Source organism: Bactrocera dorsalis, chromosome 2 (assembly GCF_023373825.1).
Source record: "Bactrocera dorsalis isolate Fly_Bdor chromosome 2, ASM2337382v1, whole genome shotgun sequence".
NCBI lineage: Eukaryota > Metazoa > Arthropoda > Insecta > Diptera > Tephritidae > Bactrocera > Bactrocera dorsalis.
Genome location: NC_064304.1, coordinates 22,351,538 through 22,495,716, shown reverse-complemented (window position 1 = coordinate 22,495,716; position 144,179 = coordinate 22,351,538). Strand labels below are relative to the sequence as shown.

Below are 144,179 nucleotides of genomic sequence, written 5' to 3'. Positions count from 1 at the left end.
AATAAAACGGATAAACATTGTATTGTATGCACTACGCAAAGTAAAATTAGAAGTAAAGCATTGCAGTCCGCAACATCTCATAAAATGGAGACCGCTCGGCAAATAGTATTGATCTTGACAACTTTTGCGCTGTTTCATATAGGCTTGATTGAAATGTCAATTCTGGCAAAGAATACTCAAAATCGCAACCTACAAAGCTACAAGGACTTTCTGGCAGCAGTAAACGCCGAGGAATACTTTGAGAGTTGCTTGTTCTACGGTGAGCCAAGGAATAGTGAAGTACTGAATTTATTCTTACGCGCTGCTACTGAACACTTTAGGAAACCCGTTATAATGCAAACTGTCAATAAAACCAACCAAGAAATCTCAAGCAGGTTTAATAGGGATATGCTTATCGTCGCACAGCTCACAGATTTTAAGACGGTACTACCGACACTCGCCACGACACTCGAACGCATGCGACAGAAACGTATAATACTCAGCAGCGCTGAGCGTCTAACAGACGAAACAGTGGAAACGTATTTGCGGCAAGTTTTCCGCTATTGCGAGGCGGAAAAATTACTCAATGTAGTCCTAATCTTTGACGATTTTCCCGAAACAAAGTTATTCTACAGTTATAGCATATTTCCGAGTTTCGAATTGGAGGTGAAATTATTTGGTACTAACGGTATGGCGGTGTTTCCACGACGCATGTTAGACCTACAAGGTTACGGTATACGCACGGTACCCGATCAAATATTTCCATGGTCATTCACGTATGAGCTCGATGGTCAGGTGAAGATTGGTGGATATGTGCAACAGCTTATGGAGATGTATGCAAACTACCTCAATGCCACGCTCACTTATCCAATAGCGGTATTACTCAATGACGTCGCGTTTGCCGCCAATATAGACGAACTCATGGCCAGCAACCAGCTCGATATACCGACGAGTCGCAAGTTCATTGAACTTGCAAAAAATTTCGATGAGGCGTCAATACCTTTTGGTGTTAGCAGCTTGCACATTATGGCGCCGATTGTGAGACATCATTTCTTTTGGAGTTTTCTCATCATCTATGGCAACTGGCGACATCTGATATTTTGGCTACTCAGTTACTCGTCGTCCGTTATGCTGTTCTGTTTATGTAGACATTTGCAATACATGCTCGTCGGCCGGCGATCTCACAGAAACTTTTTCGCCGCACTGCTCGAACCCAATTATTTATCGGCGAATTTCGGCGTAGTGCATCACTTGGTCACGTTGCGTTTGATAATCTGTGTATCGGCCGTGTGCACCTTATGCCTTTACACAGACTTTACGGCCCATCTAAATACGTTTTTGACGAAGCCGGCAATGGTACGCAATCCGCGGAGTTGGCATGATTTGGACGTAGATGGCCACAAAGTTCTCTTTTCTAAACGGTACTACGCTTATGTCCGTATGTGGTGTGAGGAGGTATGTGCGCAAATAGAGCGATCTCTGGAGATTATCGACTCTCCCGAGAAGTTGCGCGAACTGCAACTAGGCTTTAACACCAGTTACGCTTACCCGATTGACGTATTTTCCTGGCATTTGTTCAAACTGCAAATGCGCAAGCTGATGCAACCGATTTTTCGTATGACAGGCATCTGTTTGAAGCCGAATTTATTCCACTGCTTCCATCTGCAGCGAAATTCGATCTTCAAAGAGTCTCTGGATCTGTTTCTTACACGCATTGTGGATCATGGTTTGCAAGAACATTTGATTTACATGACATATTTGGAGGCGGTGCGCTTTGGTGTGATTAAAAGTTTTTCACGCGGCGATCATGTACTCGAACAACCGCTTGATATGGCATATTTTTCTTTCATGTGGCCCTTCTTTGGCTTTGCTTGGACGCTGGCTTTTATCATATTTGCGATCGAATTGGTTAGTGTACGCTGGCGAAAGTGGATTCCAAGAGAGAAAAAACGTTGATTTGGAAGTTATAATTAATAGCCGCTTTAAGAGTTCCGCACTTCTAGTTTTAAGAGAAGTAAAGGTGATAATATAAATCAATTAAAATGGCTCGTAAGTCATCATCTGTAAAAAGTATAAGGGTCAAACCACATCAAGTCGTCCCCGTAGATTTCGCAAAATCACCGATTTTGAAAATTACCAGGGACCAGACGTATACCCCGTGATATAAATATTTCGTCAAAATTCATATTTTTGTTAATGTTATTGAAGGTTGAATTTTAGAGCACGATAAAATTGTAAAATTAGTATTTTATAAACTACCATTTTGCGAAATTTTCAGGGATCACTTGACGTGATTTGACCGATAATCATTCAGTTTGAATAACGTAAATAAATGACAAGCCTAAAATAAGGTACTTTGGTATTGTTCTTTTAATCATAGCAAACTCTGTCCGAAAACAGAGCTTAAATCATCATCAAACACTATCTGCTTGATATCCAAATGTTTGTGAGTTTTTGGCTCGGTCTGGGCCGAGAACACAAAACTCGGTCAGCTGCCTGTATCCCGTGCGAGATTACGCCAGTTGTCCATTCCCAGCACAAGACCAACCTTTTTCGCGACTTTGCCGTGTATCTTACATCATGGCCGCGTAATTCTCAGACGCTTCGTCCAAGCGTTCTTGCAATTTGGAGTAGACATCGCTTACAACTGCCCGCCAGTCGTTCTTCCTTTTCGCTGTTTGCAATTGAAGATTCCAAGTGTAGCCAGGTCCTTCTCCACGTGATCTTTCCAATGGTGGAGATCTTTCTCTTCCTCGGGTAATGCGTCAAATACTCTCAGAGCTGGAGTGCTTTCATCCATTCGAAGGACATGATCCAGCCAGCATAACCACTGTCTCTTAATTCGCTGAACTATGTCAATGGCGTCGTATATCTCATACAGCTCATCGTTCCACCGAATACAATATTTGCCATAGCCAATGCGCAAAGGACCATAAATCTTCCGCAGAACCTCTCTCTCGAAAACTCGTAACGTCGACTTATCAGTTGTTGTCATCGTCCATGCCCTGCACCATATAACAGGACGGATATGATGAGGAATTTATAGAATTTAGAATATACTCGTCGAGAGGGGACATTTTTTTCTCAATTGCCTACTCAGTTCGAAGTAGAACCTGTTGGCAAGAGCTATTGTGGGTAGCGTTTTAAAGCTTACGTTGCTGTTGGTGTTAATACTAGTTCCAAGATAGAAGAAATTATCTACAATTTCGAAGTTATGACTGCCAACAGTGACGTAGGAGCCTAGTCCCGAGTGCGTCGCTGTTTGTTTGATTACAGGAGACACATCGTCTGGTCCTCGCTCACCATCAGACCCATGTGCTTCGCTTCCTTATCTAGTTTGAAGAAAGCAGAACTAACGGTGCGGTTGTTGAGGCCAATGATATCAACATCAGCGGTGTACGCCATCAGTTGTACACGCTTGCAGAAGATTGTACCCTCTCTATTCAGATCTGCAGCTCGTATTATTTTCTCCAGGAGTAGATTGAAGAAGTCGCACGATAAGGAGTCGCCTTGTGTGGAACCTCGTTTGGTGTCGAACGGGTGGGAGGGATCCTTTCCAATCCTGACGGAGCTTTTGGTAGTGCTTAACGTCAGTATACACAGCCGTATTAGTTTTACAGAGATACCAAATTCAGACATCGCGGCATAAAGACAGCTTCTTTTCGTGCTGCAAATAGTAATCGACGAAGATGTGGTGTATGTTGATTATCTTTTCCCGGGCCTTTTCCAAGATTTGGCGCATGGTGAATATCTGGTCATAGCGCTGGTACACAAGACGATTAGGAAACACTGACTCGTTTCCAATCTAAAGAAAACTTTTTGTAATATATTTTCAGCAGCTTTTCCTTGAACACGTTCTTGTTGTTTCTTAGGCTCGTCTAATAGGCCTCTTCCTAGTGACGCTCAATTTCATTCATATACTTTGTCTTATCTCGGAGCCTTTTTATAGTCCGGCAACATGTTGCTACAGAGCATACGAGTAGTAACGGGTGATTTTTTTGAGGTTAGGATTTTCATGCATTAGTATTTGACAGATCACGTGGGATTTCAGACATGGTGTCAAAGAGAAAGATGCTCAGTATGCTTTGACATTTCATCATGAATAGACTTACTAACGAGCAACGCTTGCAAATCATTGAATTTTATTACCAAAATCAGTGTTCGGTTCGAAATGTGTTTCGCGCGCGTGTTTTGTTCAACGATGAGGCTCATTTCTGGTTGAATGGCTACGCAAATAAGCAAAATTGCCGCATTTGGGGTGAAGAGCAACCAGAAGCCGTTCAAGAACTGCCCATGCATCCCGAAAAATGCACTGTTTGGTGTGGTTTGTACGCTGGTGGAATCATTGGACCGTATTTTTTCAAAGATGCTGTTGGACGCAACGTTACGGTGAATGGCGATCGCTATCGTTCGATGCTAACAAACTTTTTGTTGCCAAAAATGGAAGAACTGAACTTGGTTGACATGTGGTTTCAACAAGATGGCGCTACATGCCACACAGCTCGCGATTCTATGGCCATTTTGAGGGAAAACTTCGGACAACAATTCATCTCAAGAAATGGACCCGTAAGTTGGCCACCAAGATCATGCGATTTAACGCCTTTAGACTATTTTTTGTGGGGCTACGTCAAGTCTAAAGTCTACAGAAATAAGCCAGCAACTATTCCAGCTTTGGAAGACAACATTTCCGAAGAAATTCGGGCTATTCCGGCCGAAATGCTCGAAAAAGTTGCCCAAAATTGGACTTTCCGAATGGACCACCTAAGACGCAGCCGCGGTCAACATTTAAATGAAATTATCTTCAAAAAGTAAATGTCATGAACCAATCTAACGTTTCAAATAAAGAACCGATGAGATTTTGCAAATTTTATGCGTTTTTTTTTTTAAAAAAGTTATCAAGCTCTTAAAAAATCACCCTATAGTAGCTTTCTTCACCTAATGCTTGTTTAGTCGAACTTTATCCAATAATGAATGATGGCTCTCAAGATGGGTGATGGTGCTGCGAATAGTACGCTCAGTAGGCCGATTATGTTGACCATAAGTTGAGTTAAGAATTGACTGAAGACTGAGCAGCTATTTTCCAAATAATTCTTTAAAGACAAATGAAGCGATGAACAGCACATTTGTTAAGGAAAAACTACATATGGCGCCAGCAACTAATAATCAACAATAAAAATATAAAAAACTAGGCAAATAAGTTCTGACAAGTTAATAGAGAATAATAGAAAATTGTGTTAACTAAAAAACCAAAATGACTGGCATTTCTTCCGAATAAAACAGTCAAAAGCAATTTAGCAATTAACGAAACACAAAGTATATTGCTAAGCCATCACAAGCAAGTGGCACAAAGGAGGCTTGTTTTTAGCTTAGAGGGAGAAAATGAGGGTGCACTTTAAGCCTAACAAGCTGGAAAACTTGCTAGGAAAATGAAACTACAAAATGCATGGAAAGGCTGTGGTTTCAACGCCAGCGCCTCGGAAGCGTTGTTTTTCTATAAAAATATTTTAGAGAGTTGGTCAGCAGCAGCTAGAAAACAATTTGTAATACATGAGCGCAAATATACTATACAATATATGTAACAACAACAGCCATAAATAACTTAAATGCTCAAACTGGAAAACGACAGCCATCAGTCTTGCGCTCCACTTAACTCCACCGTTGAAGGAGCAATAACGAAGTAAAAGGCGAAGAAATACCAAGTCAATTTCTAACTCTTGAAGCGCTGCCAACGGATCTTATCAGTTTTCAGATAATCTACGAGCACTGTTTGTTTATGTGCCTTTTTATATTTGAATTGGAAGCATTTATTTGTTGAGTTTCTCTGATTTTTTGTTTTATCACAGTAGCTTATCTGATATAAAAATTTAATTTAATTGGATGCAACTGTTTTTTTTTTTCAATTTACTGCTTATTTTTCTTTTTTTCTAGACTTTAAGTAGACCTTAGCGTGGAGTAACATAAGTGCAAGCATTTGAGGGCTAGGCAATGTGGCAAGGGAAAAGGCTGCTCGAATAGTTAGCTCAGAGGTATACTTAAAAAAGAACTTAAAAATAGATCCAACAACAACAAATGAGCGCACCCAAAAAACTATAAGAAATATTTGTTTTATATATGTACATACATACATACATACATATGTCAGTATCACACCAAAGAACAACAAACTACAAATTTGAATTATCAAACCACACAGATCTACGATCTCCGATCTCATAACTAAATACAGCACACATGTTTCTCGACTGTTTACAAATGTTGCGGTCGGTCACTCTGCCACTCTTCCACTCTGCTGCTCAACATTTCCTTTTATCTTTCGAATTCTGTTAATATGCACTCATATCTGGTCGAAAATCAGCTCGATTTCTATGCAGTTCCAGCGAAAAAAATGCATATGCCTGAGTTTGTGTGGCTTTGTGTGTATGTGTGCATAAAGTGTGCTGATTTCTTTTTCGGCTTGCTCGCTCTTTCGTTATTTTGCGATTTTTACATTTTGATAAGCGAAAATGACAACAATAAAAAACTCGTTTTTGCAGATTAGTCGCCTGAAAGTTAACACCTTTTGCATCTCCTTGGGGTTTCCAAAAAAAATTTATATAAATACACATGTTTAGAATTTTGTGTGTGTGTGTAAAGATAAAATATGATAAGAAAAGCCACAAATTCTTCATATGACGCGCCGCAAATTGTGCTACTTTGTGAATGCTGGAACACAAACGGAAAGTCCAGCTGAATTTGTCATCTAAGCGTGGAGTTTCAAATGTCAAGGATGTTGGTAAACACAATACACCCAATATACCGACGTCCTCTGATTATACTTAATCTATAAAAATAGTATAAAAGGTTGAACGAAAGTGGAGAGTAATTGATGTATGCTTGTCTATTAATCTGAAAATATATGTATGTAACTTTCAATGAAAAACACGACAATTTTGTTTTTCATTGAATTTTAACTAATAAATTTAACACTAGAATGAGACAAAAATATTAAGACTTTCTTCATAATTATAAATTCTTAATTTATTCTTCAAAATATATGTTATAGATCTATTGGGGTTTGAACCTCCTCGAATAGTAAAAGTGAGCTAAAATATGCAATACAAAAGTTGGGCACAAAGACGATAGAAGTTACAACACTTTAGTGAGGTATTCCCATACTCTCCTGCTTCAATTTAACTCCATCGCTTTGTAGTAAATTTTTCTTGACAAGAGAGCAGAGAAATTACCAATCTAAGACAGCTTATGTTAGGTTATCAAATGTTTCCCTTCCGCCTTTTTGCTCTTTATTCAATGCTTTATAAAAAGTGTTACAGTGATGGGATTTAGTTCAGATATGCGCCGTTTCGTTCGTTGATCTGTTTCCATCTAGACGGTAACATCAGAATACCTCCCTCGTAGAAGCCCTCATCCTTATTTGCGAAGAACTGCGACAGCCACTTTTCACAAGCCTCTTTTGAGTTCAACTTTACACCAGCAAGGGCGTTCGCCATGGACAAGAACAGGTGGTAATCCCTTGGTGCTATATCCGGGCTATATGGTGGATGCGATATAACCTCCCATCAGAGCTCCCGTAGCTTCTGATGAGTCATCAACGAAGTATGTGGTCTAGCGTTGTCTTGGTGGAACACTACACCCTTTCTGTTGGCCAGTTCTGGACGCTTCTGGTCGATCACCTGCTTCAAGCGGTCCAGTTGTTCGCAGTAGATGGTAGAATTAAGCGTCTGGCCATATGGGAGCAGCTCATAGTGGATGATTTCCTTCCAATCCCACCAAACACACAGCAAAACCTTCCTTGCCGCCCATCCCGGCTTAGCCAGTGTTTGGGACGATTCACCGGCTTTCGACCTCGCCCGTTTTCACTTGATATTGTCGTATGTGATCCATTTTTCGTCGCCAGTCACCATCCGCTTCAAAAATGGGTCGAGTTCATTCCGTTTCAGTAGCATATCGTAGGTGCTGATTTTTTCCAGTTTTTTTTGCTTCAAATCATGCGGCACCCAAACATCAACCTTTTTTGAGTATCCAGCCTTCTGCAGATGGTTTAAAATGGTCTGGTGACTAACTTCCATCTTCTGGGCGCTCCAACCGAATCAAGAGCAAACTTTATCCCAGTTTGGCACGACTTTTTTATGTTCGTGTGAAGTTTGATCTCCTTATGTAAATTAGTGATGGTTTTTTCACATGTTGGGTAACGACACGAACTGTCTGTCTGGCGACGGAAAAAAATGAATGATGAATTGAATTGAAATTGTATGTTTCCAATGGAATTACGGAACCGCTGAATACAAATACCTGAGTACCACAAAGCAGTCAAGAATTCCTTAAAAAGAAAAGTGCATCGAAAAAGGTAGAGAAGAAGTATTGGAGATTCCTTGTATTGGCATCAGAGAGATTGCAGAAGATCTCAACATCTTTTATAATCCATAATTAACTCGTTTTAGTTAACTTGTTGTGTATAAGCGAGCATGTCCAGTATACGTCGCAAAGTTTTGCTTGACAACGTGAATACCATGTCCTAATAAATTTTCGCCTTTTGAAACAAACCCATCAGACACCCAATTTTCAACTACTGCGTAGGAAGCAAAGTGCTGCTCAATGAGTATCCCATCGATGAAAATAAATGGTAATCGGAAGGGGCCAAGTCCGGTGAATACGGCAAGTGAGATAGCAGCTCCCAGCCGAACCGATTTTGCTTTGTGTGCAGATGCATTGTCGTCTAACAAAATTACTTTAACGTGTATTCTGGTCGTTTTTTGATCAAAGCAATTCAATTGATCATTTGTTTTCTGTAGGGATTAGTATTAACTGTTTTACCATGTTTTAAAAGCTCACGATGTACCACACACTCCTGATTCCACCAAACACAGAGCCCTCTTACCGAATCGATCTGCCTTCTTACCGAAATGAGCTGATTTTCTTTCGTGTTTTTGAACCAAAATTTCACATTAATCTTTTATTCAATTCACGTGGCTGCCATTTTCCACTGTTTTGTATCTTTCTCATAGCTTTCAAACGGGCTGAAATTGCTTGTTGTGCAAAATTTAACATGGCTGTCAATTGCTTTTGACTTAAAGTATCATGTTGCTACTGATAGAGCATGATCACTATACATATGCCTCTGCAAGCGATCGATACGACTCTGCGGCACTTTTCTTCAAATAGAAACAAAAAATTAATTAGGCATAAATCGGCCAAAACTGCTGCAATTTCATGTTCGATATTCGTACGAAGTTCATCAAACGTCGCTGGCTTGTTGGCATAGGCCATACGAGGTTTGACAATTAAGTAATGAGACTGATTTTATTGCTGCGCTTGTGGTAAACCTTTGACCTTGAAATTTTCTCTTTCCGGGATCCACCTCCTCTCCATTGATATATGTACCATCGCTCTAGCTTGTTTAGTTCGCCTGCTGCGTCAAGTTGAGTAGACATGTGTTTGAAGTGCTCGTCACGAAAATGGAAAAACGAAATCAAGAGCAACGCGTCGCGATGAAATTTTGCGCCAGATTGGACGAAACAGCTTCGGAAACGTACGCTAAAATTGTAAGAATGTATGGTGATAGTGCTCTTAGTCGTGGAAACCAAACGCCAAACCTCACAATGGTTGTCTCCGCGCGCCCTCCGCCCGAAAAAAGCTCGCATGAGCAAGTCGAAGGTGAAAACGATGATTATTGTATTTTTTGATAGCCGTGGAATCGTCCACAAAGAATTCGTTCCACTGGGGAAAACTGAGAATCAAGGCTACAAGGCCAGACATCGCTCGTAACTGGATCTTTCATCACGACAACGTGCCGTGCCACACCGCCCTCAGCATTTGGCCTCTAAAGAGATCGCCGTGTTGCAACAGCCGCCTTATTCGCCCGACATGTCACCGTGTGACTTTTTTTATTTCCTAAAACAAAATCGGTGGTCAAAGGGACCCTTTTTGAGTCGATTACGGACTTCCAGGCGGCCGTGACGAGGGTACTCGCGGCCATCCCAGTCGAGGCTTTCTAGAATTGTTACGAAGCATGGAAAACGCGCTGGAATCGCTGCCCAAGGGGACAACTTTGAAGGGGATGGCAGAGTTGTAGAATAATTTCCAAATATACGGTTTTTATGGAATCAGTCTCATTACCTAATTGTCATACCTCGTAGACTTGACGTAGCCCCGCAGAAAATAGTCGATTGGCGTCAAATTGCACAACAGAGGCGGCCGATTGACTGGGTCATTTCGCGAGATAACACCTTCACCAAACTTTGTTTTCAATAAATCGATTGTGACATTTGCTGTGTGTCTTGTGGTGCCATCTTGTTGGAACCACATATTGTCCAAGTCCATATCAACCAATTCGGACCAAAATTATTCGGTTATCATTGAGCGGTAGCGATTCCCATTCACAGTATCAATCCGTATTTTTAGCGGGATGAAATAGAGACTCAAGGACTACGTGTGGAGTGCTGCCTGATCAATAACGCGTATTTTGCTTATTGACGAAGCCTTTCAGCCAGAAATAAGCCTCATCGCTGAAGATGATTTTTCGTTGAAAATCCGGATCATTTTCAAGTTGTTGCTCAGCCCAATTCACGAAATTTTTACTCCATGCGATTTCATCAAATGAAAATTTCCAGGAACAAACGACACTTTCTGCAGAAAGCAGATGGGTATTTCGTATCGTAAGTATGTACATACATAGTATATATTATATATGTACATCAATGTGGAGTGTAAATATTCCTCGAAGACTAATTGAATTCACAAAAACACTCTCAAATATACATACATACATACATACATACATACATAATGGCACGCTTAGAATATATAATCGACAGACATTTGTTATTATTAGTGCTACGGACATAAACGGACAGCAAGGAAGGCATTCTTCCAGTCAGCTTAATTTTTCTATTCTTTAACGGCATATAAAGAGAGCAATAAATCACATTTTAATCAACAGCAAATCTCTGTGTAATCAACTCAAGGATGAAGAGTGTTGCAGGAATGCATGAAGCAAGACGACGATATCTCTGCAGATGTAAATATAAGTTTGTGTGTGCGTCTATGTAACGGGTGATTTTTTTGAGGTTAGGATTTTCATGCATTAGTATTTGACAGATCACGTGGGATTTCAGACATGGTGTCAAAGAGAAAGATGCTCAGTATGCTTTGACATTTCATCATGAATAGACTTACTAACGAGCAACGCTTGCAAATCATTGAATTTTATTACCAAAATCAGTGTTCGGTTCGAAATGTGTTTATCGACAAATTTTGTTCAGCGATGAGGCTCATTTCTGGTTGAATGGCTACGTAAATAAGCAAAATTGCCGCATTTGGGGTGAAGAGCAACCAGAAGCCGTTCAAGAACTGCCCATGCATCCCGAAAAATGCACTGTTTGGTGTGGTTTGTACGCTGGTGGAATCATTGGACCGTATTTTTTCAAAGATGCTGTTGGACGCAACGTTACGGTGAATGGCGATCGCTATCGTTCGATGCTAACAAACTTTTTGTTGCCAAAAATGGAAGAACTGAACTTGGTTGACATGTGGTTTCAACAAGATGGCGCTACATGCCACACAGCTCGCGATTCTATGGCCATTTTGAGGGAAAACTTCGGACAACAATTCATCTCAAGAAATGGACCCGTAAGTTGGCCACCAAGATCATGCTATTTAACGCCTTTAGACTATTTTTTGTGGGGCTACGTCAAGTCTAAAGTCTACAGAAATAAGCCAGCAACTATTCCAGCTTTGGAAGACAACATTTCCGAAGAAATTCGGGCTATTCCGGCCGAAATGCTCGAAAAAGTTGCCCAAAATTGGACTTTCCGAATGGACCACCTAAGACGCAGCCGCGGTCAACATTTAAATGAAATTATCTTCAAAAAGTAAATGTCATGAACCAATCTAACGTTTCAAATAAAGAACCGATGAGATTTTGCAAATTTTATGCGTTTTTTTTTTTAAAAAAGTTATCAAGCTCTTAAAAAATCACCCTTTATAAGTATTCCTATATGTTTGTTTAAATATGGGTTTGTTTGCCTGCTATTACTTGCCACACATGAGCAATAAAGCCAAGGAGGCAACTATGGTGGCAATGTGACATTAAAATTGGCAGCAGCCACAATGCACATCAGCAGAGCGACATAAGACATACAACAACAACAACAATAACAAACACACAGTGGCGCACTCAAACGTTCTGACAAATGGCCAGAGCGTCGCACAAACAATGCAAAAACAATCGCAGCGATAGACATATACAAATATAGAGACATGAGCAAATGGACGTAAATATCGGGAGGCTGCGTGCCACACAATTAAGATGACCGCCAAGTGATAATCGATTGATGACGCAGTCGTAAGCAGATTCATGCCAATGGAACAAATGAGAATAATGAAATAATTATGCCTCGCTGCGCTGCTCTGAGCTGTGCTGCTGCCTCGCTTGTCTAGCTATGGCTGCCAGCCGTCCAAGGAGGGGCATGCGGCGCGCTGCAACACTGGATGCATAGCGTTCGCTGCTGCAACAAATCATGTCACGTACCCTGTGATGGGTATATACAAATTTATGCAAGCAGATACATATGTATATATGTCTATGTATCTGTACGAATGACGATTTATCGATATCATGTTCGAGAAATATTGGACAACGCCGTTGTGCTTGTTGTTGTTGCTGCTGTTGCAGCTATCATGATGAACACCAAATGCAATGTTTGTTGCATTGCCGTGATTTGTACATCACACATACATACATACATATGTATATACAAGCGATCGAACGACAAAAGGTGCACATTCGATTCCAGTCCAACAAACGTCCGGATGCGTTTTACAGGAAGCAGCCGTTTTGGTTTGGTGTTCGAAAACAAAAACGTCACACAATAAACATATGTAGACGTGCCACATATACACACATCCACACGCGTGAATATACAAATCGTTGCTGCTACTGTCTGCTCCTGCACGTCTGGCAGCGCTGGCATCGCTTATCAACGCTTGTTGATCGCTCTTTGATTTTATTCATTTGCTTCATTGCGCCTCATCTTCTGGCCATATTTCATATGCGCATTTGGTTTTGTTCTTGTTCTGCTTTGCGGTTGTGCGATATTTATTTGTCATCTGACACAAATGTCAATTGTTAACGAAAATAGGCTCTCAAATGAGAAGAGAAGGCGCGAGACTTTACTGGCTTTTTTTTGTTTTTGACAAACTCACACTTTGCGGTTGCTTTTGGCTTGATTGTCCACAGTGGAAGGCGATTTTGTGTTTTCACTTTTAATCTGTTGACATTTCGATTTTTTTTTATAGCGGAAGTAAAACTACATCGAGATAATGGTATCAAATTTAGTAGAACATGAGAAGCTATCAATCTGAATGAGTTTATAAAAGATGACTCCAAAAAAACCAAAAACAGTGCTGGCCTTTTCTGATTATAAATCTTTGATACGGAACTGAAAGTCAATAGCAACCAACTCGATGATCCAAATGTTTCGAAGAACGAAGCTTAAGAGACAAACCGCCAAACAATTAAAAATGCCAAATATTCAAACACAAATTCTTTATTTTCACTTACTTCTTACAGGGTTTGTCCGGAAAGTAATAGGACTGAGTTGATTTAAAAAAATTCAGCGTTGCCAGCGCGATTTCCAAGCATTGAAGGCGTCACGGAAACCATTCACCGGAGTACCCTTGAGAGCCGCGGTGTATGCTGCTTGGATCCCCTCTGTCGTCTCAAAATTCTTGGCTTCACCGGCCTTTTCAGGCAAGGAAACAAAAAAATTCCGGGGGGCCACATCTGGGCTGTAAGGCGGCTGCGAAAGCGTTGGGATTTCGGCCTTGGTTTGAAAACTGTTCACAAGAAACGCGGTGTGAGCCGGGACGTTGTCGTGGTGCAACTTCCAATCGGCTGCGATGTCTTGTCGGACCCGATTGACCCTTCGTTTGTGTCTCTCGAGGACTTCCACTCAAAAGGAGGAAAAAACCCATGGTGGACGACGCCTTTGATGTCAAAAAAGACGATGAACATCGTTTTCCCTTTGCATTTGCTTATTCTTCCGGTCTTCATCAGTGACCTCTTCGCGGCCCTCCAAGAAGGTCTGGTGCCACCGAAACACACCACTTCTTACTAAAGCGACATCTGGGTAAGCCTGTCTAATCATATCAAAGGTCTCTGTCGCAGATTTACCGGGTTTCACACAGAATTTAATCGCGTAGCTCTGCTCTACGGAACGCTGTATTTTCGGCTTACACCACTCATAGAAACACGTCCCGCGAAAATCTTTATCCTGACTGTCCAGGTGCTCGGAGACAACTGTCCAGCCGCTCTGAAATACAGTCGCGGCGGAAAAAAATCAGTCCTATTTCTTTCCGGAGAAACCCTGTATTTATAAAACCGATGATTATTTTTATATATCGTATTTCCTGCTTCAAGATACTGAAGGGTGATCCATTTCGCGGCTCCTTACTTTTATAAAGAAAAAATACGCGATGACGACTACTTCTCTTTCTGTTATCTACTGTGGACGTTTTGGAAAAATGATCAACAATGCCACAAACAAAAACCGAAATATTGAATTTTGGGAATCTCTTAAAACAAATTGTCAAAATGAGTTCCTGCTTATGCCACATGCTTCAAAAATGCTAAATAAAGTCGTTTACAAGAGTTTTGAATGGAAAGATTCTATCAAACAAAAGTTGAGAGTCTCAAAAAATCTTATCAACCAGAGAACGCAACCAATCAAGTGGTCGCTAACGGAAAAAGTCAAGCGACGTTGAAAACTAAGCAAAGCTGCGCCAAAAAGCTGCAACTCAACCACAACTGACAAGGCAAGAGGAAATTTCCGCCTGCTGCTGCTGCTAAACTGCTTTGCGTGCACTTGAAGGCCAAAAACAACAACTTACATATCATTTATGGTGGTCGGAGTGCGCAGTTGCCGCTGACAATCGTATCAGCAAATCGCCACATCAACAGCCTTGCCACTTCAGTTCGCCACACGCTCGCATCGCGGCCCACTTGTCACAGCAACACAAGAGTAGTGAAGCGCAATCGTCCATCTGTGTCCAGCGTGTAGTTAAGTTAGTCAGCCAGCCAGCCAATGATGACTTGGATTATGCACGAGAGCGAGACGATAGATAATCTGTGTTAATTTCTTTTTGTTGCCTCAACAATTTAGTTTTGCCTTTCATTACATTTCGTTCAGCACACTCTGCTGCCGGCCGAAGCTTCGCACAATTGACGGGGTTCGTGCCGCTACTTTGATTATCGCAACGAAATCGCATCGTAAGCTAACTGCCATTCATACGCCCAGTCGACCAGCTGTCTGACCGAGAGACACAAATCGCATTGAAATTGAGATCATAATTATATGAATTACTCATTTCGGTTATCATTCATCGGTGCGGTTGGAAAAGTTAAATAAACAAAGCGCATAACTATAGATGATAATACAGATATGATGATAGATGTAGGAAAAAGCGAAAAGCTCGGGTGAACCATTGACATTTTTAGTCGGTAACCGAGCAACTCACTTTTGTACGAAGGCATTTTAAAAATGTCTGTTTGTCTTCGACTTAGTAATATGCGCACATACATACATATATATATAAAGAAGAAAAAACGTTTTGTTCGGTTGCACCAAGTTATAATACCCTTCACGAGTAAAAAGTTCTACCATACAAGAGCCCGATTTTGATCGATCAGTTTATATGACAGTTGTATACTATGGTAGTTCGATCTTAACAATTTCTTCGCAGATAACGCCATTGTCTGGGAAAATAATCTATGCCAAATTTCGTGGTGATATCTCGTTAAATACAAAAGTTTTTCATACAAAGACTTTCTTTGGTTCGATCAGTTTATATGACAGTTATATGCTATAGTGTTGAGATGAAGGCAGTTCCTACAAATGAACTATTTCTTGGACAGAAAACGTTGTGTGCAAAATTTCAAAACGTTATCTCACAAACTGAGGGATGGAATTGCATATATTTAGCTAATAGGCAGAACTACGGACATGGCTGAAACGACGGAGCTCGTTAAACTGATCATTTATACAAGTATGTACTTTCCAGTATCGCCGACATTTCCTTATGGTTGTTACAAACATCATGGTAAGCATAATATACCCTGTTGAGGGTATAAATACATACATATATGCATATCACCATAATTATATACACAAATTTCCGATTGTGTGGGGGACATCTGCTTCTGTCACTGCTTTCACTCCATATTCCCACAATGTCTCTTGCCCGCTCTTTTCATATTCATATCTGCTCTGTGCTCGCATAACTTTCGTGTCCTTTAAATAGCGTTTTTTTTCTGTGCGATCCCTTTTTGTGTGATTTTCTGCAGCGCTACTCTCGTTGTTGTGCTACAAAATCCATACGCGGCCCATATTTCTTTCGTTTTTGTCTGATTTATCTTCGATCTTGATAAACTCATTGAAATTATGATAATGTTTTTGTTGGAATACATACCATACACATATATATGTATGTATGTCTCATACACATATATACATACTCAGCTGAATGACAAAGCACACTTTTTCCACTCCTTTTTTTTGGTTGCGTTGTGTTTCTGTGTCAAACGCGCTGCATAGAAGTGAAGTGGCTTTCACTTTGGGGTGTCCTTGTCATATTAAAATGAGTTAGCAGAGGCCGCTTATCTCTGATCGCAAATAGTCGAAGGATATTTATGTTGCCGGTGGTGGTATTACGAGCGTAAAAGATGTTTAACGTCAGTTATCCTGATTCAGGATAAAATTATTAGAATTCAATAAAGATATCGAAGATCTGAAAGCAGATCTAGTCACTTCGTGAATCGGCTGGAGGTTTGATTCACTCTCTTAATATATAAGACATGCACAACATGTTCGATTGTCCTCTAATTTGTTTTATAACAGATGTAAAAATCCTATAACTTTCGCTGTAAATATCACCCCAGTAATATGCACCGAAGAAAGCAGGTTATGACCACTTTAACTTTAGACGATGCAGAAGTACTTGCAAAAACGTGCCGAAACTCTTGACTGCAGAAGATGACTGTTTCCACATTTTGGGATCACGGTTGAAAAGAGACATTTTTTTAAGTGAATACCCAACTGTCTTAAGCGATGAATTCACAGTTTAGCTGGACAATATTCTAGCTGAAGATCCCAGCATATACTATATGGTATGTTATTATGTGAGCCATAATCACTTTGAACAGCCAAACGGTCATCGGCGCTTCTTCAAAAACAACTTTTAATTCCAAGTCCATAGTTTTTTAGTTCTGTTGAACCGAGTAGGCAATAGTGAAGTAAAATTCTCTTTTTCTCTACGAACTACAGTAATACTTTATTATTAGGCTTCAGTTAGTGACCGCGTGCCGCCCTTCCGTCTGATCAAATAGGTCGTATCAGCTGATTCGGTTTACGGGTTTGCTTCCGTTACTAACTGAAGCATAAGTCTCTTTTCGTGATCGTTCGAATATGTGACGTATTAACTTAGGAACATTTAAATATTTGTCAATCTTTCAGCGGTTAACTCTTCATTATCGCTAAATTTCTTTCCTGTGAACATTCTATGAGAGGTTAGAGGATCGAACAAAGGGCTCGAGGACAGATCCGGAGAGTATGTTACGTTTAATACGCTATACATATGACCACTATATGCCAATTTGCTAGCGTTGAGTCTGCACTTAAGGTTTTCTAGTAGGCATAGTCAGCTGATTTGTCTTCGATTTTGGCAAAATTTTATGTTTCAATCTCTCGAAACTTTGGTGCAATGCTCAGATGGAATCGTATTTTGTTTAGTACAGTAAATTAAAATAATTTGACAGCTTGGCGCGCCACTTAAAAAATACACACTTGGTATTTAAAAAGGAAAAATCATGCATTTAAGGGTTAAGGTCTCTACTTATAATGTAACATAACAATTTTGGCTTTGAAAAGAACAGAATAATGGAACTTCCAGTTGAATTTCTTTGTCGTTACATGTTATGATCACGGATTCCGTAAAATTAAAATGTTTATTGAACTGTGAGGTGAGTTGACAAACGATCAGCATGACGACCTGAGTCTATTTTGATATGTCCGCCTGTCTCTCCAACCGTATATACGAGAACTAGTCCCTCAGTTTTTGAGATATCGATCTAAAACCAAAAATCGATCTTTCTAAACCAAAAAGGTGGCCATTTGTCGGAACTTTCAATATCGAACAACTATAGCATATAGCTGCCATACAAACTGGCCGATCTATACCAAGTCCTTGTATGGTAAGCATTTAATTTTAATGAATCTTTTCACGAAATTTGATACCAATTATTATTCAAGGCGTCCTTAAAATCTGCGAAGAATGTTTTCAGGTCGAACAACTATAGAAGTCGTAAAGCTGACCGATCAAAATCAGAATCTTTTTCTAAGCTTTTTGAAAACTGTGCATATACAGGGTTTGTCCTGAAAGTAATAGGACTGAGTCGATTTAAAAAAAAAAATTATTTTCTCCGGAATAGCCTTGAGAGCCGAGCTCTATGTCTGATTGCCACGTTGTCCCGGGATCATACTGAAAGATCCATAACTCAATGACCAATTAAACGAATACTTAGTCCACGGTCTGAGTTCAATACTTTGCTCACACGAGTCGCGTTGTCGGTGTTTGTCGAAACCTTGGTCTCCCAGCATGGTGTTCATCAGCGACCTCTTTCAGGCCCTCTAAAAAGAATTGGTGCCACCGAAACACATCACTTCTTGCTAAAGCAATATCTGGGTAAGCTTGCCTGACCATATCAAACGTCTCTGTCGCAGATTTAGCGAGTTTCACGCAAAATTTAATCGCGTACCTCTGCTCTACGGAACGCTGTATTTTCGGCTTGCTCCTCTCATAGAAACACGTTGTGGGAAAGGGTTTGTCCTTACTCTCCAGAAGCTCGGAGACAACTGAAGAGCCGCTCGTTCGTTAGCTAGTAAGGCCCTATACCGGACAGTCTTGAAGGAAGAAAATCAGTCCTATTACTTTCCGGGCAAACCCTGTATTTACGCACATACATACATACATATAGAGAAGCGAGCATGCGCACTGTGAGGGGCGTAGCATGTGCAAAGTGCCGAAATGCAGCCATCATAATTTAAGACATGAAGTGTTGACGTTTGTTGCCGTTGCCGCTGTCGATGTTGCTGCCACCGTGTTGAGCACCAGCAGAAGATGAGGAAGAGGAAGAAGAGGTAGGCGCTTGTGCCGATGATGGTGATGACGATGAAGATGGCGATGACGTTGCCAATTGCTTTAGTGCGTTTTTGCTGTTGTTGTCATAATGTTGTTGCTGTTGTTTTTGTGCGTGTTAGCAGTGATGTCAGCATGAGAACAAATGTACCTTCGCGCCACTCTAAACATAATCGAACACATGTACATTTGTATGTAAGTATTTGTGCACTTACACACATACATATGTATGCCATAAATACCTCGCCCTCAGCCGCTGCGCATTAGTGCTTAAGCAACTAGAGACCTATAGTGGTGTTGTTGTGCGTTTGCTGATCCTTGCTGCGCGGCATCGTCGCTTATCAGTAAATGCGATGCAGATTAATCGCCGCTGATAGTGCGCATGCGCAGCCGGCGATGAGCAACCAGAGTGGCAGTTTGCAGCACAAGCAGCAACAACAGCAGCAATGCTTGTCGTATAGGCGTTGTGTTGGCTGGCTGATCGGTTGGTTGGTTGGTCGGTTAGGCAGTTGCTTAGCTCGTTTGCAGACAATAACGACGCTGCTGCTTTGTGTGTGAAGAGTTCGCTGGCGTTGAAGTTGTCAGGAAGAAGTTTTGCTTTGCTTTTACTGTAATTTTTTTCCTCTTGCACTGTTGCGAGCAACGCATATTTGGCGGTTTTCAAATTTATTTTGTTTTAAAAATTTCAAAATCGCCTTATGCACCCTTACTATTAAGCGCCTTTAATGCGCTGAAACTACACACTTTTTGTTGTTGTGCTCGCGCATTTCGTCTCGCGTAGAGTCGTCGCTTTGAGCTGCGCAAAATTTCATTTTATCCATCATTTTTTAGCAACAGCGCGTTCATTGTCCGCTAGAGTGATGATTTGAGGTTTAAGTTGAGGCGGTTTTTGGCAAATATTTTTGGTCGCAAAACAACAACAACTTATGTCTAACATGTATTTAAAACAAATATGAAGGCGTTGCTGATAACCAGCGCTTTCGCTTCAGGTTGCCACGACTTGGACAGCCCCGAAAAATGCGCTGAGCAATGCAAATGATCGGTGCAACAACAATAGATCAAGTTTTAACCCATACACGAATACATATACATATATGTAGTATGTATGTACATATAGTATGTATTACCGTGCTCTGTGTAGTACGCACGCATATAAACGCCAAACAATCAAGAACTCAAAGTGCTCAACTTTTTCGAACATCTGTCGATCGTTTGTCGCTGATAAATAATTTCAATTGTGACCCTTAGTTTTGCGCCCTCCCTGCCCATTGTTGAGCATATTTAGTTGCGACCATCATCACATAATCATTGCCTTTGTTTTTTGCAGTGTCGTTGTTGCTCTTGTTGTTGTTTTTGTTATTTTTGTATTGTTGTTGTTGGTTTTTGTTATTGTTGTTGTCATTATTTTTATTGTTGTTTTTGTTGATTTTTAATATTGTTGTTGTTGTTTGATGTTGTTGTTGTTGCCCTCGTTCTGCATACTCTTCTCTAGCTGCTGCTGCTTGCATTTATGAATATGAAAATTGTCACGAGTTATTGCAATGGTCGCTTCGTACCACGCTCGGCAGCCCTCACCGTCCGCGCAGCTCCCTTGTGCATTAATGACAGACATTTGCATTGTGTCTTTGTGTTTAGCAGTTTGGTATCTGGGGGATACCAACGGATTATTATTGGCCAATGAGGTACTTTAATAACCATAATCAGGATATTATTGTCGATAATGCGATTGTGTGTATGTATGTATGTGTGTGTGTTTATTGCGAAATGCAAAAAAAAAATAGAAAAAGGGATTTGAAAAAGTTTTTATGCAAAATTCGCCAGCCTGTGAGTGAGCACGGAAGACAGAGTCACAAGTGCAGGAAATGTGCACAGCTGGATTTGGAGTGGCGAATGGCTTCCAAAGTGAATTGCGGAAGTCCACGCAGTCGGTATCGGTAGTTAATCGTAGATGTGCTGGTTAGCTCAACAACGCTGTTATAAAATTAAATGATGCCTGGTTTGCTTTTCGGAGAGGGATAATTTTTTGTATTTTAGCGATTACGAGCTGAAGTATAAGTGTCGCAAACCAAATTTTTTGGTCTGTTACATTTGTTTTATCTTTCTTCTTCTTTATTGGCGTAAACACCGAGCCGAGTTTACAACTGCGAGCCAGTTATTTTTCCTGTTCACTCTTTGGCGTCAATTGGAGATTCCAAGTGTAGGCAGATCCTCCTCCACCTGGTCTTTCCAACGGAGTGGAGATCTCTCTCTTCTTCTCTTTCGCCCGGCGGGTACTGCGCCGAATACTCTCAGTGCTAGAGTCCATTCGGACGACATGACCTAACCAGTTCCTTCCCTATTTAGTTCTGCAGCAAGAGCAGATTGAAGAAGGCTCACGATAGGGAATCGTCTTGTCTGAAACCTTCCCCATCCTGACGAAGCTTTTGGTATTGCTCAACGTCAGTTTACACAGTCGAATTTAAACGTAGCGTCATGAAGGCAGCTCGTTTTCATGCTGTCAAAACCTGCTATGAAATCGACGAAGAGATGGCGTTTGTCCAGTCTCTTTTCACTGACCTTTTGCAAGGCCTGAAGTCACACTAATATGGTTCAATCAGTTTATTGACGGTTCTTATTTGTGATGTTGGGGAGACTTATCTCACGGTAGTTGAAGCAAATTCTGGGGTCTCCCTTTTGGTGGATTGAGCAGGGAACCCGTAAATTCCAATCGTCGGTCATGTTTTCGTTCGACTAAATTCTAAAAAGAAGCTGATCCATGCACCTTGTCAGTTCTTCGCTGCTGCTTTGTTGTTCTTCAGACGGGTAATTGCTATTCGAAATTCTTCATGGTCGGACAATGGAACGTCTGGTCAATCGATTGTGGAATCGGGTTCACAATTTTCTAGGGTTATGCTTTCACTGTTACTGATTTATACCACAGTAAAGTATATTTTATAGATTTTTTTTTAATTTCGAGGGCGAGGGAACCAATCTGCGACAACTTTCTGCAACAATTAGGGCCATATAGCGTGGAGTATATCTTCCTTCCTTCCTCTTCAATCCTGTCCGAATTATCTGTGTAGACAAACGACTTCTCGTAAATAGTCCAGCAATGTTATGTCGCACGATCTTGGAACCCATGCCACAGTCCCATGACACGAATTATTGCACTCACCAAAAGTTTACTTCAATAAATTGATTAACTCGTTGGCTCAATGGAATGTAGCACTGTCTTGTTGGTTTTAAAAATCGTCCACATCAACATCTTCTAATAAAGGCACGAAAAGGTCATTAATCATAGTTCTATAGCGTTCCTCTTTGACTGTACATTTTGGCCAGCTTCATTTCGAAGACATATGGACCAATGATTCCCTATGTCCATAGATCATACCAAAGTAAGTAAATCGAAATCCTCTTCCTCCTTCAAAATCCTGGTAATAGCCAGCATATAAAGGGTGATTTTTTAAGAGCTTGATAACTTTTTTAAAAAAAAAAACGCATAAAATTTGCAAAATCTCATCGGTTCTTTATTTGAAACGTTAGATTGGTTCATGACATTTACTTTTTGAAGATAATTTCATTTAAATGTTGACCGCGGCTGCGTCTTAGGTGGTTCATTCGGAAAGTCCAATTTTGGGCAACTTTTTCGAGCATTTCGGCCGGAATAGCCCGAATTTCTTCGGAAATGTTGTCTTCCAAAGCTGGAATAGTTGCTGGCTTATTTCTGTAGACTTTAGACTTGACGTAGCCCCACAAAAAATAGTCTAAAGGCGTTAAATCGCATGATCTTGGTGGCCAACTTACGGGTCCATTTCTTGAGATGAATTGTTGTCCGAAGTTTTCCCTCAAAATGGCCATAGAATCGCGAGCTGTGTGGCATGTAGCGCCATCTTGTTGAAACCACATGTCAACCAAGTTCAGTTCTTCCATTTTTGGCAACAAAAAGTTTGTTAGCATCGAACGATAGCGATCGCCATTCACCGCAACGTTGCGTCCAACAGCATCTTTGAAAAAATACGGTCCAATGATTCCACCAGCGTACAAACCACACCAAACAGTGCATTTTTCGGGATGCATGGGCAGTTCTTGAACGGCTTCTGGTTGCTCTTCACCCCAAATGCGGCAATTTTGCTTATTTACGTAGCCATTCAACCAGAAATGAGCCTCATCGCTGAACAAAATTTGTCCGAAAAAAAAAAAAAACCGAACACTGATTTTGGTAATAAAATTCAATGATTTGCAAGCGTTGCTCGTTAGTAAGTCTATTCATGATGAAATGTCAAAGCATACTGAGCATCTTTCTCTTTGACACCATGTCTGAAATCCCACGTGATCTGTCAAATACTAATGCATGAAAATCCTAACCTCAAAAAAATCACCCGTTATATATTTCATCTTGTCTTCATGAACCGTAAGACCTTTTTCGGCAGATTGCCTTTCGATAGCCACAAAAACTTCGAAGACATCGTACACTAAATTAAATTCTATATCGTCGACATAGGCAAACACCTGGAGACAATGGTAAAATATCCTATCCGGCTTAGAAACCTGAGTCAAACGCTTGATCTTCTAACTGGATTTTAGAGAGTTATTCGTCATTCTTTATACACATCAATCTCCCTCCTGTATTGTTTTTTTGTTTCCGATTTTGAGTCTAAAAAAGCGTATCTCTTCTGTCCTTATCTTCGAATAAGCAAGGTTCGTCACATTCCTCATTATACCGAAATGGTTAATCTTATTTCATTTGTTCTCTGAACAGGGGACCCTTGGTGCTAAAGGCATCAATTTATGAAATCGACAAGCCTCAGGCCTTTGCTCGAGATGGCCTTGTAGAAGGCCAACCGTAGGACCAAAGATACCTTCTAACCCGAACTTTTCGTGAAAATACCTCGGAGTAATATTAACATCGTTGGCGGAACTGCGATGGCAGATGTTATCGAGTTCGGCGTAGAAGACATCTTTGGACTCATCATCTCTTTCTTTCATCGAAGCGTCTGCATAAATTGTTCCTTGAGGCGAGTAATTGTCAGTCTTTTGTTCACTGTGATCTCAGTTGGAACATACCGATTTTAAACAAATTTATATACTTGATCTATTCCTTATGATCTTCTTAGCCAAGTATCAGTTCATTAAGAAAGCGTCAATTAAGCATTGGCGTCGCTATAAATTAAACATTTTCCACAAATAAATTACATTTTCCACACAACGAAATGCGCAGCTCCGACCAGCAGAGAGCCTCTTATAGTAATAATCTCTAATCTTCTCGTCGTGGCATGTTTTTGCATTAAACAAGTGAACTTGTTGCTTGTGGCACGTTGCCACTTTTAACTCAAAATCTCACTGATTAAAGCATAATTTCATGAATACCAACTCAAATACGCCAGCGACGAACAAGCATTACTCGTGTCGATGTTGATTTCAAGTAATTCCATGAATAATTCGCCATCAGACAACGAACGGAGCGACACTGCAATTGGACAGCAAAAACGCAAAACATACAAACCGCAAATGAAATTTACAAAAAACAAAAAAATAACAACAAAAATGGCACAAAACCTAAAAACACTTCATTATTGCGCGACACAATCTGAATATTTAATGATTTAATCAGTGGCAACACATCGCCCAGCATCTGAAACAAAAACAGAAAAAAAACGAAAAGAACGCGCACAGCAGCGTATGAGCTAAGGTATTGCAGGAGTGCAGTGTGTGGTTGTGGATATTTTATACTAGGGTGGTGCTTAACTACATAGTAAAATTGCTTTCCTAATTTTAGGTGCCATGGATTCGTAAAGCTTTAGAGAGTAGCGAAACGAAGAACATTTCAACAGCTGTTCGAACAAACCAGCGATGATGCCCCTATTTAATCAAGTCACTGTAAGTGAATTATGCTAGTTGTGTGTTCGTTTGATAATTTTCAAGGTATGGTAACCGATTTACCATACAACTAAGGTTCAAAAACCTTAAAATTAACGCAAATTTTATTTCGATAATAATCTTTGATCCCTTCTATCGTCTCAAAATGCTTGCCTTTCATCCAAGGGGCCACATCTGGGGTGTAGGGCGGATGTGAAAGCGTTGGGATGTCGGCCTTAGTTAGGTAGTTGTTCACAAGAAAGGCGGTGAGAGCCGTGCGTTGTCGTGGTGCAACTTCCAGTCGGCTGCGATGTCTTGTCGGATCCGATTGACCCTTCGTTTGGGTCTCTTGAAGGCTTCCACGTAAAACTTAGCGTTGACGGTTTGTACAGGAGCAACAAGTTCATAGTGGAGTTACGTTGTCGAAGTCGCTGCATTCATAAAAAGGTCGCGAGATTATCTTAACGTAATAGAAGGGTTGCATTTACGGAATTTTAGGTGCATATTTAAATCAAAGAGTATTCATTCTTAAATATGTATGAGTAATTCGATCCCATAACTGATCTCCAGGAGGACTGGCGAAATAATCGAGGCATATGGCTAAATATGTATATTGATACGGACTCCGACGTTTCCTTCTGCGGTCGTTACGGAGAAAATTTCCTCACTGACGGTGAAGCAGCATTTTGAGAATATGTAGATTACTAACCCATGAAGCCCTCAACCAAATTATAATTCCAGTCTTGATTTAAGGATCACCCTAGTCTGAATATATGCTCAAATACGGTGCACATAGAAACTGTTTAGTTGCGCTGATAACAACGCCAGACGACAAGTTCACAGATTCTTGCCACACTTTTTTCCACATTCGCTGGAGTTTTCGTTTTTATACGCACACACATACATACATACATATATAGAGACACCCCAAGTAATAAGTAGAAGTGCCCTTTTCGTTAAGCTTCGATTTCGCTTCGCTTTTTGTCAATTTCTTACGTTTGAAAATCTCACAGCTTGAGGGATCAGACGCAAGGCAAATTTAAGGATGCGGTTGCAACATGCGAAATAGTGGCGCGAGCCTCGTGTTTAACAGCAAAAGATTGTGCATTTGTATATCTATGTATATACAATGGTTAGTAAGAGTATGTGACCCAGCTGTTTGGGATACCAATGCACGAGCAAGAGACTAACGGACAGCTTACGAAAGCTTAACTGACCCTCCACTTGCGCCTGCGTCTGCTGGGTTTTCGCTCCCGGAGACACCGCCTGCCTTCTTTGCATTCTGTGTTATGCCATGCGGGCTGTGTCAGTGACTGTTGCATGCCACAAAAGTTCTAATTAAACAATTCGTAGAATTTCGCGTTAATTGTAAGCAAGTGAGGCAAGTGAAGCAAGCGGTCAGCGCTCAGCTCAGTTCAGCTCAGTTTGTGGCTGTGGGATGAGCGTCCAGTGAGCGAATTGAAAATGGAAAAAAAGGTTTTGAAAGTGAAATGTAGGAATGGTCGCCCAGTTACAACAACAAGTCAGCTAACAGCCATTCCATGCGGTGACATCGTACGTACTCGCCACTCATATAGGTATTGAAGGTGCACTTGCTACGTGCAACATTTTTTGGAATCACTAAGCCATGCTATGTAGCATTTAATGTTGTTGGAAAAATGGCTGAAACACCACTGTAAATTTTTAGGAATGAAAGCAAATGACATCACTGGCAACTGCGGCCATTTAAATATGTCGAGGTGATTGTGAGCGTACACACTTCTCCTTCGTGAGGTCCTATAGCTTAAGTCAGGGACTTATAAGTTTCCATCGTACTAATTTTGATTGTGACAATTTATCTGTTTTGTTGAGTAGTGGAATCGAGTTTCTACATGACTTGCGAATTCTTCGAATAAATGCCGCAGTAAATACACGAGGTGTCATCAACCATGGCCGAAATAGATGGACCTGCTATGCAGCTCCTTCAACCAAAATTTAGTTCTCCAGCAAAATAGTTTCAGGTAACAGCGTGGTGTGCTAAAGAACTCAACTGCAGAATTCGACTGCAGAGTTCGTTGTTGTCAATGCGCAAAGGAGCATAAATATTTTGCAGAACCTTTCTTTCGAAAACTCGTAACGTTGACTCATCAGACGTTGTCATCGTCCATGCCTCTACACCATATAGTAGGACGGGGATGATGAGTGACTTGTAGAGTTTGGTCTTTGTTTGTCGAGAGAGGATTTTACTTCTCAAGAAGTTTGCAAGAATGATGCTGCGTTTGATTTTGACGCTGATATTGTGGTTGACATGAGACGCATTATTAATGGCGATGAGCCTTGGATCTACGACGCGGAAACAGACGATCAATCGCCGAATACGGTGGCAAAGGTGAGCCGAAACCGAAACAACCTCGTCAAAGCAGTTTACGCAAACAATTTTCTTCGATTACCAAGATGTGGAACATTGAGAAATCCTTCCGGCCGGCAGAACTGCCAACAAAGAATAGTATTTGAGTGTTATGCGTCGTCTCTTGAACCTATACGGCCTAAAAGTTGGGCCGATAACTCTGAGTTTTTTCCCAACGATACTTCACCGTCGCACACTGCATTGATTATTCGTGAGTTTTTCGCCAAATTTTCAACCAATATTGTGCCGGAACCACCGTATTCGGCTGATTTAGCATTTAGCTTCGTGTAACTTCTGGGCAGTCAACAATCTCAATTGATCGTTCCGGGGCAACCATTTTAAGTCAATTGAGGACATTAAATGTAAATCGAAAAGATGTCTCGCTTACAGCAGTATAAGTGCAACTGACTCATAAAAGTTTACATCTTTAAAATACTTGTGACTTCAGTGCACCGTAAAAAGTGGCTTTATCAGCAATTGTGTTATCTCAATAATTACATTGTAAGCATAATGTATTCTTATACATATATAGACAATCATACCTACATATATACATAAAACGTATAATGACACATATGTTTACTTCATAAAAATAAGGAAAGTCTCGGTATTTGATTTGAGCTTTCGACAGAGTCTGCAGAAAAGCTCAAACCTTTCAATTGAATTATTCAAATATACCCCACACAAATTAAGAGAAAAGCAAGTTAAGTTGCTTGCACCGAAAATGTCATACCCTTCACATATGTATGTATAAAAAAGTTTCTTTACAAGAACTTGAGTTTGGTCCGCCAATTTGTATGGTAGCTATGTACCATAGTAGCCCGATATCGGCGGTTTCTACAAAGGAGCAGATTCGCGAAAGTGTTATATTTTTGAATACTCTTTGCAGGAAAGAATAGTTTTGAAGTATAATAGATCAATTGAAAAGTCCCCGGCCTGGCGCATAGATGGCGCTACTAGATTTAAATCCATAAAAGTTTCAGTTAGTTCGAAAGTAAGGCTTTCGGAACATTAGTTTGAGTGAAGCAACTTGGATATAAAAGATTTTGAATTTTGAACCATAATATAGCTTTTTGAAGGGCAAAAATACAGTTGCATGAAAAATTTGACATAGTAATTACTTTCCAGACACTGCCCCAAGAAAATCAACCATCATGATCTTAAAGTGAAGTTGTTCGAGACTCTAAAGATATCGACATTCACGAATATTTGGGAATGAGAGAGTTCCATGGAAAGTGGGTGGCGCCAAAAAAAAAACGACAAGTTGACTATTCGGAGTGGTATTTGGAGATGTTCAAGCGTAAAAAACTCGAGTTTTTGCGTTGAAATGTGATATAGGAGAAAATATGGGTTTATCATTTTACTTTGAAGTCCAATCGAGAGTCTTCCGGGTAGAAACGGTTGCATTTGAAGAAAGGGAAAGTGTTTGTTGGGCATCGAGTTGCTTCCGCATTCTGTGAATTCTCCAGAAATTGGCCCCAGAAACTATTTTCTGTCGTCAGATCTCTAAAGAATGCTCGTTGGAAAGACATTTTTGACGAATGAAGCGGTGATCGCTGGGCCATTTTTGAAGTAAAGGACAAATCGAACTACAAAAATTTTACCGAGTTGGAGAGTTATTCTAAACAGTGTATCACTCTTATAGGGAACTAGGTTGAATAAAAAAAGGAGTTTTGCTAAAAAATTTGTCTACTATGATAGGCGGGGGCTTTCCAATTGGCTTGTTATATTTCTTCTAAAATATTTCTTGACAAAGAGACTAAGAATACTTTGATAAGTCTATAAGAAATCATAAAAGCATATTTTTGGTACTTCCATGTGAGAACCTGGAATGGCTTTTAAAATAAGAATAAGAAATTTAAGAATTTTTCGAAGAAACTCGAACTATTTCGCACAATGATGATGGAAAAAAAATAACTCCGCCACAGCGCCACCTAGTGACAAAAAAATTACTGGAATTTGACTAAATCGCAAATTTTCCAAGGACTTACTGAGAAAATCGAATCAAAAAATATAGTATATTAGATCCAGTCGGCATATTTCTATGTACTTTTTCAGCATTTCGGTTCATAAGTAACTCTCTCTGCTTGAACACTGTTTTTGAAACACCGGCTTAACTTTAAACTTGTGAGAGAGCCACGGCTGATAAACGAAACGAAAGCTTCTGTGCACAAAGAACAGAATACTCGTATGCCTTATCGCTAAAGCTTCTGACACTCAGCGCGGCGCTGATAAGCGGCACGCAGCTGAGATCACGACTTAAATGTAAACAAATCGCTTTTGTATTTTCTAAAATGCTGACTTTGGCGAGAATCACACTCGAATACGCTGGGCACAGCGAACAAAGTGGTTGTTTAAAAATAAACTCTGACTTAGTTAGTTGATTATTCATACAATATTGAACGGTGAAGAGCATTGCAGGTAGAAATACTTACAAAATACAAACCAATAATCTAACAAAGTGATTTATCTAAAGCAGAACCAACACCTGAGGTGATATTCTCAAGAGGGTTCTTCAGAAATGTCGGCAAACACTTTCCACGCATACTTTTTTCTGCTAGCGCTTTGCAGCGTTTGCTCCACAACGAAGGCATTCACGCTGAACCTCACCGAAAGCTGTGACGCCAACCAAATCTACTTTTGCACTTTGACCAATCTGAGCAGCACACTGCGCGATCCATTGCTCGTGGCGAATTCTACTGCACCGCAGCTCAGCGAGCTGGTGCTGCGCGACTCGATAATACCACGCATACCGCGCTCACTACTCGATCAAGCGCCCACATTGCATGGCGTCATCATGCACAACTGTGAACTCCAGCGACTCACCGTCTTCGACTTTCCCACCGGACACCCGTTACAGACTTTAGTACTTCAAGCGAATCGTATTTCGGATGTGCCGGAAAGAGTCTTCGTGACGCTTTACGCGCTGCAAGAGCTCCAGCTCGGACGCAATATGATACATATGGTGCATAAGAACGCTTTCGCCGGTTTGCGGCGTCTACGTTATTTGGACTTGCAACAAAACGATATACGCGAGCTGCCCGCGTCACTGTTTGACGAGCTCGGCATGTTGGAGCATATCGATCTCAGTTCGAATAACATCCAACGGATCGATGTCAACACATTTGCACGCAATATGAATCTCCAAACGGTGCTGCTGGGCGATAACAGTTTCGCCACCTTTGAGTCAGATTCTTTGGCACACTTGGTACATCTGCATCTGCTCGACATTAGCAGCAGTAATGTAAAGTTGCTGCGATTACAGTCGGTCGATACGCTCTTGGTGCAGGGTGGTGCGCTGGAGGACATCGTTATTTCGGGAAGTGCCGTGAAAGTGCATGCCGCCAATAATTTACTGACCAGGTTGGAAATCGGAGATAAACGCAGTGTGCGTGAACTGGATCTACACGGCAATCGGCTGGAATCGCTAGACTCTGTAATGGGCATGATGAATCTACAACGTCTGGATGTGGCACGCAATCAGTTGCAAACATTACGCACTTCTGAGTCACCACTGTACCTGGCGCTACCGAATTTAGTGCACTTGAGCTTGTCAACCAATCAATTGAAGAACCTAACAATGGAGACATTCCTGCTACTACAAAAGCTAACACATCTCGACTTATCTTTCAATAATCTGTTAAATCTGGATCAGCGGCTCTTTGAACCGCTCGTCAATCTGGAGAAGTTCTACATTGAAGGCAATCGCTTGCACAGCTTCGATTATGAGAAATTCGTTGAGTCGCATGAGTACGTCAAGGAGTTCGGCATTTTCGATAATGAGTGGGAATACCGTTATATGCGCACAATGGTTGACTACCTAAAAGAGCACAATATTCAGCTACCAGTGCGCTTTACTTCGAACAGCAATGGCAACAGTGGGGGAAATCACATTGACACGACATTGAACTCGCTTTCGGCAACCGATAAGGCGGCTCATCATCGTTACGCGTCCACTGCTAGTTCGTTAAATGATTTCGACACGCCCGATGCTGATATGCCGGCAGCGTCGTCGGCAGCGGCAGCAATGACTGATATCAGTGATATTCACCCGTACCTCACCACCCGCGATGTGCTCACTTTGGTTATATTGTTGTTGGTGTTTTTGATTTTGCTGCTACAGCTTCTCAGCTTTCTGCGTGAGGAGGAGTGTTTGCCCACTTGTTGCAATAGACTCGCGCGAAATGCGCGCACCAACAATCGTCGACGCCTCGAGGAGGAAGAAGAGGACTCAGAGGTATAGACCTAACTCATGGGATTCTAATTGGTAAAATAGAGTGATAAAGTGTCAGTGTGATACTTGAGTCAATTTCTAGAAAATACCAAGTCAAGATTTGAAAAATAAATTGATGCATATGTATGTATATAAGTTGCAGTAGTTTTGAATTTTTTTGTTAATCGTTTGAACGGAAATCTCGAGAACCTTTAAGCATCTGTAGTCGAAAAACATTGAATAATTGATGCCCCTGAGTTGGGGTAGTTAAATATATTCTTGTTATACAGTTATTCATAAAACTGTCAACATAATTTTGATTTTTTACCTGCTTTAACATGGTTTTTTCAGTCTCAGCTCAGCTTTGCTCCGATATTCAGCCGATTGACCCTCTGTTTCCGGGTTGCAAGCATGCAAGTAGATCCAAGACTCATGGCCAGTAATAATCCGTTTCATGACATTCTGGTAGTCGCAAAGCATTGTTTCAACGTTAACTCGACGCTTTTTTTCGAAAAAATTTTGTGGTTATGGAATCAATCGTGCTAGGTTTTCACTGATCCTTCCGATATTCCAATGTTGTCAGTATGATCTTTGACTATCAATCAACGATTCCCAAGCACCAATTCAATTCTATTGAAGTGTTGATCATCAGTTTATCTTGATGGTCGCCCTGGATGGGGTTCGTTGTCAACGGGTTCTCGACCCTCTTTGAATAATTTGTACCAGTCAAAAACACTCGCTCGCGACAAACAATTAAACTGCAGATTCGTTACCACTTACCCGTGGTTCTGCCTCTATCTAATCATAAAATTTTAATTCATGGAGGAGATATAATAATTAGAAAATATTTCACTTCCAATTGAGATAATGTCAGAGGAGACTCTAAAGGCGCACACAAAATATTTTCGAAACGTCCTACAGCATCGCAGCCGGAAACTTTCTAGATCAACAAAGGAAAAGCTTTTGTACAGATTGTGGTTTTCTTCGGTGCAATATTCTCAACGAAATCCAATAAAATGTAATGTAAAATAGACGAAGACGATCAAATACAAAATGCTTGTTGTCATATAAGGTTTAGGACGAGTTTTCATCCGATTCTATTCTTTCTTAGTACAAATCTGCATCGTTACAAGTAAAACACAATCTATGAATTCTATTAAGATAACTAACATATTGGTCGATATATGCGATATAAAGTCAACCGGAAGTTCGAAAATCTTAAAATCTGTATTTTCACAGGCTTCTCTTGAATCCAACTTTACTCAGTTAACGGAGTTCTGCATTGAGCGAAACAAATGGTAGTCCGATGATGCAAGGTCAGGGCTATATGGTGAATGCATCAAAACTTCTCAGCCAAGCTCTCCCAGTTTTTGCCGAGTCATCAAAGATTTGTGTGATCTAGCCTTATCCTGATGGAACATGAAGCCATTTTTGTTGATCAGTTCCCTGCGTTTTTTTTCGATTGCTTGCTTGAAATCTCAACAGTTGTGGACAATAAAATGTAGAATAAATCGTTCGACCAGGCTGGAGCAGCTCAATTCAATCCCATCAAACCCTCAGCATAACCTTTGGAGGAGTCCATCTTGGCTTTCCGACCATTTTTTGAGTTTCAAGACGCTATTTATGTCGTATTTAATCCACTTTTCGTCTTCTGTTACCATTTGCTTCAGAAATGGTTCGATTTCAATTCGTTTCAGCAAAGAATCGCAGATGTTAATTCGGTTCATATAATTTTTCACAGACAATTCATGTGATACCCAAACATCGAGCTTCTTTTTGTAGCCAGCCTTTTTTAAATGGTTCAAATCATTTTATGATGAATGTTAAGTCCTTTAGCGATGTTATGGCTGCTTATGTGACGGTCCTGCTCAATATTTTACATAATTTCATCGACTTTCTCAACGATAGGTCGACCAGAGCGAGATGCATCTTTTACATCGACATTTCCTAAACGAAAGCGAGCGAACCATTGTTGTGCTTCACGAACTGATAGAGCATCGTCTTCGTAAACTTCACAAATTTCACCGGTGGCTTGCGTGGCATTCTTCTTCTTTTTTTTTAACCAAAAATTTCATAATACTCGTATAGCGAATTTTTTCATTATTTTCACACATTTTTGAACAGCTGTAAATTTTTTTCAACTTCCTCGAATTTAATTCTTTTGGTTAAATGAAGCTTAAAACTCATATTTCCAACTGTATAGTATGGTATGACACAATGTGATTGCTAGCACTGGAGATATATGACACCAACGACAGCAATGCCAACAACATCTATCGACAAAATACGAAAATACTTTTTCGACTACTCAATATTAATTCATTCTTAATTGGTATACTGGAAAGTGAAAGTTTAAAATGATGCTTGAGGTTGTGTTTCTTCATTATGTCAAGTTATAGCTTGCACGGACGGACAGTCAGTCACACGGATTTCAACTTTTCTCGTCATCGTCATCATTTATATACATATATGTACATAACTCTATATTTATCTCGCTTAGTTTTAGGTGATACATACAACCGTTAGGTGAACAAAAATATTATACTCTGTAGCAACAGGGTGCTTCAAGGCACTACATATATTTAATTGATGAAGTGGTATCGTATGCGATGAGTTTAAACTCCATAGACTGATGTACAAATGCAGTTTGGTGTATATGGATATAGTATGTATAGTATATACGAGTATGTATGTATATATATAGGCATACTATGCATTTGTACATAAATACATATATGCACGTTGCACTAGCGTGCTGCCAGTTAGTGCATGCCACTAACTACTTTATATGTCACATGGCAGTGTTGCAGTTGCTCCCATAACAGAAACAAACACCAGCAACAATAACAATAACATCAGCGAAAGCATGCAGCATGCAAACAAGCAACATTGTGCTTTGTGGCAGATACATTTGGCCGATTTGCAAAATACGAATTTCAGTTCAAAATAATTGCACAGGATACACGCTAGCTGCAGCGCATGATCACCTGCAATGACTTATATAAATATACATATACATATATATGTATATGTATAGAGTAGATATGTATGAGTGTATATTTGCGTTGTATGTACATATGTATGATATGTATATTTAGTGACTGCAACGGCAGTGTGTTCGAAGGTGGCTAGTCGCTTATATAAGTACTAATGCTTTTGTTGTTGCAGTTGTTGTTGTTAGTCGATTTTCGCTCTCTCTGCCAATGTATGATACGTATGTTGAATATATGTGCATATATGTAAGTGCTTCTATGCGCAGCTCGGTAGTCCCCACAGCAATGCCTCTACGCATTTGCCACATATGCGGCTGACAGTGGGCGCTAGGCGACGCTCCGAGACGCTTGCTGAACGACAACGACGCCGACGACGACGAGATGTTGGGATATGAAATCACAATTTCTGAGAAATTGTATTTTGATTTATTTATAATGTTGCAACAACATGCATGCAAGCAGTTAATGTCACTTGCAACATGCAGCAGCGGCAGGTACATTTGCCATTGCTGTGCATACACAAATACACACACACATATGCAAATATAGTATACTTGTACATACAAGTATGGATTAAGAGACATTGTGACCCGGCTGGTAGGCAGCAGCGCCGAGCGAGCAATTGGTTCCTGGACTTGACTGCAAATTGAATTGGAAATTTTGGAAATCAAAATTGTGATTAAATGAGAAATGAGAAATATGCAAATGTGTAGCTTGTGGAAATTAATTATGCATCGCTATGTATGCGTAGCTATGCCAGCCCGACTGTGTGTGAGTGTGTGCAGCACAAACAGTTGCGTGACATAACACGAGCAGCTTGCCATCTGATAAGCGAACGCGGAAACGTAAATACACAAAGCAGACATATGCACTTGTCAACTAACACAACACAATCACATACATATATACATACATATGTATATTCCCAAGCACATACACATAAACGCACAATCATTTAGGCGGCATTATCTGACCCCTGTGGGCGTTGGTGAGCGCTTTGCTGTCTGCCTTAGCGATGCAATTTATTTGATAACATTTGCTGAAATAATATATTAAAGACGAAATGGCATTTTTCACAATGCAAACACATGCTGTAATGATTCGCTTTGCAATTTCAGACATACTCGCATACATGCATGTGAGTACGAGTAATTTATGCAGAACAAGCGCAATCATTAATTAAATGCTCCGGTAAATATGTAAATAGTAGAAATAAATAATTCCAAGTTGCAAGGTGGACTGCGGTTTGTATGTTTGTTAATCTTAGTTTATATATTTGGCTATGAACATGCCTATTGTATGCCTCCGAAATCACTGACAGCTGTTTGACTGCTCTTAGTGTTATGATTTGACTTAAGACTTACGTCACGCCACGAATCTAGGTCATATAGTGTTAAGCCTTACGAGTTATTACAGTTTATGAGCAGCTTTATCTTTCAAAAAAATTGAAATATTACCTACCAACCAACTAAACTAGTAGTTCATACACAAGTGCGGTCCAAGCCACGACAGGATGTCCTCTGACGTACATATTTGTAATTTCTTGCGCTTCTTTCCTTAAAGCAAAAATACGTTTTTTGGCGCCGACAAACATTTTAGTAACCCCTAAGGTTCAAGCAGCGTTCATTCTTTACATTTTTCGTAAAAAAAACTATAATATTGGCTTAAGATTTCAAAGTCAATGAAAACGTGTAAGAGGGCTAAGCTCGTCTTGAAAATAAATTCAAAAATCATTATCCGCCAAAAGTCGAAAAGGGTTAGAATTATATTTGGAATCCTGTTAATATAAATTATAGGTCATATACCCAATTAACGCAAATTAAATATATATTATTGAAATTAATATATACCGAGATTTAAAGAGGGAAGCGACACGCATTTGCAGAAAAAAAGAGAGAGACTGAAATGCGTGAGCACAAAGAGCTTGACAAGCTGGCCGAAAGGGGTAATGCTCGAATATTCTGCGAAAAGATGCGGCGACTAAAAAAAAGTTTCAAGACCGGAGCACAGTCTTGTAGAACCCCCAGAAATGATATAGTAACTGATGTCCAGAGCATACCAAAATTATGGAGGGAACACTTCTCCAGCCTATTGAATGACAGTGAAAGTATAACGCCAGAAGAAGGCGAACCCGATTCCCCAATCGATGACGATAGAGCGGGCGTTTCATTGCCCGACCATGAAGAAGTTCGAATAGCAATTACCCGTCTGAAGAACAATAAAGCGGAGTGGTCGATGGATTGCCGGCCGAGCTATTCAAATACGACGACGAAGAACTGATATAAGCATGCATCAGCTTCTTTGTAGAATAAAGTCGGACGAAAGCATGCCTGACGATTGGAATTTAAGTGTGCTCTGCCCAATCTACAAACAGAGAGACCCCAGATTCTGCGCCAACTATCTTGGGATAAGCCTCCTCAACATTGCATATAAGGTTCTATCGAGCATATTGTGTGAAAGATTAAAGGCAACCGTCAATAAACTAATAAGACCTTATCAGTGTGGCTTTCCGCCTGGAAAATCTACAACTGACCAGATATTCAACATGCGCTTAATCTTAGAAAGGACAAGTGAAAAGAGGATCGACACAAACCATCGGCCTCAACACCCGCGCCGTTAGTTCTGCTTTCTCCAGACTGGATAAGGAAGCGAAGCAAATGAGTCTGCTAGTAAACGAGAGCAAGACGAATATCTCCTGTCATCAAACAAACAGTCATCGCAATCGTGACTAGACTCCCACGTCACTGTTGACAACGTCCGGTGTGTTTAACGTGGGTACCTGCTGACGACAGCCTTACTCCACGGCGCTCAAAAGCACAGCGGATCAAATCAATGCGTTGGTCAGCGCCCTGAGAATGCTAAGCATTTTGGCAGTGTGGAATGGACATACTAACCACCTTGGTCGAGTGCGAGGTCCGAGGCTGTTGACAGTTATAACTTCGAGCTCTGAAAGTATTCAACGCAGTACCCGCCGGGGAAAGCAGAAGAAGAAGAAGACCTCCACTCCATTGGAAGTACCAGGTGGAGAAGCACCCTTCGCTTGGAATCTCCAATTGGCGCCACCTTGCGAAAAGAAGAAACGACTGGCGCGCTGTTTCAATAATACATATATCTCGCAAATTCCCAATACAATCGGCAAAAAGTCATTCATGGGCCTTGAGGTTGGACCTCATTCCGACTCTAAGGGACACATATAAAATCACCACCTCTGGTTTTAACCATTTTTGTTAAAGCTCGCCACAAGCCCCACCGTTGCCTGATTATACATTTACCCGTAAATACAAATTTAAAGCCTGGATTAGTAACCTTGCCTGTTGCATTATACCGCCACCGCAATTGCGGTTCCCTTTAAAACGCCTGGTCTTTTTATTGTGTAACCATTGCCTGACTCTGAGAGTTACGACACTACATAGTAATTAAATAACTTCACACCTTTGGCACTTATCGAATCGTTGCGCGCAAAACTTATGCGCTCACGCACAACAAAACAACAATTTAATGGGGCGCATACATATTTACACGTACATACATAGGTAAGTTGTGAGAGGGCGGTTGCCGAATCACACGCCCGCCGCACTGCAGCGAAGTGCATAAGTGGCCGGCAATCGGCATCGATACGGGCCGGCGGGCGGACACCTTCGATGGATGTTGGTCGCTTGATCATACGATCGGCTGCATAACTCCTCGTCGAATGGTCGCGTATGGCCAATTGCGACTGGGCGGCAGCAGTTGCCTGCCAGCGGTTTAAACTAAAGCGTGTGATTTTATTATTGCACTTCACTTCATTTATTTCACGTTGTTGTTGTTTTGTATTTTTTTTGTGCCTGCATTCGGCATTCAAGTGCCGCTGCGAAATATTCGCGCGATTTGTAAAAGTGAGCGGACAATCAATGTCTGCCCGCCTGCCGGCCCGTATGCGGTACGTTCGTGCTTGGTTTTTTGTGTGCGCGAAATCATTTGCCATGTTCACTGCGAATTCTTCAAATACTTCCCAATAGAGTGTTCGATACGTATTGGATCGCGCAGCAGTCACAAAGCTGACACCGATTTGTAGCGATGAAGCGAAACTACACACGAAACGCGCAGCAACATTATTATGTGCGGCAACAACAACAACGGCAAGTACATTATCGGTGGGCAGTTCCACTTCACCAATCGTTCACATTTTTCACACTGATCGCTTCCATGGCTGTGTAATGGTGTCGGCGATCGCCTTCGGTCATTCGCACCCAAACAATTCCATTCGTTGTGTGATATCCATATCCACATGGACATTGGCATTCGCATATCGATTTTGCAGTCACTTGGTGAATAGCGCAAATTTGGCTTTGCTCTGCCACCTGCCGCCTTTGGTATCCTTGTGGCATGTTCCCAGTTCCATATGGTTTTTGAGCAAAGCAAAATAAATGCCTTGCAGTTGACCATTTGTACAATTCCATATGTGCCGTCGAAGGTTTTTCGGTTGCTTTTTTGCTCTCAAGAAAATCAAACAGTGTGTTAGTTTTGCGGAAGAACAGAAATTATGGTATATAACTAACTGTAAATTATTCAAACATGGTCAATGACAAACCAAGATGAGAAAGCACTTGGAGAATTCGAACGAAACTGTTCTCCGCAAGGCCTTTCGAGCCTTTTGCGTGTGCGCTGAATATCGAAGAAGATGTGACGAGCTGTATGAACTTTACGGCTACTTGTATATTGGTAAGCGCTTAAAAGTCCAGGGAATGCGCTGGTTATGTCCATTTTCAGCAAGGCGCAGGGACTATCATTCCCCTGATAAGACTGCTATATTATAAGATTATTTGCTGCAGCGTTCTATTAAACGAAGTAGAGATCTGCCGAAGTTAATACCCTAAACTTTACAGCTGCACTGTTGGACCTCAGACCAGCTAGCAAGTGTTGATCAACAAGAGCAACTATGCATTAGCAAGGTCCTTTTGGCTCAGGGTAAATTGCAAGAGGTTCAGGGAACTTTTCGCACTCGGCAGGCTCAACCTTTCAATGTTGGACATTGTCCAATCGCTATTCAGACAGTAAGATTGATAAGATTTTCCAGATGCCAACTGCATTAGCTGTTTGGAAGGATACGACATAAAATCAACTCAACACTGCCTCTTTCAATGTCGTGCTATTACCAGATCAAGGCAAACATACTTTGGATACCATACTTTTAAGTAGACATCCAATCGAAATAGTGGGAATAGAAATAAAACATCTAAGCAGATTTTGTCTATAGCTCATATCCACCCACAGATGGCTTCAACAAGGACTGTACATAAAATAGTCTAAGTGTATTCCTCCTGCCAACCAACCTAATTCAATTCTGAACTTTGAACTAGTACGGTAGAGTTTTATGAACTCATTGACAAAAAGCTTCAAAATTGTCTAACAGTAATGAAAACGCTAGACAATAACTCAAGCATTATACAAGTCATCAAGAAAACTCACTCTTCTCTGCAGCAAATCCGCCGACAATTTGTCCGTATGACCATATTTTACTAGTCAACTTCCTACTCGCCATTATTTATCGTTTTTTTTTTAACTCTACTTTGTACCCCTTTTTTATCCAACAGATTTCCAGCTTGTACTTTATGTCACTGCACGCATTGTTGCTGTTGTTTTTGTATAAGTTACAAGCCTTTAACTGTTGCCTGGACTTCGCCGAATGATTTGTGTGTGAGTTGCAGAACCGAAGCGTACGACAACAGCAATAACAAACCGAATCGATTCGAAATAGAAACAAATCGTATTGAACAACGCCGATTGAAGAGAACGCGCGATTCACATGCTCGCGGTGCGGGGTGACGGTGGCCTCGTGTGCTGTGCGCTTGGAAGGCGGTGCCGCAGAGGCTGTGCAAAGTGTAAATTTATGATTATGCGATGTTATCGAAAGTGAAAAAATGATATGTTTTTTGCACTTTATAAATGAGCAAAGCAGATTATTAAATCGCGCGCGAATTTTGTTGTAGAGCTTGCGCTTTTTTTCTTTTTACGATTTGTGCGAGCCAGCTGTTCGGACTTCTGCACGAAAGTAAGGTTCTCTTGTCCGCATTTGAGCAATTTTCGATGTTTCTATTAAGTACCCCAATCTGATACTTTTCGCTTTTGCTATATTAACCGCTAGTGAGAGTCAAATCCTTCATCCTTTCAATTATTTGGAAGTGTAATGTTGTTATTTTATTACATTTTTTTTTGTTCCATACACTGCTTGATGAAAAGCATCATTTACCGCTTAGTTTATTATCTGTGACTTGCACACTTCCTCGACAACACTCAACAGGAAGAAAGGAAGAAATATTAAATAATGACTTTACACGCTTGACAGGACATGCTCGATGCTCGCTCAAGCGCTGAAACAAAAGCCAACGCTCCATCACATTCACCGTAAGCAATTTCAACGAGTACATTATTGTCATAAATATAAATTTTCATTGTCAGTGAGTTGATTACTCTCTACTCTCACTAAATGGCGATTAGATTGCGAATAGAAGAGGTAAGCAGAATTTGCAACACAGAGAAAAAAATCGTAACACTGTTATTTTGATTCGTCAATGTTTAGGTGAAGACACCGCTTTACGGATAAAGCACTGGATCACGAAAAAGCTTCAAATAATAGCTAAAAAACGGAAAGGAGAAAAGAAACTATCCAGCAGTCGTTGAAATACCTATGATCGAATAACAGTGACTCTATCGAGAATGTTGGCTAATATTGGAGGACCAAGCCAGGGCCAAGCGAGCACTTTTGGTTAAAGTCGACAGACTGACTGGGGTCATTGCGGGTATCATGCCGCCGAACATAATGGCATTAGAACACAGAAGAGTGTATGAAAAACGCAGAGGCATTAGAAAACGCTTTACAACAGAAACGAAGAAAGGCGAAAAAACATAGACCAGAACAGTATCCATGAAGAGCCAATCTTTGCTGAGCTGTCTAGGACTGACGGTACCTATCAGGGACTCCCCTTCGAAACAAAGAACCAAAAATCTAAGGGACGTTAGTATTATACTTGTATATGGACGTAATTATACCGCCAAACACGATTATTTAAAACTACTGAAATCATGATAACTCACTGAATAAATAAACCACAAGCATTGAATCTCACATCCTGGATCATAGAGGTAGAGGAAAAACGACTGGCGCGCTTTTGTAAACTCTACTATAACCGCTTAAGCGGTGTCAACGCCAATAAGGAAGAAGGATGATAGGGAAGATATTTATAGAAGCCGGGGTAAAAATTGGACAATAGACATATCACCTGAAATCTTACAAGGGGAGTTCCAAAGTAAACAGAAATTTTTAAATTTAGCGCCCCCTGGTGGCGCCATCTATATGTCGACTGGTACGTTAGAATATGCTATCTTTATCGATTGTCCAGTGAGAATTTCATTGATTGGAAGTGAAGTTATTGCGTTTTAAGTGTCAGTATGTTTGTGTTATCGGTGCGAAAATGAGTTTCGAACAAAGAGCTAACATTAAATTTTGTTTTAAAATTCGTAAAACTTTTACCGAAACATTTCAATTGAAGAAACAAGTTTATGGTGATGATCCCATAGCAGAGCGCACGAGTGGTTTTAACGTTTTCGAAGCGGTCATGAGGACATAAATGACGATCACCATGTGGGCGAATCAAAAGCCGTGATTACCGGAAATTCGAAAACTGTGCGTGAATTCATCAAAAATCAGACGAAATCATCATTGAAGTTCATGGAAATGGAATTGAACATCTCCAAAACATCGATTTATCACATTTTGATTGAACATTTGGGCTTACGAAAGGTGTGTGCACGGTTTGTTCCGCACAAATTGACTAACGACCAAAAATTGCTCAGAATCCAACATCCGAAGGACGGTTATTTGACCAAAAATCACATTTTAACCATTAACCACTCCCTATATTCACCTAATATGGCACCATGGTAGTTCTTCCTTTTCGGAAAAATGCATTTGCCCATGAAAGGAAAGTGTTATGCAGACGTCGAGGCCATTCAAAAGGCTTGCAACGGCATACTCTCGGCCATACCGGCCAATGAGCTAAAACACTCGTTCAACATGCTTTTGTACCGTTCAAAAAGCTGTATTGAGACTATTTTGAATAAAATAAATCGATTTTGCCGAAAAAAAACATTTTTTCTGCTTATTTTTTTAAAGTCCTGTTTACTTTGGAATGCACCTTGTATGTATCAATGATTAGTGTTTGTACCGAATCGAAATACGAAGGTTAATTCGTATGAATCATTCAAAAGTAGTACTTTTTTATAACTTTTTTTTCAGTGTACCCAATTTGACAAAAAGTATTTTACCACACTAGCATCTAGCCATGATGAACCGACATTTTACTAAATCAGTCGACAATACTTGCAGATCTAAAGTGCAAGGGTATTTGCATGAGATAGCTAATTCCACAGGCTTAAAGCACAAAAAGTCATAGGAATTTGCCGGAAGAGTGTAAAAAATTTGCACAAAAACAATGCAACACCTCAACAGCACAATAAATTAAATGATGAAGTAAACGCAACCTTTGCACCCTATGTACCGTTAAATCATCAGGAATGCTTTACGATTTATGCAAGCGCTACGCCAGCGGCAAATCTTAAGATAGTCGCACTGAACGAAGACTGCCACATCTAATCATAACTCATGCAAGCAGTCACCGAGTCACTGGGTGTCAAACGAAAATGCGATTATATTGTGCACTTTTGGCAATTCATACCAAACAACAACAACAGCAAAAACAATGAGCAACGAATTTCACAAGCGCAACGCTTAACGGTAAAACCGAACGCTGGAAGCTGTGAAAGCCGAGCGTCGAGTATGTGTGTATATGTGTGTGTGTGTGTGTGGACGAGGCCATAAGTTAATAACATTATTTCCGAATCAGTGATTGGCATACGGCGTCGCCTAAAGACATTTTAATGTGCGACAGCCACACACACACACACAAACATACATGCATGCAAACCGGCATGAGCAACGAAAGCCAGCCGCATTTGCCACGCTCTCTGAGCAAAGAAGAACAACCGAACGATTGCACTTAGCTGCCGCCGCGACACGCGTGTAAAAAATATTGCCAATAACAAAAATAAATTACACCAAAAATAGTTCGAATGGAAAACCGCAAAAATTGCCAAAAGTTTGCGCAGCTTTTGACTTGCGACCAACTTTTATTGCAGCAAGCGTTGTAATCGAATGCCGAACAATAAGTTTTTGTTCGCCAAAGCGTCATTGAAGTCGTTTCGCAATAAAAGTGGCCCGTGGCCCGTGGCCGTGCGCCTAAAAATATGTTCGCACAAAGATTAGCGCGAATTTGTTGGAAATAATCTCGGGGAAAAAAATAAAAATCTTCAAAAAGCATTAGTTGCCTAACGCCTCCTTGAGGGCGTAAGCGCTTGACTGTATTTTCCATGATTTATGTGTTTGGTAAACAAAAGCGCAGCGGCATCGCCCAGCACACACGCCGCACTCCACCGCCTGCCCCGGCGCGCTCACTCGAATACTCTCTCACACCATCTTGCATTTAGCTCAATGAGCACTGCCGCTTTAGACAAATCTCATTAGATTCAAGGTGCAATCGTCGTGTGACTTTGTGACTTCGTTAACGTTAACGGTATGTTTGTCTGTCGCTTGATTTCAACGTGTTAATCATATTATTTACACCATCGAGGATTAACTTTCAATGACAGTGCACCCTCGCAGCAGCTTGTTGGTGTAATAAATGTGCGAAAGCGCTGGCGCCACGCACGAATATACTCGCTATGAGTGTGGCCGACTCATAATAAACTGCTGCTTTTGTATTCCAGTTCATAAATGTTTTTCTAATACCCAAAAGTATTTAATGTGCATATTCCTCGCATTGCCAGTAATTCTGGTGTTGGGAAAAGCATCCCTTATGAATAATTGATAATAGTTAGCGCATAACATATAGCGTACAGTGTGCTAAGCTGGATAATATGGTATTAAAATTTGAATAATAAGCGAATATTCACAAGTAGAAAATATTAATAGAGAGAATAACGTTCAAGAGGTCATTCAAAAAGATTCGACACATACGTGAGTTAAACGCTCCTGTCTTTCAATAAAACTATGGTCTATGTTAGAACTTAAATGAGACAGTCAAGAACCACATTTGACCCGGGCCATGAGTTGAACACGTGTCCATTTTTGTTTTTCGGTACGCGTAATACCTGTCGACGATGAAGCAGACTTTCCATTGCCCGACCATGAAGAAGTTCGAATCACAATTACCCGTCTAAGAGCAACAAAGCGGCGGAGACCGAATGATTGCCGGACGAGCTGATAAGAAGCATGCATCAGTTTTTTGTGAAATATGGTCGGACGAAAGCATGCCCGGCGATTGGAACTTAAGTGAGCTCTGCTCAATCCGCAAAAAGGCAGACCCCATAATCTGCTCCAACTACCGTGGCATAAGTCTCCCCAATATCGTATATAAAGTTCTATCTAGCGTATTGTGTGAAAGACTAAAACCCACCCTCATCAAACTGATTCGACCTTATCAGAGTAGCTTCAGGTCTGAAATATCATCAACTGACCAGATATTCACCTTCCGCCAAATCTGAGAAAAGACCCGTGAAAAAGGATGGGCACACAAGCTCTTCATTGACTTTAAAGCTGCTTTTGACAGCACGAAAAGGAACTGCCTTTACCTACCGCAAGGTCTCAATTTGGTACCCCCGCAAAACTAATACGGTTGTGTAAACTGACGTCGAGCAATACCAAAAGCTGCGTCAGGATCGGGAAGCATGTATCCGAACCGCTCGATACCAAACGAGGTTTCAGACAGGGCGACTCCTTATTGTGAGACTTCTTCATTGTACTACTGGAGATAATTTCGTCTGTCTTGGAACCAGCATTATCACCAACAACAACGTCAGCCTCGAAATCCATCGCAGAATACGAGTAACTCTTACCAACTGGTGCCACTTCGGACTGAGCAGTCAATTAAGAAATTAAATCCTCTCTCGACGAACAAAGACCAAACTCTCAAAGTCACTTATCATTCCCGTCTTGCTATAAGGTGCAGAGGCATGAACGATGATAACATCTGAGGAGTCCGCGTTACGAGTTTTTCGGAAGATTGACGGTTTTTTGCGTATTGGCAACGGCGAATACCGTAGCCAATGGAACGCTGAGCTGTACGAGATATACGACAACATTGGCATAGTTCAGCGAATTAAGAGGCAACAGCTACGCCGGTTAGGTTCTGAAAGTATTCAACGCAATACCCGCCGGAGAAGCAGAGGAAGAGGAACACCTCCACTCCGTTGGAAAGACCAGGTGTGGAGAAGGACCTGGCTTCGCTTAGCGAAAGGCAGAACGCCTGACCTATTTGCGCCAAACAGGAAAAAGGAAGAACGCTTGGCGCGCTGCTGTAACCTCGACTATAACTGCGTAAGCGGTGTCTACCGCAGTAAAGAAGAAGAATCAAACTTGGATATGAAGTCAACTTTGTTAGACCTACATACCAAGATTTTGTTAGAAAATCTAAAAACATTAGGTACGCATTGTGAAGAGGCTGCTTGCATGCCAACAAAGACTGGCGGAACCGGAACTAGGCAAAAGATCAGACGACATGTATCATATGTGAAAAACTTTTTGGTCCGGTCCTCAAATATAGTCAAAGAAGCCAAGTACAGCATTCAAGAAAAAGTGAATCATAAAATCCTTGTGCCCTATGTATTAAATACCCAAACCACGAACGATATTTTTTCGTATTTTGTTATGGTCTTCTTACAAACTCCTCCCAAGTGTACACTGTACGCTGATGAAATTTCTTCGAGATACCAGGGGGGGCTACAAAATGCGCTATTCGACCCACTGTACCAACTCTTCAATAGTAATACTCTCATGCAATAATATTAATACACAAATACTGCAAATCAACATTCACAAGCGATGCTTTTGGCCAAACAACACTCAACCACCGTGCGGCGTTGACATTTTCACCGAAAATATTTGAGACATTTCCCAATACAGACTCGGACAATTTAATAGGAACACTCCCACGGGGATATCAATGACATATGTAAAATGTAAGCCATAAAGCCGTGAGCAATGAAAATGCTCAAAATCAAAAGAGCAGTAGCAAACAAAGCACTAGCAACAACAAACAACAACAGTAGTGGCAACGGAAGCAAGAGGGTGCTAAAACTTTAAATAAGCGGCAACGCGTGCGCTGTCACCAAACGGACGAGCAAGCGGTTGACGGCGCGATGACCAAGCAACCGTGTGGCAGTGATTTTTGCATAAAGAATAGGAAAATTTTCGTAATAAACCAACAACGAGGGGGTAAGTTTTCCGTCGAAGCTGCGCAGGCAGTGGAGTGAGAGACCGTTTGGCTGGTGCGTGAGTCGCTGCGGTTGCTGTAATGAATATCCGCTTATGCGCGGCAAGTGGCATGCCACGCAATGCAGCCGCTCGAGAAGAAGGGTGCGCTGACATTTGCAGGGCGTCTAAGGCTGGGGCGATGTGCCGTTGAATAGACTCTAATTTATGATGCTGTTTGCCGCTAATCGGCCGCCGTGGTGCCGCGCATTTTCATGGCCATTGAATGTGTCAACCTGCTACCCTAAACTGTGGTGTGGCTCGGCATTTCAATTGATGCTGTCACTTTATTACTTTTTTATTCATTTATGATGAGAGAAAACTCTCTGCTTTATGCAATTTTTTTCCTGTTCGGCTGCTTGCCGAATAAGTGGGTTTAAGTGACTGTTGCAATATGGAAGAGTGACAGTGATTGAAAAGGTTGGTTGGCTTGAGTGGTGGGTGAAAAAGTCGAAAAGCTGCGATTTTGAAAATTTATGTGAAAGTGTGGAGGCAGCAAACCAAAGTATAAAACGCTGCCACCACGCATATCAAATTACAAACTTATGAAACAATTTGCGGGTGCTCGATATAAATCGAATTCCGCAATAAGTTAAGGTGGTTAACTGGTTAAAATTAAATTGGGTACTAACACATAAATCAATTATGGACTTAAGCATGAATTTATTGTGGAAAAGGTTTAAAAAGGTAAGTAAAAGCTTTTGTTTTCTACCACTTATATGATGCTCTATGGTTGGCAGTTGGCGATATCTGTTAATATCTATTAAAGGTCAGTTATTTTGAGTTATGAATGCTTTTCAGTAAAAGAGTGGACTAAACCATCTCGCTACAGTTCTTTAAATAAAACTCAATGATCTGCATGGCCGACAGTGCCAAGTGACTTTATTTCCATAAAGCTCGTAATCAATTACTTTTATCTTCTGAATATCAGGTTACTTGTATTTCGAATATCTTTGACGATTTTGAGAAGAAGTTTCTTTAATATAGAGTTATGACTGCGGTTTCAATGGCTGCGTTTCCGATGGCTAAAGTTTCGATGGCCATTTCCTGATTTATGAAGAGAGCTGTTAAAAAATTTTGTTTTAAATGGAAATACGACTAAAGTCTACAAACATTTGTGTTCTGCTGGGAAATGCGATCTTATTGCCAAACAGCATTTAAGAATACATTAACCGCTCTCGTATATTTATACCCTTGCAACATGTTGCTACACTTTAAGGTTGTACAGGGTTTGTCCGGAAAGTAATAGGACCATGTTTTACGGTTCGGTGAAGTTGACCAGGCTCGCGTGAGGCCAGAAACTTCCCAAAAAGAACATTCATCAGTAAAAATGACATTTTCAAAATCTCTATCAATATTCTCATGCGCCCAAGCGAGTCACTTTGTAACAAGTTTTTCAGCCAACAGAGGCTTCTTCTTGTTGCGCCATTTCAGATCATGAGTATGAAGAAAGGTTCGGATAGTTTCGTAGGATATATCTAAACCTTTTGCCATTAATTTTGCTTGTCCTTGCCGCAGTGTTAAAGCAGGATTCCGCGAAAATTCACTATTCTTTTTTCATCTGTTTTGTTCACTTTTCCTATCGAACCAAGTTCTGGTAAATCATCGACAATTTTAGCCACTATATATCGCTGCATCCACTTCTGTACAAATGCCATCGACTTTCTCATATATTTAGCAGCCGCTGATTGCGACCTTTTCGGACCTTTCGGGTGGATGCAAAGGAACACAGCTTCGTAGCGCGATGCGTACTTAGCACTCATGGCGTTTAATGTGATTCTCTTTCAAAAGATCAACGACAACTGAACCTTTGTTGACAATGCATCAAGGACAACGCTTTCCTCTATCGGCTCGCGAAGGAATTAAAGCGAAATCTTGCATTAACTGTCGGTAAAGTCAACCACTCTCTTACTTGACAGACTGTATTTTCCAAAAGTTTCCAAATCTGATTATTGTTACCATCATTAAAAATGTATCAAGTATTTTAATAGGGGAAGATACCATTTCATTTACCGACGGGTCCAAAATGGACTAGGCACGAGAGTATATTCCGATGATCTGGACATTTCTCTCTCTATCCGTCCGCCGAACTCGGCTAGCATCTTCCAAGCGGAAGTACTGGGCATAGAGAAGGCCTGTGAAACTATATCCAATAACTACGAGAGGATATATAAGGCAAGAATATACACGTATAGCCAGGCGGCTCTCCTGGCCTAGTCGTCGCCCATGACAAATTCTAGCATAGCCCTTAACTGCAAGAATGCGCTGAGGTCACTAGAAGACAAGCTCCACCTAGACTTGGTCTGGGTTCCCGGCGGCAGGAACATTTTCGGCAACGAAAAAGCAGACGAGTTGGCAAAGCCTGGAGCTTTCTTAACCGAATCCGAGCCAGAGTTAATACCACATCCGCTAGGATCGATCAGGAGACAGCTCAATTTACAATTTCAACTATTAGCATCCACTAGATAAAAAAAATATAACAAAATTCAATATCTAAACAGTTGTGGCCAACATATGACAAGAAAAGAACTAACGACTTATTAAATAGGAACAGGAAAGTATCTACTGACTAACTGCTACCATAACAGGGCATTGGACATTTGGAGAACATGCGTCTAATATGGGTATGCCCTACAACAACATCTGCCGAGGCTGCGAACTAGTACGGAATAAGGAAACAATTTTCCACTTTCTCTGTGAATGACCAGCCCTAACGCAGATACGACACAGAACACTTGGAATTCAGCAAGTACCAAACCTTGAATGGATGTCTACAAATAGCATATCGGACATTAGTAGCTTCATCAAAACCACAAAATAGTTTGAAAGAGAAGATGAAACGTGATAAAGGTCTACGACTAGTGCAACAAAATGGCAAAGCTAGTGCTAATTGAGCCCGATATACAACAGGGTTGCCCTCCTACCTACCTACCTACCATTTATTACAAGAATTAATCAAAGGAGTCTATCACACCGTTGAGTGAAGCGAATCAAACAAATAACTGGCATAAAGCAAATACAATGTTTTAAGTCAAATAGACGTGCTTTGTTATTGATGTACCGTATAAAGAACATTTTTCTAACAAGAGTGCAAATCTCAAGGCAAAGAAGTGACGAGTCAAGGGCCAAGATATGTTTACCACTTACTGTATTATAAGGGAACATGTAATCTACTGTAATAGAAGGGGTAAATATTTGTGAACTCTCGATACTAAGCTCATTCAAAACTCCTGTTTATATATGGTAGTCGATAGATGTTGATGCAGTCATATAGTGCTACCAATCACATTGTGTTAACCCATATAGTGTTGGAAAGGTGAGACTTTAAACCTCTTTTAACCAAAAAAAATTAATTCGGGGAAGTTGAAAAACAATTACAGCTGTTCAAAAATAAGTGAAAATAATGAAATTTGCTATATTGTGAAATTTTTGTATAAAAAGGGAAGAATGCCACACAAGCCACCAATGAAATTTGTTAAGACGGTATTCTAGTCTAGAAGCATGAATTTCAGGCAATTAATATTTTTACTATCCATTTCTTATTAGTTATTTGTTAATTTTAGAAGAGTAGAGAAAAAAATTAAAAACTAAAAAAATTCAAAAATTATGAGCTGACGAAGTGGGGGGTCTCTAAAAATTTCCACGTGACCATGCCCATGATTTCAACCCTCCTAGTTATCTGAAACCAAAAAGAAAAAAAAGATTATTAATCTAGAATAATATCGCAATGGTCGGAACAACGGAAAAGTGGGAAAAAAATGTTCACAAAATGGCGACTGCCTAAAAAAAAAGTGTTTTTGGATCACTTTTTCTGACTATTTCGAATTTTTTTTAAATAATAAAAATAAAAATTTGGTAATGAGGCTAGTTCAAACTACAGACAAGCGTACAAAGAAGACTCTATAAAATTTTCAAGTAAATCGGTCCAGTAGAACCTGAGAAATCGTGGGCATCGTTCCGAAAAAGTCAGTTTTGAGAAAAACGCGTTTAAAGTTTCGCGTTCCGGCCGAACCAGTTTGGATGCCGGGTCAGAAAAATGCCTATATCTCCGAAAATAATTTGAATTTTGAAAAATCCTCCTGTATACATATTCTTGAATAGTTAATTTTTGAAAATATAAAAAAAATCGATATTTTTAAATTTCTAGACTAGAATACCCCCTTAAGTTTATGGAGACGATGCTGTATCATTTCGTGTAAGACAACAATGATTCGCTCGCTTCCGTTCTGGAAATTTCGAAATTTCGATTTACACTAATGGAATAATGTCTAGCAAAAAAATGGCAAAAAGTGGTCGACCAAAATGGTACATATTTGTTTATTTATTTATTAGTTTGATTAGAAATACGAAAAGACTTTTTCGACTACTCAATATTATATAATATAACAATGGGTGTAATCAAACAATAACAATCAAATCCGAAATGTCAGAATATCGTGCTGAAAATTGTAAAAGCCACACGAATATTTCTTTCATGTCACTTATTATGTACACATTTAACTTTTATGATTTTATTTTATTATCTTCAATTTAATTCGACTTCATTTTATTCAAATTTAATGCTTTACAACAATCTTTTATCACTTCAACATTTTTGTGTGACATAAAATTGTTTTCTATAAAGTCGCAAGCGCGTCGAACACCTCATTAATGTGGTCACTTAGTATATTGTTAATAAAAAAGTTATTAAAAATTAACCCTCTCAGCAGGAGATTCACAAACATGCCAACGAACACGTCGACGCAGGTCCGCCATGAAGCCATGAAGTCATGAAGTAGTCGAATGGCTGTATTGCGGTTTTCCCTTGCTTTTCCAAGCAATTAAAAGCCAATGAAAATTGCTGTAAAGCGGCATACACACACATACACACAAATATGTGCATGTTGCTGCGGCCAACAGCCGATTCCTTTCAATGCACATACACTCATGCTAGAGCGCCAGTGAGCGCCCGGGGACCTCTGCACCGCACAGCACAGTAATTAGTTTTCCCGATAACGCGCTGATAACTGTCTCGCGTCGCGTTCATGCTTTTAAGCCTCCAACTCGTGGCGCTTCCAGTCGCGTTGGTTAAAACAATGTAAAAAGCCTTGTTTTCACTTGTTCATCGTAAGTTGTAAAATAAAATGTAAATAAATAAAATAAAATGGTCTGGCGCAAGTTGGTTAATTCCTGGAACTATGCTAGGAGTGCCTCATACATCTATATATACTCGAATACATATATGCCATATGTACGTTTGTGGTTAAAAGGGTAACGCCAAATGTACCCAGTGAGCAAAGTGAGCTAATACTTGTAATAAAATATGGTTACATAATGAGATAAAAATTTTATTGCAAGAGAAAAAGAAATGGAAACAATTAAGGAAGGTCAAAGTTTGGGTGTAACCAAACATTTTATACTCTCGAGATTTGAAAGCAGGAAAATATTTCAGAAGACTTTATATGACAAATTGTTGCGTAAAAATTCAGTCTAATTGCCTCAGATGAAAAAAATGGAAATCTCTTTTATTCTTGGATCGATATCACACATTTTTGGCATTAAACTATAGTAAATCCAATGTACTATTCGCAACACTATCACCCATCTTGAGACCCGGAATTCATTATTGCAAAACACTCGACCGAATAAACCACGTCCAGCACGCAGTAAAGAAAATATAGAAGCCGTGGCTGAGAGTGTACATGAAGACCGTGGAGAGTCGATTTAGCGCCGTGCTCAACTCGGTCTGTCGTATGGAACGGCTTGGCGCATTTTACGTCGAGATCTTAATTTAAAAGAGTACAAAATACGGATTGAACAAGAACTGAAACTGGTCGACCTTCCCATGCGACATTGTTTCGCTCTATAGGCTATTGAAAACTTTCAAGAAGATCCGACGTTCTCGATCCAAATTTTGTTCAACGATGAGGCCCATTTATGACACAATGGGTATGTAAACAAGCAAAATTGCCGCATTGGGACGAATAGCAACCTGGAGAGATTCAAGAGCTACCATTGCATCCAGAAAAAACAAGCGATTGGTGTGGTTTGTGGGCCGGTGGAATCATCGGTCTATATTTCTTCAAAAATGTTGTTAGTGAAAATGTAACCATCAATGTCGTCCTTTATCGCGCCATGATAACCGACTTTTTGATACCTGAAATTGAAGCTCATAATCTCGACGACATTCGGTTTCAACAAAACGGCGCCACTTCCCACACATCGTATCAGTCAATGGATTTATTGAGAGACAACTTCGGGGAGCAGATAATTTCACGTTTTTGTGCTGGTCCGTTGGTCACCAAGATCGTATGAAATCACACCGTCTAAGTCTACACCACAATTCTGCAGCGATTCAGGCTTTAAAGCAAACCATAACCATGTGTAATTCACCAATTACCAGTCAAAATGCTCGAACGAGTAATCGAAAGTTGGACTCACCGGAGGGACTATCTGAGATATAGACGCGGTCAACATTTGAAAGAGATAATCTTCAAAAAATAAATGCCAAGTAATATTCTTTTGAATGATAATAAACACTTCCCATTAAATTTGAAGATTCTGTGATATTTCTTTGTAGTATTGAACCTGGAAATGGATCACCCTTTATAATTTACATATTTTCCGATATAAATATATGATATGGTGGTATAGTAAAGCCAACCGGAAATTTTAAATTCTCTTCTCTTCTTTCTTATATCAGGTATGTATATGAAGGCTAGAGAATTTTTGGACCCGACTTCACCCATTTTTGGTACAAGAGTAAGCTGTTATCACAAAAATATTCTCTCCGGGTTCTTAAACTATATGTACTTGGGTTCACCTACAGGGTGTCCCAAAGTTATCGCAAGATTGAAATTTTCTGCCACTTCAATCAATCTTTACAGTTCATCAAGTTAAAACCCTATTATGATTATTTTCAATAAAATTTTCTAACTCTGGACGCCAAGCTTTCATCACTACTTTAGTGACTTATTCCTTCAAAAGATATTGTCCGACTTGGACCATTTCTTCTTTTCACCGGTTTGAGGTAACTTTAGCGGCTTGGAAAATATGTGCTTTAAATCATTTAGAGGGCGGGACCACGCCATCTTTTAAAAACGTTTTTTAAAGAGGGTACATTAAGTTTTCCATGAAGTTTGTGACACCCAAAAGGATCAGAGATCCTATAGAGTGTAACATATATACATATATATAAATTATCAACGTGACGAGCTGTGTATATGTACATAAATGCGAAGTAGTCCCTCAGTGTTTAAGATATCGCTCTGGTCTTTTTTTTTACCAAGAGGCTGCACATTTATCGAAACCCTTATAATATTTGTGCAAAGCATTAATATTTTTTCCGTTTCAAGAAAAGTGCTGCAGAGACCCATCGAATACTTGTCGAGGGATATGGTGGTCATGCTCTACCAGAAGCAACATGCAAAAGATGGTTTCAACGACCCAGTGATAATAATTTTTATGTGAGAAATGAAGAAAATGGAAGACCCCTAAAAAAACTGAAAACGCCGAACTGCAAGCAATATTGGATGAAGATGATATTTTGAGTCAAAAGCAAATGACAGTCGTGTTAAATATAGAAAGCTATGGGGAAATATCCAAAAATGTAGAAAATGGGTGAAACGTGAATTGAATGAAAGAATGGAAAACAAAAAAAAAAAAAAAAAAAAAAAAGCATGTGAAATTTAAAATATACGAAGGAAGATCAGTTTTAATCGAATTGTTACAAGCGATGAAAAATGGATTTATTTAAAGAATCCTAAGCATAGAAATTCATAAGTTAATCCGCGACAACTATTAATATGAACAGCAAGAACATATCGATTCGGTAAGAAGGCAATAGTCTTCGTTGTGATTCGCGTCTTGATCATAGAGTGCTTGTTTTGAACGTGTGGAACATAATATCGTTCTCTTCGCTTACGAGTATATAGACTGCCACTATTACCACTTTGAACTAAAAATATTCGAACAAAAAATTTAGTCATGAACCAAATTAGAATAACATTGATTGTCAAATATCTCCGTTCTGCTTTTTTGCTCTTTATTCAATGCTTTATAAAAAGTGTTACTGCGATCGGATTTAGTTCAAATATGCGTTGTTTCTTTCGATAATTTATTTCCATCTAGACGGCAACTTCATAATACCCCCTCGCAGAAACCGCCCTTGCGAAGAACGCTATATCTTTTGAGTTCAACTATATGGTGGATGCGATGGTAATCACTTGGCGCTATGTCCGGGCTAGCTGGATGCGATAAAACGTAGTTTTCTTCTGACGAGTCATCAACTAAGTGTGTGGTCTGGCGTTGTCTTGGTGGAACACTACACCCTTCCTGTTGGCCAGTTCTGGACGTTTCTGGTCTATCGCCAAGCTTCAAGCGGTCCAATTGTTCGCAGTAGATAGTAGAATTAAGCCTTTGACCATATGGGAGCAACTCATAGTGGATGATTCCCTTCCAATCCCACCAAACATATAGCAAAACCTTCCTGGGCGTCAATCTCGGCTTGGGCACTGTTTGGGACGATTCATCGGCCTTCGACCACGACTGTTTTCGCTTGATATTGTCGTATGTGATCCATTTTGCGTCGCCAGTCACTATCCGCTTCAAAAATGGATCGAGTTCGTTCCGTTTCAGCAGTATATCGCAGGCGCTGATTTGGTCCAGAAGTTTTTTTGTGTCAAATCATGAGGCACCCAAACATCAAGCTTTTTTATTATAACTGTTGAACGCAATATCCAAACTAATATAACGTCGTTTTGTTGGTTATGTCAAGACCTTTCAATGATGTATAGTATTGCCAGATTACGAGCTCTGTAGCGCTTTATACATAGCCGCGGAATTCAAAAGACAAAAAGGTGGAAGGGATATATTTTACAACTTAATATATTAGGACAGGAAAACATTTTTTAACAATAAAAATATTTTTGTTTTGTTTTGTTTTTAACAATTTGGTTAATATAAATACTGGAAGTATGTAGGTCTACAGTTGTATATACAGTGGAGTATTAATGCTTGGTAACGTTATTTATTACTTTTTCTATGCAAAGAATTTCAGTGTACCACCCAGAGGGGTGGATTTCATATCTATTGGGCCAAAAAATAGGCGCTAACTGTAAATTCACACCCATGTACTGTTCTACAAGTAAAAAGTAATTCTACATACTGGATATATGCATACATATGTATATATTTTATTATTTTCAGTACATATGTTACAAGGTGTGTATTTATTGGTTGGTTATTTGGTAGTGCCTGGCTACCAACCAAAATAAAAATCACAAAAATATCATTGGTTTTTGAGTAAAACACGAGTGCTCACATAAGCCACAAACCACCCAACACTGGCTATATCCACACATACACATATGTCCGTGTGTTTGTGTGCGCCGGCATTGCTCTTATTTTTATTTTAGTACGCTATTAGCGCATAAAAATGTAATAATAAAAATTGTTATCTAAGTTTTAACGATGGGCGAGTTGGGAGCACTTTGGTTGCAAGGCTTTTTGGCCAAGCCAAACGAGTCAAGCGCGCCACCAAACGAACCGAACGCCATATTGGCGACAAGCAACGAGTTAAAATCCAACAAAAAACGCACACACAGAAAAAAAAATGCGGTACGAGAACCATTGGACTACAAATGAAATTTTTACGATTCGATAATGAACATTTAGATGCGATTTTAACGACTTTTCGTACTCAACGGTTATTGCGTTGAGGTGGCGGTTTGCTTTTTGTTGCTTTTCTTTATTTTCGGATAACTGGTTGAACAATTGATGATATTGCTCGTGTTTGTTTGCCCGTTTTGCGCTGGCTTTTTATTTCATTTCACTACTTTTTCATTTCTTTTTACGATAGCCGAGATTTTAATTACCTTTCTCTACATGAAGGAAAGTTAAAGTGATTAGTATAAACACGCAGTAAAAGCAAACTGAAACCGAAAAAGAGATAAATATGTATATTTTAGATATTTTAGATGAGCTTATCCACCGCTTGGACTCACAATCAAGCGGAAATGATCAAATCGAAGATTTCTCGAACTACCCTAGAAAGCAACTTCAAGCGTTTTAACAAATCCGTAATTTAAAATTTGTGAAATCGATCTGCCAATTAACTCTCTCTACCCCTTAGTCAGGCGAAAATGTTGGCACGTGATGCGCTAATTTTCTTTCACTTCTGCCGCGCACCAAGAATCCCCCTCACACACTGTCTCTTTTAGCACGGCTTGCTATTGTTAGCGCGCTCATTGCACTCACTTGTGCCAAGTGTCGGGCGCTGCGTGTGGTCCACGCGCCACACGCCGGATATGTCGATGTGTGTTGTCGCACGCATCCTCCCCCGAGCACGTGACCTGCTTTAAAGTGAAATGAACTCCTTACAAAGTGTACCGAGTGTGTGTTTTCAACTAAAACAAAGTGAAAAACGCACAAACAACAATAGTTTGCTCTATGCTCCGCATATTTTGATGCGATTGAGGGTGGCTGATTATGTAATTTGATATCTCAGTTTGGAAATCTGTGCCAACAAAGCGTCAGGATTTTCGTCTTAAGTGTATTTGCGAGAGATAAGAAAAAAATTATCCGCAATTTTGTTGTCATCTCAGCGGAGTTGTACGAGATCTTCAAGGTGTTGTTTGACTGACAGTAAATGAGGTAAATTGCTTGTTTGTTGTAATTTGAGCGAAATTATTTGAAATGCAATATTTTTGCACGCAAAAATTTAATATGCAATTGTTAGAATTGAATGATATCGGATCGATATCTCGAAAAGTGAGGGACTAGTTCGCTTAAATACAGATATACGGACAAAATTTGTTGTCAATGTGCTGATCAGCGCTCCAAATCATACAAGCTTTTTGTAAATATTATTTGGTTCCAATTGGTCAGATGGACGGGATACCTTTTCTGCCTTGGTCGAGTACGAGGTCAACCGGAAACCTCTGCTGTGGGTTCGGCACACGGTCGCAGTGCGACTCCACATTAAACTGAATTTTCATTTCTACCTATCTTTAGGTTCAAACGAATCTTCAAAAAGAGCCAGACCCAATAAGCAGATTGCAGCGAACTCCAAGAGCTAACTGCTTTCAGTGGTACTAGATTTAAGTCTCCGGTCCGACCTTGTAGCTCTTGCTACTACCAGTTAAGCACCCATCAAACCCAATGACTGTTGACATCTTGGACTTCAAACCACTAATTAAATTTATCATACGTTTGCACGAGTATAAGAACTGGGTAACTGTGAAAGCCGTCAGCGAATTTTGATTTTTTCGGTTTCGGTTCATTTTTATAGCGTCAATCCATAGATTGTTAGAGAGTTTAGAAATCATATTCGTAGACCTGTGTCTAGTCACCAGTAAAGATGCGTTTTATGAATGTACGTTTCTTCACTACAATCTTTTTTCGCTCTCATTTTTGTAAAAGATTCAAATTTTTTTACACTAGACTAGCATTCGCACACTTCGTACCCAAAATTTTGATCAAGATGTGTTAAGTCGTTGCATAAGAAATGTTGAGATCGTCTGCTAACTTTTCTACGAAAAATTCAGAAACCGTTTCGGGCATCCTCTTAAATTATAATATCTTAGATATATTCTCTGAAAATTGTAGGTAAATCCGAGAAATGCTTTTCGAGTTATTCGATAATTAGCAAAGGGTTCTCCCATTTCAAATGCATTTTTCTCAAAACTTTGTTATTTCTACTGGTCACCATGTAGCTGGAAAAAAATTCCGTAGATTTTAATGGCCCTGAAGGTATTCGACGCAGTACACGCCGGGGGAAGAAGAGGAAGAGGAAGACCTCCACTCCGTTGGAAGGACCAAGTGGACCAAGAGTGGAGTGGATGAGTTGAAATCTGAGTGACTGCCTGTCCGTCCGTCGTCCGTGTGTTCTGAGATATATCAATGAAACTTCTTACACATGCTGCTAGGCAGCCAAGAGGGGTTGGTATTGCAAATGGGCAAAATTGGACTAAGGCCACGCTTCTAAAATGAAAGTTTAGTAAAAAAAAATTATAAACAAAATTCAATGAATCACTTTAGGGAAGGAGGGGACGGTTGGGCATCTGTGGTTATAAAACTGTTGAAAAATTGGATGTGTCAACACTCTCAAATAGGTTTAATGTGCATTACTCCTAATGACTTAATGACTTCAAATAGCTCAAAACAGTTTCCCCGAAGCAGTCTTTTGAGTTTGCTGAATAGCCAGAAGTGACACACAGCTAAATCAGGCGAATAAGGTGGTTGCGGCACGATCTTGGTTGAAAATTTGGCGAAAACCTCTCAAAGAATCAATGCAGTATGAGGTGGTGCTTTTTGGTGGTGCAAAAACCAAAAGCTCTCGGCCCATTATTCCCACCTCTTTTAACGTATATCTTACCGCAAGTGACGCATAACAATTAAATAGTATTCGTTGTTGATAGTTTGGCCGGTCGCAAGCAATTCGGAGTGCAGCACACCTCCATAATCGTAGAAAACTGAAAACATAATTTCAAATTTTGACCTGCTTTGACATTTTTTTCAGCTTTGGTTCAATTTTGCACCGTTATTCGGTCGATTAATCGTCTTTTTTCGGGTTGCAAGCATAGATCCAAGACTCATCGTCATTAATAATGCGATTCTTGACATCCTGGTAGTCGGAAAACATTGTTACAAAGACGACACTGCTTTTCCAAAAAAAAATTTTTGATTTTGGAACCAATCGTGCCTTCACCTTTCTTAGGCCCAAATAGTTTCAACTGATTCCTCCGACATTCCAAAGATGCCAATAAGATCTCTGACGGTTAATGGTCGATTCGCAGGCACCAATTCCTTTATTTTAATGAATTGTTGATCATCAGTTCATGTTAATGACCGTCCTAGATGTATTATAGTTCGTCGTCAACGCGTTCTGGATCCTCTTTGAGTAATTTGTGGCAATCAAAAAAACTTGCTCGCCAGAAACAATTGTCTCCGAAGGTCTTTTCCAACATTCTGAACGTTTCGGCAGCAGAAATTCGATTCTGCACACAAAATCTATAAGTGTAACATAACCTCACTTTGGTAAAAATTTTTAACTTTAACACATACATTTTCGTTAATACATTCTTTACAGTAACAATATACAGTTAAATGCGGTTGACGTCGCTATACAAAAACCAGTACATGGATACCTCTTTGCTCTTCCTTTAATCTTTTAATAGACGAGAAATCCCAGTTGAGTATTGGTATGCGGTGAGTGGCAATGAACGCAATAAATTCTGCAGGAGTTTAAGCAACGAATTCCACTCTTTGCTAACGGGAATATCGTATTTCCCGAATAGAAAAAGCAAAGCCACCGAGCGACCACAAAATGGCGTAAAACGTTTTACTAATTCGATTCGAAATATATTTCGCCGCCGCCGAGCTAAGGACAAAACTTGCATGCTTTAACGGTAAGTTATGGTGAGTGGGAGAGGAAATACAAGGATTTAGTAGTAGATTGGAAGCGAAAAAGCGGATGAAGATGCGGCGGAGAAAAAATAAATTTCAGCTATGCAAGTAAAGGCCATCAACGCCATCTGCAAGTGTGAAATGTTGCCGCCGTCGCTGTTGCACCCCGGCCGAAGGATTTGCGCTGTGGCGCACAATTCAAAGCTGGCCAGGCCATGTGGCATGCGGTATGCGGCATGCGGTATGTGGCATGCGGCGTGAAACAAATGCCATTTCGGCGCTGAGAAATCGGCGGCGCTTCGCAGATTTGTTATTACTACACACAATTTAACTATTCCATGGCGGGATGTTATAGGCGCCCGGCCATGTGGGGTGGCAAATAGGGTGGCGTGGCAGCTTGGCAAAGCTTTGGTGCGCGCAACGTAAAAGTTAATAAATCTTATTTTTATCATGCAGCTATAAATACTGAATTTTTAGCCATTGCCAATTTATGACCATTATTTATGTGTGTTTGGTGGTACGTAGAAGACCACATAAATGCATATGTACGCGTGTGTGTATGTGTGTGAGTGAAAGAAATTTGTTGCATGCAACATATGAATGCGCATTTACAGCATTTTTCTCGGTTTCTCCGCAAATACCATAATTCGAGGAAACAGATTGCCTTTGACACCTTAACAATCGATTTACAGCAACCAAATGCCATGCATGCATTCGCCAACAATGCGGGTAATAATAAGACTTTCTTCAACCAAAATGTTGCATGCGTCGCGCTCTCTTTGCGGTTCGGCACCTTAATAAACACCTCAAAAGTCTAAAACGGCTCAAAAGTTCAGCGATCGGCAATATGACTCTCCTATTGCAGGCCATTCGGGCCACACTATCAATTGGTGTTGCTCTTGTTGTTGCTGTTGTTCATTTTGTGTGTGTGTGTGCTGTTGTCTATAGCAACTGCCAATTTAATATCTGCAACGATAAATCAGCCAATCTGTGCAGAAACATGCTCCCAACAACAACAACAACAGCTGTTGCTGCAACAACAAGCGCAACACAATGCCCTCGAGTGGCCGTAATGAAGATCGCTCATAGCTTAAGTGCCGTGGATCTGGTTAAGCCTCGTTGGTTTAATTTACCAATGTGTCGGTCGTCTGTCTGTCCACGCAAGCGCACATCTGTTGTTTGGCAGCCCAAACCGGCGAATGAATGCCAGCGAGTGTACAGTCAGTGAGTGCTTTGTATGTGAGCTGTTCGTGTGTGTGTGTGTGTGCGATCGCTGCAGTTATGGCAAAAAAAAAAAAACTGTTAGAAACGCCTACAAATCGTTTGGTAATAACGAATTTTCCATTAAGTTAATAAATTAATATGATCGTGCAGCTTGTAAAGAAAACTTGGCAATTTCTTGCAACACGGATCGACTTAGCTATCCATTGTTGGCACGGTGGGTGCGTTGTGAAATATTAAAAGGGGACCGAATTTACATAGAAATATATGGTTTGACCATGGGATCCAAGCATCTTAAGTTGTAAGCGAAATAATTATTTAAAATCAGAGGAGTTGACCTGGAATGATTTTTCGATAAGAAAAAAATTATATATTCATCTTTATATATATAAATCTTCTGACCGTGTGTTTGCATTTGAACTGCTCCTAAACGGATGGACCGATTTTGATGAAATTTTGTGTGTATATTCAAGGAGATTCGAGAATGGTTTAGATTTACAATTTGGTGCACTGGAAAATGTTTTTAAAATTATTTTTTCATTTTTAATCAATTTTTAATTTTGGAATGTTTGACCGATAGATGGCGCTACCATCGCAGTATCCAATATTCAAACCTTAAATTGGCGTAAACGTGCTTTAAACAAAACGATGCCAAAGTAAAAGGCGACATCTGTGTATCAAGTTTTTATATTGAGAACAGAGTTCGTTCTTAAGTAATAAATTGAGTGATTCAATACATCTAAGGGTAGCTATAACATTTTTTTCATACCTGCTAACTATTGGAGTGGGTATCTTGACAGGCAATTTAAAATTGCAAAAGGTCTGGCATAAAAAATAGCGGCATAACTGAAGTGTTGAAAAAAAATTTGAGATATACAGAAATCTTTTCGAAGCATTGCACAGAGCAATACAATATTTAAACGGAAACGATGAATACATACATATATGCGTACAATTTTAAACTGATCCTTCCTCAAAAATAATAAAATTGCTAAATATTGGGAATGGTAGAATAGAACTGCAATCAAATACACAATGCAATGAATTAAAACTGGCTCATTTATCATTTGATGAATAATATACCACGGGCATCCCAAAAGATACCATAAGCTTGCCAGCCGATTTTTTTGTCTTTCCACGCTTGAGAACCGTTTCTTAATATGCAGTCCACCAGGCTGACAATCTATTGGGCTCGATTGATTTCACTGATGCACAGCCCAAATTCAATAGTATTTTTACCCCAAAAACCAATTCTTTCTTAACGCACGAAATGCTTTTTGATTCATTTTTGTTGTTTCATCAAAAATGCGATTATTCCTTAACTAATACTTATAATCTAACTAATAGAAATCATATAGATGGTATTAGTAGTACTACCTATGTATCAGCCACAGTAAAACATAGGCGGGTCCTCTAGAATATTATATTTAAAGACATCAACCTATTTTCCAGCATAATACATGCAGTTAGATAATATTCGAACGAATAGACCACGTCCAGCATGCCTTGAAGGAAAGCCGTAGCTGAGAGTGTACACGAAGACCTCGGAGAGTCGATTCGCAGCAACTCGGACTATCAGACTGATGTATGAAACGACTTGACGCACTTTACGTCCAGATCTTAAATTGAAAGCGTACAAAATACAACTTGTGCAAGAACTAAAGCCGCTCAACCTTCCCAAGCAACATCGCTTCGCTCTATGGGCTCTTGAAAAGGCATGCAAAGAATCAAAATTGCTGCCTTTGGGACGAAGAGCAACCTGAAGAGATTCCAGAGCTACCATTTCATAAAAAAAGGCGGTTGGATTTGGTTTGTGAACCGGTGGATTTATCGGTCCATATTTCTTCGAAAATGTCGCTGTCAATGGTGATCGTTATCGCGCCATGATTACCAACTATTTGATGCCTGAAATTGAAGCTCGTGATCTCGGCGACATTTGGTTTCAACAAAACGGCGCCACTTCCCACACACCGTATCAATCAATGGATTTATTGAAAGAACACTTCAGTGTGCACATAATTTTACGTTTTGGGCCGGTCGATTGGCCACCAAAACCGTATGATATCACACCGTTAGACTTTTTTCTGTGGAGATATGTAAAGCCTAAAGTCTATGCCGACAATCCTGCTTCGATTCAAGGCTTGAAGCAAAATATCACGCCTGTCATTCACCAATTACCAGTAGAAAGGCTGGAACGACTCATCGAAAATTCGACTCAACGGTTGGACCATCTGAGACGTACCCGCGGCCAACGTTTCAAAGACATAATCTTCAAGAATTAAATCCCAAAGAATGTTCTTTCGAATGATAATAAACTTTCTCCATTAAATTTGAAGTTTCTGGGTTTTTGCTTTTAACAAGTAGGGAACCTTGAAATGGATCGCCAGTTATTAAATAGCACTTCATTACTTTCTGATGGAGTTCTTAGTATATTTTATATTTTATATTTGCAGTAATATTTCGACAAAATGCATCACTGTCTCCTTATTAAAAATTATATAAAGCTTTCAAAAAATATTCCCAGGACTGTTGTGGTTTGCAAATAATCGCTGCCCCAAGTGGAAACAACTTATCGAAAGACATGACTGTGCAGGCTTTAAGTTGACCATAATGCGCCATATTTACAAGTGTGAAGTAAATGAATGAGAACATATAAATAAATATGAAAACAAATACAAAAAAGACATGTGTAAAAGCATCTAAAGAACAATAAATGCAAAGATAGCAATAAAGGAGCAAGTAAGTGCTTAAAGCGCGTTATTGATAAAGGCCATATTGCACCGACCGCAACACGATCAAGTGCGCAGGCGCACAAGCGCACTTAGTTTTTGCTAAGGTGCAAAACGAATTTAAGGCAGAACACGAGCACAAAAGCAAAAACGAAAAAAGTGGGTGTTGCTCACTTACAAAGTGCAGACGAAATGGCTGCAAATGTTTGCATGAATGAGTGTGTGTGTGTGTGGGTATGGTAAGCACCATTTTAAGCAAGTCGTCGCGGCAACGCTTAGCCATTGCCGCCCCAGCCGCCGCCACCACCTGCTCTGTGTGCAAATAATTGCACTGCGCATATTTGTTGTTTTTGCCACTTTTTGCATTTTTGTTTTTTCACTTTGCAGCGCGCTGCCATTGCTGCTTGTTTTAGTTGTTGGCCGCGTGGCATCGTTAAAATTTTACAGCCTATACACCATACCAAACAAAAGCCACACACACAAACACGTACATATTTTTATATTTTTTCGCGCGCTTTACAACATGTTGCCTGCTGACTCCTTGGCCGCTCGTTCGCTGCCATTAAAATTGGTCGCTTAAGTGCTGGTGTGGTTGACTTTAACTGCTGCTGTTGTTGTTGTTTTTCTTGTTTTTGTTGTTATAGCTGCTGATATTGCTAAACGGTTGTGAGTGGATTCGTTTAAGCACCAATTTTATTGCACCAATGTTGCGGAGGCAACAACAGCAGCGAACCGCGGCCGCCATCGATAGTTGCTTGTTGTTGGTATGTTGCACAAGTGCAGCAAGCCACACCATTGCAGGAGTGTAAATGTGTAATAAAAAACTGGATGATTGTAATATACATATGTATATCAGGTAAAAAGAAGAAAACCCAAATTACTCACGGCAACTCAGCGCAGATCCAATCGGATCGTTGCAACGTAGATTTAGGAATTGCCTGCAATATTACAACAACAGTGAGTTGTTGCCAGCTTATATCACTTGTTGTTGTGCGAGCGAACAGCAGAAGGTGGAGCATGCGTGTACTTTATATTTGCAGTGCGAGTGAGTGTGTACTATATTCCAGCGAGGATAGGATATATCAAGCGCTTCGATTGGATTTCTTGAAAATCAAGCCTTTTTACTTAAAGTCTTATTCTAGAATAGTTAAAGAACTAAAGTCTTAAGGTTACAGTGTAATAAGGTAGTAACTAAGAGAAAAGTTCAGTTTAAGCCAATTTCCAAGAAAAAGCTGGACAACCGAGAAAAAAGTTCGGAAAGAGTACCATTCATCCTTCTTCCATCCAGGAATTTTTTAGTCTTACCGCAGATCCACCTGGGGGAAAGTGCGGAGAGTAACAAACCATCAAAATGCGACTCGTTCCTTCTGCTTCTTCTTAATTATCGTAGACAACGCTTCGGTTGTAGCCAAATTTACATCTCCTCATAACTTGTTCTTTCTTTTGCTGTTTGCTCTGCTTACCCCAGTGGGTCGAATACTTTCAGAGCTGAAGTGTTTTCATCCATACCGACGACATGACCTAGTCAGCATAACCGCTGTCTCTTTATTCGCTGGTGTCGTCGTATATCTTGTACAGCCCAACGTTCCATCGACTAAGGTATTCGCCGATACGAGTAAGACCTCTGCACAATATTGCAGGACGAGAATAATGAGTGACTTATAGAGGACTTAAGAGTTATTCCGCGTTGGATTTCAAAGCTGACATTGTTGTTGGTGTTAATACTGGTTCCATGATAGACCAAGTTATCTACGACTTTGAAGTTATGACTGTTAACAGTAACATTGGGAGTCAAGCCACGATTGCGACGACTGTTTGTTTGATGACAAGTGATATTTCGTCCTGCCCTCGTTCACTATAATAATTTTCTCCAACGGAAATTGAAGAAGTCGCACGAAAGGGAATCGCCTTGTCTGAAACCTCGTTCGGTATCGAACGGCTCTTTACCGATCTTGACCGAGTTTTTGGTATTGCTCAACGTCAGTTTACACAGACGTGTGAGTTTTGCGGGAATATCAAATTCAGCCATAGCAGCATAAAGCCTATTCGGACTTCTTCATGGTAGGGCAATGGAACGTCGGCTCCATCGTCATCGATTAAGAAATCAGGTTTGCTATCTCCGGATGTTATTCCTTAACTGCTATTCAGCAGGCTGGAGAACACAATTTTCATAATTTTAGTATGCTTTGGACTTTGGTTACTAGATCATCTCTGGGGGTTCTACAAGCGTATGCTCCGATCTTGAAACTTTCTGTTAGTCCCACATCTTTTCGTAGAATTTCCGAGTATTACCCCTGTTGGTCAGCTTGTCAAGCTTTTCATACTCACGCATTTCAGCCTCTCTCTTTTGTTGTCTCCAAATGCGTCTCGTTTCCCTCTTCAACTCTCGTTATCTATTCCATTCCGCGCGTGTGGTCGATCGTAACTTTGCGAGGTTTTCTCTCCGCTGCGACGCGGCACTCCTTGTCGTACCAGCTGTTCATTTGAATTTTCCGTAAACCAAAGGTTTCGGTTGCAGCTGTACATACGTAAGGAGTTTGAAATGCTGTCCCACACTTCCCTTATACCAAGTTGTTGATGAGAGCAGTGCAAGCCGAGTATAAAAACGTTCGGCTGTCTGTTGTGATTGCAGCTTCTCGACGTCGAACCTTCCTTGTGTTTGTTGACGTGCGTTTTTTGCTGCACAGAGGCGGGTGCGTACCTTGGCTGCAAGAAGGTTGTAATCTGAGTCGATATTAAGACCTCGGAGCATACGTACATCTCAGACACTGGAGACCTGTCTTCGTCTATCACAACATAATCGATCAGTTTTCTGGTTTTCGATCCGGTGGCGGGTATCTTGATGACGTTTCTTGTGTAGAAATCTAGTACTACAGATAACCATATTTCGGGCCCCGCCGAAGTCGATCAGCGTCAACCCATTTGGGGATGTTTCATCGTGGAGGCTTAATTTACCGACCGGTATGCCAAAAATACCTTCTTTGTCTACCCTGGCGTTAAAGCCAAGCATGATTTTGAAATCGTGGCGGGGCAGCACTCATAAGTACGCTCCAAGTGCTCATAGAAGGCATCCTTGGTCACATCGTCTTCTCTTTCGTCTGGGAAGAGAAGTTGCATCTTCTCACATTAGCTCGCCATCAAACAGATGTTTGGGGCTATCAAGAGGATACTTTGTCTAAGACGGAAGTCGTGAGCTGCTTGATTCATATATAAAAGAATCGTTCTTGGCCACTCCCAAATGAATGGCGCTCAGAGAACTTTCCTCATTTGCGTGAACACATGACTCCTTCAGCGGCTCGGTTCCTAGTCTTATTAAATTTGAACGCGTATCTTTACAAGATTACTAGCTTTGAAATTTCTAGCAATTCTGCTAGGCAGCCAATTCAATTCTCATCTGATTCCTATCTTATCTGGCAACTACTTCCAACTATGCACTTATATGCAATTTATCCAAAACTTGGCTCAAATATAGAGTATAATAATTTCCATTGTCATTCTTTATAACAGGGGAGCCTTACTCAAAGGTATTAGAATTTCTTTTCTTAGAGTCTACTGCCGTTTTGTCCAATCTTACTTATTGGTTATAGACATATGTATGTATAATAAAATAGGCTTTATCAAATAAATATATATTTTGTATTCAAATAATTATTCTTTCTTCTCAAACCTATGTCTAGCACGTTCAATTACGGTTGAATTTGTGCGCATAATCAAGGACTTCCAAAGTGCTGGCTTATCTTCCCCCTCAGAAGAACGCATCAAATGATCTAAATTGTGCAAATCGAAGCGTTGATTTTACACATAACCGCGAGTATGTAACCATATATCTGGCCGGAGGTGTGCAGTGTGTGAGGATCCTTCGAAGCACCGACCGCAGCTCACATTATTACGCTCGTGACACGACCGCTTGCTCCAATTTATTTCCAGAAGTCTGTGGGGTATATATGTGTGTGGTGCAACGTGGGACTTACGTGATGACAACAGATGCAGATATGCGCTAATTAGTTTTTGGGCTGTTGAAAATTCACGTGAATTGCGGTCTGTGCGGTCCTCATTAGCGACGCGTTGCAACTTCAACGTTCTGGCCGTAAGCACTTCTGCATATACATATATCCGTATGGTTTTGCATGTAGGAGCGAAGTCAAATGGAGCACCCTCGTGGTTGTAGCATGTACTTAGCTGTTGTCGCCACTTGCCACTTGCAACTTGCCATTTGCCACACATCAATGTGCCACTGCCGTAGCAAGTGCACGCGACAACCGTTGTTTGTTGTTGGTAGATGAAAACTGAAAAATCTGAATATTGTTGTTGTACAAGCGATTTGTGGAAGTTATATTTGCATTTCCGTCCTTCGGCTTTTCGTGGCATCCTCTTACATTATTTTCCACCTCTGCTTTCACAACTAAATAGTATACGGTATTACATATTTCGGTTACTTGGCGTGAGTGGATTTTCGATTCGTGAAATTAATTCACAACTCGCGCCATCGCATTAAATCGTGAAAATGCAATTTTCCGCTCGCATTTAATTCACTTTGTAATTACGTAGATTTCCATTATAAGAATGAAATTACGAGTGTAATACGCGACCGAAGGCACTACACCGGCGTACAGGTATGTGTGTCGATATATTATAGATTCTAAGAAATAATTGAAAAAACGTCATATCAAAAATATATTTATACGTAATTGAGGTTAGATTTTTAAGTCTTTATAAGATAGACAAAACCTAGCATTAGATGTTAGTGTAATCCTTCTCTAGACCAACCGTAAAGAACATATGCTAACAAATGATGATCGGGTGGCGACGTCTACTAAGGGATATCATGGAATAAGCAAAGCATACCGACACATGAATTGTACAAGGTGCGTTCCAAAGTAAACAGGACTTTTTGAATCTAGCGCCCCCTGGTGGCGCCATCTATATGTCAACTGGTGCGTTAGAATCTGCTATCTTTATCGATTGTCCAGTGAGAATTTCATGACATTTCATTGATTGGAAGTGAAGTTATTGCGTTTTAAGTGTCAGTATGTTTGTGTTATCGGTGCGAAAATGAGCTTCGAACAAAGAGCCAACATTAAATTTTATTTTAAAATTGGTAAAACTTTTACGTTTAACGTTTTAATTGATAAAACAAGTTTATGGCGATGATCACCTATCCCGTTTTCAACGTTTTCACAGTAGTCGTGAATAAATGACGATCAACATGTGGGCCAATCAAAATCCGTGATCACCGAAAAATCCATCGAAACTGTACGTGAATTCATCAAAAATTAGCCGAAATAATCATGGAAATGCAATTGAATATCTCCAAAACGTCGATTTATCGCACTTTGACCGAACATTTGGGCTTACGAAAGGTATGTATATGCACTGTTTGTTCCGCACAAATCAAAATTGACGACCAAAAATTGCTCAGAATCCAACATTCGAAGGACGATTATTTGACCAAAAATCCCATTTTAACCATTAGCCACTCCCCGTATTCACCTGATATGGCATCGTGCGACTTCTTCCTTTTCGGAAAAATGCATTTGCCCACGAAAGGAAAGCGTAATGCAGACGTAGAGGCCATTCCCAAAGCTTGCACCGGTATACTGGCGACCATACCCGCCAACGAGCTAAAACACTCGTTCGAAATGCTTTTGAACCATGCAAAAGCTGTATTGAAGCAGAAGGAGACTAGTTTGAATGAAATAAATTGATTTTGCCGAAAAACCATTTATTCTGTTTTTTTTTTTAAGTTTACTGTTTACTTTGGAACACAGCTTGTATAGCAGGAAGATTTCTTTATCGCGCAATTAGGTTCTCTCTGTTTGTCAATAGAAGACTCTAGCAGTTAGTGATGAACGGTTTTAATATATCCGAAATGTGACAAACTAGCCTAGGTATTTGAAAAGGCACGATTTCTTGCCAAATAATCATCGTTTGCTGGAAGTGTTGGTTTTATTCTTTCAGTCTAAGAAATCTGCGGCTGAAGCATATCGGAATATCCAAAAAGTTTACGGTGGTGCTGCCTAAAGTAAAACAACGTACCGTGATAGATTTCATCGCTTCAAAGATGGCGATTTCGATATTAAGGGCCGTCCGCATGAAAGAAGGCCAAAAACCTTCGAAGAAGGTGAATAGAAGACATTGTTCAATGAGCATCAGTGTCAAATGATTCAAAAACAATGAACTTGGATTCCTTATGATCTGAAACCAAGGAATGCCGAGCGTCGCCTTTTCAACAATTGGGCGATGAAAAGTGGGTTTTCACAGAAAAAGAAAATAAAGTCATGGCGACTGCCCGGTCATGCGTTAGCATCATCGCCTCGGCCGAATATTTGCGCTACGAAAGTTATGCCGCCGTTATTTATTATGAGCTACTGAAAACAGCAATACCATCCATAGCTTCGCTTATATAGCCTGGAAAGAAGTAAACGGGATAGATTTACCCTTACAGTAGTCAGAAGCGAACCCAATTAAAAACCTTTGGACACTTATGACGATGAAACTTCGCAGAAAAACGAAGCGTTCTATTAAAACGAAATATTAGGGAAATGTAGCGAAATCGGTACAATCGGAGTATTATAGCATATAGCTGCCACATACCACACAAACCAACGGGTTAAAATCAGAATAAAATTATTATATCTGTTGTTTGTATCACATACATATAATCGAGATAAATAAAGTGTATACTCGTATATGTAGACCAGGATGATGAGGCGAGTTGAAATTCGTCAATTCGTCCATCCGTGCAAGTTGTAACTTGAGTAAAAATTTAAATATTTTGGTGAAACTTGGTAGACGTGTTTCTTGGCAAAAAAAGGCTGAGTTCGTAGATGGACATAATCGGATCATCGCCATTAACCGACAACTAAACACTAAATTAATTATAAAACTCTAATTTGGCACAGGGCAGATCTCAAAAGTCGGACATAATATGGAAAATGTGTAGTTTAAGAATATATATATACTATATATGTATATATATTGTGACAAAAAAGTACCAAGAAATTGTAAAACAACGCAAAATATTAAATTATTCATCAGCATTTATTTTGTCGCCTTCAAAGTAGTCCCGTCCAGATATAACACACTTATGCTAACGATTTTTCCAGTCCATGAAACACTTTTCACCACCACTTCTTGGGATTGCCTTCAGCGAGTTTGGTTTTATCTCTTCGATCGACTGAAAAACGGGTTCCACGAAGCGACAATTTCAGTTAATGAGCAAGAAGAAATCACACGGAGCCAAATATGGTAAATACGGTGCTTAACCGATGGTACTAATTACGTTTTTGGCTTTATATTCCGTCACAATCGTACTATTTTTGACAAAAAAAAAACGGCTTTACTTAGACGAGTCGAGTAAGAACGCGTTTCACACCCGAAATATGCATCCGAACGCACTCGCGAGAGTTGTCGAACTCTCTAGCCATCTCTCTAACACTTGCCTGCGGATTTTCAAGCACCATATTCTTCACTTTTTTAATTTTTCCATCAGTTGAAGAGGTCGAAGGTAAGCCAGAACGAGGCATGTCTTCAATGATCTTTCGACCGTCTTTAAAGTCTTTGTACAACTCGTAATCTTGTGTTTTTGATAAGCCTTTTCTATTATTCGCAACGATTCTCCATACGAAATTTGATTTAGCTTAAAAATACAAAATTTGAGAAAAATCCTTTCTTCGATATTTAATTGTAGAAAACACCTCAAATAATTTTGAGAAATGTTCGCGAATTTACAGGAAATGGTCAGATATAAATCTGCTACAGTTCCGGTAACCGTGAGAACGGTACTTGTTTCTAGGAACTACACTTATATAAAATCAAAATTTCTTTCACAATCGTCCATTTATTGCTGGCACTAATTATATTTTTGGAGAATAACAGTTTTAGGGTGTGACTATGTTTTAATTGCATCGTGACCGCAAGTAATAAAGGGTGATTTTTTAAGAGCTTGATAACTTTTTTAAAAAAAAAAACGCATAAAATTTGCAAAATCTCATCGGTTCTTTATTTGAAACGTTAGATTGGTTCATGACATTTACTTTTTGAAGATAATTTCATTTAAATGTTGACCGCGGCTGCGTCTTAGGTGGTCCATTCGGAAAGTCCAATTTTGGGCAACTTTTTCGAGCATTTCGGCCGGAATAGCCCGAATTTCTTCGGAAATGTTGTCTTCCAAAGCTGGAATAGTTGCTGGCTTATTTCTGTAGACTTTAGACTTGACGTAGCCCCACAAAAAAATAGTCTAAAGGCGTTAAATCGCATGATCTTGGTGGCCAACTTACGGGTCCATTTCTTGAGATGAATTGTTGTCCGAAGTTTTCCCTCAAAATGGCCATAGAATCGCGAGCTGTGTGGCATGTAGCGCCATCTTGTTGAAACCACATGTCAACCAAGTTCAGTTCTTCCATTTTTGGCAACAAAAAGTTTGTTAGCATCGAACGATAGCGATCGCCATTCACCGTAACGTTGCGTCCAACAGCATCTTTGAAAAAATACGGTCCAATGATTCCACCAGCGTACAAACCACACCAAACAGTGCATTTTTCGGGATGCATGGGCAGTTCTTGAACGGCTTCTGGTTGCTCTTCACCCCAAATGCGGCAATTTTGCTTATTTACGTAGCCATTCAACCAGAAATGAGCCTCATCGCTGAACAAAATTTGTCGATAATAACACATTTCGAACCGAACACTGATTTTGGTAATAAAATTCAATGATTTGCAAGCGTTGCTCGTTAGTAAGTCTATTCATGATGAAATGTCAAAGCATACTGAGCATCTTTCTCTTTGACACCATGTCTGAAATCCCACGTGATCTGTCAAATACTAATGCATGAAAATCCTAACCTCAAAAAAATCACCCGTTACATGCAGCGTACATGTTTATCATCAAATATTTATAAACATGTATGTATATATGAAAATATATGTTTATATTTACTTAAGTCAAACAAAAAAATGCATGCAACTCGTCGCGCACACACACACCATAACGCTGCAAATGGTTTTGAATGTGGCAAAAACGGCCATTATCTACGGTCGTTAGAACACACGACCAACACACACACACATTGTATTTGTGTCCACGAGTACTCGACTAAAGGACCCAACCGAGACGGCGTTTCACAATTAGTGCGCGCAATCACCTGAGGCACAACAAACAAGATTTCAATAAGCCACACCAAATCAACGCGAATGCAACAGCGCCGAGTGCAACAATAAGCGGCACAACAACAAGCCGCAGGCCGGGTATGTTGCATTCGCCATAATATGTGCCCATAATATTTAGAGTCTTGACCAATACTTGCCAATTTCTCGTTGACATACTTACATACATATGTACATACAGACGCACGCATGCATTTATGCTTATGAACACATTTTAACCGCCAACAACTACAACAACAACAGTCCACTTCGACATGAGGCGCTGTGGCGGCAATTGTGAAGCAATCTCGTTTGAGATTTTACTGCCAAGGCACTTATATTATGGTGAAGTGTTGTTGTTGTCGTTGCTGTTGCTGTTGCCATTGCCGTTGCAGTGCGGCACGCAGTTGATTTTAATCAAATTCACAGCATTGTTTACCTGTCAGGCAGCGGCAAAACGCGCGAGCAACGATTATCGCCGGACTTGTACACGCTTATTGCTGTTGACGTCGTTGTTATATTGTTATATACTGTATTACTACGCTTTATGCACGGCGTTGTTGTTGTTGCAATTTTACGTGTCGTTAATGTTATGACTGCTGCTATTATTGTTGAGCCATATTTGCTACGGTCAGTTGTTGCAGCGTGCGTTTGAGAATGTTGTTGTTGTTGTAAATATTATTATTACTGTTGTTGTTATTGCAATGATTTTTGGTGCTTATTTGAGCTTTGAAGGGGTTTATTGTTGTTGTTATTTTTATTATTGTTTTTGTTGCTATTGTTGCATTTACTACAAATTCCATTCGCATTTCACAGCAAACACAGCCATCATGAAGTATTCAGCATTTTAAAATACCCCAAAACAACAACAACAACAACAACATGCACGTAGCGTTTAAGAAGTACCTTCCAACAAGGAGGCTGGCTAACTGGCTGACCGTCCAGCAAGCAGACGCTGCTAAAGGCAAAAGCCAAATGTTTTTGCTGTCCTCCTTGGCACATTCTTAACAGGGAAATCCTCCTCCCTCATTTTTATAGCTTTTTATACATTATCTGCACACTTTTTTCGTAGCAACAACTGGCCGTTGCTCGACGCAGGAGCCCCGGACTTTGCTTCCAATTCTCATATGTTCACTGGCTTACGCGCGCGGATGTGCGTGTGTGTGTAGCCAAAATCTCATGAATCTCATTAAAAAGGGCAGCCATAAAGTTCTTGTAATAACAGCAAATTGAGTTCATCCCATTTTTGGTAGTGCTACAACAATACAATAATAACAGCAACAATGTGTATTGTTACTAAATATCCAGGCTATCCAGCGGCGCAAAGATTCATCCTCGCGGCGTCACGTTGTGGTTGTTAGTCTGTTCAGCGAAGCTTTCGTTTATGGTGCGGCGTCTTGTGGCGAGAGATAGACTTACGCAATATTATTTGTAAGTAGCATGTCAAAGCGATTGCGCCAGTCGGCGAGCATTATTGGCAATGGTTAGGTTTGAGTTTCTTTTTAATCTGGCGATTTGTACTAGTTGTCGCCTAATTGAAGATGATTAAGTAAACAATTTATAGACGCTTACATCCACATATATGCCTAGGTAAATATAGTGAATATTTTGGTAAATCGAGGGAACGGGCCAAGGTTAAAGACTAACTTCGTAACTCATATGTCGGAAACGTCGATATCGGACCACTATAGGATATAGCTGTCATACAAACAGCACGATTAAACTCAAGTCCCTGTAGGGAAAACTAAGTGAATTAAAATGTTGATCTAGCTTATGATCAAATTTCACCCGGATTACTCAAAAAACAACACTTTCAACACATTACTTTATTATCGCCTTCAAACTTAGATCCTGAGCCAATAACAGCAAGCCAACATTTAATCCAAGTTTCCATATACCTGTTATACAATACAGGGATGTCCGGAAAGTAATAGGCCGCGCCTGTATTTCGGAGCGTGCACGCCCCGGCTGGATTCGGTAGAGAGCGTTCCTAACTAACGACCGAGCGGATGATCAGTTGTCTCCGAGCACCTGGAGAGTCAGGACAAACAATTCGGCGTGACGTGTTTCTGTGAGTGGTGCAAGCCGAAAACACAACACTCAGAGCAGAGGTACGCGACTAAATTCTGTGTGAAACTCGGTAAATCTGCGACAGAGGCTTGATATGATCAAGTAAGCTTACCCAGATGTGGTTTTAGTAAGTGTGTAGTGTGTTTCGGTAGCACCAGGCCTGGTGGCGGGCCGGGAAGAGGTCGCCAAAAAAAGGAAAGAATGAGCAAATTCAAAGTGAAAACTACTCATTGTCTTTTTTGACATCAAAGGCATTGTCTGCCATGAATTTATTCCTCCTGGACAATCCGTCAATGCCAAGTTTTACGTGGAAGTCTTCAAAAGACTCAAACGAAGGGTCAATCGGGTCCGACAAGACATCGCAGCCGATTGGAAGTTGCAACACGGCAACGCTCCCGCTCACACCTAACCAAGGCCGCCATCTCAATGCTTTCGCAGTTGCCCTACAACCCAGATGTGGCCCGGACTTTTTTTGTTTCCTTGCCTGAAAAGACCGATGAAAGGCAAGCATTTTGAGACGACAGAGGGGATCCAAACAACATGCACCAGGGCTCTCAAGGCTGTTTCAGAGAATGCCTCCCGTGACGCTTTCAATGCTTGGAAATTGCGTTGGCAGCGCTGCATTGACGCTAAAGAAGCCTATGTTGAATGCTTTTAAAGAATTGTAACGATTAGTTCAATAATTTTTTTTAAATCGAATTAATCCTATTACTTTCCGGACAAACCCTGTATGCTAGCCTCGGGAGGGATGGCCTTCAATGCTGTCTGCAAATTTTAGCCTTTTCTTTATCATATTCATTCATGTCTCGTCACAAGTAATAATTCGTTTGATAAATATAGGGTATAGGTATATTCAATTAATGTCGTTTTTGCAAATGATTCAGGCCCTTTGGTACAAGTCTAGCAATGACACTTCATATCCACCACTAACTATCATCAGATTTTAGATCATCCATAAAAGATGGTGACATACATATATGATACATCTCTCACGAAGAATATACTATTTCTTTGGCTTCTTCGATATTACCGTCATAAAACAAGATGGATGGACGACTCGCATGAGGCATGTTTTCGAAGACTTCGTGAACTTTACTGAATACTTTGTAACACTCAAATATTTACTTGTTGTCGTGATAGCGTATACTCACCAAAATTTTCAACGATTCCGTGAGCGTAATTCCAAACATCTGAATTTGCTCCTAATATTATATATCAGCGAAGAAATTCTGCAGTCGTTGGATACCACACACGAACCAAACTTGATAAAGGACTTTTGTGCTTTTGGGGAAAGTTCATTTTTATTACTACATGGATCTGCGCATATAAGCTCAAAGCAACCTTCCACTGCCTTTAAATAAGTTGAATGCAATTAAAGGAGTTAGCTCTTGGGACATTCTAAAACTTATCACTGATTTCGCAAAACTAAGTTAATTGCGTCAATGACTTTTGGTTAGAACGGGTGATCCAAATAAAGGTACGCGTGAGTCGTGTGAAGCTGTCATGCCATTTTTTTCTTCATGAAAGACTTACGCCTAAACAACGTTTAGAAATCGTTCAACTTTATTACGAAAATTCACGTTCTGTAAAGAATGTGTTTCGCACGCTTCGTTCAACTTATTTTCAACTTAATCGGCCTACCGATTGAAACCCAGCGTTCATTATTGGATAATATTCGACCAAATAGACCACATAAAGCACGCAGTGAAGAAAATACAGTAACCGTAGATGAGGGTGTACACGAAGACCATGAAGAGTCGATTCGGCGCCGTTCGCAGCAACTCGGACTGACGTATGTAAGGACTTGACGCATTTTGCGTAGATCTTAAATTGGAAGCGTACAAAATACAGCTTGTGCAAGAACTAAAGCCGCTCGACCTTCCCAAGTTGCAAGAAGAAACAACGTTCTCGACCCAAATTTTGTTCAGCGATGGGGCCCATTTCTGGTTCAACATGTATATATGTATGTATGTAAACATGCTTAATTGCCGCATTTGCGGCGAGGAGCAATCTGAAGAATTTCAGGAGCTGCCATTTCATCCAGAGAAAAAAACAACGGTTTGGTGTAGTTTGTGGGCCTGTGGAATCATCGGTCCATGTTTCTTAAAAAAATCATGCCAGTGAGAATGTAACCGTCAATAGCGACCGTTATCGCGCCGTAATAACCGGGTATTTGATGCCTGAGATTGAGCTTTAGTTTTAACAAAACCGTTATATGCGAGAGGGCAGGGTTAAAATTTGATTTCATCTATTTTCGCACCGTAAGGGTGGATTTTTAAAGAACAGCTGTTCAAACACATGTGTAAACAAAATTTAGGTTAACACCACTACGAAGATGATCATCGCGCTAAAGTATTCGTGTCCATACTACATACATATGTGTTTAGTTATTTGGCATTATTAATAATTTTTGATATTTTGATTATTTTAAGGGATTCAATATCATTACTATTATATGAATCATAACATATTAGCTCTAAGCAAGTTAAAAATGTTCATAAAAAGCCACCAAGAGTGCATAATAATCAACTTAAATTATTCATTCGCTATTTAAGCGAAGTTAAGATGCCTCCATGTGGTTATACTTCAAAAATTAAAAATTTTACTATAGCATAACAGTTTATTATATGTTTCAAAATATTAAACAACAATTTCTGCAACTTGCTGAATTCAATAACACTCAATTAATTGTTGCAACTACGTACATAACCTAATTTTGATACAGAAGTGTACGTCAGGCATTTAAATGTTCAACAGTGCTCTTATAGAAGCTATGGAAATAAAGGAGATTTATGTATGTTATAGTCCTCATTTAACCGATAAAAACCCCAAACTTGCACCCCGAAGAATTAATTTACAAAAATAAAGGCACTTACCATTTTGTGAAGCACTCCACAGAATATTGCATCACCCATTCCATACACGAAGAAAATACCAAAATTCGCAGCTGATACATTAAAACTATGAACACGCACTATTGTTATTTAATATACCGGGAGTTATTTGCTTGCACTTTTTCAATAAATAACAAAAAAATTACAGAATTGACTAAAAATTACTACACGAATAGCGCACAAAATGAATTAGCAAATTTTATTAAATGTCAAATACGCGAAAGTTTACCGCTACAAACGGTGCATACACACACAAATTCGTATGGCTAGCAGGATATAGCTAGGGATAAAAGTAGTGTTTTCAAAATTCAAATGGCCCTTGCAGGCGTATGAGTGTAAAAGGAAAAGGAAGCGAATGCGAAAACAGTGTTTTCAAACACTGTTCACCGGAAAAGTTTGTGTCTTGGCTAATATTTCTCATATTTTTAATAAGTACGCCATACTGCTGACGAAATTTTTACAGTGACAAGCACCGAATATTAGTTAAAATTATCGAAATTACACAAAACAATAATAATACTAAGACTTAGTAAAAGGACAGATATATGTAATTTAGACGGACAAAGAAGTTTTATCTACAGATTCACTAGCTGAATTGTGTTGGAGGTTCCAATCACCACTAACAGTAGTGGCAATATTTAGTGTATATAAGTGTGAGAAGTTATATTAATTGCACAGTTTGTTTAAATGTTTAACGAGTATTTTCGAATTTTTAGTTTATTTTTAATAAAGACTTTTCAAGATTTTGAAAACTTGCAAATTTAAAAAGGATGAGTTTAAGACACTTAATTTACAGGTGAGGTGGCAGCACTGCCGTACAAGAATTTGTCACAATTGGAATTTTCGCTCTCTGTTGTTTTCTTGCACTTGACATTTCGCGATAAAAGGAGCAAACCATTTTCATAGTGCAAATCGGAGGTTGACATTAAAAAATAGGTGCAGTTGGAGAGTAAATTTGCAGTAAATTATTTTAGAATTGTAGCAAATATCTGTTTTTTTTCCTTTTATAAATAAAGTGTAAATGAAAGATATCATCGTTAAAATGTGATTTGAATGCGAGGAGTAGCATATAAATCAGCAATAACGGCAGAAAAGAAAGCACCAACACCAGCAGCGCTATATCAGCAGACAACGGAAAGAAAGGTGTCAGTAGAAAGAATAGCTAGTGAAAAGGGCGGAAAGGTGTTGGTGCACGCGAAAATTTTTTTTTGGCGAGAAACGGGTAGCAGAAAATATTTCGGCTTGCCATATATTCTAATATAATCGGGTACTGTAATAGCAACGTTGTGTGCAAAAAAAAAACAAAAACCAAGGCATAAAAAGAAAATTCTTGGTAAGAGAAGTGTCAGCACAGATTAACTGAGATTATTTTCTCTTTCACACGGAACACCCACTCCTCCTAAGCTGTTAGCCCACCGTAATCGTAGTAATTTATCGGGATGGCTGCGTTACTACAAGAGTTAGATATTTTCGAACTGTGTCCGCTTATTACCAATTTAAATTGCAAATTATCTACGGTCAGTGAGTATGATGCACGCAAACAATTGTTATGTCTCGTCTCGGAGGAAAATGACATAGTGCTGCGCTACACCAGCGAAGGTGGGCAGGAAGTGTTGAAATTAGTTTCCTGGTTTCGTCGCACTAATCGTGTAATTCATGACGTTTGCTTTGATCCATCCGGTACTTGGTTATTAGTGTTATGTGAGTATATAAATATTTAAATTAAAAAAAAATAATGAAATAATAAACCAAACCATAAGTGTGTTGTCGTTTGGTTGCCAATGAGCACGGTTAAATCGATTTGTCATGTCCAATTAAATATATATGTATATACATATCATATTCAACAAAATACAGCTAAAAACTTGTAGTATATGACCAATGGGCGCAAAATGTGCATGACGTCAACAAGGAATCTTCTGTTCCCTAGCATGTAAATGTAGGTCTATTAGTTGCTGCAAGGTATCATGCACCATGGCTTACACTACCCATTACATATTGTACATTAAATCAAGAAAGCCCACGGGATATATGCACTCAGTTTTTTAATACACTTTTTTTCTCCACTTTTATGCTATTGATTTTTGTATTTTAGTTTGTTTTTGTTATATGTTTGTTTATCAATTGATTTTTGCGGCAAGCGAGTGTGCTATCTACGCATAGGTGTTTGGGTACATTGAACTGTGAAAGTAACGGGGTAGCAAGAAAAAGTGGGGTGAGAAATGTGTAAAAAAAAACTTTGATAAATGCAAAAGACCTACGGCCTCGTCTTTGCAATCGCATATGCTGTCAATGTCTTTGTGCGCTAATAACGTCACAGACACTCTAGACAGCATGTCGCTGTAAATTGAGCTTGCACAAGTTACATATCAATGAAATAATGATAGCACAAGTATTAATAGCTGCTTATGAGGAAGAGTATTTAGCCCCATAAAATGCATGCAAATAATAGCTCATTGTTATTTGCATTTTAATATTATTATAAATATACGTATATGATACGTAAATACCCGTTAATATCTAGAAACCATAAATAAGGTGCTCTACTTCAAGTAATAAATTCTAATCTTAGCCTGCTAGAAAATTCTCAAGCAGATCGTGCTATGAAGGTTTAATATTTATTATAACATGAGCAGTTAGTATACACGAAGTTTGTGGCACCCAGGAGCCATAGTTGGAGATCCTACAAAATATATGTATATGATAAAGATTAGCGTGACGAACTGAGTCGATTTAGCTATGTCCGTCCGACCGATCAAAAGCAAGTCATTGTATGGAAAACCTTTTTAGTTTTAGGATATCTTTACATAATTCGGCATTTATTATTGTCCCAGACAATGGTACAATCTCTGAAAAATTATTCAGAATGGACCACTATTGCTTATAGCGGTTATACAAACTGACTGTTAAAATCTCGTTCTTTCGTGGATTTTTTTTTTAGTAAAGAGTACTACAACTTCGGTGCAACCGAACTTAACGGATTAAATAATTTAATTTTTATTGTTGCTTTTAAAATACGTGCCACTTTACATATCCATATTTATATTTTTAAAAACCTAAATATTAATACAAATTTCTACTGCTCAGGTTTCGACAATACGCTGCACATTGTACCCGCCCTCGCTGTGGTCGACAAAACTTTCATGGAGCCTTCGAACTCGACTCACCCGCCGCAACAGCCATACAGCACAACACAAATTACCTCATACATCATACCGTTTGTGGGACCACATGAGTGCCCCAACTCAAAAAGGTGCCCCAATCAAGCCACCTTCAGTGAAACTATCGCAAAGCAACCGCCGCCTGTCATACCAAATGCCGCTGCTGCAGAGGACAAAGCAGATAGCGTATGCGATGAGCAGGAAAAGCATGAAGCTGGAGCTGAAAGTGAGCAGCTAGCCGACACTGAAAAGATCTCCTCATCACGGGAAAGTATCGCTCAAGCGTCACAACTGCTCGTAGAAGTTGAGGTGAATATAGAGCCAAAACTGCCAGTCAACATAAATCTTGATGCGTATAGCCATGATGTGCCCGCCAGTATGTTGGCGTCTACAGCACCACCAAATGTTGTCGAAGATAAAACGGGCAATAGTCAGGTTATGGCTACATCGTTTATGGCCTCGGTTACTTGCCCCTACCCGTTAGCTGTTGTGTGGTGGCAAACTATAGATGGTGTCAATCGCGCTGTTATCGGCTATTCCGACGGTTCCATTTGTTTTGTGGGTTTGAGTCCAAATTGCCCGTTCGTTGCGAGCACGGCAATTGATACCGGCTCTGTGGTGAAGTTGCTCATCTGCAAGGACAGCACTTTTGAAAGCGTCATGTTGCTGGTAAGTATAAATAAATACATATACATTAAAAATAAAAATAAAAATATTCATAACATTTTATTTTCGTAGATCACCTCATCGTTAAAACAGCAGTTCAAATTACTACTTGAACAGAAAGCCATCAAATACATATACCCAGGCGAGATCTCACCCAGCGCGGTACACGGGCGCGATAGTGACTGGCAGATTGTTATGCCGCTGAAGACACAAAGCAATTGCTCTGATCCAGCATCGGACAACAGCGCATTGGATGAGGACGTTTTCTTAAGAAACGATGAAATTCCCAGCACTTCAGCAGCGGCAGCGACGTGTGGTGGTCCAGCGCAGCCTTGTCATTCACTGCGCCGTTCTGTCATAATACCCGGCACGCACACACCTATGTCGAAAACAGCAATGCCACCACCACCCCCACCCTATTCGGTAGCGATCAATCGCCACTTGGACACCGCGCCCACAACGAGCACCAACGTCCTAAGTGGCAACACAGCTCCCGCAACAAATACTAGCGCAAGCAGCAGTGGCAGCGGCAGCGTGCCCACTACCATGAGCATTGGCAATGGCAGCTCAGCGACAGGTATACGTTTCACACAACAACAGCTGCCCGAATTGGACGATGTGAATGCACGTGCTGGCATTTTGCCAGCGGCGCGCGCAAGGCTCGCCTCATTGAAGAGCCTGGGCACAAAGAAGCTGAATGCCATCAAAATGCGTCTCTCCGATAATCGGCATAAACTCGAAGATTGTAAGTAAACAATTTGTCTGCATCTATAACAAAAAAAAGAAACAAAAATAAATTTAGCACTTTGTTTCTACTTATTTAATCCAGTAACTATTGTAATTTCTAAAACGACTATTATTTGCTTTTTAAAACCGTTTCCTTTCTTAATTTCTCAGTTATAAAATGTATTGTAATTTTATTAAATAGATTGCGTGCGAAACGCGGTGAGTTTAGCCAACGTTTATGCTACGACACACGTGTTGTTGTCATGCTTACAATCATTCTCGCCGAACAGTTAGTCAAATCAGACATACAAATATACAACAGTTTCAATACTCGCTTAGCGTGAACGCTCACATCATCTGCGTTTTGGCGTTCTCTGTACAAATACAATTCCCAAACATACATTTATTTCATAATATCCCCCCTCAAATATTACGTTTCTTTACAAGCTTAATTGTTGTTGTTGTTAAAGAAAATGATTTTTCCTTATTTACAAATCAAACTAATGCATCATGTTTTTCCTTGCAGATGTGTCTGAAAATACTCTTGGCAACTTCGCCATCATGGACTCACCATCGCTGACGCCCGAAGTGTTGAACAACTCCAGCGGTTCCTTCTATACCATACAGAATTTGCGCAACACCTATTTGCTAAGCGCACTACACAGTCACACAAACAATCTTACCGTGCATAATATTGATATTAATTTGAAACCGTTATTTCTCTATAAAATCCCGAAGAATTGCTATGATATTTTAATCAGCTCAAATTTGCTTTACACCATACAATATGTCGATATAAATGCTGGCGATAATGCGAAAGAATGCGCTGACCTAACGAATGCCGAACGCAATACGGAGAAGGAGAATCGCGACACCGATACGGAGAAGGAAGAAGTCATCGATCTATGTGAAGGCAATGACACGCTGCTCGCGGATATCAATTCGGCTGGTTCGTTTAGTGCGGACACGAGTGCAACCACCAGCGGCCCGTCCACCAGCGACAGCTTATCGCACTGTAATGCGATAAATGCGGTGGGCGTGATAAGCAGCGCAATGGCCACTTTGCGTGCAGGCGATGATGATGTTAGTATACACAATTATATTTGTTTGACTCTCATTTTATCCTGAAGAGGGTATATTTAAGTGTGGTCACCAGTCAACAACATCGGTTACTCTACCAAATACAATATATGTATATATAAAGCCGTCTAGCTGTCCGACATTTCGTCTGTTTTTATAAACGCGGACTAGTTCGTGGACTAGTTCTGCTTTTCAGATATCGGTCTTAAATTTTGCACTTGCTTGTCTTGTTCTCCCCAAAAAGCTCCTCATTTGTATAAACCTCTAATATCGGGCACAAACTGCACCATCAACATCAAGTCCTTATGTGGAGCATTGGCTCCAGTTATTGTTTAAAGCAACGATACAATCTCCAAAGAAATTGATTGGATCGGACCGCTATAGTATATAGCTGCCATACAAAATTATCGAATCAAGTTTTTGTATGGAATCTTTTATATTTGAGAACGCGGTTATAGTTTTGGTGCAGCCGAAGTTACCATTTTTTCTTGTTTTGACTCGCTATATTTACTAAATAACCGTTTTTTATTGTTTTGACTTTGTATTTTCTTTTAGTGCTTCAACGGCGCTTCACAGCTGACTATATTTCGCTTTGAGAATGAGACTGTGCTGAATCTCTATCAAATGGCAACCTATCGCTCGAGTGAGCCCAGCGAAATCATAACGAAAGAAGAAAAAGCCAAAGCGTTCGATTTCAAGGATATACGCTCACCCATGGATTATGTGCAGTTCTATGAGCATGCCGATGTGAAGGAGGAGTACTCGCTGCGTCAAATGGAAATTATGAAGCATGAGTTTCCAAAAATTAATTACGATCCCTGCTATGTGGTTACCAACAAGAATGTATACTACATACAATTAAAGTGAAGTCAAAATTTAATTTCTCTATTTCAATACATACATTTTCACCATAACCTCTTTTCTATTTCATTTTTGCAGGAAGGAACCCTTCGCCATCTTCCTAGATTCTGCACTGGCGGGTGAATGGAAACAATGTCGTGAATTCTGCAACACCTTTGATCTCACCTACGAGGCGTGCATAGAGTTTGCCGGCGATTATCTGCTGCGTCGCAAGCGCGTCACACAGGCCCTGGTCACGTACAACTCGGCGCGCATCAAACCCATACGCACCGCGCTCAAATTGGCCATGTTCGGACAGACATGTGCGCTTATGCATCTCTGTGCCATGGCGCTGAAGACGACCTACTTGCTGAGGTCGAAATATTTCAGCAGTCCCATAATAAAAACGTTACTTAAAGATATTACATATCGTCATTCGGAAGATGTGCGCATAATACTTCCGCTGACGGCCGCTAAAAATTCAGATGTAGTGATAAATGAAGGCGTATCGGCCAGTGACTATAACTATGGCGTGGATGACTCGCTTAGCAATCTACAAATGTCGCCATCGTCTCAGTTTCATTTGGCCAATTTGTTGTTGATATCTTTGGCGGAGCGTGCGGTGAATGATAAGAACTATTTGCCGCTGTGGTGAGTTTGCTTTGCACCGTGGTGAAATGCTTAAAATTGATTGCCTCTTATTTTTTAGGAATTTCCTTGTGACCAATACGAAATATCACACCAATATGACAAGCATTGTGCTGTGCCAGAGCGGTCTCTTCTCGTCGGCGTTGGTTTTGGCGAAGACGCGTGGTGTTTGTATTGACACATTTTTGGCGTTGACCAGCGTTGTGGGACAGGAATTCGGTAAATATCGTAAAGACTCTTTGCAAGAAAGGAACAATAACTGTTTTGCGTTAGGCTGGTACACAGAGATGAATGTGTGTTTGTATAATTTGAGTGAGCCAATTTTCGCCGAGACGATCACCTATTTGCCGCAAACCGCTATAGACTATTTTGGTTTCATACAGGACAAACTACCTAATATAAGGCCCTGCGTACTTGAGGTGAGTAGAAATTGAACTGATGATTTAGACATTTTTTGATGTGAAAAATTCCTAAAAGTCCCTAGGGGTTTCTTATAACATGCATACGTGGATCTACGCATCCGAAGTGTCCACGGATTTATGTATATCCGACCAATGACTGCCACCTCCGTAGTATTCCTCAAAATTATTTATTAAGGGATGTTTTGTGTCGCTACCACAACAACAACAGATTGAAGTCTATAATTATTTTCCCTTTTCGCATATATCCAAAAAATTTGTTTTTCCGTCTGAAAAACTGGTAATTGCAATAATAGCATGGGGTTTCGTATGGCATTTCAAAATTAGTCAGGAAATGTTTTCTGTCGCTATAACACCATGGCTGGTTTCCGCAAATTTATAACCGTGTCAATTCCGATAACTTAGAACCAGCTGTCGTGGGTATTGACACATGACTCTAACCACCTTTTTGCATGTCCAGCTAAGCCTACACATCTGACACCCCACTCCCTATGGTCCGACCTCGTTGAAATAGCACATTTCCTGGGCCTACCGTTGGATTAACTCGATGACAACTTATCTGAAACGAGAACTACATTTCCATTACTAAAACAACAACAACAACAAAATATGGTAACCTAACATATCTATCTTTATAGTCCGACCTCGCCGAAAAACCCCGTTTCGTGATCCTACGGCTAAGTGGCTTCAAGAACTGTTAGTTTTGCGCTTTCCCCAGAACAAGATTTAGGTATTCTCTACAACAACAACACAAATTTAGGCAAAAATAAGCATCCCATCGGTCCATAATTTTGTCTAACAACATTTGCTAATTTTTAATATGGATCTTCGTAGACTTCTGGGTACATTTAACACTAATAAATTTGGTATCTTCTTTACAGCGCTTGGAACGCCAATTGAATCCCTTCGCCGCCGTACTACGTCCAATGGTATCGCACACTTCCTCCGGCCACATGGAGCACAATATAAACGACAATAAAACGTTTTTATATGATTTTTGTAAAACTGTCATCGAAACATATTTAGCTGTACTCATACACATGGAATCTCAACGCTCCAAGAGCGAACACATAACGAACGCATTGTCAACGTTCCGCATCACTTACGAAGACAATCAGGTTGCGAAGCATATGCCGACATTTTTGTTTGAGTTAATTTAATTATTTGCACTCCCTACAGTTTGCAATCGAAACATCACGCTTTAAACCCATCTCAGCTGGTTGTGCGCACTGTGCTTGTGTTGTGGACGGTGTGGCCTACTTTTGGGGTTCTAATGGAGTGCCTTGCTGTTATAGCGTTAACAAGTCTTCCTCCGGTACGTAATGAATTACAACAATTGAAATTAATAGTAAATATTATTTACGCGTCCACCACTTAGATCCACCAGAGCCGCCACACGCCGTTAAGAGCTTGGACCTACTATCACTATTGAATCTGGAGGTGCATACCGTGAAGTGCGGCCGCCAGCATACGCTAGTGCTAACGAACAACGGGGTGCGCTAGAAATTATTTGAAGATGCAATAATTAGAAATTAATAACTCACCTATTTACAGTTGTATGCGTTTGGCAACAATAATCTGCTTCAGTTGGGCATTGGGCGCGACATGCAAGTCGCACTGCAGCCAATGATGTTGCATGCTTTCGATGGCAAGAACATAACGATCATCGAAGCGGGTCAATATCACAACGCTGCAGTTGCGGATGGACTCTTGTACACCTGGGGGTGAGTGCGCCGCAAATATGTATATGCAGAATATTTGAAATTTATTTGTTTACCTGTACAGTTGGGGCATTTACGGACAACTTGGGCATGGCAATTGCGAAAATGTGGCCGAACCGAAAATAGTTGCATTCTTCAAAACGAAAGTAAGCATGTAAGATGGTTTTCTGTAAACTCCAAATTACATTTTCATGTTCGCAGAAAGTACTTCAAGTATCCTTGGGGCATGCGCACAGCGTGGTGCTCTGTCAGACGCCCAACAATCCGAACGCCACCGAATTATATGTGTTTGGTTCCAATCATTTTGGTCAGTTGGGTATTGGCTCTGGTCCTAGCGGTGTGGAAGGACAAAGCAACACCTCTACTGACGACGAAATGCATTGCGCTAGTCAAGTGAAGAGTTTAGTGCCCATTAAACTGTTCGTGTGCGACGAAAGAATAAGACTGATACATACCAAATTTTTTTCTAACGTAAGTTCGTTGACTTTACCACTTTTCCCCCACTTTTCACGCATTAATTGCAGTTAGCTGTCGATGAGAATGGACGCATGTACACGTGGGGCTCCTCACCGCAAGCGCTGCGCTTAGCCAATCAGATCAAGCGTCGTGCAAATGCGAAACAGAAAATGGAGGAACATCAACGTCGTGAAATGAGCAAGCAGTTCGAGGCTACATTGCCCAGTGAGAATGCAAGCGTACCTTGCGCAGCACCGTCCACGTCCAAAAGTGCATATGCCGAGGCGCCAAAATCTATGGTCGCTGAGGTCGCCAGCAGCATACTTACGGATATAGTGAACGAAAACGTAACGTCAATCGCCACCAACACTGATAATACTCGGGAGACTGCTGCGACAACAGAATCGACTACAGACAGCGCCTTTAAAGAACCTGAACTCATTGAAGTTTTAGCCACCACAGTGACGGCCGAGCAGGAGGAGGTTGACGAACTGAAAGATGAAGACGTGAAGGAAATAATTGTAGAAGGCATTGCCAACGCCGAAACCGAGATAACCATACAGTTGGTGAACGAAGTGGTGGAAGAGTTTGTCGAGGAAGTTAAGCCAATGGTCGCACAACCGCTCAAATCATTAAACCCATTGAAACCAGCGACCGAAGAGTTAGCGGCAAAGCACACGGACACACCAGCGCCAACAATAGCTGTCACCGCGCCGCCTCCAACGTCAACGTCAACAGCAACAAATGTCACGACCGAGGGCGATCCATGTGAGCACATGACTCCGCATTTGGTGGACACCACCGAGGTAGCCGGTCAAATTTTGCAGGTAAATGAGTAATAACCATTTTTTCTAAACTGCATTTCTATGGTTGCTGCAATATTTTCTTACAGATCTCAAGCGGACTCTTCCATTTTGCCTTGATCTCGTCTACTTGCACCCTGTACACTTGGGGCAAAAATTTGGAGCACCAACTGGGTACTGGCGATAAGGAGCGACGTGCCGTCAGCAAACCCTCACCCGTCGATTGTGTCGACCGTCCCATGTATGTGGATTGTGGCGCAGATTTCACGCTCGTCATGACCACAGAGTTTATGGTCAAAGCGTTTGGCGGCAACTCGAATGGACAGGTATGACAGCTATAAATCTTGCAAACTGCTATAGAATTAAGTTTTGGGTTTCGCCAAAATCTATGCGTTTCTTGTATTTCCTTTTATAACCTATAAAACTACTTTTCGCTCCACAGTGCGGTCGCGATCTCGGACCATCCATCGACAAGATGAAACAACGTGTGGTCTGTTTGCCCACCACCAAGCGACTTATGCGCTTTGAAAGTCAATGCGTTGATGTGCCGGTGGAAATCAATTTGCCACGCCCACGTATACGTTTGGAATCCGAACCGGTGCGCTATTTGAAGAACATACCAAAATACCAACCACAATTCATGCTAGAGGCCGGCATAAATTTCGACAATGCGCTCAACTTTGAACGTCCCTCACCATCGAATCAGTACAAGTCGACAACGCAAGCGGACAGTAGCGAAAATGTGGTCACCGGCCAAGACTCGGACGATATGATCTCAAGTTTAGAGAATTTAAGTAACAATGAAGCGAACGATGGTTGTTCACTGAACTTCTCATTGCTGCCCTCCTCAGGTGCAGCGGGCGCGCTACCACTTGCCGCGGCTACAGCGGATGATGCGCAACACAGCGCTGCTGTGGATGATTTAACACCCGATGAGCAGAGTTACGCGCGCCTGCCCGTCACCGAAAATTCCGATGCCAGCGGTGTTTGTGTGGCCGGTCAGCCGAGTGCCGAGCAATGTCCGCTAGTAGCAACGGCAAAGCATGATGCGAACGACGACGTACAGACACCAACACAAGCGGCCGGCTCACAAAGTACGCTCACTTCGAATGCGCCCGTGGAAGCTGAGGAGACTGTAGAGGATGATGCGAATCTGCAAGAGTTGCGACAGTACATACACTATTGCCTCTATGTATTTCACGGTCTCTACAACCCAAACAGGGTGTGCGACTTCGCTAAGGAACGTCTGGAGTATCGTATACGCACGCTTATGTTGAATTTCAAATTCGTCGATGCTTTCGTATTGTGTTTGCAGAATTGCAATAGCGCCGGCAAAGCATTGAAAATATTCGCATACTTCTCCAAAGACACCGGCTCCGTGCCACTGCGTCGCCAGGACGTGAAATACTTAATTTACTATTTGTTGAAACACTTCATGGCGCAGAAGTTCGATATGCTCGAGTGTGAGCGTTTCTTTTTGGGCGATCTCGATTATTATTTGCTTGAGTTGTCGTATGTACTGTTCTTCAACAATAACAACACCATGCTGGAGCGTAACTTAAATGAGAAATTCAAGAGCTACTTTGCGCAGGAGGAGTCGCAACTAAATCAAAATCAAAACGACGCTGAGCAAGTGCACCGCAAGCTGGACGACACGGATGTGATATTCGATAGCCTAAGTGTTAAGTTCAAAACAATCGTTTGCCAGAGGCTGATGCAGCACTGCAACAATTAGTTGCTGGTGCTTAGCACCATTAGTTTAACTTGTTTTTAATTTATTGATTCGTGATATGAGTTGTTTATTTTATTTTATTATTCTTATTTTCTTTAGTTCTTTTGTCGTTTTTTATTGTATTCAAATTTACATCTTACTTATGTATATATATATATATTTGTGTTAACGAGAAAATGTAATATAACTTTATATATATATATATTCGCTTATACCTCATAAATTATATGCATTATTGCTGTGTTTGCGTTGAGTTTGTTTTTGTCTCATTTGCCCTTCAAACACGTCGTACTGCCCATGAAAGTTCCTTTCAAAGATCAAAAGTAAGCGAGTTTGAATTTAACTAATTTTAGTTTGGATGGAAAGCACTTTTTATTTTACATATATTAATTTAATAGTTTTGTAATTCATTTTTGTTGCAATTGAATGCCAATTTTAGTTTTAACCCTTAAATGCATGATTTTTCCTTTTTAAATACCAAGTGTGTATTTTTTAAGTGGCGCGCCAAGCTGTCAAATTATTAAAATTAAAAAGTGAAATGTCATATCATGAAAGTTTGCATTCAAAAGTCAACACAGATATTTTTAGCACCTAATAAAAGTAAAAAATACTGTGTTTGAGTTACCGTTTAGAAATTATGTAAGGAAGAAAACACTGATGTATATATACATCATCATGCATTTAAGGGTTAAGAGGCCAGTTCGTGGCATATTTAGGTCCGGTTAAATCAACTGTCGGAAATTAGTCAACTTTAAGTACTTTACTGCATTATTTTTATTTTTTTCCATATAAATTTTTTCATTAAAAATAATAATAATTCAATTTTTTTATAGGGTTGCAAATGATGCATTAAAAATTTTTCACGTTCGCATACTTCGTATTCTAAAATTGAAAATCAAATTTTTAATCCAAGATGTTTATGGAAAATTTAATGTTTGATTCAAAATGGTATAAGTACGACTTCTTAGATTAAAAAAAAGTTTCAATTCCAAATCTAATTATTAATCCAAATTTTTTTTATTTCAAAATCCGCAACCCTTAATTCTCAAGTTTAGTATGTTTTTATATTTTGAAATATTTTTTATTAGTAAACTAAAATTTTTAGTAACAAATCTCTCAATTGTCGAACGCTTAATATCTAGAGGTCCTCTGTCATTAACTTTTTAGCTTAACTCAAAGCTGTATTTCCGTAAAATTTTATTTCTTGGTTTATTTTCCAAATTTTTCATAAGAAATTTTCCTTCCGCGTTTATGTATATTCCATTTTATTATATGTAAAAATCTCCTTTTTCACCTATTTTTACTTCCGCTATTTTAAATAATACATATACATACAACTACATAGACATGTATAAGGCACCCACTAAATATTATCAACATACACAATTTCAAAAACTCAAATCTGAGGTATTTCAAAGAAAAATACCAAGTAGATAAATAACCAATTACTTTCTGAAGCACATAGTTAAATATATACCGTTAGTGAAAAGTAAATAAAAATTGGTAAATGCAACTTTAAATTGAAAATTTAAGTTAGTTTCTAAGTTCGCTTTGTCTAGCGACTTGTGCTTTACGCTTAACGCGCCTAGCAAATAATAAATTAAAATATAATACAAAAGAGAAAAAGTAAAAAACTTGTAGTAACTATATAGTCAAACTTGCATTGCTTTAGTGAACGTTTTTCAACGTATAAATTTCACATTTTTTTGCCTAAAATATTTTGCAAAAATAAAACTGCTTTACATTTTTTACACAAATGATCATTTAGTTAATAATTTGCATATAAAATAATGTATAAAAATTCAAATTGAAACAATAATACAGTCATAAGTACAGTAACTAAAAAAAAAGACAAAACAAAACATAACCAAATCTGTACACATCCATAAACACAACGGTTTTGTACGTTGACAGCTTGTGATCTTGGAAATTTCCAGTTACAAAAAATAGAAAAACATGCGATTAAAACTGTAGGAGTTCAGCAAAGAATTTGCGAATAAACAAGTACAGACATAAAACATACCATAAACATCATAAAATATAGTAATATCAAGAAATTTAAATAAAAAATAAACGTTTTTTCCTAAATAATAAAATGAATTTCGTAAAAAATAGTTGTGCATACCTTTTCAAATATTTTTTTTTTCAACTTAATTGCATTGAACAAAAATATATATTTACGCTTATTAATATATCGCTGGTAATAATTTTTTAAAAACCATGTGCAGTTGTCCGAGATTCAAATCATACACAAATAAATATTACTCCGCACTATAATTTCAACTTAATATTATCCGTGGTCCAACGCTTTGTTTGCAGCGTTTTCAACGCTTTTTCACAATAGAATTGCTCCTCTGAACGCTCCGGCAAACTGTCTTTTAGTTGCGTCAATTGATTTGCATCCTTCATGCCAGCTAAAGCATCGACAACCGCACGCACGCACTTAACACGCTTAGCTAGCTCCAATTTTTCCGTCGTATTACTCATCTTCGATAGGAACATGTACAGCACGCTCGTGGGCGCTTGCAACGCATATAGACGAAGCACTGCCAATTCTAATGAGAAACTTATGTGAAATTGTTTCTGTTTCAGCGGTAGCCAAGCAGGCACACGTTCGAAAACACTCTCCAAATCAGCGTAGGCCTGCGCATTTGCGCGTTCATTCAAAGCAGTCCATTCGAATTGCGCTGGTGAAATATGGAGATCGGCACTCAGACGAAAAGGTGATGTAGCTCGTGTCAAATCCTGTTCCTTCCAGTTGCTGTGCTTACGGCAGCATTGATATAGCACCTCAATGGGGGTTGAGTTTATATCCACCAGATTGTCCAATGTATTTCGCTCTTTCTCGATCAGCTCAAGCAGCTTTAATGCTGCTTCAAAGTGTGGTAAATAGACGCTCACCACACCCATGTCACCGCTATATTGATCGAGTAGTTGTAACAATTTTTGTTTGCGTTGTTGCAGATTATTACAGGTCATAGCAGATTTAAATTGTATTAATGATGCTTCTTGATGTTTGCCAAAGTGTTGTAGCACTTCGACAGCTTCTTGGCTCTGTCGCTGCTGCAGATAGCCAATATAGCTTTGCAAGGCTTGTGGTCTTTGTTCGAGAATTTTGAGAAAATTTTTGTGATTTAATGTCTTTTTTAAGAAAAGTAGCACACCTATAACGGCATCACCGCCGCCACACTTCAGCACTGCATCTAACAATTGCTCTTTTTCGTGCATAGATTTAAATACTTCCAAAGACGCACATTTGCCAAGCAATAGTTTATACGCGGTGGCTTCTGGTGAGGGATTGTAAAAAGTGGTTTGTATTTGCCTGCGTAGCAAACGCAACTCCTCTTCCGGCGCAACACCCTTCGACATTATACGGTCATCAAGTGTTTGTTCTTGGATTAGCATTTTTAATGCTTCCTCAGAGATTACAGATTTTATTGACAGATTAAGTGCACTGCCTGCAGCGCTATTGTCGAAGCTCGCCTCTGAGATCGTATCGTAGTCATTAAGTATATTGTTCACATTCACATTACTGCCAGCAGCAGTTACACCTTGAACATCCTCATCATCGTCGAAACTGAACCCTCTGCTCGACGAACGATTCCAGTAGCTTTCACTATCAAATTGATCCATTATGTACGCTGCAACCAGAGATCTGCAACAGTTTTTTTTTTTGTTTTTAATCAAGGAATTCTCAATTGCAGTTGAACAGCTGTTACTGACAAAACAAAGTGAAACGGAAAAATACGTTGACAGCAGGGTTGCAATCTGCGTAAAAAATATGTTTGTAAAAATAATTTAATGAAAACAAAACAATAAATTAAAATTTTAGATTATTTGATTAAAATTTAAGGTTTTCTGATAGTTACAAGTGAAGATTTCTCTCTATTTTGCAATATTTATAAACTTTCATGCCTACCTAAACTATGAATTTATTCATTCTGAAAATGAATACGCACATCAGAGAAGATAGTTCTAGCTGCAACAACAATAACAGGAAACCGTAAGAAAACCGTTGAATTGAATGTCAAAGTTAAGTTATCTGTTTTTGCCCTTATGTTACAATCGTCCATTTGCCTTTTGACCACCAAAGTCGTTGTACGTTTGTGTTCTCGTCTTTTTTCAAAGTCTTGTGTTCTTTTTGTAATAATTTAAGAAAATGTTTCCCGCAGTACCTGCAGTTCGAGAAGACCATGTGCCAGTTAAGCGGTTCGTTTATAGTATGTACCCGAATAAATTTGCTCTCAAATACATATATTTAATATATTTATGCATATACATATTTAGATGAGTCAAGCAGAACATATAACCTATTTGTTGGGGCGCCTTCTTCAATAGTCGATATAAGTCTTTTGAACACAGTTACTGATCCTTGCTTAGATCCTGGTATGTTAAAGTTTTTATTATTACACAATGTACAATTATAATTTCAAATATTTTATTTTTCAAGTCCGAAGTTATCCATTGGGTCCTGTAGTTGTATCTTACGGTGAGTATACAATATATAACAGTAATATTGAAAAATACCAATGATCCATTCGGTGCAACCGAAATTAACAAATTTTCTTTTTTTAACATCTGATTGCATATAATTATTAATCCGGTAACTCTACAGGTCCTGTACATCAATTGAGGGTACGGGTTCCTAAGCTCTTGCAATCTATTGAGGAAGATGATGAAGAAAGTTGTTCATCTAATTCCGATGATGACATAAGTTCAGAGGCTTCAGGTGCTATTTAACTTACTTGCATTCCTTTTCATTTATAACAGCATTTTTTTTATTTATAGGCAGTGAAGAAACAGCTGAGGAAAAGCGTAGGATAAATAAACGAGTACTAAAGAGAGTCAAGATTATAAAGGAAAAAATTAAATATTTCACTAGAACTACAACAAAACAAGCGGAATGTCTCAATCAGTCGAACAATCGTACAAGAGAATGGAATGATCACGTACTCGAAGTGTTGGAAAACGTGGTCATTGACATGGGAACCGAATAATTTCTACCACACATGATCTACGATTATAAAAAAAAAACACAAATAGTTTATATGTGTAAAAAGTTGCTGGAATTCCTGTAACTGGGTGTGTTATCTGTATCTGACTTCATTGACCCTATTTAACACCTTGAATAAAAAATAACACACCCAAATTTTTGAATTTTGTTTTTAAAATTAGTTATTACATATTACAATACGCAATCAATTACGGTGCCCACTGAGTGTAAATGTGCGTATTGCGTAAATATGAAAATACTCACCCTACGGGCAAACTTAGCGTTGATCGCTAGATTGGAAACTATTTGCTTCTACCGCGCTTGTTCAATTTGAATTTAAGCTTGAACTCAGTTCTTTGTTGGCATTCTTAGTTTTTGAGATATCGATCTGAAAATTTGCATGCGGTCGTTTTCCCCCTACAAACTTATTTATTTGACATATCTGCACGAAATTTTACATGGATTATTATCCAAGGCAAAGATACAATCTCTGAAGAAATTGTTCATATCGGACCACTATATCATAAAGCTGCTGTACAAACTTACCGATCAGAAGCTATTTCTTGTATGAATTATTTTGTATAATCCAGGGTATTTTACCTTCGAGGCAGCCAAAGTTTACGTTTTTTTCTGTTTTAAGAATACTTGCCGACAGTTAACTTGGAAATACAAATTTTGAGCCTTCAATGCAAATTAATTACCTAAAGGATAAGTTATTAATGGAGACAACTTCCAGTTCGAAGCAAACATACCCTAAACGAATAGAGGCAATAAGATGAGAATATAACCGCTACATGTCATTCGGCCAACAAATACAATAGATAAACCGCAAGCAATTCGTTGGAAAAAAGCTGTTGTCAAACCAACTGCTCGTCATTTCATTTCTAGACAACACAAGTCCAGTATCTTTGTCGTTTTGTCCATTTTTAATTTTGTTCCACATTTAATTCGCAAGCATGTTTCCCTCCACGGTCAAGATAAATGGTGAAGTTAGGAATGTCAGGTGTTTTATAACAGGTTGGTACATATGTACACATGTAAGCATATAAAATAATATACATCTATGTAAATTGCCAATTTATACTACTTATATACATAATTTAGATCCGGTAAACCACCAACACTTCATCGACGTAGAAAGTGTTATAATGGATCCCCCCAAGGAACCAGTACGCAGAGAATTAAATGACGCAATTTTTGCACGAGGTAGTTTACTGGCACTGTACTCCTTAATTGTTGTACTATATTGCAATAATTTTTCTTTTATATTAAAGTGAGGCAATTTCCAGACAACATCGTTGGTGCCACATTAGGTAAGTACGAGTGCCTAGTAAGATCGAACATTTTCACACGCATTTACATATATATTTTCTCTTTCAGAAGTTACTACCGGTCAATACAGTTATATTTGGAAACCTGATATTGGGTGTTCTTCCGACTCTGAATCCATAAACACATCATGTAGTGAAGAATCAAGTATTTAGAAATGAACTTTACATTGCTTAGCACTTTAATGGACATTGATTTTATTTTCAGTATTCGAAGAAGGAAATCCAGCTAGAAAACGTTCGTTTAATAACCGAATATTGTCGATTGTGCAGAAAATCGACGAGAGAGTAAGTGAATTCCGTGCTGAATTGGACAATCAGCTAAGGGCTCTTCTTGACGATAATGAGAGGGGAAGGGCTTGGCAAGATCGTTTAAATACGGTTTTAACACTGCTTACCGAAGAAATGGACCTACATTGAGTTGCACATGCAGACTACAAATTAGCTTCACAATTACTAAATTTTTAATTCACCTCACACAAGTGAACGGCACATATTCGCACTTATTTTATATATATTTTTTTTTTATTAAGCATTCTTTAATTACAACTTTTAAGTTTTATTGTTTTCTGTATAGCAAACAATGTAATTTTCAAAATATTACTTTTTCCCCATTTTCATTATTTTGATTTATTTGCACTTTTTTGTTTGTATTTTTTCTCCATATTATTTGTAATTGTTTATACAGTATGTGTGTATTTAACTTGAACGACTTATGATCTATCAATATAATAAACCCGCTTGGGCAAATCAGCAATTTGTTTTAATTTTAGCGAATTTGTTCTGAAACGATCTCCGTGAAGTGGTTATATCCACTTGTAAATTAAAAAAAAAACTCATGTTTTTGCGTATATATCAAATGAACAAATATTTTAGAATGTTCTCTGAAAACTTGAGCTTTTTGCATCTAAAGGATGATCCATTTCGAGGTTCCCTGCTTGCTTAAGGAAAAAATACAGAAACTTCAAATTTAATGGGGAAAGCTTATTAGCATTCGAAAGAACATTCTTTGGTATTTATTTTTTGAGGGTTATATCTTTCAAATCTACTGGCAACTGGCAAATGACCTAACCAGCGTAGCCGCTGTCTATTAATTGGCTGAATTACGTCAATGTCGTCGTATATCTCATATAACTAATCATTCCAAATCTTCCGCAGAACTTCTCGAAAACTCGTAGCGTCGACTCATCAAATGACTTTTCAAAGTCAGTTTTGTCTAACAACTTTTTTAATTATTCTATACATCTGCTTGACCCTTTCACAGTGTGCAAATGGTGTATAATTGATACACCTACATACAACATTACCAAAATAAAGGCAGGTACTTGAAGTGCGCCTAAAAAGCTGCTAAAAAGCTAGCTATAGACACCCAAAGCGACTGACCAGCCATGTCGAACGTGGTGCTATTTTCTGGTTTCCACAAGAAATATATAATATAATAACAAACTTTTGCTACTGATATGTGGCTAAATGCGTACTGACCTACTGCCTTAAATTGACAGCTTCGCTTATACGGATAACAACTAGAAGTTCGGCTAGTATAATTTGGCCTTTTGGTTTTTCAGCAGTTACTCACTTATATCTTGATTGTTACTCTGCTTTACAATACTATGCTTTATCCATCTTGGTTTAGAATTAAATATTTATTTAGAACATAATTCTGTTCACTTGGTATTTTCGACCGTATTTAATCAATTGTTTTGAACCGTGTTATATTTTGTTTACATTATTTAGCGTCCACTTTTTATGAAAGCATTCAGTGAGCTCAGAGCAGTGTGAATATCAGCTGTTGTGGACACTAACTACATTTTTAGTATGCACTTTAAAGTTTTGAATACACAGTACTAAATAATTTAAAATATATGTATATACATATATTCCCAAAGCATAAGAAAGTGAGTAAAACTTAAAAAATAAAATATCATAAAATATTTTATAGCAATATATACGTTTAGTACTGATTAAGTAACCACTAAAAATGGTCCACAAGTAATCGGTTCTTCAACATCCGTCTTCTAAAATATTAAACAACACTAATCTGCACCGTCGGCACTTTATAAGAATTTCGGCAATTAAATTTTTCATACGGTGTAGATTTTTCTTAGATTAGTTTATAATAAAAGTTTAAATTATGAAGATTTTTATGCACGTTGTGCTGGTATTTTTGCTCTTGCAAATGCATTTGGCAATTGGAGATAAAAAACAAAGTAAGAAATATTCTCGTGAAGCTAATGAACAACAATACAACACACAACAAAAACAACACAAATCGAAAGAAAAATCGTATGAAGGCGAGTTTAAACTTACAACTGAGCGATATGACCCCGACTTCCGTAATCTACAACGACCCTTCCGAATGGCCAAACTAAATTTGGTCTGGGCTAAAGCACAAAGTGTAAGTGATAACAATACTATACACAGACCTAAATAGGTTAAATAATTAAGACTAATATTAATTTTTATATGATTAGAGACTGACTGAGCTAAAACTGAAGTCTTTGTATATGGAACTTAAAATACAAGATAAGGAAGAGATCGCATGGAAACAATTGAGCTCACAGCATAAAGATAAGGAAGGCATTAAAGAAGCTGAACTACGCCAAAAATTGGTTGGTATAATGAGCACGTACGATCTGTTGGAACATTTCGAAGATACGCAAGATAAAGACAAGGTTAAACCATATAAGGTAGGTAGTATGGATTTTAAATAGACAATAACACAATTTAATAAAAATCGTAACCTTCGTTAGAAATTTTATGACCCAGAAGACAGTCATCTGAATAAAAGTGCATTTAAGGACAAAAAACTAAATCGCCTTTGGGCTAAGGCGGAAGTAGCGGGATTCACTAAGGAAGAACTGGATTCACTTAAAGAAGAATTTCAACATCATCAAGATAAAGTCGATGTATACTATAGTTTATTGGAAGACATAGGTTCCACGAACGGCCCAAAGCATGAAAGTATGTAATAAATAATATACTCGTATAGCTGATAATACATGATTAATTTTATACATTTGTAGATGCCGTAAATGAAGATGAGCTTGATATATTTAACATGGTGGCAAATGATCCAAATGAAAATGAAATTAATACTCCTGAAATGAATTTGAAAAAATATGAAAGCGACATAAACAAATTGCGCGATCACCATCATGGTATTAAAGATCATTATGAACGTTTGGAACGTTTGGTTTCTTCCGGACCACATAGTCAGGAATTTGTTGAACCAAAAGTACAAGGCCTATGGCGCGTTGCACAAGCCAGCAATTTTACGGAAAAGGAATTGAGTTCGATTAAATATGAATTGCACCATTTTGAGAGCAGGCTACTCAAACTTCGCAATCTACATGCTGAGCATGCAATGCAAAAAGAGAAATACAAAGTAGGTATTCGCATTTAATACTTACAGATCGTTTTTTAATAAAATATATTTTTTTAGAATGAGAAGCAAAAAGACAAAAGCGGTCGCTTCGAAGATATGGAAGACCATATTAAGAAACAAACACGTAAAGTGGAAAAAATACAGGATACTATTGAAAAAACTATATTCAGACATTCGGAGCTGTAGTGTCTTCCTAAATTGCCAACTGGCGAACTTTTCAACTTTTTGCAACAAATTCGAATAAACTAATTTATTATTTAAGTAAAGGGATGCCAAAATTGAATACATATAATGTTTCATGTAAGATAGTATATACAGAAAACCTTATGTACATATATACATTAACTTTTTCATATGCTATTTTGATACTGTTGAATTTATCTCTGCCAAAAGATCTTTAATAATAAACATATTATTTTTCGTGTTAAAAAGTATTAAGTAAAGAGTTAAACATTCACTTACCTCAAAAAGTTTTGCTTTCTCGGTGGTAATATTTTACATGCATTGATAAAGGATATCGCTTGGTTATTCTGACTAATTTTATCAAATATAAAGGTATGATTTTTTAAGAGCTTGATAACTTTTTTTAAAAAAAAACGCATAAAATTTGCAAAATCTCATCGGTTCTTTATTTGAAACGTTAGATTGGTTCATGACATTTAATTTTTGAAGATAATTTCATTTAAATGTTGACCGCGGCTGCGTCTTAGGTGGTCCATTCGGAAAGTCCAATTTTGGGCAACTTTTTCGAGCATTTCGGCCGGAATAGCCCGAATTTCTTCGGAAATGTTGTCTTCCAAAGCTGGAATAGTTGCTGGCTTATTTCTGTAGACTTTAGACTTGACGTAGCCCCACAAAAAATAGTCTAAAGGCGTTAAATCGCATGATCTTGGTGGCCAACTTACGGGTCCATTTCTTGAGATGAATTGTTCTCCGAAGTTTTCCCTCAAAATGGCCATAGAATCGCGAGCTGTGTGGCATGTAGCGCCATCTTGTTGAAACCACATGTCAACCAAGTTCAGTTCTTCCATTTTTGGCAACAAAAAGTTTGTTAGCATCGAACGATAGCGATCGCCATTCACCGTAACGTTGCGTCCAACAGCATCTTTGAAAAAATACGGTCCAATGATTCCACCAGCGTACAAACCACACCAAACAGTGCATTTTTCGGGATGCATGGGCAGTTCTTGAACGGCTTCTGGTTGCTCTTCACCCCAAATGCGGCAATTTTGCTTATTTACGTAGCCATTCAACCAGAAATCAGCCTCATCGCTGAACAAAATTTGTCGATAAAAAAGCGGATTTTCTGCCAACTTTTCTAGGGCCCATTCACTGAAAATTCGACGTTGTGGCAGATCGTTCGGCTTCAGTTCTTGCACGAGCTGTATTTTATACGGTTGCTGCGAACGGCGACGAATCGACATTTCACGGTCTTCAGCCACACTCTCAGAAACAGACGCAATATTCTCTTCTGTACGCACTGTACGCATTCGTCTGGTTGGTTTAATGTCCAATAAAGTAAACTGAGTGCGAAACTTGGTCACAATCGCATTAATTGTTTGCTCACTTGGTCGATTATGTAGACCATAAATCGGACGTAAAGCGCGAAACACATTTCGAACCGAACACTGATTTTGGTAATAAAATTCAATGATTTGCAAGCGTTGCTCGTTAGTAAGTCTATTCATGATGAAATGTCAAAGCATACTGAGCATCTTTCTCTTTGACACCATGTCTGAAATCCCACGTGATCTGTCAAATACTAATGCATGAAAATCCTAACCTCAAAAAAATCACCCGTTACATACATGGCGAAGAGGAAGCGACAATTTTTCGACAGAATGCAGTAAATGTTCATTACTTTTATTAGTGTATAACATCTCTTCTTGCTCAACCCTTTTTAGCACTTCAGTAACGCCCTAGGGAACTTTCCTTAAAGAAACAGTGTCCATAATTAGTTCTTTGACACATTTTTAATTTAGTAATATTTATTTTTCAAAATACACTATGAGAATTATGAAAGATAAAATTTTACATTCAAATAGCGTTTTTGGCTAGATACAGTTTGAGGGCCATTGTAAAGTCTTTTATACTAAGACTATATATTTTCATAAAACGTACCATTTAGTTTTAATGTAAATTTATATTTAGAGAAACATTAAATTTAAAAAAAATATATAAAATAAAATAATTACTCCAATTAAAAAATTTCATTACAAAAAATAATAAGAAATGCAACACTTAATATTATTTGACATTTTCTTTTGTTCCTGTTATCCGTTATATAGTTCGTCATCGTCGTATTTTTTGCAGTTGAAAAATGTGAGCTCATATTTATTGCAAATATTTTCATTATATTGGCACAATAAATATATTTTAAATTGTCAGAAAGTGAACAAAACATTCAGGTAAATTTATAAGAAGTGAATGTAGACAGTAAATGTGTTTTTATTACCGTAAATTAATCAAGAGGAAATCACACGTCAGGGCGCTCCCAATTATGTTGTAGATTGCGTTGAAGTCGCTGCCGGCGTCGGCGCTGACGTCTATTGACATATCTGCAGTAATACGTTTTGAGCGACAACACCCGCAAAGATATTTTGCACTTGCCCACCGACAAACAAACCAATATAAATAATGTGAAATATTATAATAATTATTTATTTTAGCGGAATCAATTTATTTTTGAACTGTTGCCGTATGGTCGGTCATGGCCAGTGAAAACATAATGGACGAATTAGCATCATTAATACGTACGGAAATTCCGGATGGCAGACAAAGCTTGCGTGATAGTTACACAAATTTGGAACGTGTTGCAGATTACTGTGAGGACACGTATTATCGGTGAGTATTAGAGTCTTAGAAATAACTACAATACATATTAATGTAATAATAATTTGATTTAGTGAGGAGAATAAAAAAGCAGCACTAGAGGCTACCAAAAACTATACAACGCAGTCATTGGCCAGTGTGGCATATCAGATAAATACCCTCGCTTATAGTTATATGCAACTTTTAGAGTTGCAAGCACAACAATTATGCGAAATGGAATCACAAATGAATCATATTGCTCAAACTGTGCAAATACACAAAGAAAAAGTGGCACGACGGTAAGATTAACATATTATTTTGTGTGCATATAATATATAAGTATATTCATTGCAGTGAAATTGGTGTCCTTACCGCTAACAAAGTAAGCTCACGTCAATTCAAAATAGTCGCGCCTATTAATCCAGAAAAACCAATCAAATATGTACGCAAGCCAATTGACTACTCGATATTAGATGAAATAGGTCACGGTGTTAATTCTACGCAAACACGCCAACAAAAACATCGTGGATCCAGTCACGGGTCTATACAATCATTGGCAACATCTTCGCTGGCACCTTCCGTAGGTCCGCCACCAACTACAAAACCACCAACACCACCGCAAATGACACGCGGAAATACTGGTACGCTGGGTAAATCGTCAATGAGTAATACCGGTACGCTTGGCAAAAGTTCGCGTGAATATCGGACGCCACCGGTTGTTAATCCACCCCAAGTGCCTTCGCACTATGCACCCAACTATCCGATTGGGCATCCAAAACGTATGTCATCGGCTTCCTCAAGCACCACGGTCACTGGTATCAGCAGTATGGGTATTGGTGGTCCGGGCAGCACTAGCGGTGCGCCAAGTGTAGTTAGTGAACGTGAACGTGGTGGTGGTTATAGTGCACTGCCTATGCCGCCTAGTCAGCAAATAGCAACACATGTCAATTTACCATCAGCGGGTATGATGCAATCTTTGCCACCACCACCGCCAACAACATACGACGATCGAAGCAGCATGCCGCGTAAGTGTAAATTTACTATAAAGAAGTAAATAAATGCACAATTAGACTATATTAATTAATTATTAATTGCATTTTAGCGCCACCATCGCCACTCACTGTTTCACAACATGAAATTAGCGAGCAAAGTCACATTGGCATGCATACACTGGGCAGAAATCACAACAGGTATGTTATGCAGCGATGCTTGCTGTTTATTCAAAACTCGATAACTGTCAAAAATGCAAATACTTCGTTACAATTTGCATATTCAACGCAAAGTTGAATGCACTGACTGTCAGATATTTTAGTGAGTTAACTTAGTAATAAACAAGAAATAAGTTATCTATCTTGGTATATAATATACCTCTTTAGGGAGTTAAGTTATCGAGTTTCGTTATTAAATTGTATGTTGCAAAATATAAGAAGAATTGTTATTCATTTATAATATTTCATATTTGCTCACATTAAGGAATGGTAACAGGTAAAATAAAAGAAAAAATATTTCTATATAAATTAAAAATACACACATTTCTTGGTTATGGACCATAATACGTTAGTTCACAAAAAAATAATTGCGATTACAGTCAGTTGTTTTCCTTTTAATCTCGAATAACTACTTCTTATCTTATAAAGCATTGTTTGTCCACCCTTTTAAAGAAATAATTTCAGTGTGAACTTTGCAAGACCTGGCTCACAGTCGCCACCACTACCACCTCCACCACCACCGGAGGAGGAACATCAGGACTTTGGACGGCCAAGGACATCAGCAGGGCAAGGTCAATTGGCGCCTATCGTGCCCGAGGATCAGAATTTACCCGGTTGGGTGCCAAAGAACTACATCGAAAAGGGTATGTACATAAAAAATTCCAAAACAAATATAAGTGTGTACAAATGTCTTGCGGTAATTACAGTTGTCGCAATTTACGATTATTATGCCGATAAAGATGACGAATTGAGTTTTCAAGAAAGCTCCGTATTGTATGTGCTAAAGAAAAACGATGATGGTTGGTGGGAAGGCGTTATGGACGGTGTGACCGGCCTCTTTCCGGGCAATTACGTGGAACCATGTGTGTAAACGTGTGTGAGCATGTAGCGTGTCAATGACACTTAGTGTTTTTTAAGTGGATCTAAAGTCAAATAGCTGAAATCACGCTCGTGCACATATGTCTGTACGTATGTACACTGCCTAATTCGTCATTCGACTATGTCGCCAATTGGTATTGCAAGTATTTACATAGAATTATCACAATTACCAGCAAGTTATATTAAAAGGTATATTATTAGGCAAAGCTGAGTGTAAAACAATTCCAATATCTAACATGAATAGCATTAAAAAGTCTGCATTTAAGTGCGCAGTTATTCCACGTAGTTTAAAATTAAAAGCAAAAATTAAAAAAAAGATAATTATAATAACAATTAAGCATAATATTGGTGAATGTAATGTGAATAATGTATGTCCTTTCGACAAGAAATCCTGCGCGAAAACTAAAACACAATATTAACGTTATACCACGCATTCTGTGTGTGTCAGAAGTCTGCAGCAAAGGTCATAAGGTCATACATTCAACATAAAACATTTTTATAACATTTTTTTTACAAAAACAAAAAGAAAAAAAAAAACAAAACGAAAAAGAAACAATAATAATAATAATAACAATGAAGTGAACACGTTGTTAACCTTATTCAGGCGTATGAAACACAGATAACGAAAGTAAAGTTACGTAGAGAACAATAATATACTAGCTGCAATTAACTGAATTAATTCAATTATGTATTCTAACTAACTTATAAGTATTTGTGTATGAGGCGCAAAAATGCTCGCAACGATTCCTTTTTATACGCCATCTCCCCCCATTTGTATGTATGTAAATCTTTTAATAATAATATTATATAAATGTCTTCGATTTATACAATACCCACTACCATATGCTATACTATATACCTTGCATCAACGATATTCAACGTTTGTTTGTGTGCTGCCACAAAACCAGCAAGCAACACAGTGTTGTGTTGGTATGAATTAATGGTTGGTATGCCAAGCATTGTGCACACAAACGCAGACATGTACAAGCATTTACCACAAAACAACTGGTTTCTTTGAAAAATTGGCACATAGTGTCAAACTATTTTGTATGTGTTGCATTTTTCTTTTATAAATTTATAGAAAGTTGGCATTTTTGTACACAAATTTTTGCATAAATGTAATACTTTATTACCTCCTGGTATAGTTTATGCTCAATTATCTATTATTATTATTATTATTATTATTACTTTTTATTTTAATTATTATTATGTAGAGCTTGAAATAATAATTATAATAATAATAATGAAACCATTATTTTTATTGTAATTATATGTTCACAAATCTAGCTGCACAGGTGGTAAGTGTAAATACCAATACTCCTGTATAAGCCTTTGCTATGCTATAATTTCATTTATATTAGTTAAACGTGAATTTATTAAAAATACAAATATATATATATATATATACATATACTTACCTATATGAAAGTAAAATAAATGAAATGATAATTACGCATACATACGTATTAACTTAGATAATATAAATAATCACAATGGAAATAAATGCTAAAGATGGATTAAAAAAAATGTGCAGTTTTTCATAAAAAGTCGTACTTCACTACAACTTTTTGAGACATAACGTGTGATCCAAGTAGAGGTTCTTTTTCCAATAGCCTTTTTTGACAGATCACGCGTCATGTCAAGCTGTCAGTTTATTTCTCTTTAGTATTGTTTGGCATTCCATCATGGAAAGACTTACGCCTGAACAACGTTTATAAATCGTTCAATTATATTACGAAAGTTTATGTTCTGTAAACTGTTCGCGAGCTTCGCTCAACTTATTGTCAACATAATCGGCCTGCCGAGCGTACTATTCGCAACATCAATTTGAGACCCACTAATCATTATTGGAGAATATTCAACCGAATAGACCACGACCATCCGGCAGTGAGGAAAACACAGCAGCCGCAGGGTGTACACGAAGACCGTGGAGAGACGATGCGGCGTCGTTCGCAGCAACTCGTACTGTTGTATGAAACACTCTTGGCGCATTTTACGTATAATAGAGCTTGTGCAAGAACTGAAGCCGATCGAACTTTTCAAATGGCATCGCTTCGCTCTATGGGCTCTAGGACAGTTCCAAGAATATCCAACTTTCTCGAGCCAAATTTTGTTCAATGTTGAGGCCCATTTTGGGCTTAATGGTTATGTAAACGAGCAAAATTGCCGCATTTGAGAAGAAGAACAAACTGAACAGATTCAAGAATGCCAAGGTTTGGTGTGGTATGTGCGAAAGTGAAATCATCGGTCCATATTTTTTCAAAAATATTTGATGCTTGAAGTTAAAGCTCGTGATCGATATCATAATAATTTCACGTTTTGAGCCCGTCCATTGGCCACCAAAATCGTGTGATATCACACAGCTAGACTTTTTGTTCTTGGGATATGTAAAGTCTAAAGTCTATGCGGACAATCCCGCTTCGATTCAGGCCTTAGAACAAAACATCATGCGTGCCATGTGCCAGTTCCCAGTCGAAATACTCGAACAAGTCATCGAAAATTTGACTCAACGGATGGACCATCTGAGATAATAAATAAATGCCAAAGAATGTTCTTTTGAACGATAATTAACATTCCCCATTAAATGTGAAGTTTCTGTGCTTTTTCTTTAAAGTAGGGAACCTCGAAATGGATCACCTTTTAGATATGTATGAAATTTTGCAGACGTTCCTTTCTCCCCAAGAACCAGCTCATTTGCCGGAATCGCCTCTATCATGAGTCTGCAAAAAATGAAGAGCTGTTTTGATTTTTTTGCGTAGTTCCTATGGGTTTAAATTCCGAAAATTACTTTAATTTTGTTGTTGCTTTTGTAGCGGCAAAAAATAAACACACCTGAAGTAATTTAGCGGAATGGTGCCGAATTGACAGTCCTTGGCCGAATAATAATCCGGGTCCATACCGGTTACTCACTCCAACTGTCGTGGGAACAGCTTTTTGTCATAGAACATCATTACTAAGTACATGCATTTCTTTTTCCCAGTGAAACTACTTGTGGTACAAACATTAGGAAGGTCTCTATGAAGCGTCCAAAAGTATCTTTTTTGTATCTTCTTAATATCTTGATGAAATCGTTCACCGTATTCTCCCCTCGCATCAACTTTTTTTGGTAAGTAGTCGAGGTGGGAATGAAAAAAATGTAATTTTAGACGCATAGACCTAAAGCTTGAAGAACTTTTAACATTCCTTTGATGATTTTTCTGTAGTTAGCGTCTTTGTTATCGATTTTGAACAATATTTAGTTCTATGACCTACTTAAAGGATTGACTTGCTTTCTGAAGATCCGTTTTGAAGATCTGTTGTAATGAGCTCTGGATCAGCCATAAGTCGTCGAATATCTGGTCCAAAGTAAACACCTTTCAACCTTACCTCTGAGAGACCTGAAAACTTTGATAGTTAAAGCAATTTCCAACTCTAGGAACTAACTTTACAAATGGAAATCAGCTTTATGTCGAGCGGTGTTCCCCTTTAATGCCAACATATTTTGATCTCTACCGATAAACAAACCGATAGCAAACTGATATAAATGAAAGCATAGAAACCGCCATTGTAAAGCAAAGCTACTTTAAAACAAGTTCCTGCTTTTGAGCCTTAATCCTAGCGTTTTTGGGTCTCACCAAAACGAAGGTTAAAGACGTTTGCAGACTTTACGAGGCACCCAAATTTTATACCGATCTCCGAACAATGGGTGGTGGTTTCACTTCAAGTACGCCATATACTGGAAGGAAGTCGATCAAGATGATAGTGGCTCCGCTGTGCATGGTGTATTATATTGTTCCATGTCGTCGACGTAATCAAGTAAAGTCCTCTTGATACTCCTAGGAGGAGGCTTCGCTTAAAGCAGTTGGATAGAAGGGTAAATTGTGTTCCTTAATCGGAAACATGTCGGCGTTCATTAAGGGACAGTATTATTGATCCTGGTATCGTACGGAGTGCTGTGTTCTAAGCTTCTTCGGCTGCGTTACACTACATCTATATAGGTGACCATATCGGAGGCGCAAAGTTAACGATTGGTAGGAAGATGTCAACAAGATTCCCTCGTCTTTTTCCAGGTACAGTCAGGTGGCGGTAGTATGCGGAGTGAAAGGGTACCAGTGCAGTACCAGTTGTTAACAGTCGATATTTAATGCCATCGACTACAATATTAAGATCCAATCTATACTCCTTCGTCCAGTTCGTGAATATTGTGTTTGTGGATTTAGTGATGGAGAGTGTTAAGCTCCTTGCTGAGAAGGAGCGAGAAAGATCGGTGATGCAGCTGTTTACTTTTGAGCTAAGTTATTGGTAGACAGCTTTGGTCGTTCTAATTGGACTAGTAGTACTCAAAAAATAAAACCCATAAGAAACCCAATTTCAGCACACAGATACTGCTTTTCTCTGACTAAATCTTTTTAAGAGATGCTATGACCCTAATTTAATCCAGCGTTCGATTTATATACCTGTAGATACAAACTAAGCATAGTGAGATTTCGCTTTGCTCTGGCTCAAAGATAGACAATATATTGCATATTGCCGAAGACAGCTTTGCGGTTAGACCATATTCCTTTCTGAACTCGTCTATTTAGTTTAGTTGATGTTTCTGTGCCTGTTTATGACGTCGTCTGTACCACTTTCTCTTCTTTATGAAGGAATTAAGTTACCTCTTCCGTTCGTTTAGCTTATTTTTGCGTTTTAGTCCAAGGTTAGTTCGACTTTGAACGTATTACATACAGTCTTATGCCTGAAAAGACTCATTCCAGGTTTACACTGAACACAAATATTATTTTTTAGGTTGATATGCTTTTGTGCGCTTTATTTTGGATTCTATATTCATTATTTTATATTTAATTGCAAATTTCATCTTAAAAGTAATACCTAACCAAGAGTTTCCCACTCTACTTTTTGAACTTGCCTTGTTTTTGAGAAAGAAAAATAAATAAATAAATTTTATCATATTTCCCTGAGCAAAAACTTTTCCATTCGCCTAGGCCTAATTTTCTATAAATAAATGAAATGCTTGTGCTTTTGAAGGCTGTGTTTTTCGGTTGCTCATTGTCGGGTCTTAAGTGTTGTTGGGCGCATGCTTAGCCATTCGTATTGAGGTGCCACGTCGCGTAGACGGTGTAGTTGTCGCGGATAATTTCGGTAAACGTGGATTAACAAGCGGGCCCATGTGTCGATCTGGTCCATCTTGAAAAGCGCTAAGTATTTGACTGTCGATCGGTGGCAATGGTGAACCAGGCGACCATTCAGAGCTGGAACTAGAGCCGGGTGATTCGGAACTGCATAAAGATACACAAATATTGTAATATAAGTGACAGAAGGAGAGAATTTCTCAGGTAAAAACTTCAAAATATTCAAAAACTTACCCAGCTGTATAGATTGGCGGCAATTTGCGCTCATAAGATGTAGACGGCGTAACAACGCCAGCGTGTATTTCTTGCTGGTATAAACCGTAAAGTTCGCGTAGCTCGTCGGGTAATTCGACATTGCCTTCCTCAATCAAACGACGTTGTGAACTTATGATATCCTCACATAAACGCCGCTGACGTTCGGCGCGCAAGAGTTGCAGGTCGCGTCTCCTCAGTTCAGCCTGTCTTGCTAGGCGCTCAGCTTGTAGCGACACTTTGTCGGCTTCCAGTTCATGCACGCGACAAAGTAGTGCCAACAATTCGCGCTCTTCATCGCTGGTAATACGTTCCGGTAGTTCCTATTAAATTATCAACATATTTCGGTTGGTGTTTTAGAATTTGTAAAAATACTTTTCAAAGTGCTGCTGGTACTTACATCTTCCAACTGAACACCCTTTTGTCGACACATTTCTAGTTCCTGTTCAGTACGCTCACGTATCTCTTTGTAGCGTCTTGTCTCTTTCTCGATTGCCGAGAGTTCACCCCAAGCATTTTTCAAGGCAATCGCGCCTTCGGATTCAATATCTTTAGTTAGAGGAAATATAGAAAAATTATTAAAAAAAAAACATTTATTCTACAGGCATTTTAGTTCCCTTACCGTCGTCAGCTGGTGAATCGTAAAGTTTACCCATGCGTCCCTGCCAATGCGATATGATCATGTGTTGACGCTCTGCATCGAGCTCTAAACCGAGCAAATGGCTCTCCGCTTCGAGCAGTTTGCGACGCAGCTTCATTTGTTGCTTGAAGGTGAGCACGATCTGCTCGCGCAAGTAGCGTAATTCCGTTTTACGTTTCTCATCCTCTTCGGTGGAGCGCGTCGGTTGAGCCGCAGCCGCCGCCGCTGCACCACTACGCGGTCGTTCGGTAAGCATTTTACTACGCAGACGTGTTACCTCCTCGCGCAATTCGGTTACCAGATTTTGGTAATGTTTTGTGGGAAAGTTTTTGACCTCATCAATATACACGGAATTCTGCAAGCGTGTGGAAATGCTATTTGCGCGATCCGCATATACAAGTGTATTTTTAGTTTCGTCGCGATGCTTAGCTTCGGGTGCGACATGCGCAATCATAACGGTCTTGCATTTGCCACTTAACGCCTCTTTTAGTAAACGCGTAAGCTTCGAATCACGATAGTTGACGTAACGCGCACCACCCGACAGCGCATTGATGCAATTGCCAAGCGCCAGTAGACTGCGATTGATGTGTGCACCTTCTTGTAAGCGCTTACCACGATTCTTGGTCTTCTTAGCACGTTCTGAGCCAGCAAGATCGGTGAGAAAGAGACGACCTTGTTTTGTGCCCAACGGAGTTTTCGTCTGTACGGTAATACTGAGCAAGGCATGGCTGCGCGACGATGTTTGGTTGGCTGCTGTCGGCTCCATGGTACGTGCTTTGTTGCCCCTGAGCAACAACGAAACGACCTCTTGCCGACTAGTCGTGGTGATCTCCGAGAGGCCGGCGACAGTTATGCGTTGACCGCGATTATCTTCACGCAGTTCTAGCGGCCCGCCTGGATTCAACAGATCACGTATCAGCTCATTGTATATTTCCAAATAGGAAATGGATACCTGCAGTAATTGAGTAATAATATAAAGAGTGTATGCAAACAATTTGTCACCCAACTAACCTTGCTGCCATTATTCGACGTATTGTCGATATTTTGAAATATTTCCTCGATGGCTCGCACCATCAATCCACTTTCATTGTTATTGGCATCGACATCGTAAGCCGCCGTAGCGGCTCGTTCGGTGGCTGTTGAAGTACCTTTCTTACGACAGGGACCCAACATGGTGTGTGTTTTGCCCGAACCGGTGGCACCATAAGCGAAAACCGCAGCGTTGAGACCATTGAGCACATCCTTAACCAAAGGAGCAGTCGTTTTCTTATAGACCCTCTCCTATTTTTTTAATAATTAATTATAATAAAGAAAAGCTTTAGTTTCCACTTACTTTTTCAAGTTTTGTAATATAAAATTATTTTTAATATACAATTTTTGGTCATTTAGTTGAGCAACCTGTTGGACCTCTTGTGCTCAATAAAATTAAGTCCAGATAACTTCTTACCTGCGTGTCTGATTCTTTGAAAACATGATCGTATGAGTATTGTCTCGGTCGACTTTTACCACCATCATCAAATAATAGTGATTTGTCCGAAATCACGTCAATGCAATGATCGGAGCTTTCATCGCTGGGTCGCACGCGAACCACAACCTAGCAAGCGGATAGACAAAACCATAAAAGTTATGTATGTCTAATAATAAAATAAAAATATAATAAATCATTTGAACCAACCACTAAACGCTCCTCTTGCGGACCGTTTGCTGTCGCTAGTCCGCGACTTTGCGCGGCCGACGAGGATGAGCTGCCACCGCTGCTGCTTGACCAACTACCGTTTTGTGCCATTTTACGCGCCGCAAACCGCGGTGGCTCACTGCGGGAGCGAAGCGTGATTAAAGCTCGTCAATTAGTTGCTGTAATTTGGAGAAAATCACTGTTAACCTTAAGGGAATACATACTACTATATATATGCTTACATCGGTTCAAAACAACACTGTAGGAAATTTTACAAATATCCTTGGAAAGGTTAAACCTATAACCATAACTACAACTTAGTTGATAAATCGAAGTGAAGTTTTGATTAAAATGTTTATATATGATAAGTTTAGGTTGTCGAACAGATTGGCCTTGATTGAAAAATACAAGATCTAACACAATAATCTAAGAAATACATTCACTTAAACGAAATTATCGCCTTGCCTCCAATTACACTTTACTTTTAGCGATCGATAGAGCTCTTATCGACTCCGCCCATATTACCACAAGTATTGGTTTGCTGACCTTTTTGGATTTCTTTTCATTGATCAGCTGCCAGATATCTACACCAGGTACGGGCTGATTTTGCAGCGTTATGCACTTCAGGGGCTTTTCGACGTAGTTCAAGGGGCGCCAGGTCTCCTTGGGAAATCCTTGGCGTATTACCATCAATTTAAGGCGAAACTACTCATCAGAAAATTCAAGGAGGCCTGGTTCGCTCACTTGATGACCCGCTGGATTATTGAGTACATAGCTTAAAACTAGACTCGACAATCCGACGTCCATCTCCACCCATTCTTCCTAGGTGAGGGGGAATTTCCTTCTATGACACCCACCTGTTGGCTGACTCGACCCTCATTGCTGAAGTGCCTGGCTGCTGCTCCATTATTCTGCTCTGTTCATTGTCTGAGGTTTTTGGGCAGAGTTCCTGTAGTTTCATGTTGTGAGCAATTCCTTTTCAGTCAACTGCTTTGGCTGCTGGTTTTAACAGGTCAACTAAGGAAGTCTGTCCTTTGAGACTCTTACCCAGTAAAAAGACTACACTCTGGTACAGCTTTTCCTCACTTTATTTAGGGCTATAGGCCTTTTCTTGCACCGATTATCCCCATTAGCAGTCAGTGCTCATTGGTTGGTACTCATAGATGTTTTGAGGGTGGAAACTGTCCGTATCCTGTCGTATAGTATGAAACCCTCACTAAATTTTGCTAACCTTGACACCTCAAAATTTATACATATGTGAAGTAGGATGAATACTGTAGCGATTTGTAAAAGCATCACCTCTTGCTAGATAGATAGCTGTTGCTTTGGCTCCAACTTTTTTTGGTCGCAATTAGAAGACGTTGATCTTGACAACAGCTCGCTCCAAGATGTGGAAACCAAGAGAGGCTAAGTGCCGCCCAACACGTGCAACAACCGAATTATCGCGAGAAAAGATTCGATTATTTCAAGAAATAGTGATATTGAATGCCCACCAAGATGTTGTGAGCTAACACCATTAGACTACTTCGTGTGGTGCTATTTGAAGACATTGGTTTTCAGCAATAAACCAGCCTATCTTCAAGCTGTAGAAGTCAACATTGAACGTGCTATTCATGGCATACGACTTGATTTAGTGGAAAAAAGACTCAAAACTGGTATTCGTTGCTGCAAAAGAAGTCTTGGAGGCCATTTGAATAATGTTAAATAATTTTACCGATTTTACTTCTCACTTAATGAAATCATATCACTCTTATTGTAAAACCCTGTCAATTGTTCAACATGAGTTGCAAATACTTACACCCTTTTCTGCATTTTGATTGAAAATTAAATACTCGTTAATGTCATGATTGATTGCTCCAAAGGTGTCAAAGGATGCACCTGCTCATAAACAAGTGAAACGAACACACACCACACAGTTATACAATCACAAAAACCTAAAAGTCCATTGCGGACATTAAGTGTCATTAAGGATTCCGTGAGTTGGCAGTTGTGGGCGTTGAAAAGCGGAAAACTTTTGTTGATGCGCCACAACAATGTTAATAGTTTATAACAGAAATCACATTACGGTGGAAATGCATCAGCATTGATGAATAATTAAAAATAGTTATATAAGAAATCGTTTTAACGTTTTAGGTGAATGTGTTGGCAAAGTAGATGCGGTACGTTATTTATTTGAAGGTGAAGTAATAATGATCTAGTGTTAAGACTATGAAGAAAGGCTGGTAGATACTTCGTACTGAGTTGGCTTGGGTCAGTGTCCAAGTGAGAAATCCAAGGAAAAATTGATTGAAAATAAGCTTCAAGTTATAGCGACATACTCGTGGAAGAAGTTTTCAACTCCGCCCAGATACGTATTAGTAAGTTTTTCAAAACTGTTGATCTAACAGTCGTGTTAACATTTTGTAGTACATTTATTGGAAACAAGCAATTAAAGTTGACAGTTTTCCAGTGTCAGGATACCATTAGTCTCAGTTAAAATAAGATCTCTTTATCACTATATATTAAGGCTTCAATGTCCGAATTTAGTTCATCGAACAGGACCATCGAACAGGCTCAAAACTTAGTAGTCAGACCCACTCATTTACTCTCAGTTATCAGGACCATTTTCGGTACCCGGAAGCGTCAATTTGAGACCAAACGTGGTTTCAGACAAGGCTCCCTTTCATGGATGTACGATGATAACATCTGATGAGTCGACGTTATAAGTTTTCGAGTGAAGGTTCTGCGGAAAATTTATAGTCCTTTGCGCGTTGGCCACGGCGAATATCGCATTCGATCCAACGATTAGCTGTATGAGATATACGACGACATTGACAAAGTTCAGCAAATTAAAAGACAGCGGCTACGCTGGCTAGGTCATGTCCTCTGAATGGACGAAAGCACTCCAGCTCTGAAAGTATTCGACGCAGTACCCGCCGGGGGAAGTAGAGGATGAGGAAGACCTTCACTCCATTGGAGGGACCAGGTGAAAAATTACCTGGCTTCGCTTGGAATCGGTACTCGCCGAGGGAAGTAGAGGAATAGGAAAACCTCGAATCCGTTGGAGGGACCAGGTGAAAAAGGACCAAGCTTCGCTTGGAATCTCCAATTGGCGCTACATTGCAAATAGAGGAAACGACAGGCGCGCTGTTGTTAACTCGGCTATAACCGCGTAAACGCTTTCTACGCCAGTAAAGAAAAAGGAAGCGTTAGTTCTCTAATTGCAGAGGGGAGTTAATTTTGAAGGGTCTTAGATGTAATTCCTTCGAAAAGAGTCAAGTCATATGCTATACAGCTTTTGTAAGTCTTTCTATGGTGCAGTAATATGGTGGATAGGCGTACGGAAATCTATATAATCTCCAAAAACCACTTTAACGGCGGGCCTTCTATCTGCCAACTATAGATCACTTCGTTGAAAGCTGCGTGGCAAAATCGGCGGGACATTTACTGGCTGCAGAAGAATTTACATACAGAACCTTCGGCCATAACTCGGTGTTTATTGGCGGTTTAGCAAATACCGACTACTTGACACCGCGTTTAAATTGGAAAGAGAAGGAAGATCCAAAACTAACGCAGAAAAGGGGTCCCCACGGTATGCGACACTGGCAGATGTATCGATAGTGACACTGCAGAATCTATTGAAATTCAAGTATAGTGCTGGCATCCTGAAGGATAACTAATTCTCATGAACAACGTAACGCCAATCCATCTGACATTGATAAGAAACAAAACTAGGATAAAAACTGGTCTACTCATGGCTCACGAGCTTACTACTGACTAACCTATAATATAATAAAAATAATGCAGATTAATTCACAAACTCCGTTACAAGAACGTCGTTAACTTTGTCCATATGTCTATGTACAATTTTAACACGAGTATCAACAATATTTAACCTTCGTGAGTCCAAAATACTCGCAGCGCCTTGGTGCAACGCCTTAAAGTATGCATAAATAAACAGCAAGAATTTGAAATAACTGTTTCACGTGTCGTGGAGTTGAGGTAGGATCAGTTGTTGTTATTGTTAAAATATTGTGCACGCATTTGTGATTACCGTTATGTGGCGTTCGCTAGTCAAGGCAAGACCTCAACCTTAAAGAGCGATTAACTTAATCACTGCATTTACAACACTAATAGTTAGACACACGAAAATCATAAAAATAAATAAAATAATAATAAAAATAAATATAAGTATAACATTTTGAAAGTATATGTGCTTAATTGTTTGGGGAATTGATTTTCGTGAATTTATGCCCAAGTCTTGACGACTACATTTTCGTTAATGTTTATGTTAATTGGCTGATTTGGCTACGGGTGTTCCTACCCGGCGTCGCATTTGACTTAACCTTCTACGGATCGATCAGTTGAGACAGCACAAATGAGATTTCTTTATTTACATATTTATACATAAATATATGTATTTAAGCGATTTCCATTAATGTACCGTTAAATATTTACACCATTAGCATTTCTTTTTGTTGTCTTTGCTTTTTACCTAATATTTTTATTTTTTGTGTGTAATTTCTTAGGGACAAATGAAGGACACACTTGTGAGAGTGAGTGAGACTGAGATTTTCTTATTTATTTACATTAGCTTCACAGGCGTGTAGAAGTTTGGTCATTTTGTGAGGCGCCATATTGATTGAAAATTTGGCGGAAACTTCTCGAAGAATCAATGCAGTATGCGGCGGTGCATTATCGTGGTGTAAAAACCGATGAAAACCGGTCTCTTTTTAAGATCAGCTTTGCGCAAACGACGCCTAATACTCAAATAGTATTCCCTGAACTCCGATCATTTTCACAACTTTCGACGTGGATTATCACGACAAGACTGCATCGACGAACTAAAATCTTTGTATGGCTAAGAAGCACCATCCTATAGCACTGTGAAAAACTGTTACAACGAATTCAATCGTGGCCGACGCTCGCTCAAAGACGAATTCCGTGAAGGTCGTCCAAAAACAGACGTTGTGCCAGAAAACATCGATGCCGTACGTGAACTGATAATGCAAGTCCCTCATGAAACATACCTTCAGATAGATGCCTATGCATTTCTCCCACCAGCATACATTCGATATTGCATGACCACCTGGCCGTAAAAAAGGTTTGTTCTCGTTGGATCCCGCACAATTTGACAATCGCTCAAAAAAAGGCTCGTGTGGATTGCTGTAAAGAAATGCTGAAAAAATACGATCGCGGTGCTTCAAAAGGCGTTTATAAGACCGTCACAGGTGACGAATCATGGATCTATGCGTATGAGCCCGAAACAAAACAGCTATCGAAACGAAAAAAAAAAACATTTTCGTTGATAAATATGCCTATTTTCATTATTAGGCCAGAAATATATATAGCAGCCCTCGTATTATCTAGATACTAGTAACAGTTCACTAGTAGAATCACAATAAAATAAAATGTTGTTAAGTTTCGCTCCCACTCAGTATATTTTCAAAATTTGCACTCTTCGTGGCTATTTTCTACTTCAAATCGGGAGATAGCAGATTTTTTTTCTCATTTCTGGAAGGAATTCAGTAAAATAGAAATACAGTACTATAACGAAAAGTAAAAAATTTTTTACAGTCCAGAAATATGCTTTTAGTAAAAAGTGCAGATTTATTCAACTCAGCATTCGTATGGAAAGAGAGAGAAAGGAAAAGATACTTTAGCATAGAGAGCAAGCAAGCAAGTCCATTAGGCCAACACACATCCGTTACTTGTTTCAAAATAATAGATTTTAATTGAAATGCATTAGAAAAAATTACTACATTCAAAAGCAATTATACGTTGAATTAAGTCACGTGTGCCCTCTTTACTCTTTAGACTCCGATACAAAGGTATCTACCGAATTAAATGGCACCATAGCTTTTAAATTCAGCACTTCAATGGCTTAATTACGCATTTAGTAGTGAATTTTATTGATTACCCACTGATGCTTGTCTAATGAAGAGCCTTGGGAGTAGTAAATATGTGTGTATGATTGAAATTTTCTTACTTTGTAACCACAATGAACTAAATGTGTCCATATTTTCACTGTCCATATTTCAGTTAATCAAATTAATTAAATTAATGGGAAAAATACTTTCGAGTTTATTTTTAGAACATAAACTATATCTAGATTTTGATCAAAAACAAATTTTTATACCCTCAATAATGTACACATATATACATATTAGGGTGATTCAAAAAAAAAAAATTTTTGTTTTTTTTATTGGTACTCGGAAAAATGGGTTCCTAGACACCTCTAAGAAATCATCTCCAAATATGAGTTTTTAATTGTAACGGGAAGGTCCTCCGCCTAACGGTTTTCTATTTTTTCTTATTATCAGATAGAAAAATTTATATCTCGCTTCCAACTACTTAAAAAAATATCTTGTTAATTAGGTTTTGTAGGAAATTGAATGCTCTAAAATATGGTCTCTTATGATTTTTTCGTAAACCCAACCGTTTAAAAGATATTAACGGTTGAAATTTGACTATTTTTGGAAAAATTCTTTATTTCTTATTAATTTTATAACTCAATGAAAAAAAAATTATTATGAATAATGAAACACATAGTTTTGTAGGAAATTTACTGCTCTATAAAAATGGTCTACTATGATTTTTCGATTAAGTTAAGCGTTTACGAGATATTCATCGTCAAACATCAATGCATATTAGGGTGGATCAAAAAAAAAAAATTTTTTTTTTCGTTTGGTTCTGTGAAAAATAGGTTCCTAGACACCTCTAAGAAATCCTCTCCAAAAACCTATTCATAATAATTTTTTTTCATTGAGTTATAAAATTAATAAGAAATAAAAAATTTTACCAAAAATAATCAAAGTTCAACTGTTAATATCTTTTAAACGGTTGGGTTTACGAAAAAATCATAAGAGACCATATTTTAGAGCATTCAATTTCCTACAAAACCTAATTAACAAGATATTTTTTTAAGTAGTTGGAAGCGAGATATAAATTTTTCTATCTGATAATAAGAAAAAATAGAAAACCGTTAGGCGGAGGACCTTCCCGTTACAATTAAAAACTCATATTTGGAGGGGATTTCTTAGAGGTGTCTAGGAACCCATTTTTCCGAGTACCAATAAAAAAAAACAAAAATTTTTTTTTTGAATCACCCTAATACATATATATAAATGATCAGCCTGACCAGCTGCGTAATTTTTGCTATGAATGCCTGTCCATCTGTATATTTGTTATCTAGTTCCTTAGGTCTACCTAACCTAGCCAGGTTAAGATGCCGATCATAACAGATATCTCACTTGGACAGCTCAGAACGGTGGTCCGTTCTGTTACCTGAAACCCCTATATAATTGATAATAAGACTCTTACAAAACGAGCTCAGCTTGTTCAGATGTCCAATATTAATTTCGGCTAAGTCTCGTGGTTCGGTGAAGGTAAGACTGACGAAATGTTTCATCTTCAATTTGGCAAATACTGGACAATGACGGAGAAAGTGCCTGGATGTCTCATCCTTCTCCATACAATTTGACCGCTACTATTGCGGCCAGAAGAGCTTTGCTAGGGACCTAGTTCTACAATTTTTGAGAAATCTGTCTGAAATTTCGCGCACGCTTTTTCTCCAAAAGAAGATGCTCATTTATTGGAATCGCCGCTATCGGACTACTACAGCATATTTGTGCTTTAGAACGGGTTGACTTACAGGGAGCAAGAAAAAAGAAAAAATCGCGTATGCGGGAAATGTTCTACGGATCATTCTCAACAACCTTTTCTAAGAAACTATGTTTTTAGGGTTCATAAAAATGTCTTCGTTAGCTTTTGAGATATATATTATACATATATATATACATATATGTGCGTTATATACATAAGTTTTCGTCGTAATTCATTTCGACATTAAAATCTTCATATTAATTTCTTTGTGGTACATACATACATACATTAGATATTTATGGAATGATTTTCTTGCCAAGCTTTACAACTAAATTTTTTATATATGGGTATGTCTATATGTAGGTATATACTATTTCACGTACATATAAAGATAGTAATTAAAAGGCAGTAGTTTAATGTTGACTGCTTTTTAGGTTTCAATTTGTCACCAAAGCGATTAGGAAAGTTTCGTGTTAACCTATGTACATATGTACATAAATATGTATGTAGACATGCATTGTCATTAATTACGATTGCTTGTGCATAGAAATACGCGCCCATTGTGTATAAAAACGCTTTTGTTTTTGACTTGTAGACATTAAATTCCCAATATTTCAATATACTATGAGGTGTGTTCGAAAAGATAGCTTTTCCTTTTTCCTTGTCTATTCCTTGATAGACTATGGTCGATAATGTTTGGAATAAAAAAATCATTGGTAATGGAATTATTACAAAGTTATAGATCTTTTCTTAACCTGAAAGGGGTATTTCAAATTTTTCACTAATTTTGCAACATCCAGAAAAAAACATCGGAGACCCTATAAAATGTGTCTACTCGTATACGTGATCAACATTCTGAGCGAAATCGATTTGGCCAGTTCCGTCTGTCTCTATATATGTGAACTAGTTCTTCTATTTTTAAGATATCGATCTGAAATTTTGCACACGTCCGTCTCTTCCCAAGAAGCTGCTCATTTAAAATCGCCGATATCGGACTCCTATAGCATATAGCTGCCAATTGATCAATCGATATCAAGTGCTTGCATGAACAAGTTTTTCATTTGACGATATCTTCATGAAATTTTGCACGGATTATTGCCGAAAGCAATTACGTAATCTTCGAAGCTATTATTTAAATCGGATTGATAAAGCCCTTACTTACTTGTTTTTCATTTCATCTCAGTTATTTTATCTTCCTTTTTCAATGGGTTTTATTCTGCTTTGAAATGTTTCACTTTTTTCTATTTACAAAGGCATTATTGTTGGTCTAAAAGGATTTATGTGTCAATAAGAAAATTTCGATTAAATGAGTGATACAAGTGTTGAAAAATTGAAAGGAATAACGTTGGAGAAACGTCGAATCATTATTAAAGACCGACCCAGAAGTCTCAATATTTTTATATTAATATTTTAATTATTTTTCAGCATTTGTTCTCCTATGCGTGCGGTTAGACAGTGGAGTTGCTTGACGAAATCGTCCGTTTCGATAAGAATAAGGAATGCTCCTGGTAGAGGAACTGTTCGAAAGTTTTCTGCATTGTTTGAAACAACATTTTTTGTCAATTTCCTATAGTTTGAACACACCTCGTATTTATTTACAAACATAAATTCAGTGACATGTGTACAGAACAACTTTTAACGGTTATACATATATAACGGGTGATTTTTTTGAGGTTAGGATTTTCATGCATTAGTATTTGACAGATCACGTGGGATTTCAGACATGGTGTCAAAGAGAAAAAATGCTCAGTATGCTTTGACATTTCATCATGAATAGACTTACTAACGAGCAACGCTTGCAAATCATTGAATTTTATTACCAAAATCAGTGTTCGGTTCGAAATGTGTTTCGCGCTTTACGTCCGATTTATGGTCTACATAATCGACCAAGTGAGCAAACAATTAATGCGATTGTGACCAAGTTTCGCACTCAGTTTACTTTATTGGACATTAAACCAACCACACGAATGCGTACAGTGCGTACAGAAGAGAATATTGCGTCTGTTTCTGAGAGTGTGGCTGAAGACCGTGAAATGTCGATTCGTCGCCGTTCGCAGCTCGTGCAAGAACTGAAGCCGAACGATCTGCCACAACGTCGAATTTTCAGTGAATGGGCCCTAGAAAAGTTGGCAGAAAATCCGCTTTTTTATCGACAAATTTTGTTCAGCGATGAGGCTCATTTCTGGTTGAATGGCTACGTAAATAAGCAAAATTGCCGCATTTGGGGTGAAGAGCAACCAGAAGCTTATTATGCGCAGTTGGAGGCATACATGTCACATACTATTGAATTGTTGGCTACTTGTTTGTTATTGCCTCCTACCATAAATAATTATAAATGCTTAAGTATGTATGTATATTTATTATATTTTTTTTTTTTGATTTCAGATACATTGAACTGCCTATTTCACGCCATTATTGTTAGCATACCCATACTATATACATTTTTGCCCACTTTGGTAAACATAGAATTAACTAATTATGATGATATTGATCATTACTATTATTTGTACTTAGAACGTATGCTATCCAAAGCTGAACCTTAACTACATATCGCTCATTTGCGGCAAGACCGGCATAAGTCAAAAAAATCGATTTTCCAGAAAACGCGTTAAAAGTTTTCAACTGACTCCAACCTTACACCTCTTCTCATGCGGAGCATATAAGAGGTATTCATATGAATTTTTCACTCAACATGAAGTATGATATAACGAACAATTCTGCAGCATTAATTCAAAAATCACGTTTTTTGATTTATGCCGGTCTTGCAGCAAATGAGCGATATATTTTTCGGAAAAGTATTATTGCTTTCATAGTCCAAATATCGAATTTAAATAATTTTTTCAGCGAACATTGAAATTTGTCTCAATAATTTCGTACACTTTTTTAAAGAAAAAACACAGAAATTTCAAATTAAAAAAAATTAATTATAGTTCAGTTCGCATAGCGATTAAATTTTACTTAAAGCGTTTAAGATCTTTATAATTATCGGCATTCATGTAATTATGCACAAGATAGGCCACAGAAACTAAATAGTATTCTAGAAAATACACAATTATGAAAAATATATATTGAACAGTCATGGCGAAAGTGAGCTTTTAAAAATGTCAACTTTACTGTTAGTTAAATCTGCACTATGCTAATATTTTTGCTAGCATGCAGTTGATAGTGTTCAAACAGCGCCACGGCGTATACGCAACCCATTCATGCGGTTTGGCGTCGTTGAAAACGAATGACAGTTTCTGTCTGTATGTGCATACATATAAACAGAGTAGCATTTGAACTAAAAAATTACTCCATAACACGAAGGCCTTTTTCCTATTCTCGCTCTTCTCGCCCACATTTTCAGCGTGCATATATCTGTATGTATGTATGCAGGTGTGAGTCATTGGAGCAATAGACTTTAACACCATTTTATATGCATGTGTAAGTGCCGTTGTGTGAAATTTTAGCTTGCGAATTCCCACCTGCCGTCCACTTCATCTCCTCCCTGCGCATTTTCTATGTCCACTACTATCTTGATAAGCGTTGTTTTTGCATTATACTCGTACTTAATTCAGGTTTTTGCTTTGTTTAACTGTTTTCGTTGTTGGCATTTGATTATTGTCATTGCAAGTGTTTATTACAAGGCACTATCTCCCATTGTTGTTGTTATACTAATGTCCGCGTTTGTTTATTTTCTGTGGCGGCTACTCCCGTTCAGTTCGTTTCTCGTATTGACGGTTCGGTCATGTGACCGCTCAGTCGTTCGTGTGACTCGAAATTGCGGCGCTTGTCATGTCATATTGTGTATTATGCTGTGCACAAACAACTACATATTACTCTATGCCTGTCAGTCTACAACTATAATGGCTTATTGTTTTTGTTATCTCATTGGTTAGATGTGTAAGTACCGTTATGTTGATTTTATAGCGGTCAGTAGTTGCCGATTGGCGGTGCAGCTTATGCATTGGGATTTGCGGTGGCGTGTGTTGTTGTAACTACATTTTTTTTGGTGTATGAATGGCAGTAATCTCTTTAGTTTTTGTTGGCTTTCCGCTATGTAGCTGTTATTGATTTAATAATGTGCTGAATTAAGCCTGACTATTATTTAGGTGAAAAATGTTGACCATAATTTGCGAGTTTATTAATTTTTATATGCTACATGTTGCATAGAGTATAATAATTTGGCTCACTCAACGGTTGTTTGTAACATTTAAAACTATTCGAGAGAAATATAGACTTATATAAATAAAAATATATAAAATATCTTATAAAAATATAAAACATCTTGAGGAAATTAGGTGAATATCTTCTCCGACTTCCTAAGAAAGCGAATACATCAGTTGGACAGAATTGGATAACTAACATAGACTTCATATACAGAATGTGAGGGTCTCTGTTTCTACGATTATCGAATGTATAGTTCATGATTTGATATGATGATATTATGATTCAAAATGATGCCGGTGATAAGGAAGCCGTCAATGGCGACCGTTATTGCGTCATGATAACCGACCTTTCGATGCCTGAAATTGAAGCTCGTGATCTCGGCTCTTGTTTCAACAAGACGCCGCCACTACCCACACATGACTTGAATCAATAGATTTATTGAGAGAACACTGCAAGACATCACGCATGTCATTCGTATGTTATCACTCGAAATGCTCGAACGAGTCATCGAAAGTTGAACTTAACGCATGGACCATCTCAAACATAACTTCGGTCAACATTTAAAAGAGATAATCTTCAGAAAATAAATGCCAAAGAATATTCTTTCGAATGAGAATAAACATTCCAATTGAAATTTGATTTGATTTATTGGGTATGAAACGCGTTCTTGCTCGACTAGTCCCGATAAAGCTTTACCGTAAACTGGTCTCTTTGGACATGCTTTATAGTATGAATTCCGATCCCACATTCATGAAGAGCTTACGATCTGCCGATCATATATGGGTTTATGAGTTTGGCATGCAACCAACAGAAATGAGGCTTCCATGAAATAGGGAATTTATCCAGAGCAAGTGTGTGTGTGTGGTGAGAAATACAAGGAGCATTCCAAAGTAAACAAGACTTAAAAAAAAACAGAAAAATGGGTGTTTTCGGCAAAATCAATTTATTTTATTCAAAATAGTCTCCTTCTGCTTCAACACAGCTTTTTGCACGGTCAAAAAGCTTGTCGAACGAGTGTTTTAGCTCGTTGGCCGGTATGGCCGCCAGTATGCCGGTGCAGGTGCCATATCAGGTGAATACGGGAAGTGGCTAATGGCTAAAATGTGATTTTTGGTCAAATAATCGGTCACAAGCATCGATCGATGAGAGCAATTTTTGGTCATCAGTCAATTTGTGCGGAGCAAACCGTGCTCACACCTTTCGTAAACCCAAATGTTTGGTCAAAATGCGATAAATCGATGTTTTGGAGATGTTCAATTCCATTTCCATGAATTTCAATGATGATCTCGGCTGATTTTTGATGAATTCACGCACAGTTTCGATGGATTTTGATTGGCCTACATGTTGATCCTCATTTATGTATATCCTCACGACCACTTTGAAAACGTTGAAGCCACTCGTGCATTCTGCTAGGGGTAGACAATCATCCCCATAAACCTGTTTCCTCAATTGAAACGTTTCGGTCAAAGTTTTACCAATTTTAAAAACAAAATTTAATGTTGGCTCTTTCTTCGAAGTTCATTTTCGCACCGATAACACAAACATACTGACACTTAAAACGCAATAAATCATGAAATGGACAATCGATAAAGATAGCAGATTCTAACGCACCAGTCGACATATAGATGACGCCACCAGGGGGCGATAGATTCAAAAAGACCTGTTTACTTCGGAAAGCACTTTGTACATAGGTCTATGGGGTAAAAGCAACACAGGTGAATGTGGTAATTAGTTAAAAGTCTAAGAACAAGGAAGTTAGAGTAACAACATATCAGCAAAAGAACGCCTATTGACTAATATTTTCGCACAAAGTTTGTCACTATGAATTGGTCAGATGGCTGTTGAACAGAACTTGAGTGTAATCTGTCCAAGTCACAGGAAAGAGTCGTGATATTAGTCTATGGAACCATACCGTGAAATAACTGGCTGGATCATATTAATGTGAGTACGGTAGTAGAACAACAAATGAGATGTTAGGGATCTGTGAAAATGTCACTGAGTAATATTATGAGGGCAGTGATTCAATTTACTGCTGGAACAGCTGTACTATCAATAGATATGGGACAGTCTATAATAAGAGCTTGGCTTTGGTTTTATGAAATGTATAAGAATTATATAGTACATAAGAATAAATCTAGAACCTGTCGATTTAGCTCGACATCTTTCAAAACGAAGAAAAGATTACAGGATACAATGACACTCCTTCCAACTCGTTCAGGTTTTAAAGCCAAGTACTGAAGTCTTATAAAGCACACAGACTAGATGAGTTTAAATCAAAGCTATTACCACACTTTTACATCAATATATACAACATTTATAGTATAAAACCACATATGTGAGCATTTAACCTCCGACTTAGCCATCTAAGCAACGGAAATAGTTCTTGTTAGTATACATTTTATATTCTTAAACGGTACTTAGTCTTCCGGCCGCCTTTGTATTATTAAATAATTAATTTAATAACCATTTGCAGTCGGAACATAATGCCCTCGCTTAGGCAATACTTTATAGACTGCCAAGCGGCGCGTCTACAATTGTAATGGTTGCATTTGAGTGCTAAGTAGTGCGCGTGTATGTATGTGTGCGTTGCGAGACCGCCTCCATAAATTTAAAATTAAGCAACAAAAGTTGCAAAGTAAATATTTGCGTTCAATTAAAACGAAAAAAGGATCGGAAAAAAGTTCAAGTTCAATCGATGTTTAGTGGAGCAATGCCTCGGTTTAGTGGCGTACGCTTTTATGACACTGCGCCCACCACTTCAATACGTGTGTGTGTGCATTGGCAGCTATAAATGGATGCATTTTCCCACTGACGTAATGGCGGAAAATTAGGTGAAATGAAATTGACGTGAAATAAACTTTGACCACCAAAGAGACCAGGGGCGAATTGAAAAATGCCAAAGCATTAAAAATTCACGCCATAAAAGTGGCAACACAACTGTATACATACATATGTGCCTATAGTCATATACAAGTATGTATGCGTATGTGCGCCTAAGTACATATGTTTTTTGCCTGTTAGTCGCTGCCAGGTTTATTGCCACTCGTATATCAAGGCCCTTGTAGAGCAATTAATATGACCCTAAGAATTACAAATGACCAGCGGCAAGTGGGCAGGCATTAATTTGGATTAAGGAATGGCACTTCTAATGAGTTGATGGCCAGTCACAGATGGCATAATTATTTTTTATTGGACGCGCAAAAACGCAAAGCCGCAAAAATGTGAAAATGTAAGCGAGAAAATTTGAATATTCGTGTGGAACGAGAATGGCACACCGACTGGGAGCGGGTGGGGTGTGCGCTGAAATAAAATTCAAACGCAATGCGAACAACAATTAAGACGAAAAATCAAACTAAAAATGCCATGACATGCGAATAAATTATTTCATAACGCAAGTTTCGTTGAACTTCTTATCGCTTTCGCCTCGACCGACTTCATGTGCGGGGCTGCCAACGGTGAGCGGTAAGCTAGCAAGGATTGAAGTGTAGTTTTACGAAAGCGCCTAGGGAGTGAGCCACAAAAAAAGGGGGAAAAATAGAAAAAGAAAGTTGTGAAAGGCCTTGTTTTGTTATTGCCAAGTAGGTCAATTAAATGCGCGAAGCGCCAAAAAATAATGTTCGAGTGTAAGGGCCGCAAGTTATTGGTCCTTGAGGCCAGCGGCATGTTAGCGACGTCTTTCTGTGCGGCGGGTGAGGACTTGTGAGTGGATGGGTGATGTAAGTAACAACTTGAAAAGCAACTTCTATGCAAATTAGTTTGTAAAATGTATGCTAACACATACTTGAAATGTTGCACGTTGGCCTAAGCTGGCAGGAGCCACTACAACAACAAAGTCTACGTCACTACTACATCATTTGATAATTTGCATAAACGTTATTACATGTTTGCCGGAGGAAAAAGAGCGTTTAAATAAAAACTGACTCACTTTAAGTTGAGTAGACAGCAAAAATAAAGTAAAACATTGAAAAGAAAAAGGAATAAGGAACGTTTGAGCAATTTTTTATTTAAAATTTCGCCTGTTTGGGATTTTCAAAAAAAAAAAAATGTATCGAACAGGAAGAAAAGTAAATAAAAAAGCCGCCTGCCGAGATCTGCCTAAAATTTTAACTTCAGATTTAAATTATATATTAAATTTCGTTATTTTATACCCTGAACAGGTAAATTCCGTTTACTACAATGTTTGTAACAACAAAAAGGAAGCATTAGAGACCCTATATAGTATACATGTATCTAAATGACTAACGGGATAACCTGAGTCGATTAAGCCATGTCCGAGTGCCTATCTGTATATACATATGCCAACTAGCATTTCGACTGGTAACTGGCGAATGAAAATCATGATGTTTTGCTCCAAGGCGTCAATTGAAGTGGGTTTGTCCGCTAAGACTTTAGATTTTATATATCCCCACAGAAAAAGGTCTAACAGTGTGATATCGCACGTGGCCAATCGACCGGTCCAAAACGTGAAATTATCTGCTCGCCGAAGTATGTTCACAATGAAGCCATTCATTGATGCAATGTGTGAGAAGTGGCACCGCCTTGTTGAAACCAAATGTCGTCTAGACCACGAGCTTCAATTTCAGGCATCAAATGGTCGGTTATCATGGCGCGATAATGGTCCCCATTGACGGTTACGTTCTCACCGCTATCATTTTTGAACAAATATGGACCGATGATTCCACCGGCTCACAAACCACACCAAACCGCCTGGATGAAACGGCAGGTCTTGAATCTCTTCAGGTTGCTCTTCTTCCAAAAGCGGCAGTACATTCCCATAGAGCCAGAAATTGGCCTCATGACAGAAAAAAAATTGGCTCGAAAACGTCAGATCTTGATTAAAACTTTCAAGAGCCCATACAGCGAAGGGCTGTCGCTTGGGAAAGTCAGTTCTCGACGTAAAATGTGTCAAGTTGAACCATACGTCAGTCCGAGTTGCTGCGAACGGCGCCGAGCCGGCTCTCAACGGTCCTCGTTAACACTCTTAGCTACGGCTGCTATATTTTATAGCTTCCGTGTAGCCGAAGTTATCGTCTTTACTCGTTCTGCTCAGTTTTCGTTTAAAAAAATGTTTAAGTTTTTCTACTAGCACAAAAATTCCAGGAAAAACTAAAGCATATGTAAGAGTACATTCCTAGTTTGAGATATGGATTAATAGCTTGTTTCAGACAGCAGGAAAATCTGAAATTTCACTCGCCCGTCGAGGCTTTTTTGAAAAAATAGATTTCAAAAATTTATTCAATAGCCACCATTGTCATCAAAATATTAATATATAAATTGTTATATAATCAAATATATATCTAATAAAGCCTGCAAGAAAGCATTTCCATTTCCTTTACTTTATTTCGCGAAAAAAATTTTCAAAGTTACGTTTTTTAAGACTTTAAACTGGCTTAACCCTATAAAATGTTATAATGCCCCTTTCTTTACTTACCAGAGAAGATAAAAAATCCTTATTTATTTGCAACTTTTTTATTTTTCAAACAGTAAACCTTCTCACTAGTGCATTCAAAGGCAACACTATGCACTTAAAATATCTTTTTAAAATCTTGCGTTTTCAAAAGGAAATTTTTCAATTTTTATACAAGCATATTTAATCGAAATTAATACAACAACAAAATTATTCACACACCTTGAACAATAACCGTTATATATCAAGAAATTGAATAAATTTTACCGAATTTTAACACCGCAACGTCCGTTCGCTTTAAGTTGTAAGGCTCGACTAACTCTTAGTAAGGTCGACTAGCAGCGACTAACTCTGGTCAAAACAGTGCTTTCCCATGAGGCCGCACATTCAAATATACTGGTGCTATATAACTGGGTGAATGGGTTTATAAGCGTGTATGTATGTGTTTATAGGTGTGCTTGTATGTGTTTATAGGTGTGCTGGTATGTGCTTATAGATGTGCATGGCTGTGTGCACTCGCTTGTCCATGCTTAAGTGTGGCTCTTATACAATAGTTGGCCGCCTTTGGAGCGCTGACTAACTGACATAGCACGGGAAATTGCTGAAAACAGTAAAATGTGGGCTGCAGGATATGTGCGCCAGAAAGTAGGCTTACAGCAAATTTATCAGCTAACAGTTAGCGCAGTTAGTAAGCTTAAATGCACATTTACATATACACATACATATGTTCCTATAATGATACATATGTATATGTATGTATATATGTATTATGTTCCTGTGCATTTACAGTTAGTGTAATACATGCATATGTATGTGCTCAAAAATAAGTAAATGTATGGTTATTCAATTTGTGTATTTATTTTTTGTTTTTGTATATTTTTTCTACTAGTTCCCGCCGTATCGCTTGCCATTTTGCTTTTCATTCTGAGTGAAATTCTTTAGTAGGCGCACCAAGCTGTTGGAAATCAAATCCTTTGTGCATGCTTCTTCTTCAACACATAAGCTTATGTGGCTAAATAATGGCTAGTCATATAGCCCTTACCCCACTTCTTTTGTCAATTGTTGGCTGCATTTTTGTCCAGTGTTATATTTGTGTCGTAAGAATAAATTAAGTGTCCGCTGTACAGCAGCTGATGTGTTTGTTGGTATATTTGCGTTCAAGTGCTCAAACATATACCATTTTCATGCCAAAAACAGGTTATTTGAAAATAGTTTAAGTATATATTTGTTAGAGAGTTTAACTGGCAACGCGTTTAATTTAGCGCTTTCTAATTTCGATTGTTTGCGCAATAAGTGAACGACAGTCTCATATCTTAATGAGCTCCTTTAATCATTATTTAAGTAAATAATTGAAAATTCAGTGAAGCTCATCTGTAATACTTTTTTATGCTTTATTATGAAATTTGAAGCAATTTGCACCGCCATCTTCTCACTTCGGAAAGTAATGGGACTGAGTCGATTTAAAAAAATTTATTGAACCAATCCTTACAATTCTTTAAAAACTTAAAAAATAGGCCCCTTCTGCGTCGATGCAGCGCTGCCAGTGCGATTTACAGCATTGAAGGCGTCACGGAAGGCATTCGGAATAGCCTTGAGAGCCCTGGTCCATGTTGTTTGGATACCCTTTGTCGTCTCAAAATGCTTACCTTTCATCGGCCTTCTCAGGCAAGGAAACAAAAAAGTCCGTGGAGGCCACATCTGGGCTGTAAGGCGGCTGCGAAAGCGTTGGGATGCCGGCCTTGGTTAGGTAGCTGTTCACAAGAAAGGCGGTGGGAGCCAGGGCAACTTCCAATCGACTGCGATGTCTTGTTGGACCCGATTGACCTTACGTTTGAGTCTCTTGACGACTTCCGCGTAAAACTTGGCGTTGACGGTTTCTCCAGGAGGAACAAATTCATGCTGGGCGATGCCTTCGATGACAAAAAAGACAATGAACATCGTTTTCTTCCCAGCACGGTATTCATCAGCGACTTCTTCCCGGCTCTCCAAAAATGCCTAATGCCACCGAAACACACCACTTCTAGCTAAAGCAACATCTGGGTAAGCCTGCTTGATCATATTAAACGTCTCTGTCGCAGATTTACCGAGTTTCATACAGAATTTAATCGCGTACCTCTACTCTAACGAACGCTAGATTTTCGGCTTGCACCATTCACAGAAACACCTCGCGCGAGAATGTTTGGCCTGATTCTCCACGTGCTCGGAGACAACTGACCAGCCGCTCGTTAGTTAGCTAAGAATGCCTCTGCCGAATCCAATCGGTGCGCGCACGCTACGCGGCAGAAGAAATCAGTCCTATTATTTCCGGACAAACCCTGTATATTTTGAGATTAAATAAAAAAAATATTTTTATAAAAGTTAGAGATCTTTTCATTACCTAGAATTTTTTCATACAACATTTTTCTATAGAACTCGTTGTTTATGCAGGAAATCGTGATAAACAATTTTTTTTCACGCAAGTGAGGAAATTTTCCTGATTCCCATTCACTTGGCAGTGGCCATTTCCTCGTGGAAAGACTAACACCTGAGCAACGTTTACAAATCGTTCAACTTTGGTCAATATAATCGGCTTACTGAGAGTACAATTCGCAACACCATCACCCATCTTGAGACTCAGCATTCAATAGTGGATAATATTCAATCGAATTAACCACGTACAGCGCGCAGTGAAGAAAATATAGCAGCCGTAGCAAACTAAGACTGTGGAGAGCCGATTCGGCGCCGTTCACAGCAACTCGGACTGACGTATGGAACGACATTTTATGTCGAGATCTTAAATTGAAAGCCTACAAATACAGCTTGTGCAAGAAATGAAGCTGCTCGACCTTCCCAAGCAGCCTCGCTTCGTTCTATGGGCTCTTGAAAGTTTCAAGTAGATCCGACGTTTTCGAGCTAAATTTTGTTCAGCGCTGAGGTCCATTTAATAGGTTTGTAAACAAGCAACTTTGTTCCTGCTAACACTCTTTTCTCTTATTGGCGGAAGCCTGATTTTTGTAGTTGAATTCACGCAGTTGGAACTGGATATAGTTTAGTAACTACTGCTGCAATCGCTAAATGAAATATATACCCTTTAAAGCCATATGAATTAGGCATTTAGCATATTTTGTTGTAGTTTCCTTCCAGTTTCATGTTTATTCTAATTCACAGGTCAAAATAATTTCCCTTTGACATTGAACTGCCGTTCAACGACTTCAAAGCAATTACTTAATCACTTTCCATTTCGAGGTAATCAATTAATCGTCTTCAATCCTTCACTCAATCAATTTTCAAATCACATTTAAATTGCTTGCGGTTTTAAAAGACATGTCAGCAATGTTCGAACGGTTATGGCTGTAAATATGTAGGTATATAAAATAGGAGGGTTAAAGTTTTCAACACATTCCATTCTTATTTCTGATATCATCAATATGCAATATAAAATTTAAATCTTGAGAAAACATCTGTTTACCTTTAAGGAGATTTGCTATGTGTGTAAGCGGTGTCTACGCCAGTAAAGAAGAGAAGCTATGTGATCAATCAAGCAGTTATAAGAAGAAAATATATTGAGTGGTTAACGAAGCTCAAAGTTTAGCTTAAGTTCCTTCTAGTCAAAGTGAAAATGTAACTAGGACTACCTGCGAATTTGCTGAAATATGACCAGTTTCCACCCACCATAGTCTACAAAACCGCATATTAATATTTAAATTTTATATACCTACCAAATATATATAATATATGGTACCTACATGTTTGTGTGACTGTCGTATCTAAGTAATTTTTCGCAGAATAATTTAAGAAATCACGCCTTCCCTCAGACTTATGAATTTTTTATGAGCATTCAAAGGTTTCCCTGCACACTTCCGCCTCCAGTCGGCGGCGCTGAAATTTGTGGCAAATTTGTAAGGTTGCCTGGCGAAATAATGGATACTTAACGACAGCGATGATGACTTCAACTTAAGGAATTGCCAATGCAAAAAAAAATATATATGTGTATGTGCGTACATAAAATATAATATATAAGCGAAAATAAAGTATGTAAATATTCAGTTCAAGTTCAAGGCACCCGTAATTGCATAATAAGGCACATACTAGCGAAATTAGCCTAAAATTAGGAGCTTTGTTTTGTAATTATATGAAATGTATTTTTAGAAATTTAGCTTGTTTTAGAAGTTACCGATTAGTTATAAAAATATGTTTTTCTTTATAATGTTTGTTCTTTTTAATTTGTACAAATTTGCTAACTTTGCAAATATTTTTACAGCGGGAGAAGTTATTATGAATAAACATGAGTACTTTGCATTGACCGGACACGAACACTATTTTGGTAAAATTATCTGTGATAAACGAACAAGATTCCATAAAATTCATCAGATTTGGCTCCATGTGATTCTTTCTTATTTTCCCACACTAATATGCCTTAAAAAGTTTTTTGTGGGGAGTTCTTCTTATCATTTTAATACGAATAAAACCTCTGCCGATAGTCTTTGTATTTTGAACTGAGGCCATTACCCGATGAAGATTGTTGCTAAACATGAGAAGAGCTTGCAAAATTTTCGGAGGTCACTTAATCAGACATTTCAAAACATTTAAAAGTAGCCGGTTAGACTGTAAAAGAAGGAAATCGGGTGACATATGAAGTGAAGCTTAGGAACGTTGTAATAGGATTTTGCTTGTCAGAAATACTGCGTGAATGCTGCAAAGAGAAGTGAAAATGGATCCATAACGGCAATATCAAAGTTGAATAACAGTGACGCGATGGAAATGCTTTGTAATTAACGGGATCAGTAGGAAGTGCTGTATTATAGGCTTTTAAAACTATTTTGAAGCCATTAATGGGTCACGCTACTAAAAACAATTCAACAAATTGAAGCGAACGATTGCCGAAAATCCAGAAGTTGCGACTATGCACGAGGCAATAATTTTCATCATCATAACGCTCGGTCTCATATTGTAAGATCAGTTAAAACTTAAAAAAAAATTGGGAATCAGCTGCTTGGAAGTTTTGCCTCATCCGCCTGTTGGCTAAACCCTTTCTCCTTCTGGCTGCCAATTGTTTCGGTCAATGCAAAAGACCGCACTCGAAAACAGTTCTCTTCAGAACAGGGCATAAAAAATTTGTTTGATTAATTAATTCTTTATAGCCAAGCCGATCTCTCAAGTTCTTTTGTGATATAATTTACAAATTTCTAGAAAAGATGGGGCATGTTTATTCTTCCTAAATAAATGTTTAAATTAAAAAAAAAACGCACAAATATTGTTAAATATCCAGTGTGAGTATAATCAACTTTTATAACGTCTAATGAATAATGTAATTTTCCTATTTATACGCGTTGCCAACCGTTGTCATAACATATTAACTGAACTGGATTATTAAACATTTTGAAAGCTTTATGCTGAACGTAAAGAGTGTGTCGGTTTAAGAGAAAAGCTTGCAAGCTTGCATATTTGAAAAAAGAAACTCTTTTGCCTTATTCTCGGGCTACCGTGTGACAGAAAGTATATTTTTGCAGTGAAAATAGCCTGAAAGGGGGAGACTGGTTTAGTGGCTCCAAAAAATCGATTTTTTGAAGGATTTTTTGCGGAAGGAAAGAAATAAATTTCTAGGGTTTATAATTATATATTTAAGCATCATTCACAAATTTTTTTGGATACGAAATCTTTGATATTCCGCTTTTGGGAAGCAATTGGCCGATGCATCTCGCATGTGCATTTGTCGGACGGCGGGCAGGATGCAGGTCGCAATTTCTATCGGAAACGAAAAATTTAAAAAGATTAATATTTTTTAATAATTTATCTTCTAGTTAAGCTAAATAAATTCTAGAAAAAAAGTAAAATTTTAGAAATTTAAAAAAAAAGTGTTTTTTCATCAAAAAAATTTTACTTTATTTTGTTAAAAATTATGTTCAAACTTGACATTTCTTAGTTTTTTTAAGTTTAACTAGAAGATAATTTAATGCCAAATATAATCAACTTTGCCCCAATTCCATACAACGTAGTTTTCGCGTCAAAGTTTTCGCTTTCTGCCCAATCGCTCATATATCTGCTAGACGCTCGGTCACTATTTTCCTTCTAGCTTCGAAAATGTTTCAAATTCAAATTCATCTAAACCTTTGAGGACATATTCTTAGATTATTTTTAAAGAGATTTAAGCAAAAAAAATTGATTTTTTGAAGCTTCTAAATCAGGCTCCCCCCTTAATAATCGTGTTTTTTTTATTGACATTCAGTAAATTGTAATAAAATAAAGTGAACAAAACACAAAAAAAAGAAAACAAATAAATAAATAGAGGAGAAATATTTTTATTTTATTAATAATATACATGTTAATTAAATAAAATGACTTTAATGTTGAAAATTTGCCTTCGGAAAAGCTTGTCATAATCGATTGTTTTTTCTGACAGAGACGAGGGTTTCTAAGAGATTTCATAACATTCATCAAGCAATAAGTTATCGAACAAAACGATGCATATTTGTTATATAAATCGGATCATTACAACAAGTTTCCATCGTCAATCAGTCAAAAAAACTATAATACATATTTAAATGTCTAATTTTATAATAATTATAATAAAAATTTAATAAGGAAGGTAAAATTTTTTGCCAAAATGGCGGTTTCTCAAAAAAATATCGATTTTGTACCAAAATTTCGGTCTGAAATTGTTTAAGAACTAAAACATATATTTAAGAAGCTTATATAGTAGATGTAAAATGGCGATTGGTTTAACACTGAAATTTCCGAAAAAGAGATTACTTCTCTGTACTTCTGTGGATCAAAATCAGTTATTATTTTATATTAATTCCAAAGTTCACTGATTATGAGACAATAAAAATATTTTTATTAAGGGTTCAATAACAACAATTCTTCTCTCTTTCTACGAGTATATACAAAAATATATAATTACACTTTTCTGTAGCGAAATTAGAATATTACTTATATATTTATAATTTATTATACGTAAACTAAAATTATGTAAATATATTTTGAAAATAAATAAAACAGTCCACTGTTGCAATGTTGAGGAAAACTAGTTCTATTGTGTGCCAAACACAAACGCTTGTGCGTTACAACGAAAAGAGCGCAACGTAGTGCCCACACAATTTTGAAGAGAACAAGTGGATGCTTTTGAGCGTGCGAGTATGCGAATTGGTGGTGTTTTTGTTTTCATGTGTATTACTTCGCTTGCAGACGCAGTCGGTGTGTGAACCAATTTCCACGTAGTGCGTTGAAAATTGAAAACAATCAATGAAAGTGCAAAACAATAACAAAGATATTAAGTGCTTTTGGAAAATGAAGTAAAATTTGAAAAGTTTCCATTGAAGAAATACAAATGTATGTGAATCGAAAAGGGTTTACATTCATTCAAAGAAATCAAATATAATTCAACTTAATAAGCCCATGCGATATTTCGAAATATTTGTTTAATTTTTTTGTTGTTATTGAAGGTTATTGCGTTTACCTTGGCAACGCGACGCGTAGTGATAAGCAGTAAATTTGTTTACTCAAGGTAAATATTTACTTCTGTAAATGATTGTGAACATGTGTAATTCGGAGTTGATTATTTCTTAGTTTTATTGGTGACTTGCTGCTAACACATTTATTTATCTACACGAATGCGCTCAGTCGGCAATATAATTATGTCAGATGTTTGTAAATAGAATTGCGTACAACGCAAACTTTCACATTGACACACATACTTAGATATTCGATGGGACTGACATACAAACACAGAAAATATCTCATATTTTTGGGCGCTCATTGAAAGCCCTATGAGCGAGACCCCCCAATGTACACATCCAATTTCACAAGCGGATTTGTTTGTGTGAAAAGCACTTACAAACAGCCACCTGGTAGAGCCAGTTCAAGCGTTTTACTAAGAGCTTTGCGCTCTCTTCTTTTATCTTGCTCAGTAGCGAATGTTCTATGGAAGAGAAAAAATGTTGATTGAAGAGAATAAATGAAAAACATATGATTGCAATTAAAAGTAAATAAATGAAAAGTAGTGTGAGCTTAAACAAGTTGGGCCATAGTGTTTGAAATTACACGAAGTACAGTTATTTACTTTCGTAAAAAATAATAAATACTCGTTTGTTTAGTGTAAGAGTTAAGGGACTACTTTGAAGGGGATGGCAGAATTGTAGAATAATTTTCAAATATACGGTTTTTATGGAATCAGTCTCATTACTTAATTGTCATACCTCGTATACCATCCGTACCGGCTGTCTTAAAAAAGAACTATTAAATCCTGCCTGGCTACCATGACAGGTTTAAAATGGAAAATTAGTATCTAATAATATATTTACAGAATCCTCCATGTTAAATGCCCTGCACCCTTGCCTCTTAATCATTAGTACGGTATGCGCGTGGTCTTTCGATAATTTTTTTTTAATTTTTGCCGTACCTCTTCTTACGTTGTCTACTTGACCAAAGAATAAATCCTATGAATGTGTTATGCTATTCTGAACCAGTTTTGTCTCATATTTGTTCCAGTTTGTTTAGGATTTATTTCTGTACATGGGTTGCTCTAGGCCTCCGATATTTACTTTGAAGTCGATGTTTTAATGGTCGGAAAAGGACTGCTCTATAGATACTTGCCAATCCGATACTATCCCTACCGCAATTCTATTACATAAGGTTGGAAGTCAAAGATTGCATTTCTACGCCTATTTATGAAGGTAGGTGTGTTTCCTATATTTGAGGTTACTAGGTCCTTAGAGCTACTCCAGGCTGTATGATGGGAATGAGTAGTTAATCGGAGTTATTAGCAGATATAAGACGCTGAGACACCTTAGAAAGAGTCAGCCCTGAACCAGCAACCATTTCCGCACCAGTCTCATTTTCCTGTCCCGTTTGCGCGACTTGTTGGGGGAAATCCTCATCCCCGTCCCTCTACAATCTTAACGACATGGGTTCCGGGTATACTCCAGTGGACGTTCTGACGGCCATCTATTTAAGTCAATTTCGTATTCTCTTTGGTCAGCATCTTCAATTTTGACTTCTTGGACATTACAGCCACCCTTCCCCTAAAAAAGATGTGAGTCTGTAGGAGTGTAAGGACCTCTTAATTACTCACAAGGTTTAGTTTGGAATTGTCTCAAAGCTCCGGAAGACTCTCGACCATAGAGCGTAACTGCACGAAGTTGATGGCCAACCGGAAGACTGCGCTTTGGAAGCCGGTCATGTCGATCTTAAACAACGACCTGTTTGAAGTCAGCGACAGGATTAGATCCATAGACCAACGCTGACTGCCAACAGGGGCTTTTGCTCAGCCGACAAGCTCCCAGCTGGTCTGCCAGTTCCGATAACGGCGTAGTTAAATGGACGGGTTACCTACGCGTTGGACCTCTTTTTCCTTTCTACCTCATCACTGGTAACTTTCTTTTTACTGTCCCGCACAGTCGGTATCTTGCAAGAGGCTTGATATTTCACTCTTTATGAGCATTTTGTAAATTCAAGAGTTCCGAGTCGTTACCTGGCTCCGGCGGAGGGCCCCACAGTTCTTCGGACAAGGTCTAGCAGCCAGTATCCGCTATTTGTGCGTCTAGCGTGTGCTGGTCTTTCGGACAGGATTTCCTTCTTCTATCGAAATGATATTTGACGAACTCTTTTGTACGTCTGTGAGCGGGGTTGTAGCCCCCAAAATCCATGCCGCTGCCACACCCGAAACTGTGTGTGGATTACCACTTGCGTGGGTACCACATGGAGTAATAGTCCATTTGTCAAATTAAGATCTTATACATGGCGAGACTTTCGTAGAGGTGTCTAAGAACTTTTTTTTTTCAGAGTATCAAGCGAGAAAATATTATTTTTTTCGACTGCCTCTAATATTACACTTTCAATAATATTGGCTTAACCAATTTCTTCGTTATATTATTTAATTTCAGAAAGTGTCGCAAGCCAAACATGATAGATAATAACGTCGTGGAACGAGACACAACAACCGATAGCTTAGAAGAGACGGAGGACTGCAATAATGGTAGAAAATGTTAAATTTCAAAGGAAATGTTCAAAGCGAAGTATTTTTGTATTGTCATTTTTTGTAGAAACACCGCAGTGCAGTGAGAGCCCCCTACCCCCACTACATAATGAAATACTGATAAACATCTTCTCCTATTTGCCATATACCGACCTGACGCAAGCGCGCTTAGTTTGCCGGCTTTGGATGGAGGCTGTCGCCTACACGAGATTTGCAAAGAAATTCTGTTTAAAAATCAAAGAAGATAATGTACAGGATATTTGGCGGCAATTACAAGATAAAAATAACACCTTCGCAAGCGGCATGATATATAACCATATGGTATACATGGGCATTGATGCCGAACAGCGGGAGGAATTATCATTTATATTGCAGAAAATTGGTAGACACGTGCGTAGCTTAAAACTGAAAACCCTGCATGGCCTTGACGACTTGTATGAGTGCTTTCCGAAATTGGAACGTTTAACGTTAGAGGATTTGTATGTATTTCCAACGCCTTTGCCATTCGAATTGAATGCATTCGACGGCTTAAAAAGCATACACTTTGTGGACGATTCGGTGCGACAAAGCTCATCGGAAGCCTTACTCGCCATTTGTTTGCGAGCGAAAACTACAGTTAAGCTCGAGGAGTTGAGCATACGTGTCTACGCTGAGCACGCGGAACTCTTTCTGGCTGTGCTACAGGATCATGCGGACACTTTGAAGAGTCTGCATGTGGTTTATTTCGAATCAATAAACGAACCAAATTTGCTGGTACAAAAATGGATGACAACCTTCTGTCGACTTAAGAAGTTGGAGAAAATTAAAATTTACGCCTGTAATACGCAGATTTTTGAGGGTACACTGAAGTGTTTGGAAGAATTGCCTTTGCGTTATTTGGAGGTGGATTGCTTGAGGCCAGTAAATCCAAATATTTGCAAACTACTGGAATCGTGTTCCAAAAGACTCGAGCACCTCGCATTCTTCAACTTCTATCTGCCGAAAAGCATAGCGGGCATGCGTATAATAAGCAATTGTTGTCGGCACTTGAAAAAGCTCATACTGAGTTATACGCGCCTAGTCGAGGAGGATGAGCTCTGTAATATAGCAAGTAATCTAGTGAATTTGGAGGTGTTGGTACTGCAATATTGTAAGAATGCGGTGACGAATCGTTCGTTGGCAGCCATTTTCAAACATATAACGGGTTTGCGCGAACTAGATTTGAGTGGCAACAATGATTTCGATGTTAATGCATTAAGAGGCAGCGGCGTTAATCCGTTTCCGATTCAACGCCTGCAAAGTTTGGAGAAACTGAATTTGAAATCATGCCAACAACTATCGAATGACGAATATTTAGCAACACTAAAATTTCCATTTTTGCGTAGTTTAAGTTTTGGGCATGGCATGTATACCGACAGTGGCATACAGACTTTGGTGACACAGTGTCCACTGTTGGAGGAACTAATCATTACCTATTGCCCAACATTGGGTCGTAGCACTTTGTTTTGTATAGCGAAAGCATTGCCACGCCTACGCGTGCTGCATCTGCTGCATTGCGCCCAAGTGGACAAGTCTGTGCGCCTGATACTCTATAGTGCGTGTCCGCTTCTGGCGGACTTAGAAATCTCCGAAAAGCGCACACTAACGAAGACATATTTTCATCAGTAGTGTGAATTGTTTGAAGATAGACGAAACCAGTGATGTTTATGTTTTGTTTTGTTTCTTGAAGTACTCTTTTCTAGCTTAGACAAGTATTTCTATATTAGTTTCTTGAGAACGGCAATCTTTATATGCAAAATAGCGTTAATGAAAAAAAAATGTAATTAAGTACTTATCAGTAAACATATGTTAGATTTTGTATACTAATTTTCGTATAATAATCTATGTAATTATAATGTGTAGACATACATATATACATATGTATATTAATATAATATATGTTCAGATCCATAAAAGACGATTGTTTACGTGATGAAAGCCTCAGCAAATAATTTTACATATAATTAATAGTAATGCATTTATTCTCAACACTATAAAAATAGAATATAGTTTTAATAAAAAAAATGACACTAATCAAATTTGAAATAAATGAGTTTTTTAATAAAATAAACTATTCAATTCGAATATAATTAAGAAATGCGTTTTACAATTACAAAAAACAATAAGTTAGAAACTGGAAAATTCGGGTGTGCCGAACATTTTATACTGTCACAATTCGCCAGGATCAAAACCGGGGAAATATTGTCATATTAAACAAGTAAGGAAGGGCTAAGTTGCGGGTGCAACCGAACATTTTACATATACCCTTGTAACTTGCAAGAATCAAAGCCAGGGAAATATATACTTTAAGGTATGAAACCAATCATGTAAAGTAAAGTCAGCCGGATGATCGAAAATCCTGACATAGGGACTAGACCAAGTCTTCGCTCAAATTCAGCTATTTTAGGCACAAAGATCACTGTTATGAATAAAACACTTGCTCTTACTTTTATTGGAATAACTTACATATTGGTCCATATATGCGGTACAAAGTCGCCCAGAAGTTCGAAAATCTTTATATTAAGTATATGGGGGCTATGGGAAGTATTGGTCCGATTAACCCGACTTTTAGGACAGGACTTTTACCGACAATTGCTTCTTGATTTATGTACTGAACACTGAACGAATGATGTGGAATTTAAAGTTGTGTTATATGGGAAGTAGGTGTGGTTGTTGTGGGATTTTCATTTCGATCCATTTTCTCAACATGACATAGAAATATGAAAAAAATACCATATACCAAATTTTGTCGAAATCGGTAAGTCGGATCCCGAGATATGGAATTTCACGAAAAAGTGGACGGTGCCACGGCCATAGTCCAATTTTCACACTGGCTCTCATAAAGCTCTTTAATACCATATTGGTGGTAAAATATAATGTCTCTCGCGTATTTAGTTATTTATTTATCGCGCTTTTAGTAGTTTTTAACAATACTGTTATATGGGGAGTGAGCGAGGTTATACTCCGATTTCATTCATTTTCACACTCGGTAGAAATTCTTATAAGATTTGTACTCAATAATTCGGTTGTTGTAGCTTAAGTGGTTTAGGAGATATAGTATACATTAGAGGTGGGGCAATTGCTGTTTAAAATCTGCCCAAAATCTCCAAACCATTTTCATTTATCCGATCAACTGATGCTTTTAAGTAAACTGATAGCTCATCGGAACCGCTCTCATTGCTTCTATTGGATTTCCAATTTTTATGCACTAATTTGTGCTGGTCACTCCAAGGGCTAAAATCTTCTAAAGACTCGTCTGATTTATTTTAATCGTATTCGATATGGCTTTCGCCAAGACTAATATTTATCAGATCCTTAATTTTTTGGATGGCATTTGCACAAGCTAGCGGATCGTGTAAATGGATTATTTTGAAGCGTGGATTCAATAGCGTGGAAATAGCTAAAACTGAAACATTTTCAATGTCACCTATTCGTTTGTTAATTTCTTTTTGAGTTTTTGTACCTCCAATAAAATCGGTTCATAAAACACAAGAGCTTTAAATAGATTCCGAGATATGGGTTTACAAATAAATGTAGGCGATGCCACGCCCATTTACCACCAATAATGTCAGCCTGGAAATCCAACGAAGGATTACTCTTGCCAACAGGTACTACTTCGGACTGAGTAGGTAATTGAAAACAAAAGCCAAAACTCGTATAAGTCACTCATTATTCCCGTCCTCCTATATGGTGCAGAGGCTTGGACGATGACCACAACTGATGAGTCGACGTTGCGAGTTTTCGAGCGAAAGGTTCTGCGAAAGATTTATGGTCCTTTGCGCATTGGCCACGGCGAATATCGCATTCAATGGATCGATGAGCTGTACGAGATATACGACGACATTGTCATAGGTCAGCGAATTAAAAGACAGCTGGCTAGATAAGGTTGTCCGAATGGACAAAAACACTCCAGCTCAGAAAGTATTCGACGAAGTACCCGCCGAGGGAAGCAGAGGAAGAGGAAGACCTTCACTCCATTGGCAGTCTCGTGGCAGATTAAAAAATTAAAAAGTTATATATTCTCCATTTTAAGATAATGATTGCACGCTCATAAAATTTCTGATCCTTGCAGGCGACAAATTGGTCCAAATGGTTTGCCCCGATTTGAGTAGACAATCTACTTCAAAATTAATCGTGGTATTGTCATGCCAAAGT

The 144,179-nt window shown here is 38.9% G+C and overlaps 10 protein-coding genes across 17 annotated transcripts; 8 read left to right on the top strand and 2 right to left on the bottom strand.

Moving 5' to 3' along the window:
* The first annotated feature begins 153 nt into the window (after positions 1-153).
* Positions 154-1,935, top strand: LOC105233231 (uncharacterized). Its single transcript, XM_011215239.2, has one exon. It carries the CDS (start codon positions 154-156, stop codon positions 1,933-1,935), a length of 1,782 nt encoding a protein of 593 aa, XP_011213541.2.
* A 27,720-nt stretch (positions 1,936-29,655) lies between these two features.
* Positions 29,656-31,757, top strand: LOC105233230 (platelet glycoprotein V). 2 transcript variants are annotated; one of them, XM_029553378.2, is made up of 2 exons: positions 29,656-29,809; positions 29,868-31,757. In XM_029553378.2, exon 2 carries the CDS (start codon positions 29,910-29,912, stop codon positions 31,629-31,631), a length of 1,722 nt encoding a protein of 573 aa, XP_029409238.2. In that variant the 5' UTR covers positions 29,656-29,809; positions 29,868-29,909; the 3' UTR covers positions 31,632-31,757. The 2 variants fall into 2 exon arrangements, with proteins under 2 accessions (XP_029409238.2, XP_049303790.1); XM_049447833.1 differs by having other exon boundaries at positions 29,865-31,757.
* Positions 31,758-79,257: 47,500 nt separating this feature from the next.
* On the top strand, positions 79,258-90,885 carry LOC105233229 (uncharacterized). Of its 2 annotated transcripts, XM_011215236.4 has the most exons (17): positions 79,258-80,081; positions 81,468-82,210; positions 82,280-82,952; positions 83,460-84,016; positions 84,569-84,876; positions 84,953-85,504; positions 85,563-85,720; positions 85,775-85,920; positions 86,802-87,038; positions 87,100-87,235; positions 87,299-87,414; positions 87,475-87,644; positions 87,706-87,787; positions 87,843-88,112; positions 88,166-88,924; positions 88,990-89,226; positions 89,343-90,885. In XM_011215236.4, the coding sequence occupies exons 1-17, from the start codon at positions 79,820-79,822 to the stop codon at positions 90,633-90,635; spliced, it is 6,699 nt and encodes a 2,232-aa protein (XP_011213538.2). In that variant the 5' UTR covers positions 79,258-79,819; the 3' UTR covers positions 90,636-90,885. The 2 variants fall into 2 exon arrangements, with proteins under 2 accessions (XP_011213538.2, XP_019848378.2); XM_019992819.3 differs by having other exon boundaries at positions 85,563-85,920.
* Positions 90,886-91,603: 718 nt separating this feature from the next.
* LOC105233228 (vacuolar protein sorting-associated protein 16B) lies at positions 91,604-98,694 on the bottom strand. Of its 2 annotated transcripts, none has more exons than XM_049449266.1 (2): positions 98,530-98,694; positions 91,604-94,400 (listed from the first exon to the last, which is right to left on the bottom strand). In XM_049449266.1, the coding sequence occupies exon 2, from the start codon at positions 94,263-94,265 to the stop codon at positions 92,904-92,906; it is 1,362 nt and encodes a 453-aa protein (XP_049305223.1). In that variant the 5' UTR covers positions 94,266-94,400; positions 98,530-98,694; the 3' UTR covers positions 91,604-92,903. The 2 variants fall into 2 exon arrangements, with proteins under 2 accessions (XP_049305223.1, XP_011213537.2); XM_011215235.4 differs by lacking the exon at positions 98,530-98,694 and adding an exon at positions 96,172-96,318 and having other exon boundaries at positions 91,604-94,350.
* On the top strand, positions 94,692-95,781 carry LOC105233227 (uncharacterized). The gene is made up of 5 exons (XM_011215234.4): positions 94,692-94,852; positions 94,920-95,018; positions 95,083-95,121; positions 95,248-95,361; positions 95,421-95,781. The coding sequence occupies exons 1-5, from the start codon at positions 94,792-94,794 to the stop codon at positions 95,627-95,629; spliced, it is 522 nt and encodes a 173-aa protein (XP_011213536.1). The 5' UTR covers positions 94,692-94,791; the 3' UTR covers positions 95,630-95,781.
* On the top strand, positions 96,417-97,669 carry LOC105233226 (uncharacterized). The gene is made up of 5 exons (XM_011215233.4): positions 96,417-96,642; positions 96,730-96,831; positions 96,900-96,938; positions 97,006-97,101; positions 97,162-97,669. Exons 1-5 carry the CDS (start codon positions 96,582-96,584, stop codon positions 97,371-97,373), a joined length of 510 nt encoding a protein of 169 aa, XP_011213535.2. The 5' UTR covers positions 96,417-96,581; the 3' UTR covers positions 97,374-97,669.
* A 282-nt stretch (positions 98,695-98,976) lies between the features above and the next one.
* On the top strand, positions 98,977-100,772 carry LOC105233225 (alpha-2-macroglobulin receptor-associated protein). Its single transcript, XM_049449267.1, has 5 exons — positions 98,977-99,348; positions 99,425-99,640; positions 99,704-99,914; positions 99,977-100,338; positions 100,396-100,772. Exons 1-5 carry the CDS (start codon positions 99,085-99,087, stop codon positions 100,522-100,524), a joined length of 1,182 nt encoding a protein of 393 aa, XP_049305224.1. The 5' UTR covers positions 98,977-99,084; the 3' UTR covers positions 100,525-100,772.
* A 1,791-nt stretch (positions 100,773-102,563) lies between these two features.
* On the top strand, positions 102,564-105,705 carry LOC105233224 (abl interactor 2). 3 transcript variants are annotated; one of them, XM_049449265.1, is made up of 7 exons: positions 102,564-102,660; positions 103,008-103,182; positions 103,245-103,448; positions 103,504-104,174; positions 104,252-104,339; positions 104,811-105,001; positions 105,065-105,705. In XM_049449265.1, exons 2-7 carry the CDS (start codon positions 103,049-103,051, stop codon positions 105,226-105,228), a joined length of 1,452 nt encoding a protein of 483 aa, XP_049305222.1. In that variant the 5' UTR covers positions 102,564-102,660; positions 103,008-103,048; the 3' UTR covers positions 105,229-105,705. The 3 variants fall into 3 exon arrangements, with proteins under 3 accessions (XP_049305222.1, XP_029409240.1, XP_011213531.1); XM_029553380.2 differs by having other exon boundaries at positions 102,593-102,746; positions 104,823-105,001; XM_011215229.4 differs by having other exon boundaries at positions 102,594-102,746.
* Positions 105,706-109,992: 4,287 nt separating this feature from the next.
* On the bottom strand, positions 109,993-130,428 carry LOC105233221 (kinesin-like protein KIF19). Of its 3 annotated transcripts, XM_049449261.1 has the most exons (9): positions 130,277-130,295; positions 130,079-130,192; positions 112,915-113,093; positions 112,687-112,833; positions 112,251-112,520; positions 111,222-112,191; positions 111,000-111,148; positions 110,582-110,922; positions 109,993-110,494 (listed from the first exon to the last, which is right to left on the bottom strand). In XM_049449261.1, exons 3-9 carry the CDS (start codon positions 113,023-113,025, stop codon positions 110,275-110,277), a joined length of 2,208 nt encoding a protein of 735 aa, XP_049305218.1. In that variant the 5' UTR covers positions 113,026-113,093; positions 130,079-130,192; positions 130,277-130,295; the 3' UTR covers positions 109,993-110,274. The 3 variants fall into 3 exon arrangements, with proteins under 3 accessions (XP_049305218.1, XP_049305220.1, XP_049305219.1); XM_049449263.1 differs by lacking the exons at positions 130,079-130,192; positions 130,277-130,295 and adding an exon at positions 130,322-130,428; XM_049449262.1 differs by lacking the exon at positions 130,079-130,192 and having other exon boundaries at positions 130,277-130,392.
* A 9,460-nt stretch (positions 130,429-139,888) lies between these two features.
* On the top strand, positions 139,889-142,074 carry LOC105233222 (uncharacterized). The gene is made up of 2 exons (XM_029553381.2): positions 139,889-140,006; positions 140,074-142,074. Exons 1-2 carry the CDS (start codon positions 139,934-139,936, stop codon positions 141,651-141,653), a joined length of 1,653 nt encoding a protein of 550 aa, XP_029409241.2. The 5' UTR covers positions 139,889-139,933; the 3' UTR covers positions 141,654-142,074.
* The last annotated feature ends 2,105 nt before the right edge of the window (positions 142,075-144,179 follow it).

Bases quoted from the DNA above. Each gene is read 5' to 3' on its own strand.
- LOC105233227 (XM_011215234.4), top strand. From the start codon at position 94,792: ATGTTTCCCGCAGTACCTGCAGTTCGAGAAGACCATGTGCCAGTTAAG. The intron at 94,853-94,919 runs GTATGTACCCGA...ATACATATTTAG, and splicing joins AGTTAAGCGGTTCGTTTATA to ATGAGTCAAGCAGAACATAT. The intron at 95,362-95,420 runs GTGCTATTTAAC...TTTTATTTATAG, and splicing joins CATAAGTTCAGAGGCTTCAG to GCAGTGAAGAAACAGCTGAG.
- LOC105233230 (XM_029553378.2), top strand. From the start codon at position 29,910: ATGTCGGCAAACACTTTCCACGCATACTTTTTTCTGCTAGCGCTTTGC.
- LOC105233226 (XM_011215233.4), top strand. From the start codon at position 96,582: ATGTTTCCCTCCACGGTCAAGATAAATGGTGAAGTTAGGAATGTCAGG. The intron at 96,643-96,729 runs GTTGGTACATAT...TACATAATTTAG, and splicing joins TGTCAGGTGTTTTATAACAG to ATCCGGTAAACCACCAACAC. The intron at 97,102-97,161 runs GTATTTAGAAAT...TTTTATTTTCAG, and splicing joins ATCATGTAGTGAAGAATCAA to TATTCGAAGAAGGAAATCCA.
- LOC105233224 (XM_049449265.1), top strand. From the start codon at position 103,049: ATGGCCAGTGAAAACATAATGGACGAATTAGCATCATTAATACGTACG. The intron at 103,449-103,503 runs GTAAGATTAACA...TATTCATTGCAG, and splicing joins AAAGAAAAAGTGGCACGACG to TGAAATTGGTGTCCTTACCG. The intron at 105,002-105,064 runs GTATGTACATAA...CGGTAATTACAG, and splicing joins AAAGAACTACATCGAAAAGG to TTGTCGCAATTTACGATTAT.
- LOC105233228 (XM_049449266.1), bottom strand. From the start codon at position 94,265: ATGGATCAATTTGATAGTGAAAGCTACTGGAATCGTTCGTCGAGCAGA.
- LOC105233221 (XM_049449263.1), bottom strand. From the start codon at position 113,025: ATGGCACAAAACGGTAGTTGGTCAAGCAGCAGCGGTGGCAGCTCATCC. The intron at 112,192-112,250 runs GTTAGTTGGGTG...CAATTACTGCAG, and splicing joins CGTCGAATAATGGCAGCAAG to GTATCCATTTCCTATTTGGA. The intron at 110,495-110,581 runs GTAAGTTTTTGA...ATCTTTATGCAG, and splicing joins CCGCCAATCTATACAGCTGG to TTCCGAATCACCCGGCTCTA.
- LOC105233222 (XM_029553381.2), top strand. From the start codon at position 139,934: ATGATAGATAATAACGTCGTGGAACGAGACACAACAACCGATAGCTTA. The intron at 140,007-140,073 runs GTAGAAAATGTT...CATTTTTTGTAG, and splicing joins GACGGAGGACTGCAATAATG to AAACACCGCAGTGCAGTGAG.
- LOC105233225 (XM_049449267.1), top strand. From the start codon at position 99,085: ATGAAGATTTTTATGCACGTTGTGCTGGTATTTTTGCTCTTGCAAATG. The intron at 99,349-99,424 runs GTAAGTGATAAC...TTATATGATTAG, and splicing joins TCTGGGCTAAAGCACAAAGT to AGACTGACTGAGCTAAAACT. The intron at 99,641-99,703 runs GTAGGTAGTATG...AACCTTCGTTAG, and splicing joins ACAAGGTTAAACCATATAAG to AAATTTTATGACCCAGAAGA.
- LOC105233231 (XM_011215239.2), top strand. From the start codon at position 154: ATGTCAATTCTGGCAAAGAATACTCAAAATCGCAACCTACAAAGCTAC.
- LOC105233229 (XM_019992819.3), top strand. From the start codon at position 79,820: ATGGCTGCGTTACTACAAGAGTTAGATATTTTCGAACTGTGTCCGCTT. The intron at 84,017-84,568 runs GTTAGTATACAC...ATTTTCTTTTAG, and splicing joins TGCGTGCAGGCGATGATGAT to TGCTTCAACGGCGCTTCACA. The intron at 87,039-87,099 runs GTTGCGAAGCAT...CACTCCCTACAG, and splicing joins TCACTTACGAAGACAATCAG to TTTGCAATCGAAACATCACG.